The 122,870-nt window shown below is 46.3% G+C and overlaps 4 protein-coding genes and 1 long non-coding RNA gene across 9 annotated transcripts; 3 read left to right on the top strand and 2 right to left on the bottom strand.

Annotated features, from left to right (window-relative positions):
- Positions 1–2,804: 2,804 nt before the first annotated feature.
- On the bottom strand, positions 2,805–15,784 carry LOC140251038 (uncharacterized). The gene is made up of 9 exons (XM_072334270.1): positions 15,604–15,784; positions 13,872–14,036; positions 13,731–13,787; positions 10,343–10,458; positions 8,464–8,574; positions 8,206–8,377; positions 7,517–7,717; positions 6,184–6,298; positions 2,805–5,259 (listed from the first exon to the last, which is right to left on the bottom strand). Exons 1-9 carry the CDS (start codon positions 15,782–15,784, stop codon positions 4,512–4,514), a joined length of 1,866 nt encoding a protein of 621 aa, XP_072190371.1. The 3' UTR covers positions 2,805–4,511.
- Positions 15,785–16,796: 1,012 nt separating this feature from the next.
- Positions 16,797–37,872, top strand: SMYD1 (SET and MYND domain containing 1). 3 transcript variants are annotated; one of them, XM_072335859.1, is made up of 11 exons: positions 16,797–16,871; positions 16,976–17,168; positions 25,922–26,098; positions 26,783–26,996; positions 27,403–27,533; positions 29,406–29,444; positions 31,980–32,172; positions 34,405–34,497; positions 35,004–35,167; positions 35,932–36,100; positions 37,403–37,872. In XM_072335859.1, the coding sequence occupies exons 2-11, from the start codon at positions 17,032–17,034 to the stop codon at positions 37,559–37,561; spliced, it is 1,476 nt and encodes a 491-aa protein (XP_072191960.1). In that variant the 5' UTR covers positions 16,797–16,871; positions 16,976–17,031; the 3' UTR covers positions 37,562–37,872. The 3 variants fall into 3 exon arrangements, with proteins under 3 accessions (XP_072191960.1, XP_072191959.1, XP_072191961.1); XM_072335858.1 differs by having other exon boundaries at positions 16,809–17,168; XM_072335860.1 differs by lacking the exon at positions 29,406–29,444 and having other exon boundaries at positions 16,809–17,168.
- Positions 37,873–39,823: 1,951 nt separating this feature from the next.
- On the bottom strand, positions 39,824–43,174 carry FABP1 (fatty acid binding protein 1). Its single transcript, XM_072336517.1, has 4 exons — positions 43,108–43,174; positions 41,998–42,170; positions 40,376–40,468; positions 39,824–39,874 (listed from the first exon to the last, which is right to left on the bottom strand). The coding sequence occupies exons 1-4, from the start codon at positions 43,172–43,174 to the stop codon at positions 39,824–39,826; spliced, it is 384 nt and encodes a 127-aa protein (XP_072192618.1).
- A 6,800-nt stretch (positions 43,175–49,974) lies between these two features.
- THNSL2 (threonine synthase like 2) lies at positions 49,975–58,445 on the top strand. Of its 3 annotated transcripts, none has more exons than XM_072335579.1 (9): positions 49,975–50,035; positions 50,903–51,150; positions 51,825–52,019; positions 52,313–52,465; positions 52,941–53,171; positions 54,017–54,165; positions 56,495–56,620; positions 57,291–57,442; positions 57,563–58,445. In XM_072335579.1, exons 2-9 carry the CDS (start codon positions 50,928–50,930, stop codon positions 57,816–57,818), a joined length of 1,485 nt encoding a protein of 494 aa, XP_072191680.1. In that variant the 5' UTR covers positions 49,975–50,035; positions 50,903–50,927; the 3' UTR covers positions 57,819–58,445. The 3 variants fall into 3 exon arrangements, with proteins under 3 accessions (XP_072191680.1, XP_072191681.1, XP_072191682.1); XM_072335580.1 differs by having other exon boundaries at positions 49,992–50,035; positions 50,912–51,150; XM_072335581.1 differs by lacking the exon at positions 49,975–50,035 and adding an exon at positions 50,160–50,219 and having other exon boundaries at positions 50,912–51,150.
- A 7,683-nt stretch (positions 58,446–66,128) lies between these two features.
- On the top strand, positions 66,129–68,402 carry LOC140252156 (uncharacterized). Its single transcript, XR_011903553.1, has 3 exons — positions 66,129–66,358; positions 67,592–67,729; positions 68,312–68,402. It is a non-coding gene; the product is annotated as an uncharacterized lncRNA (long non-coding RNA).
- The last annotated feature ends 54,468 nt before the right edge of the window (positions 68,403–122,870 follow it).

Raw genomic sequence — 122,870 nt, 5'->3', positions numbered from 1 at the left:
CACACTCATCTGTGCCACATCTGCATGTCAGTTCAATGCCTCCAGGGACAGTGACTCCACCACCTCCCCGGGCAGCCTGTGCCAATGCCTCACCACACTTTCTGATTACTTTTTCCTAATATCATACCTGAACCTCCCCTGAAAGAGAAGGGAAAGGCAGGAGATTACTTGGAATTGCGTAGGCTAGAAGAAAAAGGAGGGGGAAAAAAAAATAAACCGACACTTACTTACACTTCCAAATACAGTTCTCCTTCCTCCCAGCGTCTCTAGAAATAACGCAGTGCTTTATTCAATAGAGAAGCATGGGATTGTTGAAGATAAAGCTGTCCCCTGCATGCGTACAGATGCTGCAGTGCTCCATGCACAGCCAACATCAGAAGTCATGGCTGCTGCCACCTGGGTATGGTATTACCCCTCCCATGCCTCAGTTCATCCAGCATGGTGATGAAGGTCCTGGCTGATGGTAACACACGAGCCTGAAACACAAACACAGGTCAGTCCTGCTGGGGGGCTCCCATTGATTTATCACAGAATAGCTTGGGTTGGAAGGGACCTTAAGGATCACTGAGTTCCAACACCCTGCCTTGGGCAGGGCTGCCAACACTAGATCAGAGTGCCCAGGATCCCACTCTGTCAGCAAATACTGCAGCGTAGTTACAAAGATGCATGCTTGCTGATGTTTGCCTACAAAGCAACAGCTTACAAAACATCATCAAAATAGAACAGAAAAAGACCTGCCGGCCTCTGCAGCACATACAGTGATATGCTGTGGGAAAGCACGGCCACAGCACTGTTGTGGTGTCTGTCCTCACTTCCTTCGTGCTGTTCATAAAGCTGGCTGATCACCTTAACTCGGTTAGTCGCTAGAGACGGAACGGAACCCCGATACGCTGAATCATAATGAAAGATGACGCAGATACGAGGCGAGGCTGGGTGAGCCCACAGTGCGGAGGCTGAGGTGGACACCAGCTCTTGGGTATGCGCTCACCTCTCTCTTTCACTGATGCTTTTTGCTACACCACATGCAGGGTGGTGACTGACTTGTTATGGGGTCTGAGAGTGACAGGAAAAGGGGGAATGGCTTTAAACTCAAAGATGAGAGATTTAGGTTAAATGTTAGGAAGAAGTTCATCATGCAGGCTGCCCAGAAGGCTGTGGATGCCCCATATCTGGAGCAGCTGATGACTCACTGCTTATTCAGGCAGGAGAAGAGGACGCTGAGGGGAGACCTGGGCTATTTGGCCCAGGAATTTCAGGGCATGAGATGATGTTGCTGCTGAAGTCAGCCTAGGTGTTGCCTGAGATAAACCAACACGAATCAAAGGCATCCTACAGAGCCTTTTGGTCGAGACTTGCATGAAGTTGCAGCAACACCTCTAAGGACTGGGCCAAAGAGCCGAATCTTTCGAGATGCTGAGAAGTCTGTCACCTCTGTGGTCCCATCACACCTCATCCAGGTGGCTGACTTGAGCAGACAGATAGAAATGCATTCCTGGTACTACGGCAGTTCGGGGAACACAAAGCATGAGGCAGATCAGTGCTGGAGGGGAAGCTGAGCAAGGCAGAGCCATTCTTTAGTCACAGTAGATGGATTTGATAAAGGCTGAAGGCAGGGTAGGAAGGAACCAAGCATATGTAAGCTCACCACAGCTTCTCCATCATGTTCCTGAAGATTGCAATTAGAAACAAATACATTGGAGAAAAACCTTAGCTATAAAGGTATCACATCCAGTCTATTTCTCACAGCCTCCTATCAACATGTGTGGTTCAGACCAAGGAACTGGAACCTATATAGCAGGTGGTTTGAAAATGCACAAAGCCGTGAGGAAAACAACTGCATTTAAACTGTTAGATATCAAAAAGAAGTGCCATGCTACAGCAGCGGCAGCGTCAGAACACTACTTTGATCAGTTTCAATGTCAATTCTAAGAAATCTTGCTTCCTTTTGAAGATTTCTTTTAAATCCCCTCTCCCACCCACAGACAGTTTTCTGCTTCCCCCTCAGATCTTAGAGGGGAAAAAAAGCCCCCATGCATCAATTCTTTCACCTCAACCCTGCTGAAAGGTTGGTTTTGTTGCAAGCATTGATGTCTTAAGTAGAGAAATGGCTGGGACTCAAGGAGGTCTGTAAATGGAGAGCCTGTACTTGTGCCTGGTGTTGCTTTGCATCTATCATAGACTAAAATCTGGCTATGATGTAAGTGGCACTCAGCATGCAGCATTAACAGCCAGACCTGCTGCAGCTGGTGCAGATTACAGTGAGCTCAAGGCTCTTATCTCTGTAGAAGTATGCTCAGACAATTCAGCGGGTTAAGTACAGTAAGGTGTGCCTTGGAGGCCAAGGGTAGGGTTAACTTGCCAGGTGCCAGCATTCAGTAACACAACACCCCTCACCCCGAAACTACTGCCCCACTTGGGGCATGCAAAATAAATTCAGCGGTCCTCCCTATTATCTTAAGGCTTCAAATGAGAAGTGAAATTGACTCCTGGCTTGCTTTACGAGATGTCCTGTCGAGTTGTGGTGTTTATTAAACGCATTAGGATCTCAAAAGAAATGTTTTGCTGTACTGCTGCGGGTCATAGAAGGGAAAACAAACTGTGAAGGAGTGAAACATTTCAGAAGAGCTCATTGGGCTTTCAGGAAGAAGCCCCTGTACCTGCTTTCAAAGCTCCAAGGGGTCTCCAGGCAGATCTGCTGCTGTGCCTGCCCAGATGTGACAAAGATCCACGACTCAGTTTGTTTCTCAAACCAGAACAGATAAGTTTAATGAAAATAAGAGATAAACAAAAATCAGCTTCCAATGTGGATTCCTTTGCTACTGAGAAGTGGCAAAAGAGGAGACATTTACAGTAAAGGGCAACAAATAAAGTCATCAGCCTCGTATTTTAAAATGTCTAGGCTTGGAAATGACTACAATACCTGACATTAGAGACTAAGAATAAGACAGTGAGGAAACACATCACGATAACCAAATAACTTCAGAAAGATGAGCATCACTCATCTAAATTCAGGCTGTCTTTTTATATTCTTCTGCTAGATGAGAATCTGCTATGTCTTGTTTGCAGCATTTACTTCACCAGCTAATCAGTTGCATCTAAATACATAAAGAGTCCTTCCTTCAGGATCTTATTATCACCTTTGATGCCAAGGAAATTGTAGGGTTACATTTAGAGTAGCTTGTGCATGTGCCCTACAAATAGCTTGTATGTTTTCCCCACGTAGGGCAGGATGGCGAGGAGTTCAGATACAGATTAGGAACTGATCACTGGTAGAAATCAGCTCCCAGGTGATGCTTTTGCCATATTTTCAGAGCTGCTAATCTCCTCCTGACTTCCAACACTGCAAGTCTTCTTTGAAAAGCAAGTAAACTGGCACTTATTTCCACTCAACAAAGCTTTTTCTCTTGTATATGCAGAGTACCACATCATGGTCTTACTTGACCACTCATAACTTTATAACACAGAAACCTAAATCCAAGATTGGAACCAACCACAAAATAAATGTGCAAGAAACAACTGACAAAAAGCCCACGCTACCTTATTCTCAAGGCTTTTGAAACAACTCCTTAATGCAGGACTAAAACAAACAAGACAATTCAAGGCTTGAGGGTCTTGGTTTTGACTCCATCCCACACCACAACAACCCACAACAAAAAGTTTCAGTTGGGCAGAGCTGCTGAAAGCTGCAGCTCAGCACAGGTGCCTCTACAAACAACTACCTGGTGGTGCTACTTGACAACATAATGGCTTTCGGATCCCACATCAAGGCTAAGGAAAAGCTTTTCTGCAACATGAAGGCACTGAGTGTTACTAAGCGGTGTCTTGTGACTCTGCTTTTAAATACATGAACTGGTGTCCTACATATGTACTACACGCCACAATAATGCAAACCTACATTATGAAGGAAGGCCTGGTGACACTATTTCAAATGCAAAGTGTTGCTGGTTCTTCAGAGCGTGGTTTGACTCATAAATCTAGCTTTATTCTGGGATCAAAAGCCTTCCTCACTCTCCTTTAAAAGCAGTCAGTGGAATGGTTACAGATACGGCTTCCCCTGGGCGCTCTGCAGTGCCCTTACATGTTTTACCAAGCTTATGTACTTTCCTAGAGGAAAAAGAAAAAAGAAAGAAACAACCTGCGTAGGCACCATTAATAGTAGGAAAATAAAGCAAGACATTCTGATGAATTTCCAAGAGTGTTCCGTAAGCTACTGACCCTTGTTTGAGGTATATTCCAGAAGAGCCTTCATACTTCCAAGTTCGTATCACTGCAATGACTGTTGTACGTGTAACGTAATTAAAACCTGATGCATGCCAACTACCAAACATTTTCAGAAGACAGACTTCCTCACTTCCAAAAACAAACCCAAATTTGCTTAAAAAAAAACCAAACCAATAAACCAACAAAAACCACAACAGCCATAGTATGATACAAAATAGTTAAGATAATCTGCAAATCAGATCAGGCTCTTGAAGCTAAGCAAAACCCTCAGCAGCACGTAAAGACAGTAATTACCAAATTAGCTCATTTTCTGTTTTGATCTTTATCTGGGGCTTCTGTTGTTTCTTTACACGCCTTCTTCTCTGTCTCTTAGCAGGTTTTTTTTTAGGCTTTTCATCTTTATTAGGTCTTGATTTCTTCTCATTTACTAAGCCTACATCAAGTTTAGTTTGCTTTCGTTTCATTCGCTTTCGTTTCTCACTTTCTTTCTGCAAACCTGCACCTTCACCATCTTCCTTTCTTTTCGGTTCTGACTCTTCTTTCTTACACTTCAGCTCTTCACTAAAGTATTTTTTCTCCTCAGTATATTCTACCTGAAGGTTCTGCTCTTCTTTGTAGGAGACGCTAAACGTTTCAGCAAGAACAACTTTGCAATACTCTCTAGATTCTACAGCTGACAGACCAAAGCCATCTGTGATGGCAGCTGCCCCAAACGCTTGCCCTTCTATAGAGTGTGCTGTGCTGTACTGACAGCTTGATGTATTTTCTAGTGAATGCTCACAAGCTGATGAGCAACTTGGCGCTTTCTTTGTCCCGGTATTTGTGGCTGTCTGGGTTTCTGAGAAAAGGCTGGAATGCTGGTTTTGTTTGTACATAAAGGCTGAAGGTTTAACCTCACCAAGGTTTCCATCTTTAAACTCTTCTGCTATTCTCACATCCATTCTTTCCTCAAGACATGTAGTTTTCTGACCTTGAAAGGAGTAGTAAGTTTTCCTTGATCTCTTTGTGAGACTGTGAATCTTTGTTGCTCTGCATAAACTGGATAGAAAAAAAAATGAGTTACTAATATTGATCAATTTGCTTCGGATCTGTTGAGTTAAAATCATAAAGACAGAGACTTGTATGATAAAACTATTTCATGGTCTACAAGAAAGGACCTATTCCAGGCATGCTGTTCTGTGTACTCACATGAAACCTCCAACACAAGACCTTATCTGCAAAAATCAGCTACAGGGAACACCTTCAGTCACACTACTGTGGTTATATTATTATTGCACCTTCACATAAAATGTCTTCCCAACCATGCCTAACACGAATGAAGTCTTGGTATTTGGCCCTAACTGAAGAGTAGCCTCAAAAAAGTAGTGATAAAAGGTGTACAATATCCATTCCACAGTTAACAAAAGCTACAATCCCTTCTTTAGGTTAGAGGGAAAGGAGGATCTATCATCTATCCCATACAACATCTTACACCAAACAGAAGATGCATGATGATGAACCCTTGAGGTGACACAGTCTATGGAGACCTGCACTTTTCAGGATTAGAGCCTTATTTACCTTCAATAGGAATCTATTGTTCAGACAATTTCCCAAAAGACTGACTAAGCGCAGAAGATGCTGTGCCAAAATAGGCACTACTGTTTTCAATGAAGCAAATATTTGAGGATAGCAAAGTATGTGAAAAAAACCACAACTTCCAGAACCTTTCCTGTGGGCTGCCACTGAAGATGCAAGCATGGCAACTCCAAGACAGAACGTCAGTCATTAGAAGGACATTTAAACAGTCACTTTTAAAGGCTGTAAAACTAAACAGAATCAGATGAAAAAAAAAAAAACCACAACAAAATAATGATAAAAAACAGTAATTCAAAGGTTTTTAACAGCACACAGCAGGGCTAATGAAGGAGCAAGGTCATTCATAGAAACTTGAAAATACATGCTACAGAGTAACAAAAGACTTACCTGGTCTGATGCTTTTTTCCTTTCATGTGGGACTGGTACTGAAGTACAGTTGTAAGTACAACATTGCAAACAGGGCATATGTAATGGCCAAACCCAATCGCAGAAAAGAAGGAATCTGCGGGTCAGAAATACTATAAATGGAAGGCAAAATCCAGAGCGATCACAATTGTTCCCCATGCGAGAGGCCTAACATAACCTTCCCCAAAACAGCTCTATATGAGATACAAAGTCTCTGCTGCAAGGTAACTCAGTTTTACACTCCAACAGTATTCATGAAGGGAGCTGTACTGCTGCAGTGTAACTATTCTTCAGATGTTGAGGGAGTTGTCAAACACTGTGTTATGAACACGCCATGCATAGACTGACAAACCTAAGTTAAACCTTATGTTTTCCAGGTTGTCATGTTCTCCTCTCCTACAAGCTGCAAAGCTGCGTCACTACAGATTTCAATGTATTAAACAAACAAAACAGCAAATAATGTTCTCCCCAATGCAAACCCGAGACCTTTATGTATTGGCAAAATGCAGCATGCATTCCAATGGACTGTTACATTGAGCAATATATATATATTGTCTGGTGGATGTAAAGCCGGACATGAACCAGCAGTGTGCACTTGCAACCTGGATGTCCAACATTACCCCAGGCTACATCAAAAGAGGGGTGGCCATTGTAAGGTACCATCTGGAGCTCTGAGTCCAGACCTGACAGCCCCAGCACAGGAAGAGCGTGGAGTTGCTGGAATGGGCCTGATGGAAGGCTTGAGAATAATGATCATTTAGGAAACGAGTTTCCTTGTGTGGCAAGACTGACATAATTACAGCTATCAGCTTAGGGAACTAAAGATTGAGGGAAGGCATGAATGCAACAAAAAGGAAACACTTGATTCAATTCTTAGGTCTGCTGCCTGTTCTGTGCAGAGTGAGGAGAGACACTGCAATCACAGGGTGTTGGTTTCAGGAAAGGGTTTTAAGATCAAGAAGGAAAAGTTCAAGAATTCTTGGGAAATGTTCCCTGTGGAGGTTGTCACAGAGTTTCTAACACTGAAGGTCTTAAGAATGATTTGATCCTGGGCTTTGAGTAAAGGAACTGAGCTATTTTTTATGCTCTCTTCCATTTGACTCCAGTGATAACTGGATTAGAGTCTCAAAGTCAATAGGAAATATCTTGCCATCTAAAACTGTCAGAGATAAAGAACCTCAGGATGGCAAACTAAAGAAGGGGGGAAATGAACTTATTCTGTAGCAAAGGAGGAGGCTAACATTTCCTTGCACATGTCAGAGCTGACCCTTGAACATTCAAACAAACTGCCCTCACTTTTTCATGTCCTACTTACCATTTGTCATGGATTCTCTAGGGACAGGTTTGAATCCCAGCTCCTCCATTACCTTCTTCCGTGCTACATTTTTTCCATGTTTCTTACCAAGATAATGCTCCAGGGCTGAAAGTGGACCATTGAAAGGAACACAGCAGAGCCTGCAGTAGTTCATTTCCAAGCTCATTTTTGAAGATGAAGGCACCTCAGTTTCTGAAGGAACTGAAAACTCATTGTTAGATACCTGTACTAATATCCATGTGTTTGATGGCCAGTCATTTTAAGGTCCAAGAAGAAAGCTTTACCCTGCAGAGGGTGATTCAGAACACATTTGCTACACTCCATCCTGAAATTAAGTTCAGTAACTTGCACAGCACTCACACCACTTCACTACTGCTTGTGGACTAATATTATTATTATTTTTAAATTAAATATGCTAATTCATCAAACTGAGTTTGGGCCACAGTTAATATTCAGAGCAACAGTAAACATGCTCTTTAATAATCAGAAATATTTACCTTTAGTTAGAAAGATAAGGAATCTGAAAGCAAGCTTCCCTAGCTTCAGCATTGTAAGAAGTTACCATATGACAGATACATGACTATGGCAGAACAGAAAGGCATACAGACACGCAGGTGTAAGACAGCACCTCTTTATATCTGTTGCAAAGAGTGACAGGAACATGCACACAGTGCAAATTTAGTTCTTACCAGAAACAGGTTGCATGCTCTGTGCTTCCACTAGGGCTTTATTTTCTGCCAACTGCCTCAGCTTTTTAGCATGGATCTTCCCCCGGAGGTGAGACAATGCAACATCTGGGGAAGCTAAAATCATGTTGCAGAGATTACAGTAGTTATTCTCTACTATACTCGTTCCATCCATCTGAAATTAAACAAAGGCGAGCTCAGTTATACAAGCATTCACTGAAGGACAAGAAAGCACTTAAGTCAGCTATGAAGAATAGTCACCTGAGAACTGGTGCAATCCATTATTTCCTTCTTTTTGTCACACTTTATTCTCTCATCCTTTCTGCCATGACTTTGGACATAAAGATAAACGTTCTGAGCATGCTTTCTGCCCTGAAAAGAAACTGGAATTATTCCTGTTCCATTACTAAGGGGCCAAGAAGTGGTATGTCCAGCAACAGGAATTTCATCCATCCAAAACAGGTCTGAGGATTCAATAGCCCAAGTATCTAAAATTGGGTGTTATGCATACCTCCTTCACCTGTGATTATGTTTTTAATTCTTAGATGCTCTCTCAACACATAATCTTCCATCTCCTGCACTTCTATAGTGTACTTACATGTCACACTGTACACAGGTACCCACAAAGCCAAACAAGTGACTTGTTTTCTCTAATCTAATCAGATGCTTTCCAGGAGTCTGTTAAGGATTCTGAGAAAAAGCATTAGGAAATCTTGACAGTATTACCAAGAGAAAGAGGTGCTACCATACTTGACTAGACAACATCAGCAAAACTGGAAAAAAAAAGTCTTATTTCTGTATCATTTCATCCTGAATTTATCTGATTTCACCATTACAATTGCATCTGTTATCCTCAACTGAATTTGGATCCTAGAAACAGAAATTCCAACTGAGGGTCTGAACTCTTCAGTTATGACAGTAGAAGCGCTGCTTAACATAAATCAAAGTAAGGAAGCATTATACCTTTCAAGACCTGAATACTAATTGAGGAAAATAACAAAAAAGATTCCTGAGAGCAACTGACATTTTAACTTCAGTAAGAAAATGAAACATCTGTGCCTGCAAACCTTCAAGATTAAGGTTCAAAATATAGCTCACTTTCCTATGTCTATAGCACTACCCCAAGGCATACACTTGTTCCAAGAAATGCCTTCTGCATGATTCATACCGATGTGTGGAATCAAACTCTGTAGCCTGGATATAAAGCAGGTATGTTTAGTAAAGAGATGTGCACACAGCTCTGGCACAAGGGGTTAACACTCCAAACTCGCATGCCATAGGGAAAAAGCACGCTACAGATATAGGCTCAACTAATACATAATCAATTGTCTCCCCCTGAGTTTAGTTACATATTCACTAAATTCCCTGCAACCCCATTGGCAAAGACAGTTCCCCCCCCCTTTCTCTGTCATTGTTTTGGGATGAAGATTCCTCTCCTACTGTGAGAGCTCCTGTTTTCTTCTGGCATCAGCTTTTGGCCTTGCAGTTGGAGCACCCCCACACATCAGTGTCATCTTGCCCTGTGAATATCTGATCACCTTTCTGCCAAATGCCTTTGGGCTGCTCCCAAACTCCTATCTTTATGGCCTTCTTCCCTTTGTTTTCCCAGACTTAGTGTCTGCAATTCCCCCTCTCTGTGCCCCCCTTAGCATAATCTATCTTTAACTACCCTTTACCTTGGTTTCTGTGAGGCCCCCTTTCCCTTTCCGTAGCAAAAAGAGCTCCCTTTTCATTTATTATGGGGTCCTTTTTGCTCTTCCATACAATTTGCCTCATGAAGACACTGACAGACATAGCAACACATGTGTATCACTGGGTAAAGCACCAGGGGCCACGACCCCTTCTCTCTATAGTTAGCACTGCCCCATGCCACTCTTATGTCCTGGGTCACATGGTGTAAATCTGCTTTCATCCCATGTACAGCATGGCCTGAACCTGCCCAGTTCCCTCTATAACCATCCTGCAATATGCAGGTGATTGCCCTTCACTACTGCTGAACCCACATCATTCACAGCCTTCAAGTCTGGCTAGTGCCTAAGCCCAGGGAAGGCTTTAAGCAGCCTTTTCTAACACCATACAGAAACCTCAAACCAACCAAAGTCCCAGTACTTGCTAGGAGAAATCTTCCCTTCCAGGCTACCTCATAGTGTGACATCCTTTGAGATTCAAATGGCAGCACTGCCCAGCAAACCCTACAGAAAGTGTCTGTGAACAGGTGGTGCCTTGTTGCCTCATCTAATATGTCATCTGAATATCCTGAAAAAAAAAGCAAAACAACAAAAACCAGTCAGGAGACAGGACACACGTGTGTATTTTCACTTACAAAGTATTGACCCCTTGAATATTCACATGCAGCACATGAGTGAACTAATGTTCACCCACTGAATCACATCGTGCCTTGTTGTAGCTTCAGAGCAGGGCTGTAAAGCCACCTACACCTTCCTACATAAAGAGATATTGCTTTCATGGACTGAAGGAATGTTACTGTACATGTACTTGGACATCAGGTACCTCAAAAATTAAGGAAGATAGAGCTTCTTCATTGTGTTTTCCAGACATGCTATCAGATATATTAGACTAATGGCCTAAAATACAATAAGTGTTTTAGTTAGATCAGGTCTCAGACTTAAATATGGGAATACATTTTAAAGAAAGCCAGGGAATAGCTCAGTGCATGAGAAAGACCAAGAGGTCTCAGAGACTTATAAAGGCTGTACCCATGTCCCGTACACAGATTTATTTCTTTCAGTTATATAGAGAAAAACTGCTCCAATGAGCATCAAAATGGGTATTGAATTGCTACTGTCTAAGAATGGTTTACCATTGGTGCTTGAGATAAGGATGCATTTCCTAATAAAAACTTTTCAGGAGTTACAATGGCCAGGTAACTACTCCCTGAAAGTTGTTTTCTGCAGTGGGAGCCATCCAGTCATATTCAATATTCTATACTTATTTGTACATAAGCATAAGATGGACACAATAACAGGATTTGGTCCACACAAGAAAACCTAATTACTTGGTTCCTGACATTAGCTGAAAACTTACCTTGCCCCTGAAATGCACAAATTGCCATAAAACCCATGATCTCAGACACAAACCATATGAAAATCAGTGCATATAAACATAGTCTTATTATTCTCTGTAGTCTTAGCTGACTTTCCAGCAAACATATTTGCCCTGCACTTTGCATTCCTCTTCAGTCTTACAACAAACTGCACAGAATCATAAGAGTTGGAAGGAACATTTAAAGGCCACCCAGCTCAGCTCCCCTGCAATGAACAGGGACACCACAGCTAGATCAGGTTGCCCAGGGCCTGATCCAGCCTTACCTTCAAAGTCTCCAGGAATGCAGCATCCACCACATTTCTGGGCAACCTGTGCCAGTGCACAGGTTATCTAACCTAAATCTAACCCTCTTTGAGCTTGAGAGTATTTTCCCTTGTTCTATCACAACAGACCCTGCTAAAGAGACTGTCCCCTTTCCTGTGTCCCCTTCTTTCCTGTAGCTCCTCTTTAGATACTGACAGGCTGCTATCAGGTCACCTCAGAGCAAATACTCCAGGTGAGGCCTCACCAGCACAGAGCACCAGTGCAACTCCCACTTAAATCCTGACCAGGCTCGAAGTTGCAGATGATCTTCAGTGTGACCTCAGAGATTGCAGCCCCCTTCCCACACGCATCAACAGTCCCCTTCACTAAATCACACTGTTGCTTTCCAGGGAAGGGTTAAGAACAAGTCTGCCCCCTCTCCTTTTCACCGTGCTTCCAGACCATTTGTGACACACACAAAAGTAACAGAGCACAGGGAGATCTATGCCACCACTGTCTGTGCACAGCTACTTCTATCAATAGTAAGTTGAACTTGAGGTCTTCAGCTTTCAGATGCACAAGACATCTTTCCTGGCAATGGAGAGAAACTTAAAAACCAGCTTACCTTGCAGTTCACAACCATCAGAAACCTGTCAGAGAACTATTCAGGTCAGCTTTATACCATTAAAAAGATGGTTCACTGCAAAGCAGACCAGCTACTGCTTGCCACAAAGGGTCTGCTCCTTAATAAAGAGATAGGGATAAGAAACATTCAGCAGCGCCCTCTCTGTTCCCCATGGCACAGACCTGGCTTATGTTTTGTTTCAGAGAACAAAAATAAATAATTAAGAAAAAAATCATTCCAGCGTTAATAAATTCAGACTGCTAGCTTTAAGTTGAAAGGAATGGATAAACTTCTTATCAGGCCTCTCAAACCTTTAATATTAATAACTGTGCCACCACACCAGGAGTCTCAGCCTGTTTCAGATCTAGGTTTTTTTCCAGGCAGTCAGAAGGTTCCTTAATGTACACAGAACCTTCACAAGTATCAGAACAACCATCTCCTTTCCTGGGCTCCTGAGCGAGGTTCCAAGTGCCCCCGATTCCGGATGAGTCTCTGACTGTTATTAATTTTTCTTTCCTAATTCTTGAGGAGAGCTGAGAGCAGAATAATGCAGTAAGGAAGAAGTACAGGCTAGAGAAATCCCTAAAGGCAAAGAGATGAAATTTCAAATTCAAAGTATTAAACCCAGAAGATGACACAGCTAAACTCTGCCCTCAAGTGCCAGCAGCAAACATAGCATTTTAATGAGAAATAGATGGAGACAAGTTCAACAATTACGACCCATCAACAGATGAATACTGACACATGTTATTCTCTCCAAGGCATAGCTGCAAGCAGCAGGGTCACTGCATCTTACCAAGGTACCTCCTATTTATCTCAGGCCAGCACCTGACAGCTCATGCTGAAGCCCATCCCAGCCACAAAGCAAAGTAATTTCATTCAAATTATATGCACTGCACTACCTCACTTTACTCGACAAGCAGGAAGCACAGGAGCCTGCACACAGCCTGCCTCTTCATCTCAGCTGTCCAGCAGTAATTTTATTTGGCTGCAAACCATACTGCTTATCGTTAGGTGACCATACTCCTCTCAAATAACAGCATGACCAATGAACAAAAGCTTGAATGCTCAGAGTAGCAGCTGAACAAAACTGGAGGCAGACAGCAGTCACAATACAGCAGGCAGATGTGGTTGCTGTGCAGTGGAAGTCAGAAAACAACCTTGGAAGTAAATTGGAATGGATACAGCCATCCAGCTCAGGGAGTGCAGACAGGGAGGGCTCTGTTCTTTGAAAACAAATGCTGAAAAACTGAACTGTCAGCACTCTCCTAAGGTGAGCTTCATCATCCAAAGTATACAGCAGTGATTTTTTTTCCCCCATGGAATAGTATAGCAAGATATCTTAAAGACATTTACAAGCATCTTCAAATGCCATATTCTACCACAGAGCTGACTAGGACACATGCCTAAGCCTGCACACAAGCACAGGCCTACAGAGCACACAACTACAGCACCCATTAAACATAGTGCTGGCCAAACATTGCAAAACTAAACTCAAAACAGTGCTGACCACCTTTTAGCACTGGAGAGACCCACGACCTGCCCTGACACACAGCAAGAAGAGCTTACAACTGATGGAAAGCACAATGCTCACCCTTTAGCCCAGCACAAACAGGAACAGAAGACACTTCGCTGGATCCTTTGTACAGTGCTGTGGATGAAACAGAAGCTGTTTAAAAGCATTAAGATAGAAATACAGTAAATCCACTGTCACTAATAAATTGGAAATACTCACTTCCAGCAACCCAATTCCTTGCACTTCTCTTCTTCCTTCTCCCTGTTGACCCACAGCCTCCTGTTCCCACTGCCCTTTCTCTCTCTGACCACCCCCAAGGACTTCTGCTCCCTACATCCCAACACACCCAGCAGAGCCAGATCAGCACAGCTGAAGCAGATTGAAATCAGCTGTCCTGCTTTTAGAACAGAGTTTGCAGCTTTCTGCAGTAAAAGCAAGTTGATGCTTCAAAACAAACAAGCAAATAAACAAAAACAAAAGTTTGGGATCTCTGAAAACAAACTGATGTTTCTATTGCTTTTAAAAAATTTCCATGGGCATATTTAAATCCAGCTGCACTCATTCAAAGGCAATCAAAATGTTAATTGGGCACAACAGAAAGCTGATTGAAGTCTGTGTGGGGAGGCTGGCTCCTTTTAAAGGAACAGTAGCATTAGACTAATTAACTACTGCAGGATAAGCTGGTAGTTTCCTTGCTAGGTATTAACTTATTTCCTCAAGATAACAGACCCATTTCCCTGTTTGCTCCTTTGGTCTCCTAATACCTTTCTCCTATTTGGTATGCAGAGAATGATTAGCAGAATACAAAAGGAGGGAGACAGGAAAATAAGTAATGTGTGGTATAAGCATCTGCTCCATATTGAGTCTTGAAGAAGGATGGTTGTAAACTACAGATTAGCTATACGCTTACAGGTATCAAGTGTTCATATCTTCTTGCCGCTGAGCCCTTAAATAAAACTATCCTCTCCCCTAGAAATATATATAGGTATTAAAAGCATCTTTGTGTGTTTGCTAAGTGTGATTAATTCCTCTGGAGTTATTTCCTTGCAACAGAGTACTACTAAATTAATCTGACAACGGGGAAATCTGCTGTTAAGGGATGGTTCAAATATTTCACAAAAGGCCATTTATGCATCGTTATGTGAGGCTGGCTTGGTGTTTTTCAGTGTCTAAAGTGGGAGGGGGCTATAACAAAGGAGAGGGACAGACTCTTTACTGGGGTCTGCTCTGGCATGACAAGGGGAAATGGTTTCAAACTGAAAGAGAAGAAACTGGATATAATGAATAACAGATTCCTCACAGGATATGAGGAAAAAGTTTTTCCTGTAAGGGTGGTGAAGCACTGGGACAGGTTGCCCAGAGAGGTGGTGGGTGCGAGACTTATTTTCAGAGCTTTGTGTCACACATTTGATGTAAGAAAGCAACTTGTTGGACAGCTTGCACTCCCAGGAGTATGGCGTTGGCTTACAAAGCTAGAAGAAACTGTCTGAAGAACTGAATGTAAGTGCATCTTTTAAGAGCTCGGTATCACTTTGGACTTGTTAGATACCTTACCTGCTCCTTACACACTTGGGACACTGACAAGTAGTCTCCCACTGCACTTTGCTCTTTAATTGCTGCTTTGGGTTCAAATTCTCATTACTTTTTTGCTACAGGCATCACACAAAACCATTTCACAGAGGGGACAGCACAGTGTATTCCTGCCACTTCCATACGCAGTGCAGGGAGGACACGAAATAGCCACTTCTCCTCCAGCAGGAGCCTGAGAGTGTGGTATTTTACACATCCATCTTAAGCAGGGCAGAGATTTGAGGCTGGAAATGAGCTGTACAAAGGGTAACACGCTGAGGGATCGCCCAGCATGTGAGGGAGCCTCCACACGGGGGCCCTGTGGGTCACAGCTGGCTCAGAGCCTCGCTTTTTCCACACGGAGCTTCTCACCCTCACTTACAGCCCCTGAGAAGGCGGTTGCGCTCACCAGAACCCCGCCGCCTCCGCCGCCGCCTCCCACTTCGCCCTCGGGACTGCCGCCTTCGGAGTCTCTTTACGGGCCAGGGCTGGTTATAATTGAACCCCGAGGGCCAGTACATCTCAGCATCCCCCTCCCACGGTTCAGCCCAACGCCGCTTCATCCTGAGGGCTGGAGGTGCCGGTTAAACCCCCTCAGGGCTCGGCCCGCTCTCCGCCTCCCCTCAGGGCGCGCAGCCCGCCCAGCAGCCCGCCCCGCGCCCCGCCCAGAGAGCCCGCGTCGCCGCCCAACGCTCCGTGCATCGCCAGCCTCCCTCATGTCCCCTGTCAGCCATAAAAAAGCTGTATGGAAATCTATGCTGGGATCAGTTTCTATAGTGAGATTAACTGCTGTATGTGGAAGCCTTCCTTTTTATACGTACACTGACTGATGGGGACAGAAGACAAAGCAAGGGACTGGGCTCTCTCTGGTTGTCCTGCATCCTTCTTTTGCACTAGAGTGGGGCAAATTCCCTCATAGAATCAACCCAGAATGGCCTGGGTTGAAAAGGACCACAATCATCATCCAGTTTCAACCCCCCTGCTATGTGCAGGGTCACCAGCCACCAGAACAGGCTGCCCAGAGCCACATCCAGCCTGGCCTTGAAGCATCTCCTCCAGGGCTGGAGGTAGGAAAAGCCCTCAAACGTTTTGTCATCTCCAAGAGTTTAGTGCATCCAAAATCATGCAAATATCTAAGATGTGCTTCTTATTTCCACAGCTCGTGCCAAACCACTGCTGCCCTTCCAGCTCCTTCCACACCTCTCTGTCTGCTCACTGCTGGTGTTTGAGTAGCGACACTCCTTTTCCAGGCTTGATGATGGAAGAGGCAGAAGGATTGCAGGACAGACACGTGTTTCGCTGCTCTCCCTGCCTCTAAACACACTGTCCGTCCATCTCTTAGAGGGTAAAAATAAAGCAGCATTGTTTAATTTCTGGAAAAAGCTGGATGACAGTGGAAGGGGTCAAAAATACACATAGCAGCACTCCTCATCCCACTGTCTCAGCTGTTGCTTCCTGAGAGACAGAAGCATGTGGTTGCTAAAAATACCCTTGCAAAGAGAATACATTCCCTGTCCAATGGGAGAGTATAAATTAGTCTGAGTCCTAACATATACAACTGCTTGTGGCTGGGAGAAACAATTCCAAACGTGGGTTTTGGAGGGGGTTTCCTAAGAAACAGAAGACCCAGCCCTGTGTAGGTTGGCAATAGTACGTGGAAGATCTCCTCCTGCCTTTTGTGCTCCCACCCCCTGTCCCTCCTATGGGATATGGTGCAGCTGGGGGCTGACCCTTTTATAAACGTGGTCTTGTAGCAAGGAGAATTTGACAGGAGTGACAGAAGATTTGGCTCACTGCAAGGTACCTGGGAATGACCAGAGGGGGAATGGAATCAGTTGAAGTGTTCACGACTGAAGGCAAAGGCAGGGGCTTGAAAGCACAGAAGGAATTCTTGCCTGGAGATGTCATCTTTGCAGAGCCAGCCTACGCTGCTGTGGTTTTTGATAGGTAAGAGAAAAGGACTTGTAAAACACAGTTCAGAAGTCGTCTAAATGTCTGGGTGGGTGAAAGCTTGAAGGTGTCTGGATAGCATCAGAGAGGGGTGCGAAGGGAAGTTAGAAACACTTTTGTACTGATACACTCCCAGCTTACAGCGATATCCTTCCCAGGGCTCAGAGCTGCTTTTTCACTTGATATATGGCACAATCTGTTTCCAGGATGTGAGCTTGCAAGGTGCTCGATGCTGCCTGCTTTTACTAAACGCAGTGAAAGTTGTGTGTGTTTAGTGCCTCACAGAACTGGACCCATGCTGCATTCCACTGAGTTACAAGAGGAAGTGGAATGCAGCGAGAGAAGTCTCAGACACTATGCTGAAATCTCCAGAGTATAATGTGAGATAACACTGAGTTACACTGCTTTGCTTGTGTGTCCCACTACCCAGCTGTATGTGTAGCCCCACGGGCAGCTGTCTTCAGACTGGTAGATCTGCAAGTGGTGTTATTTCTCCTTAAGTAATTTTATGTTTATAACTAGCTAAGTTAACAGAAGTCGAGTTTCTACTTTCACTCTTAGGCAAGAGCAATTTGAACTTTCTGTTCATACCCATACAGCCAAGAAACTGAATTTTGGTGTGGATGCCTTTACTTTTCTGCTGCTTATTTCAAGGGTGAATAACACTTGATCAGCCTGTGCTGCCAGAGCAGCCTGTGAGTGCCTACTTCTGCCCTTCATATTAGTGGAAGATTCACTTAAATAGCCTGAAAGCTAAAGGACGCAAAGAACCAATTTCTGTTAATCTCCTGCGGAATAAACCTTGACTAGAGCCTCTGATAGAAATGGGATTTGTCCAGCCTTATAATGCAGTATCTGAGAATAGAATTTGTCCCAACAATTTTAACCAAAGAGCTGGATGTCAGCTGACATTCTGGGCTTAGGAAATTTGTAAGCATTCCTCGAAGGCACCTGCCCTGAATCTGAGTTTTGCTCCAAGCAAATACAATCATTATAAGAACTCACCATTTAAGTGGCCTTATTTAATTATTTTAATGTTAACTTACTGAATTGTTGACCTTGCATTCAATTACAGTGATTAGTAACAAAGCCACCTCTCCTTGACGTGCCCTCTCAGCTCTCATACTTTAGCTCCATTTGCGTCTCTTACTGGACTCCATATTTTATTCAGAAGTTCCTATAGAAAACGACTTCTCTCCTACACCTTATTAAATTGAGCACTGAGAACGTTTCGCCTTTTGTTTGCTGGTTGACTTTTTTTCTCCTACACTAAATGTTGTGAACATCACACATATAGGAGAGCAGCCAGGCTGCAGTCAGTGTAGAGTTCCAAGAAACATTGGGCTGTGCTTCCCTCCCTCCCCAGGCTGTGTTTATTTAACTCCAAGAGCAGCAAAGTTGTTAAATAAACACATCTCTTGGACTGCAGCGGATGGGAATGGGTTCAGTCATTCTTATCTCTCTGCTGCTTCTTCATGCTCCCGTGCAATAGTAGTTGACTCTTACCCTCCTGTGGCATGTTTCATCCCAAAGTACTTTATATGTGTCAGCAGTGAAATGCATTCCCAAACTCTCTGAAGCTGATGTTGCCAGCTAAATGTTTTCTAGTTAGTGCTCAGCAGGGGTATCCTAGCCTGATATGGAATGTAACTGTTGCACGTAACTCCATTGAGCTGACTGCTCTTGAAGGATAGCCTGGATCCTTCTAGTACTCAGCATCTTAGTCTCTTGCTGAAAGCGGTGAGTATATGAATTACGGAAAGGGAACTCAAATATGAATGACTGGTAGCTTTCATTTTTCAGCTCAGATCCTACCAAACATGTGATCAGATTTCCATGGAGCTCAATTTTCTTTGTTTATTCAGGCAAATATTGAAGCACAGGAGTGCAGAGTGAGTGGAAAATTTGGTCTGTATCTTGCAACCATTTCAGGAGCTCAGTTCTATGGGAAATCTGGTCACAGAGTGGATGCTGGACCTCTGAAAACCTGTGCATGGCTGCGCTGTGATTGATATGGATGGCCACAATGCTGTAATGACCACACTACGATCTTCTGTGTGACTGCATGTGTTGTGGCAACAGCAGGCAAAGGGAAGGCACCTTTTCTTGATTAATCAGAGCAGCTCTTCAGAGGTACAACACTGTTTTCTTTGTGTGGCCACACCATAGGGTGGAAAGCAGCTTGTGTTTCTGTATAGGTATGAAACTGCTACTCCATGGGAGGTGCTGAAGAACATCTGAACAAATAAGACCAGTCAGTTTAAGTGGATTCTCCTACAGGGCAATGTGATGCCTCTTCTAGCAGTTCACTTTGGGACTCAGCTTGCAAATTAGGATGCCTAAAGTGAAGTTCTGATTTAAGTGACTGCACAAAGCTAAGGGCAGGATTCAGTTGGTATCAGTGCTTAGTGCCATTTGAGATGCTCCAGGTTGTCTGAGTCATCCTCTTAGGGCTGACAGGTACAAACTGGGATTTATGAGAATCAGTCCTCCTCTGGAACAGCATTACAGGGCAGATGAGAGTCCCCGCAGAGCTTAAAATAACATGAGGCTCCTATGTTTAAGCAAGTGAATCCAGCCCTAAGTGCCCATTACAGCCAGTGGAGCTCAATATTGCATATGGAAGGATATGGAAGGATATGGAAGGATATGGAAGGATATGGAAGGATATGGAAGGATATGGAAGGATATGGAAGGATATGGAAGGCTGACACCACCACAGTAAGCAAAACTGCTTTCTGGATCATACTGTGTGTTTTGACTGGAGCTCTAGTTAACCCAGGGCACAGATGCAGCATCTAAATATGTAGGCTGCATCCCAGTCAGGAAATAAACCCCTGAAGTCACTGAAGTCATTTAGACTAATGGGGACGTGTACTTTTCAGTCCAGTGAAGGTCATCGGAGCAGCAGCTTTTACACGGTGCCAGAGACCTCTGATCCAATAGTACAGGAAACTCAAAGAGAAGCTAAAGAAGGTTTCTAAAGACATCAGCCAGCTCATATTGAAGCTAACACGTTACTTGACACTGTGGTTTCCTAATGCAACAGGCCCACTGCTTCTACCTGAACTAGAACTGCCTGCTAGCAGAGATGGTGAATACCAGTTGAAAGCAGGGGCAGATCTCAGTGTGATCTCCTGTTTGGGTGTGTGAACAAACTCTGTGTTTGAATCAGCCTTGCTGTAATCAGCACTCAGAAAACACCAATCAGCGTCAACTTCTCTTTCCCTCAAATAGATGCAGAAAGTTGGAAATAACAGATTTTCTCAAGGAATTATTTGCCTCTGTTGGATCTTTATTTTCAATTTGCAAAGCCGCTGTGCGTTCCTGGTTGGCCATTACCTCTAACTGAAGCATGCTATCATGCTCTGCTTATGTACTAAAAGTTTAATCCTTCCCTCCTCTTCAGTTTCTCTTTGAAGATCTCAGCTCTCCTTCCCTCACAGCTTCCTTCAGGATGATGACATTCCCTTCACCTGGGCTCAATGTACAGTATGTGACCTTCTCACGTATGTCAGCTCTCAAGTTTGTAAGAGTCTACGTTTCCTGCAGGCATGGGGAAGCCCGATATATTTCTGTCAACCTTCTCTTTATGAGCTTGCTCTTTAACTTGTAGGATTTGAAAGAGAGTAGTCAAAGCAAACAGCATCATGTGGTAGAAAGCTAAGATCACTTGAAGATTTGCTTGATGAGTGATGTACGAAGTGGGACCCAAATACATTTACTTTGCCTGCTTCTGAAGCTATTCTAACATCCTCTGTATGCTGCTGAGAAGAGGGATGAGAGCCAGCCAGGAACAGAAATGGAACAGGTGAACTTAGGTGTACTTTTTATCACCTGTGTGTGATATTTATCATGTACAGAATGAAGTACACTCACTTCAAATGGCTTTTGATCATTTTACTGCTTCCATTAGCTATTCAGTGAAGTCCTCCTCTATTCTTTTGCAGTACAGCCATCTCAACTTGCTTTTTCAGATCAGTGAATGAGGTGGGTGGGAAATGGTTGGCAGATGCTTACGTTGCGCATGTCTCAACGATGAGGTGAATGTATTTCCCAAGGCAGTACTCAGCCCTCTGTCCTGGCAGGTCCTACAGATCTGAATCCATCTGAATCCAGTCCAAGCAGTCGCTAGAGGTATTTGCTTCTTTTGCTTTCACTGAGAGCTGTGCTTGTGGGAGCCATGGTTTAGCTGACAGCACTGTCACCTCTTGCATTAGTTGGCTGGCATATTGAGTCATTGCTTTTGTGACAGCAGCTATGTCCAGGATTAGCAGTGGTTGTACATCTCATCCATGTAACACCAGAGTTCATGAGCCCCTCAAAGTCCAACTCAGCTGACACTTGGAGGAGAAGCCAAGGAAACCTGAGGCTCCTCATAGAGTCATTTAGTGAGTCAGTCAGTGGTGTCTGCCCTCCATGTCAGTTCTAAATCCCTGACCTGGCAAGGCTGAGATGGGCTGAAGAAATCACTGTGCTAATGAAGATTGTGCTTTTGACCAGGATTAAGAAAAAGATGTATGTATACTCACAGTTTATACCACATGAACACAATGAGGTGGTTGATGAATGGCCAGAGGTCGCCTCAGAGACTGCAATGTACATTGACACAGCAGAAAACAATTGTATTGTTGTATTGTGTTAAAGCAAGGGAGCAGAACACACAGACCTCAGGGGTTCAGACCTCCAGAAATCTTGGGCAGGATCTACATGTATCTCCAGAAACCTTCAGTGCTGCCTGGCCATGCAGGATCTTGACCATGGGCTGCTATCCCTATGGGGAGAAGAATCTCTGTCTGGAACCACACTGGGTTGTGTTAGGCACTTTCAAGGCAAGACAGAGAAGTTCTTATAAACCAATTGTCTCCACAGGCTGAGAGACTTGGGTTTAACCTCAGGCTGCTCCCTGTGTCCTTGCAGGATCTTAACTTTTGCAGAGGGGGTTGCAGAGGAGATTGTGGAAGACTCCAATCCTTTTGTGTCTTTGGTGCTGTCTACCTGCAAACCTACAGGTATCAGAACCTGTCATAATGTCCATTCCTGGGCTAAGGGGCAGCCCAGTTTTTCATCCCTGTCTGGGGAAGGACAGAAGCTTGCAGGACTCTTGGGCAATTTAAGGGCTTGCAGTCAGACAGTGCTTGAGTGATGTTTGTTGAAGATTTGGGCAATTGATCTCAAATTCTCACGTCTCTCGATTTTTCTTTATAGCACCAAGAGTTGAGCCTTTGGAGGCCTGGTGTGTTATTAATACATCCATTCTTTTTTCTAAACCATTGCTGAGCACAGAGAATCCCATGAGAGTTTGGGAGAAACATGGTGTTTTTAATACCTGCCAACCTACTCAGATTACTGAATAATTCTACCTGCAGCCAGCATTCTGGTTATTTTTTCATTCTGGGGGAGCTGAGGAGATGAAATCCTGCATTAGGACTGGGGTTCTACTGCACTGTATTCACACCTACCCTATCATTCTTCTGTGGAGGGAAGCTTCTTTAGCTGCCCATTCACTTTCTGTCCTCCCTCAAAAGGGGCAAGCAGCAGAAGGGTGCCCCATTCCCTGTGCAAGATATCTCCCTGTGCTTCCCTCCACAACACAACCATGTGAGTTTTATCAGCTCTTCTGTCTCTTCTTTGCCTTACAAGGAATGTAATCTCTCTTGCACCTCTCTGCCCCCCTGACTTGACAGCTGACAGAGTACAGTGTTGCATTTTTCATCACCTCCCAGCTATTTCATCTGCATTAACAGAGCTGGCTGCATGGACACACACTCCCTCTTTCCCCATGCTGACTGCTTGTCTTGCACTGGGCTCGCTCCCCTGCACCAGCACTGCTTGCTGTCATTTTCCAAACCTCATTTTTGCACGTGGTGTTGCCTGCTGCAAATCAACCTGCTTTACATCAGTGGCCCTCTCCATCCTGCCTGAGCCAACGCACAGGGTAGATGGTTTCAGTAGCTCATGCACTAGTGCCAGAGGAATGAAAAAGCATTTTAAATGTTCTGGAATAGAAATAAACATGCACACATATTTATATATATATATATATACACATATATTTACATAGGGGGAAGAGGCAAGACAGTCCTGTGACTATGGGAGTGATTCCTACTTGTGGCACAGCCTTCTCTTGTGATTGCCAACTCATTTTTTCCTTCCCCGTGCCTGTTTCCTTGCAGTGGGCAATGATAATGTTCTGTGGTGTCAGTGAACTTTCTGCAATGAGAACTTCCCCCAAACACAGAGGTGTCTAAGCAGTAGGAGTTTAAATTCCCCCTTGCTGTTAAGCCTGGCTGGAGGCAGAGAAGTGTGCAGCTGCCTGGAGAAGCAAACTGCTGGGGAAAAAAAGCCTGCTGGTGCAGCACGGAGAAAATCCCCAAATCTCCCCCTCCTTCCTACTGAAATGAGTCACAGGAACAAACAACTGGACATGTGAATCAGGGCACATGGGGTCCAAGACCCTGGGCACTCCTGGAAGGAGGATATCAAATTGGGCTTCATCAGTATACTCTGATATATTCCTTGCCCTTGGTTATAGTTATGTATATGCAACGGTAGGATGCTTTTTGGAAACCCTTTTCTGAAGACCCCAAAGAGGAAGCATGCTCCTTTTGAAAGCTGTTTCCCCGCTGTGCTGTGCTCATCCAGCTCACAGTAAACCTCAGACTGAGGAGCAGAAATAGCTGGTGAGTAGCACTTAGAGCTGCTGGCACCAGAGACACGTCAGACCTTTAGACTGGAAGAAGGAATATGCACTGGTAGCCTGTCTGTAGGACAGCTTTAAGTGGCCTAAAGAGCACAGTGCTAAAGCTGATGCCAGACTAAACAGAGCAGAACACATCCCTACATCAGGCACTGCCCTTGTTACTTTGCTGTTTAACGGCACCCCCATGGGTGCCATATTCTGGAGCAAGCACTCAATCATCAGTATTCTCAGCTCAGCACCATATTTCCCTTTTGAATATGAAAACCCTCTTGGATTTATTAATAACATCTTGCAGTATTCATAAACACAAATACTGCTTCCAAAACTTGGTATTACAGTCAGTCTGCCCCTTGTCCTACCCCAGACAGTGCTCCATGAGCACTTCTGAGTTCAGCTTTCTTCTGTCTTCAACTGCTTGGTGTTGCTTGCCTGTCCCTGGGGCAGCTGAAATTGCATTCAAGTCTGGGCAGTTGTGCTTGGGGTTGGCTGAATGGGTTCCTCAGCCCTTTGTCCATCCTAAGGATCTTTCCGGAATCCCTGGGACCAGGAGAGCCCCAAAGCCACCCAGACTGGTGTTGCCTGGTGTTAGACAGCCAAGAGACATGCTGTGACTGATGAAGGGAGGAGAAGATATATAAGAGAAGGCTTTATGATGAGGAGATCTACTTTGAAGGAGGCCATTTTCTTGGATTTCTTATGTCATTTCCAACACAATACCAAGTGCAGGTCTGCCCATATAGATGCAGTTCAGGTCCAGAGGCAGAAAGAAGTGTCAAGCAAAGCTGCTTTTACTTCATAGAAAAATAGCTTGGTTTCAAGCAGCGAAAACACAGGATTTCCCTATATAACCATCTCAATCCGTCAGTCATCATTATCAGAGCATTTCTGATGTGTATTTTTATCCCTACAGTATGACTGTGCCTAAATAAAGCTTGAGATAGCAGCTAGGACCACACAGACTCATTAGATATCTGCTTTCTGCTTAGCATGGGCCAGGCAGAAAACAAAGCCAGACTGAAAATCCTGTTAACAGTAGCAGTGCTGAGGAAGAGCAGACAAGCAGCAGAAAAGAGGGCTAAGAGCTGGGGAATGCTTTATTGCTTTCCTCCTTTAAACAAAATATTTGTCTCTTTGGCATAGCCAAATAGGGAAGCAGCAGCATCAGACAAGTGCATGAGGATTAAGCTAGGTGGGATGTTTGTCCATCCTCCCAAACTGTCTGAGGTTCCATCATACTGTGCAGGAGGAGCCCATGGACAGAAAGCTGAAAGGAGTTGACCCATTACCCTCAGTAAGTTTGCAGATGACAGCAAGTTTAGAGGAAAAGTCAGTCAGTCCAAAGGTAGGAAAGTCCTGCAGGGGGACCTGGATAGTCTAGATCACTTGGCTGAGGCCAGTTGTCTGAGGTTCAATAAGACCAAGAGCTGCGTCCTGCCCTTTGGTCACAACAGCCCCATGAAATGCTACAGGCTTGGGGCAGAGTGGCTGGAAGGCTGTGCAAAGGAGAACAACCTGAGAGTGCTGGTCAACAGCCAGCTGAACATAAGCCAGCAGTGTGTCCAGGTGGCCAAGAAGGTCAATGGTATACTGGTTTGTATCAGAAGTAGTGTAGCCAACCAGGGCAGGGAGGTGATCGTCCCCTGGTATATGACCCTGGTAAGGTCACATCTCAAGTTTAGTTCAGTTTTGGGCCTCTCACTACCAAAAAGACATGTGTGTCCATGGAAAGGCAATGAAGCTGTGAGGGATCTGGAGTACAAGTCTAATGGGGAATGGCTGAGGGAACTGGGATGGTTCAGTCTGGAGAAGATGAGGCTCAGGGGAGACGTTAATGCATTTGCACAGGCTTCCCAGTGAGATGGTGGAGTCACTCTTCTGTTCAAGAACTGTGTAGCTGTGGCACTGAGGGACATGGGTTAGTGGGCATGGTGGGGATGGGTTGGTGTTGGACACGGTGATCTTAAGAGTCTGTTCCAACCTTAATGATTCTATGACACTGTGATTCTATCACTGAGGCATAAGCCTGCACGTCTTTCTGTCCTTCCAGCCTGACACATGTAGTCTGCCACACCTGCTTCAAACGGCAGGAGAGGCTCCATCGCTGCGGCCAGTGCAAGTTTGCCTACTACTGCGACCGGACCTGCCAGAGAGATGCCTGGCTGAACCACAAAAATGAGTGCTCTGCCATCAAGAAGCATGGCAAGGCACCCACCGAGAACATCAGGTGAGAGTGGGCCCGGAGGGACTGGGCACACAGCCTGGTTGTCTGGTGTACCACCAGGCTGGGGAATGATGGGGGAGGACAGGAAATCCCTCTGGGGATGGTGAGAGAGAGCTGGGTGTCCCAAGTTGGATGCATAGAGGTGGGAACTGGTTTGGGGAAGGCCACAAACATCCCTGAGCTCATGGGCTGGGGCTTGGAGGAAAGTCCACAGTGTGAGGGGGTTGTGCTCCTGCTTTTGTTTGGTTCTAGACACCCAAAACCCTACAGCAGCTGAATGAGGTGAGGAAAAGCCACCCTGTTAAGTTTCAGTGGGAAAAACAGGGATGCTCCAGTATGTACTGATTTTGATTCATTTCCTGGCTCCATAGTAAGAAAATGATAGGAATCCCCACAGAAATGGAAGAAGTTGTCCAGGGCTGGGTTTCTGTAAGACTTCTCCAGATAAGAACATAGATGCCATGGGAAACCCCTGTGGCTTTCTTCCCTTTAAAACTAATGGATCGGGACCAGCCATGAACTTGTCATGTATGGCCTGGCTGCACGCAGTGTCCCACCCATAAATGAATTTTTGTGGCCTCTCTGTCCCCATCCTTGTGCTGGGTGGAGCAACACCAGAACCTGAGTAGATGAGCACCAGGGTCTGCTGTTGCATGGTGCTAGCACCTTGGGCTTTCTCCTGGCCAGGCTGGCAGCCCGGATCCTGTGGCGGATAGAGAGAGAAGGCAGTGGGCTGTCAGAGAACTGCCTGGTCTCTATTGATGACCTGCAAAACCACGTGGAGAGCTTTGATGAGGAGGAGAAGAAGGACCTCCGTGTTGATGTGGAAAGCTTCCTGGAGTTCTGGCCAGCTCAGAGCCAGCAGTTTGGCATGCAGTACATCTCCCACATATTTGGAGTGGTATGTCAAAGATTTCATAATACCCTTTCCTAAAATGTTAACTATACATTTTTGTGGTGCAAAGAGAGACATTCTGTGAGGCTGAGCAGCTCTGCCCCCAGCCCTGCTGTGAGTCAGTGCGTGTCAGGCTTCATTAACCCCATGGGACATCAGCTTCCACCAGGGACACACAGCACCCCAGTGGACAAATCCACTGGGCACAGGGAGACATCCATACAAGAGACCAGTGCACCTTCACCGTGTATCATTTCTAGAATTACCTTCTGTGATAATCTTGTAGGCATTCCTCCTTTCTCCTTGAAGTTTGGAGGTGGGATACTTGGTGGGAGGTTTGGAGGTGATACTAATAGCTGAATTCAGCCGTTCCTCCTTTCATGCTTCTTCCTTCCTGTGTTTTTGGGACTAGATCAACTGCAATGCCTTTACCCTCAGTGACCAAAGGGGACTGCAAGCTGTTGGCGTGGGAATCTTCCCCAACCTCTGCCAGGCCAACCACGACTGCTGGCCCAACTGCACTGTCATCTTCAACAATGGCAAGTGAGTGTGCATCATTGCTTTCCTCAAGCATAGCGGGCATCTACCCTAACAGCCAATGCACACAGCAGACTGCTAACCTCAGAATGTCAGATCCCTGTTCCAGAAAATCTATTCATTTCCTTCTCTAGTCCAGAAACAAAAAGTTAGGATTTTCTTTTGAAAGATGAGCTGTTTTTTAGTCTTGTTATTTAAAAAAAATGCTGTCTGATAGGCCCAACAGAGCTTTTCAGCAGGGTTTGACCTCAAATCCAGTGAACCAGCAAGTAATTTTCCCTTGTGAGTTTTGAAATCAGGCTCAAAATAGACAGATAGAGTGGCAAGTAGCTACCTAGATAGTTTCAGTTAAGGCTTCATAAGCAGTAAAGGAATACTTACAGTTAATGAATTATTAAAGATTAAATAAAGTCCACAGTCCAAGAGTTCCTCATAACTGAAGCTTGCAATCAGCCATGTATCACTAATGTTTTTATGGCCATTCCTGACACAAACCCTCATCTCTTTGGGAGCGTGCAGTCTCTATTAATTACTGATAAACTCTTTAGCAATAGGTTCTTAATGAGAAATGTGACTGTTATCTGCAAACTGAGTCACATGTTAGTGCTGGATGCCCTAACGTGCTGTGCATTTTAATTTCCCACCCAAATCCTGCAAGAAAATATCTGCTGGATGTGTGAGATAGGAAGAGCCTGAAAGGCACAGTGGGATTGAAGGGATGTCCCAGCAGAGCAGGCAGTGGAGGCAGCTGCTCTCAGTGCCCTGCACAGCCGCCGGAGGGATACTCTGCCCTCCACCTCCTCCTAAGCCAGGAGGAACCTAAACTGCTGCTGATCCAGCAAGCAGCACTGTGTGCTTGACATTAACTGCAGGAAACTGCTTGCCAAAAACTCCACAGCCACAGTGTTTTATCAATGTTTTCTGCTCAGTCTTAAGATTTTATACATTCCTATGTTCAGCAAACTTCAGTGCTGAGCCTAAGGTAAGCCCACAGCCTCCTCTCCTTTAACTAACACGTTGCTTGTGCACCCCAGTTCTCACTGCCAGTTTTACCTGTTAAAATGGTACCAGTATTTACCAATCCGCTGTGGAATGAACAAAAAGAAAAGTGCTTTAGGATGGTTACCTTTGTGATCCAGAAGCAGCTGGAGCCTAGGCTCTAAAGCCAGTTGCCATGGATCACATATGGGGTAGCGGGGAGCCTCTCTGACCAGCCTGGGTGCTGGAGAAGGTAGTTGGCAGGGGTAGCAGCCCCCAAACCTCAGTTTCTGGGCGGTAAGTAGAGGAATGACATTTTGCTTGCGTGGCAGCCTGATGAATTTCCTGCATTAATCCTCTTGCTGGCTTTAAACCATGACCATCTGCTTACATTAGCAAATTGGCCAGGTAAATTATCAAGGTTTCTTTTCCAGGAAACCTGGAGACAAGAGCAGCTACTGTTGCAGGGGCTGAGCTCTCTATCAGCACTCGAGGCACAATGCTGGGCTTGAGGTCTCATTACAGAGCATAGTTGCTGATATCCCAGTCTGATTTCCATTTCCAGCTGCCTTTTGGAGAGCATGACTACTGATGTCAGAGAGATGTTTCTGGTCAGCACAAAACCAGCCCTGCAAAATGTCTTCAGAGGATTTTACTCATCCACTGGCTGACAGCACTCCTAAAATCACAGTGCCAGGACAGCTGTCACTAAAACCACTGTGAGCCAGTGATGTGTGGTTTGGTTACAGTAGCTGTACAGGGACAGCAGAGCTCTTTATATCATTGTGCTGACAGGCATCTGGAGCTCCAGTGCCCCCAACCAAGATGATCCCAGTTCACCCAGTTTCTTTTGTTGTGCTTGTACTGGTGTAAACTGCAGATATCTGTTTTGTCTTTCAGTCATGAGGCAGTAAGATCAATGTTCCACACACAGATGAGGTGGGTCACTCTTGAAAGTGTTGTCCTTCCCCTTGCCATGTACTCCTCATGCCCCGTTAATCACTCAGCTGCAAACAGCACCGAGGGGTTCCAAAAACCCTCTGCTTGCAGAAAACTTCACTTTCTGTTTCCTGAACTTCTGTTCCTCCCCACTAAACCCAAACCTCACTTAACTCTGCATTTTGTAGTAAATTAAACCTATAGCAGTAATGTCTCCCTGACTGCAAATTCCCTCCCTTCCTTACTGCCCTCTCCCATGGCTTCTTCTGTCTCAGTATTTCCCCTCCACTTCTCATTTCTCTGCCCCAAGTGCAGCAAGAGCATGAAAGTCAGAACAAGGTCTTGCTAATCTTACATAGCCCAAAATAAAACCTTGCGTACTACGCATTACTGACATACTAAATAGTCCATGTCTCTTCTGCAACAAACAGTGCCCTGTGAATGCACTGACTACAATAGCAACACCGTGAGATGTAGGCTTCATCCTTTTTTTATCTTAGTACATGATTAATGTTTTACCTTTTGATGATGCCACTGTTACCTGATGCGAGAATTCTCTTTTGCTCGAGAAAAGTAGACCAAAAAAAGAAGGAAAAATTCTTTACCTCAGCTCATACACTTGGTATGTTACATGCAGTCCAGTTACAGAGACACTGTTGTTTTCAAACTTTGTTTCCAAAAAAACCTGTGAAGTTTCCTGTAATAAGAAATGAAATACTTCTTTACCATTGACTCAGAGCATTACAGATAGGACCATAAAAGTGAGCAATTGGGTTTTACTTCTGATTAGAGTTGCTGTTTCCAGGCCATTTGAGTTTTGAACTCCCCAGTGCTCTCTGTGCACGTCTCTCAAGGTCCTTGGAGGCTGGGGCAGACACTGGGGAAGGAGATAGTGGAGGACAAGCTTGGTGAGGTTATCAGCTGACAGTGTCTCTCTAACTGTAGATTTAAAATATACCATGTGTGTCCAGGCTTGTTTGAAATGTTATCAATCCCCTCGTCACCACGGATGACTGCTTAAAATATACCTATGGTACTTAGGCTATCAGGGGCATCATAAAAGTCAAAGGCTTGCTTCTTTGGTTGCATGACTCACTTTAATGAGGATCCCGTTAAGTGTGAAGGGGAATGTTTCTATGTGTAAACCTTTCTGATGGAAATTACTCCTTTTTGTGTGCTCTCTCCAGGAGTAGCTGGTTGTACCTTTCTCTGGTTGGCATTTTCCTGTGGTTCTGACAGGTCTAATACATGCCCTTCATTACGATGACATGTTCAGTGATAAATTCAGTATGAAATGTGCTGTTGATATGATCTAATGCCCAGAGAAAGTCAAGACCAGCCTCAGTGTGTAGTTTTCACAGCAGCTTTAGCAAAGCTAAGGACCCAGATAGCTTTTAGCTACCAGCCTGCCTACAGTGCTCAGGTTATCTGCTCCCTGTCCTGGTAAGACATTTTGGCATAGAATCACCGAATGGCTTGGGTTGGAAAAGGCCTTAAAGCCTGTCCTGTTCCAACCTCTGCTGTGGGCTGGTTGACACCCACCAGATCAGGCTGCCCAGGGCCCTGTCCAGCCTGGTCTTGAGCACCTCCAGGGATGGGGCACCCATTGGTCCCTGGGCAGCCTGTGTCAGTGCCTCACCACCAGGAGCATCCCCCAGGAGCTTTCTTCTAAAACACAGTGTTGATCTGCTACAGACGTCCTGGCTTCGCGGTGAGACCTAAGGGAGGCAGCTTATCCAGACCCCATGTTGGAGGGATAGCCTAAGACATTTATCTTGCTGGAGTAAAACAGCAAAGAAATTTGAGTGTTCACATTATTTAAGATGTCTTACAGAGAAAGACCTGAGATAAAGGTAGGTGTAAAAATCTGGCTTTCCAAAGGCCAGATTGCACTGTCATCAGTGCAAGTGTTTGCCATGGCTTTTGGGTTAGTCACAGACTGGTGTCTTCCTTGTGTTTGATATTGGTGTTAGGCACCAGCTTAGATGGCCTATGTAGAAAAAGAACTATTCCTGGTCAACTGTTTCTAAGGCTTTAGGTAGAGATGCACAAAATGGATTTGGGCATCTCTTATTCAGCACCCAGAGGGCACATCTCAGTTTTTCAGAGTGAAAATGATACTGAAAGCAGCCCAGCTCAGGATCTGGGAGTCTAGCCAGAGCTCTACAAGCAGTATGCAAGCTGTGCTGAAAAAAGATCTGAAGTTCAAACTCAGCATTTTACAAGGCTCATCGTGTGCTTCTGATCGAGGGGTTTTCTTGTGGTGAGATTCTCTCCAGCATAATAAGATTTTATGTCTGGGTTCATCCCTCCATTTACCCAGGATGGGACCCTTTTCAGCATATCCTGGCCAGGGACTGGTAGGAGGGCAGGACAAACTGTTGTCACTGTTCAGTTAACCAGACTGATGCACATCTCTGCACTGCTAAAGCAGTACCTGAGGGCAAGAGCTGATTTGATAGCAGGATTTGTCCCTGATGTATCTATGGCTGCATTTGCTTCTCCGATTCCATATCTCATCTTCTTTGCACCCAGGATTGAGCTGCGGGCACTGAGCAAGATCTCCCCAGGAGATGAGCTGACTGTGTCCTACGTGGACTTCCTCAATGTGAGCGAGGAGAGGCAGAAGCAGCTGAAGAAGCAGTATTACTTCGACTGCACCTGTGAGCACTGCAAGAAAAAGATCAAAGATGACCTGATGCTGGCAGTGAAGGAGGGGGACAACAAGGTATGGCCCAGTGGTGCCCTCAAACAGAGATGGTTGTTTCTCCTCCAAAGCCTGGGGACACCCAACAGTGCCAGAGTCAAGTTGTGGCAGTCTGAACAGCACCAGTGCAAAAAATGAGATCAGGACTGAAACATAATTGAGACCAACATGAAGTCAAATAAGCACAGTCAGTTTAATCCCTATTATGTGACAGGCACACAGGTTTTCATTTTTAAAAAGCCCACAGAACAGTTGCCTTTAACTCTAACCAGCAACAAGCAGAATGATAAAATATTAGAAGATGAGATCTAGAACTGAGAAAAATGAAGGCGTTTAGATTGGACTTTTTGACAGGAACTGAATGGAATCAAAGTTTTGAACAACAGCAGAACAGAAAATACTGTATCATATATATATATATATGTATGTATGTATATATAACATATATATACGTATAATAGTCCATGAGAACAGGACCAACTGGCACTATCTAAGCTGTACAGTCTGTAAAGATGTATCATCATGTTGGCTTTGGGAAGCTTGGAATCCAGTCATCAGGCCCTCCTTGCACTGGCTGGTAAGAGTGAATTTGTTCTATGCCCTGTCATTTGTGCCTGGTTGCTTGGGCAGACCTACTGGGAAGAATTTGTGTGTTGGACCATTCATTTTTCAGTCATCTGTGTTTTGCTGGGAAATCTGACAACTCATCAAGTAGAAGGACATAAGGCTGTGTCTCGCTGTCGGCGTTAGGATGTGTTGCTTGGCCAGCAGCTCCTATTTTCAGAGCATGTTGATAGCTCTAAGATCTCCTCTTTTTGTTCTCGTGCCCAAGGATATAATTGCTTAAATCTATTTTTCCTCTGTGGCAGCGTTATCTTCAGGGGGGTTCTATTCCTGTAAGCTCTACAAAAGATAAATTGTTGCAAAAGATATTGCTAAAAAATCCCGTTGCTGAACTATCAAGCTTCATGTTAAAGTCCCAGATGCAGAAGCATTTTCATCAGACTTCCTGTAAAAGCATTTTCAAATCACTCCTGCAGTGGGCTGCATAAAAAATCTCATCTCTCATGCCTGCTATCAAGCATTGATGCGCACCATCCCCTCACAGTGAACACTCTATACGTTCTGCACTGCGCACTCTGGGGGAAATACGCTCCACTATCTGAAGTCCTGGCATAGAAGAAGCCTCCTGGTATCTTTACACGAGATATGATTTCAGCTATTATAAATACCCTCCATCCACAGACAATGAGTATCCGTGCTGACCTCACCCGCAGAGCACACCGGCTGTATCGCATTCCTTGAATTCAGGCTCACTTGCCTGACAGCAGCAGCACTCACAGCTGTGTGGAAAAAGCTCTATGAATAAACGTGAGATGGACAGATTACATCCTCAACAGCCGCTCTGGCCTCCGCTTCATCACCCCTTCCAAATAGTAGCAAAGCTCCCATTGTTTATAATGGCAACAGGATTAGTGGTCTAGTAAATGCAGGGAGATAATTTTATTAGATAAAGCTGCTGTGGAAGTGCTGTTGAAGTGCCTGTTCTGGGAGTCTTTACTCAGACAGCATAGTGACATTAACACTGCCTTTGAATGAATGTGCTCTTGCCATTAGGACACCCCATGTGCTGCTCAAACATCTGCTGAAGTCTGACTAGCTATGACAGTTTCAGTCTAATAATACATAATAATTCATCATAACACATACATAACCATGTACATATGAGACACATAGCTCTGAAATGCTACTATTTTTCCTTCCATACTGAATTTTCAAGAGCTTTTCTGAACTAGTTAAATCCCGGACTCCTCAAAAGTCTGATCAACCAAGTACGGCAAAAAGACAGTGGAGCTGTCCTGCCCTGTAAGTCCAAATCTTTGCCTTCTTCATTGCATCTTCGGGTCTCTGCTTTCTGTCCTCCGGCCACGTGCCTGGATTCTGTCCTGGTCATGTGTCTCCTGGCCAGGCTCTTCCTGCAAGTACCCAGAACCAGGCAGTTGTGTCCTGATTTCAGATTTCCCATTTACCAAAAGGAAGGTTGTGATAGCTAGAATTGTTTGAAAATGCAAATTCAAACAGCTTGGAAACACAGAGGATAAGTAATTGTCTTATACTTCAGCAACAAATAGAGGAAGAGGAGGTGGCTAATTAGGGGCTGGTTAGTGTTTCATCAGGTATGCTTGGATGTGTATAGTGCCTGGATGTCAGCTGGTGGATATTTCTCACCAGTTTTCCTAACTTTGTCCCCAGCCTTCTGCAGAGACAGTGAAGGAGGTTATCCAGTTCTCCAAGGACACGCTGGAGAAGATCAACAAGGCCCGCCTGGAGGGAACTTACCACGAAGTGAGTCCCTGTGCTTTTGCTCTCTTTCTGTGTATGTGGTGCCAGGGGAAGTAGGTCTTGTCCCCTCTAAGTCAAAGATTTATGGGTGAAACAAAGTTCCACCTTCATATTCTGAATGTCTCTGTGTGCTTCCTGTCTTCTTGGCAGTTCAGATCACAAAAGCTGACACAGAGAAGCAAGTGGGAATGGGACAGTTCACATCTCCACCCCCACAGGGAGATTAGGGGCATCCTTTGCATCAAGGTGCTTATAGGAGGTTGGGTAGATGGCAGGAGGGCATAATCACTTCTTTCTCTCTCACTTTATGAAAGTAACCCTGGGAGAGGAAGATTTGAGTGCAGATCATTTAGTTTTATGCCTCTTGACACATAAAAGATCCCATCTTCTCCAACCTTCATACAGTCTGAGTTGGCCTCTAGGACTGGTATGGACACAAGGCTCAGGAGTGGCAGCTTCAGGGCTGGTGGTGCTCTGACTTTCTCCTTCTCTATGCTTTCTGGATGCAGGTTGTGAAGCTGTGCCGTGAATGCCTGAAGAAACAGGAGCCTGTGCTGGGAGACACAAACATCTACCTCCTGAGGATCCTCAGCATTGTCTCTGAGGTGCTCTCCTACCTCCAGATGTTTGAGGAAGCAGCTGAATATGCCAAGAGGATGGTGGACGGCTACATGTATGGCTCTGCTCTGTTTTTGGCAGCTCTCTGTAGTTATGCAGTGTTAGGCAGTGTGTTATAGAAGTTATTTTCTTAGTCTGTTCCCATCAGGACAGAAGTGCTGGCATTCAGACTCTGAGCTGATCACCAGACAGAGAGGAACCCATTCTTAAATGCATGGAAGTTTGCAAACACCTTGAATTACTTAACTTTAAATGCTGAGCAGTTTGGGTCATCTTTCATTAGTCTCTTTGTTTTGGTCAGAAGCATCTCAGGGCTGTCCAAGTAGCAAAGCACAGAGCCTGAGTGCAGGACAGAGAGGCCGTCGCTGCAGGACTTGGTCTATTCCCCTGCAACCTACTGGAAAGATAAGTTGCAGAGAAAAGAGGAGCTGTGTCACATAGAGGTGACTCAACGTATCTTTTCGCTCCTGAGTAATATGTGGCCTTAGCTAATGAGATATTGATGATCCTTACCTTTTCAATTTAGGCACATCATTACATCTGTGAAGTTGGTGACATCTGGGCTGTCTGATCAGGTCTCCAACCCAGGTGTCCAGGTCACATTGCCCGCAGGTTGTTCCATTCTCTTTCACAATACCTTGTGTCCTTGTATAACTCATGTCCTCCTGCCCCTAGCAGGGCCGCACATTTCCTGGCACCAAATTCAATAGAATCTTCAACTGAGTAAACAGTTTGCTCTTTGGAAAACAGGTCACATCATTAACAAACATTTGGGAATTGAGATCTTTCCTGACCTAAAATTACTCAATGCTTTTCCAGGAAAATATACCATCCCAACAACGCACAGCTGGGGATGGCTGTGATGCGAGCAGGAGTGACCCACTGGCATGCTGGCCTTATTGAAGCCGGGCACAGCATGATCTGTAAAGCCTATGCCATTCTCCTGATAACCCATGGACCTTCCCACCCAATTACCAAAGATCTGGAGGTAGGTATCATGATCTCCCTTCTTGCCTCTGTTATCTGCCTAGATGAGATGGTGTTACATTCAAGCTGCAGGTATGACCCATCTGTAAGAGAGACAGGTCAAGTTATGGCTTCTTACTAGTGCCATGGTTTTCTCTAGGTCATATTAGTCTGCTGGATTGTGCTTCCTCTTGGAAATTTTCATCCCTGAAAAACATCCTTTATTCTGCACCAGGACATGCATTAAAAATAGCCATTGAGCCCCTGAATCTTTTTTTGAAACCACTGAGCCCAAGGGCAGAGCCTCCCATTCTTCAAACAGCCTGACCTCATTGCTCTCAGATGGATGGCATTCCAATTTGGCTGTATCAAATTACACGTGATGAACTTGTTCCCCGCTTACCAACCAATACTCTTCATCTTATATTGATGACTGTTCTTCTTTATTTACCACTCCTTAGTCCTTCTGGGCTGCAATTTATTTCTATTTTTTTTCTCAAATGATGGATATGTGTATTTCCTAGCTTAAGGTCAAGAGCTGCAGGTCTCAGGAGAACTACACACATTGAGCTTTGATGAAGTATTTATAACAGCATCTGAGGACTGCTCATTTCTTTATCCTATAACTCACTCGATATGGCCTGTTGGCTTTATGGTATTCTCCTTTATTAACCAAAAAAATGTACACAGTGCCAAATTAAAGCCTTTATTAATATCTTTGTCATAACAGCAAAGCTATGATCTTAGAGCAATTTTATACAATCAGAAGACTGATTGTCATGTGCCTAAACTAAAATAGCCTGCTGACTGTTCTCCTCTTTACGTATATATCTCACAGGTTAAGACTCCAGCACCTTCATTTCTGTATTTCCCTTTTCACTTTCATAAGGATGAAAACAGTAGGTCTCTGACACATGCCTACCTCTGTGCTACCAAACCAAGGGCTGAAGGATCTTACTGACAGGTGTAAAAAGATTTCCTAAAATCCCTTCTGAACTTTTGTCATAATGCAGCACTACAAACGACTGCTCATAGTGAACCCAAGAATGAGGTTTCCCAGGAACCTGTAGAAGAGCTGGGTGCAGGAAGGGCTGATGCCTTATTCACCTTCATAGGTCACAGGCAGCCAGCTCTGAGAAAATAAATGCTACACCTGTTGTCCAGTCAGCCTTGGTTCTACTGCTGGGACACCTGGAGCAAGAGGGATCACTCATCACATGGCTTAAAACATCCCTGATGGACAGTCCCCATTTTTGGGCTTCATGTTTTTCACTTGCTTTGACATCTCTTGCATCACAGGTCTTTAATCTGTTGTGTCCCTCAGGTCATGCGTGTCCAGACGGAGATGGAGCTGCGCATGTTCCAGCAGAATGAGTTCATGTACTACAAGATGAGGGAAGCTGCCCTCAAAAACCAGAAGATTCAAGTCATGCCTGAACCCAGCAATGAGGCCCCACCCAGCCTCTTCCACAAGAAGGAGTAATTATTGAGCTTGACACAAAGTCAAGCCTGTTAGGTAACACCACCTGTGGCATCTCCAGACATGGGGAATGTGATATGTGAATGTGATACATCCCCAAGGATTGTTTCCTGTGCCAGCAGTCCGAGAGCATGGACCAGCAGGGAGAGTCCTGAAAATCTGAGAGCTCACAGCAGAGGAGCTCTTGGCAAAAACAGCGTCATTTTCTACCACAAGCATTAAAAATCAAAGCAAGAAACCTGCTATAAAATTATTTACATTCTTACTGAAAACCAGTTTCTCTCCAGGCAAGTCCTGCAGTCCTCAGTTAAAGTTTCAATTGGTTCTGTCCTAATTTTTTTCCATCACTTCCTTGTGGTAACATCACTTCTTGCCAGTGATATCTAAGTGTGGCTGACCAATAGACAGTATAAGTGGGAAGCTGGTTCCAAGAAGAGTCTTGTATGCCTGTGGGCATCGAGAGCAAAGCAACTAAAAACACAGATGGTATTTTGAGTAAAGCGATCTGATGAAAAACTGATGCACAATGGTTCTGCAGCTGACATGGGTGCAATATCAATCTGTGTTGACTCTGTCCATAGTGACTTGGTGCCTAAATGGGATTCCTGTCCAAAGATAAATTAAATAAGAGCAGTTAGCTTGTTAAATATCACACAGTGTCCACTGTGGTGGCAGCAGATGGACATGAGATAAGTCCATGCCAGATGCCAGTCGCAGTAGTGTGGTGCAGTGGCTGTGTGGATTGCTTTAACTGAACAGGCAGCTCTCCAGGAGGGGGAACCCCCTTTGCTCAGAGCTGGGGGCTCTGATTCTTATCCATACCTGTCCTGCATCTTAGACAGGTGCTTAATCAATTTTGCACTGAGCCTGAAAGGAGAGAAGGAGAAGTCTAATGGCAGTGGATAGATTTCCAAATAACAAAAAATCTTTGCTGTCTGCCCATTTCTAAATCCAAACTATTTGTTCCAGATCTTCACTGATAAGAAAGAGATGAAAAAGCTCCTCAGCAATAGCAAGAATAGCAAGGAAACAAAACTAGGCCTTTTCCTCTTGATGTTTCTCAGTGTTCTCTGTTGGTCCTCCAGATCTGAGTTTGCTGGAGACAAACTGCATCTCTTTAGGAGATGTTGAGCTAGATCCTTCCACTTGTCAAGGAGGTACCTGTCTGACCTCAACTGTGACAGTCTCTGTTGGTTCAGTTCCTAGCATGAAGGTCAATGCCAATCTGCAGCTTGAAAACCTTCTTTGATGGGGACAGTATGGGAGAGATGCACACGAGGACAAATTAGTCATTTAGCAGCACACACTGGGATTATAGAATGACATAGGGAGGCACTAGTGTTGTTTTCCTAACATCTTCATCAGCTTTGAATTGCTGTGAGAACGTCACATTAGATAGGTATATCACATAAGCAGTATACTCATTTCCCAGCAAAGATTCCCAATTAGCTTTCAATCACAGAGCTTGGAAAAGTCAGCTAAGGGAGAATTTCCTGTCTTGATTTCAGAAAACCAGGTCTCCATCCAGCCTGCAGCACCACGCATTGGAGTCAACCACGGTGCTCCTATGTCTACGCTGTGAGTAACCAGTGCTGACCTCCTGTCAGCAGAGAAAACCTGTATTTCACCCCAGTTTATTTCCAGTAACCCAATTTATCAGGCACAGTTTGTGGCAAAACTAAACATCTAAAGGCTGTCTGGTGCCCTTCTGCTGGTTGGAAGGAATGGGAAGGAGATGATGATGGGGTGGCCAGAGCCGGTAGGGCTGTCTCCTTTTATTCATAAGTGAGCATAGGGGTGGCTGCTGGGATGGCTTAACTCCCCCAGTGCTGGTTTCTGTCCTCGAGCAGCTTTCCAGGCAGGTTCACCAACATCTGCCACCCTCAACCACCCCATCCTTTGGCCCTGCCAAATACTTTGATGTCACTTTGGCCAAGTCTTTATGGAAAGGGGACAGCCCCTTTCTCTGGTCCTGGCACAGTACTTTTCCATCCACCCAGCTGTGGGTGTACAACCCAGCAGTACATCCCAAGGACAGTGGTGCCTGTCTCTCAGAATGGGGCTGACAAGCAACCAACACAGAGGGTCTCACAATGGCTTGGCACAGCCCGCTGCCCAGTTTCTTTTCCAGTGTTTCTGTGAGTCTTAGAGTCTCACACCTCTTTATAGCAACAGCAAAGAGGTTTATTATGAAGATGTTTTAATACAAATTTTACTTTAATGGACACATTTTACACAGTAAAATGATAAGCGTGTGCAGGGTCTCTAGATTCTCTTGCTAATCCTCTTGTAGGTGAGGTCTCCCTTCGTCATTGTCTGCAAAAGAATAGAAACTGTTAGCTTTGCATTGCACTTGGCTCCAAACCCTACTTGGAAAGGATCCTGTCTTGCAAATCAGTACAGGGCTGATCTCCAATCTAATCATCTATAAATCAAATTATTAAAGCTTGAGATATATTCAATATAGATAAGGATAATCTGACATTGACTGGAATCAGAATTGCCCATCTCCTCTTTATAAAATCTATAAGTCTGGTTGAAAACATGCCCTCGTTACATGTAACTTTGATCAGCAGTGCCTAGTAGGGTCTCAGAGGGCACTTAGTGAATCAGACTGTTTCAAAAACAATGCCTTCATTGCCTGGCCAGCTGATCAGCTTTAGCTACAGAGCCTGAGTGCAAGGATGTGCTCTTCTCCAGCACCTGTTTAAGGTCTCTAGCATCACTGGAGTCTTTGCAGAGCCTGGCCCCTCTTGGACCCTGAAGGCAGCTGTCTGCACTGTTAATCCAGCCATTGCCCTTCTCTTCTCCACTTACATGGGTGATGGTGTCTCCGTTGAGTTCGGTCACAGATTTCAGCCCCTTCAAGTTAGCAACCAGTTTGTTGTTACCTTCCATGTTAACAATACACTGGTAAGAAGGGAAGAGACAAAGGCATTCATGTTAGCACTGCACACCCCCTGCATTCTGCCCTTCCCCTTCTGTTCTGAGCTGCTACTATCTCCTGTGAAAACTGTTGGAAGCAAGTTGCTTCCAACTTTTTTGCTGGAAAGATCTCAGCTGAATGGGTATGTCTGTTGAGCTTCTGCCCCTGGGGAACTACATGTCTATAAAGGCTTCAGACAGCATTGACTCCCTCAGGGCAGCCTTGATTGATTGCTGAAATTACTCAAAGAAATAACACAGCAAAACCCGTTTCTGTTCATCTGTTTGTCCATCTGCACATCTTCATCTGCCCTCAAGCTGCTGATTTATGGAAGGTAAAACTCTTCTTGTAACCCCTGGTTTCTGTTCAAGGGTCTTCAGGGATGCTGGAAACTACCCGAGGCAAGTACTGCTCTCAGAGCCCAGCTCACTGGGACATTACTTTAGTGATCGTTCCTCCTGCTTTCAAAAGTCCCTGCAGTATCAGCTTCCCCCAGTGTAGAGCTGAGATGCAATCTTTGCCAGCGGTGCCATCTTGACATTTCATGAATCATTGAGAAGTATTGTCCAGGAACTGCAGCTGACCAAGTTTCCAGAGTCATAAATCCTCACCTTGCCAAATCATCTCACCCAGCGTAAACAGCAGCAGTGCAAGCTAACAGCCTCTGGGACTTAAAAGGACAGGTTTATTGGTTTATGATTCATTGGCTGACTTTCTTGTGCTACCTTTAAGTCAACAAAATTAAGGGAGAGCGTGTTTTGTTTTGCAGCATAACAAAGCAAACCGCTTTTCATTTCAAATCTTTCAGACTTTTTGCAGTCAGAAGAATTTACCAAAGCCTCTCTATCCTCCTTTTCCAAACCAGCTATTAAAACACTGGCTTCCTGTATTTCCAACAAAACAGCCTTAGGAATGCAGAGCTTTATCTGCAGAGATTCTGAGAGGATGTACGGTGCCTTGTACAAGCAGAGGGGAGGTGGAAACCTCAGCAAGCCAGGGTGTGAGTTTGTCAGAAGGTCACACAGCAATACACTGTCACTTTCAGAAAGTTATTGTTAAGAGACTTGCAGAGGGCCTGCAAGGAGCAGAGCAGTGAGTATCACACCTACAGGCTTGGTTTCACCTATTAGGCCCTTCCCATTGCATTAAATCACACATGTAAACTGCAAGAGGCAGAAAGGAGCTGGAGAATTACCCAGCTCTTGCCCCAGTGTCAGATTTAATACCCTTGATGTGGTCATTCCTTTTAGCCCATGTGCAGGGGATGGCGGAATAGAATGGGTTGCCCAGAGATGTGGTGGTTGCCTCATCCCTGGAGACATCCAAGGTCAGGCTGGACAGGGCTCTGTGCACCCTGATCTGGATGTAGCTGTCCCTGTTCATCACAGGGGAGTTGGACTGAAGAGCCTTTCAGCGTGCCTTCCAACTCCAATGATTCCATGAATCTATGAATCTATAAGATGCAATATCCCTGAACCCCTCAGCTTGGGCAGAGGGGGAGCTGATGGCTCACCTTGGCTTTCTCTCCTGTCAGCAGCTCCATCTCACACTCCTCCCCAATGGTGAACTCATTGGTCATTACTTTGGAGCCAGTAGTGACGGTAATCTTGAACTTATTCCCATTCTGCACAATTTCTGAGATGCTCTTGATGTCTTTACCCTTCTGGATCTGCTCATCAGGAAGCCCTGTGCAGGAACAAGAGATGTTAGGAGGACCTTGGAGCCATCACTGGGTGAACTGCTGCCACCTAATGAACACTGTGGGATCTGAGGACACACAGCTTGGAGGATTTCTCCTCTATTGTGGAAGAGCATCTCAAGTTTGGCAGCTCCCCAATGGCCACAGGGCCCGATGGAGAGGAGGAATAACAAATAATGCCCTCCTGGGTTTTGTGTGGAAACTAGAGTTCTCTCTTGTGCAAGCAAGTTGTGTAGAAGTAGAACAGCTATCTCTCCAACCAAGCAACAGAGAGAAATAAGTTTTCCTTCCTTCACTGAGAAGCAAGCAGAGAAAATGGAATAAATCAAGGAAGAAGGAGGAAACCTTCTTTTTTTTTTCCTTTTAATTGAGATTCAGCCCCCTCCTGCACACTGCTATGCAGAGGTAGTGCAGCCCCTCCTGAATCCCTGCTGGAAATCGAGCCAGCCACCTTCATCACTAAGCACTTAGACAGCCTGACTGTTCTTCTGATGAATGGTAGCATCTGGAGCTGTGCAGGGGTGAGCAGCGTCCTGCTCGCTCTCACGTTTCACAACCTGATGGGACAGATCTACCACTGCCTGAAGTTAGCAAGGTCCCGCTGGCTTAGCACGTGTTGCAGCACCCGGCCTGCTGGCACATGGCTGCAGGGACTGCTGGGACTGTCCTGCAAGCTGTAAAATTACACCCAGCATCGCCTGACCTCGGGCCGTCAGTGAGAGTGACGCTTTCCCTTCTATTTTGAGGTCGTATCTCCATGCACACATATATAGAAAACAACAACTGCGGAGTAACAGACAGAAATAGGAAATCTGATAGATTGCTTTCAGTCTACATCAGCAGCACATCAGCACAGTTGGGCTATTCCAAATACCAGCAGAAACTGCCGAGGCAAAGCAGCACACAATGCATGCGGGTACTTACCAAGGGCTTTCATGAAAGGCTCAAAGTTCTCTTGGGACTGGAGCTCATACTTTCCAGTGAAGCTCATGATGGAAGGCTCTCTGTGCTACCAACACCAGAGAAGATGCCTTGCTGGTATGCACAGCTTGGTTTTATAAGGACCTTTTGCCCTAAAGTTGGTCAGAGGTAAAATGATGTAATTCCTTTATTGCCATGTTCAAACATTAACATAAAACCGGGCAATGGTCAGTGATAAATTGCTCTACAACTTAGAGACCTCGATTTACAGTGCAGGGGCAGAGAAAGTCCTGTGTTTTATGGAGGCAGCAACGTGGCATCCATAAACAAACAGTAAAAAGAAAAAGAATTGCAAGAAGATTAATTATAAAAGGAACAAGGCAATTAATCTAATCAGCTTACAGTCTGCACGTGTGCATCTGAAGGGAGAAAGTGGGGAGAGATGATGATGTCCCTTGGAAATGGTACTAATGGGGTTTCTGGTTTGTGCGTGCTGGGTCTTAAGCATGGGCACAAATAGTCGTGGCTGTGTGCTGGCAGGAGTAGCTTGCAACCTCCTGCAGATGCCTCGTGGTCCTTTGTAAGTGTGGTTTTCGGTGTAACCCAGATGTAGCACTAATCACAAAACCATCATTGTCCACTAAGGAAAAACAGGACTCAAATTTACATTCGAGCAGCCCAACCTGAAATTCACACTCCATCACTATGACCTTGGATCCATATGGATGGATGGATTGGTGGCACCACTGATCGATCAACCAAGGCTGTTACCAGGGGCCAATACTAAAATCCCTTTCCTGTCCTTTCTCTAGAGAAGACACGGTAATTTGTGTACTGAAGAACAACCCTTGGAGCTGCATTTCTCTCAAATCCTGAATCAGAAACAAGGGCAGCAGCAGCTCTTCACTGAGCTCAATTCCTTCCCTCAGTGCTGGGCAGATGTCCCAGGCCTGTGCTTTCCCTGGGAGACACACATCAGCTTGAAATTAAACACAACCACCAAGACTAAAACAGCGAATGGGACCAGAGTTCAAGAAAGGATCTAGAACAGCCCACCAGGTTTGGTCCCACAGAATTCTATGTGACTGTCATGCCTCATCTGGGTGTCTGAGTTACTCAGAAGGACACAAGACCAACAGATCACTTGCAGACAAAACAAAGAGGCTTTATTTTTGATCACTGATAATTTTAAGTAATTTATACTAACAAGGATCCATCGGTTGCATTTCCAGCCTTGACTGCAGTGATTCATACTCCACTGCATAGACTGCAGTTGGGAGCATACTGGTGTATCTCATATTAAAGGAGGAGATGATACCTGCAGAAGACAGCTTACATTTGAAGTGGGGTGAAACCTCTCACAAGCTGCCCATTTCTACCAACTACCATCAGAGTCCTCAATAGCCACATTCTCTTTTTTCCCTTTGATGGGAGATGTCCAGACTATCTGAGCTGAATGAATTCCCATGGGGATTTCTCACTTCATTCCCTGTGGTTTTCAGTTTCTCCTACTAAAGAAATTATAAAGTTCCTCTAAAAAAAAACGAAGAAGAAGAAAGAAGAAACCTTTATTGAATTAAATTTGGCCAGGGTAATTATTACCTAGACAGGCTTGCTAAGCAAACGGCAGGTGAGATAAACTTAATCTCAATAGCAAAGTTCAAAATGTATGTACATCTCTCCACCAGAATATGGGATATCTTAAAACATGAGATTTCTAATTTTCCAGAGACACTCCTCTTATGTCTTGCCCTCTAGACCCTCTTCCATCTTTGCAGTCCTCTTTTGGATCCCCTCTAATAGTTTCATGTCCTTCTTATGTTGTGGTGCCCAAACCTGCACACACTGCTTGAGTGAGGCTGCACCAGGCAAAGGAGAGCAGGACAATCCCTTCTGTCGCCTGGCAGTGCTGGGCCTGCTGCACTGCAGGCTCCAGTTGGCTGGTGACTCTTGTATCATCTGCCATAACCATAGAGCTGCCCTCGAAGCAGCTGCAGGCTTTTATCACCTTCCTTCAAGCCCTTCCTTGGATTCCCATTCTCAGCTCCCATGAACTGTGAACATTTTCACACGTTGTCTGCCAGGGCGATGGGAAAACACCCTCTTACATGCACTGCTTCTCGGTCACTTGGATGCTATGGTGCATCTCAGGGTCTCTGCCTACTCCATTTTGAGCCATAGTTCTAATTTAAGCTGTTGCTGATTGAATCACAGCTTCCTGTCATGCAAACCCAGTTGGGTATCTCAAAACCCACAGCCATTATTCAAAGGGCTTGGTAACAGTCTCATCAACTATGGCTTCCCATGCGAGTTTCCCTCTATTTCAAGCCATGTTATTCCTTGGATCATCTCTATTTTTGTTGTGCTTGCACCTGGGAACTTGGTCTGCTGCCCAGTTTTCACATCTTTGGTCCGCTTATTTCCCATTTCAGGAACAAAGGTTTCTTTAAGTTGGCCACATGGCTGCATTGCTTTAAAAGTTCGGACAGGACAGGAAAAGATGCTTCCGTGGCAATTAACTCTCTGTCCTCACATCCACAAAGTTTTCATTGGGTTCCATTGCCAAGACAGCACTAAGATTAAATGTGGCACCTTTCCCAGCTTTTTCTCTTTATAAAACTGTCTTGATGGTCTAATGGAACCAGGACCAGGCTGGCTGGCTCCAAGCTGTACCTTTCAAGCTGTAGATATGCAAGCACCAGTTCATATTGTTTTAGATTAGATAAGCCAATATCAGAGCCTCGATAAGACTGCTGAAAATGATGGCTTGCACAAAGCACTGCCGCTTGATAAAACTTCCTATTAATGCTGAAGTAAAGAGGAAGAGGCCCTTGGCCCTTGTCATCAGCCATGTCCTCTTCAGACCTTTGATCCAAAGGAAGAAAAAGCCCAGCATTTCTTCTTCAAGAGTAAGGCAAAGATTTCCATGGATAGTATGAAATGTCTTAGCTCTGCTTGCCAATGATCACTCGGGTAGCAGAGCTTAGAGAAGAGCTGATTACTGCTGTGGGTACCAATGGGGATGGGGCTGTCCTTCATCCCACCACTTAGTTTATAGAGCCAAGGGACTGGGACTGAAAGTTATGCTCGTTGCTTATGGACCAAGTTTACGTCAGCACGTGGAAAGAAAACACTGAGAGAGAAATGGAGTCATTAGCCATTAGTGAGGATGATCTGGAAGAGCCGGTGAGCTTTTAAATGATGGAAAATGCCTTTCATTTCATCCCACCGCACATTTGCAGTGCAGATGTCCCTGTATGAGATCTGAGTGTATGAATAGCCCCTAGAATACAGTGTGGATAAGCAAACCTTCATCTGACCAAGTGGAGAGTTGCATGTTGGGAGGCAAAGAGCAGCAGCATCAGAGTGCCTACAGGTGATTGGGTGTACTCCATCCTAGAGGGATACCTGCTTGTCAGTCTGAGATGATGCTCACCTCTGCAACTGGCTCATGCTTTCCTTGATCCTGATTTATCAAGCAAAGTGGCTCATTTAATGTCTGAACAGTGAACAGCTGCAAATTAGTCAGGGAGAGCTTCTCAGGCCCGTACAAGCAGGAGGAGGAACCTGTGTGTCTGCGTGCCCTGCCATTTGCACGTGAGTCCTGATGTACAACTCATTTCCAACCTTAATTATTCTACTAGTTTATGATTCTGTGTGCACTATGTTGATGTCCCTGTCCTTGAAATGGCTTTTATGTCCCTGTCAGAGCAGTTTACTTCTTGTCCCACACCCAGGAGCCTCACAGATTATGATGATCCTCTCTGGTACCTGCACTTAAGTCTTCATGCTGCAAAGTGAATGCACAATAGCAAAGGTCTGCTTTTCTGTCTTGGTCTGAGCCAAACACAGAACTACAGTGTATATTTAAAACGAATGTAAACAAACAAACAAACTCCCACAGCCTCCCCTAGCAAATAGTGCTCTTCAAAGGAGGAAAGCAAAGACATAAAGAACAGTGAACAAACCAGGCTGAGGCATGACACTGCTGGGAGGCTGTGCGGGGTCTGACAGCATCCAAATTTCAGCAGATTCATGGCTAGGGAGACACTGCATGAGAAAGAACCATGGTGATCACAAGGCCAGAGCTTCAGACAAAGCCTGAAATACATAGAATCACAGAATCACAGAATGGTCTGGGTTGAAAAGGACCACAGTGATCATCCAGTTCCAACCCCCTGCTATGTGCAGGGTCACCAACCAGGAGACCAGCCTGCCCAGAGCCACATCCAGCCTGGCCTTGAATGCCTACAGGGATGGGGCATCCACAGCCTCTCTGGACAACCTATTCCATACAGTCCTGCTTGGTGATTCTGCCACACTTACTTTATTCAAAGTACCTCCATAAGCGCAGGTATCCATGCTTTATACATGATGAAGTGCTCAGAGACTGAGAAACTTTCCCAAAGTCACCTGGGAAAGCTGATAAAGTGTTGTAGCTGTGCACCTACCCCAGCACTTTCCTTATCCTCATTCCTCTTCTTTCCTGGAGGGCAGTGATAGAACCCACATCCTGACTGCAGTTCTTGAGATAAAATTTGGCCAGCGTGTTCAATGTAACCTTTGGCTGAGTTGGACTGCGTTGCATAACCTTCTCTTGGAAAGAGCATTTTCAGTGTCTCCCCGTGGAACTGACCATTGCACAACCCCAACCTCACGCTCCCTTCCTGTTCTACTGTTACAGTTGGGTTCTGCACTTTGATCCACAAGACCCAAAGTACAACATGGATGTCCTTGAGCCTGCTGTAAACCACCTTGTGGTGGGGAAGCGCCTCACCTACCCATGGTGAAAGGGCCGACATGGTGGCGGCTCATTGCACTGTAAAACCACCATGGGTGTGGGGGGAAAAGTGTATGGTTACACATTTGTACACTGGAACAGAAGTTGTTACGTGGAGAAATCTTATCTCATGTCAAGTGAGATAGCTACCATTTAGATTAATGGGTTTCAGATGTAGAAAAAGGGGGAAAGAACCAAATTCACCTCAACACCTTCCAATATTTGAAGGAAGCATTTAAACAGAAGGGGGAACGGGTGTTTACAGAGGGTGGATAGTGATAGAACAAGGGGGAATGGGTTTAAACTCAGACAGGGGAGGTTTAGGTTGGATATCAGGAGGAGGTTTTTCACCCAGAGGGTGGTGACGCACTGGAACAGGTTGCCCAAGGAGGCTGTGGATGCTCCATCCCTGCAGGCATTCAAGGCCGGGCTGGATGTGGCTCTGGGCAGCCTGGTCTGCTGGTTGGTGACCCTGCACATAGCAGGGGGTTGGGACTGGATGATCACTGTGGTCCTTTTCAACCCAGGCCATTCTATGATTCTATGAACAAAGGAACAGCTTCTTGCACTGTGACTCCTTTCTTGAGTCATATCTCCTTGACCTGAAGCTGGAAGAAATGCATCTAAGATCAAACTTGCCCATGCATTTGCAGACGCTCTGCATCCTTCTCTGTCCTTCCTGCCATGGATCCCAAACCTCAACATGCTATAGTGAGAATAGCAGAAATGAATTACTTTGATTTCTGGCCCAAACCCTACAGGTTCTACCTGAAAACTCCTTGCTTCCTCTATGACAGTTCATACTTCTGTGTCTGAGAGGGGGGACATACAGAGTAGTAAGCACTGTGCCATTGTGGTTTACTGTTGTTTTTTTTTGAATGAATTCAACACTTTTTGGTCTTGGTTGTGAGCTGGAGTAATTCCATGAGTCCTTTACTGAGTCTCGCCCCGACTGTAGGCTCCAGAGACCACTGAGAGGAGAGACTGTGCTGAATGGAGGGTGATAAACCCCCCAGAACCTTCAGGGAGAAGATGGGGTGATGATGTTGGACATCTTTACACCCCAGTGAGCCCCTGTGTTGGCCACCCAGCTCCATAGTCTGGCCTCCTGCTGCAAGACATCTCCTGTTCTCCTCTTCCTCGACCCATTGGAGCCCATTGGGAGGCGTTCCTTTCTGCTGCCAGAAATCCCAGCTAAGCACACACGGCTTGGGTGCAGTGAGGGTGAAGGGCAGTGAGCGAGGGTGGGAACAACCAGGACAAGGCTGCGCTTGAGCACCTCCTTCGTAGCTGTGAGGCTTTGCTGCCATCCAGTGATGTATCTGTGCTCCGCAGCTCTGCCTCTCTCACTGCTGCATATGCCCTTCTGCTTTCTCCTGTGAGGTTGAGGAGATCCAGTTCAGAGGGATAAAAACTGATGCAACGTTAAAAAACAAAACAAATGAAAAACAACACAGCAGCTTTAGCCGGTGCCTGCAAACAGCTGATTTCTCTCAGGTCCAAAGAGCAGCCGAGCAGCCATGAAGTGCAAAGGACAGACAGGGTCCAAGTCCAAAAACACAGAGGCACCTGGCATGCTCAGGCTTTTTCATGTCCCAGCTCTTCTTCTGTTGCTGCAGCTGATTATTAATCTCATTCTTAATGAATCCCATGCTGCTAATTCAAAGCGTCTGGTGGTGGTGGAAGAGGTGAGGACCCACCAGGGTGACTCTGCAGGGCACCTTGTGAAGATGATCAGATGCATGTGGATAGAATTAAATTGCATTGCATTGCTAACACAAGCCATCAGCTTGTGTGGATTTTCTTCCTCCTGCTCACAGCGTGCTCTGTATGAACCCCAAAACCAAGGGATTCATAACTAACCTGAGGGTGTATGGAAGGCTCCTTTACCTTCCAGAAATACAACAGAGAATTAAACACACGGAGGCCTGCTGGCAGTGTAGGGTTTGCCCTGCGTCCTGGGGCCGGCTGAGGTGAGCGGCCCACGTCCCCATGGCAGGCCCTGGGGTTGTTTCACCACTGATCGAAGCCTGAGCTGCCCTTAAAGAGCAATGACAGCGGACAACCCGACCCGACCCGCCTCCACAGCTCGGGGCGGAGCCGGCAAAGGGCTCGGGAAGGCCCGGGAAGGCCCGGAGCCGCAGCGCGGAGGTGGGGAGGGCCGCGGGGCCGAGCGGAGCCGTGTGGGCCCGGAGGGGATGGCGGGGAGCGGGGGGAGGAACCGGGATGGGTTATTGGAAGGAGAGATGGTGGGAAGGTTGAAGAAGGAAAGAAATGTTCTGGCTGAGGAAGGCCGGCAGGCTTCGCCCCTCCCCCGCAAAAAACAAACTAACAGGTCCTGGAGGTTTGCTGTATGGTCAGCCTTTGGGTTAAATCCTGTCCTTGGTTTAACGCCCTCAAAACAAATCAGGCAGCTCCAGAAGAATGATCTTCTCCCTTTTCTCCTCTCCTTTCCCCCTTAACTTTCCTCCTTTTTTCTTCTCCCTGTTCTCCTCCCCCTTTTCCTCTCTATTTACCCCCCTTTTCCTCTCTATTTACCCCCCTTTCCCCTCTTTTCCCCCCACATTTCCACCCCTTCCCTCCTTTCTCTTTATCCCCTTTTCCCTCTTTATCTCCTTCACTTCCCCTCCCTTTCCCTCTCTTTCCCCCCCTTTCCTCCTCCTGTCCCTCCCTTTTTCTCCTTTTTTCCCATCCCTCCCCTTACTGTCAACTCTCCCATTTCCTTCTTTTTTTAATTTCTTAAATAATTTTATCTTAAAGCTCCAACTTTTGCACCCAGCCCTCAGGGCCCATCAGGTGCCCTCACAGTGCCTGACCGGCAGAGACATGTCCATGGTGGGGTGAGAAGGGCACAGGCAGAGCTGGATGTGAGCTCACAGCCCAGCCACTGTGGTGCAAACCCAATTGCTCACAGAACCCCGTGCAATACCATCCTGCAGCCCTGTGTGTTTACATGGGAGATATTTGAGGGTCGGTTTGAATGCTCCCAGCAGAGCAGATAATCCATGCCTTTGGCAGTGATCACAGTGCCCACCCAGCACCGATGGAGTACATCAGCACACGGGGAGGCACGGCGGCCGTGGACTTCGAGGGAGCCCTTTTCTCTGGCTATGCACCTGATGGTGGGCTCTTCATGCCCAGCTGCATCCCCTCGCTGGACAGGTCCACACTGCAGCAATGGAGCAGCCTCTCCTACCCTGAGCTGGTGAAGGAGATATGTTTCCTCTTTGTCAAGCCTGAGCTGATCCCACATAGCATGCTTAGCGGTGAGCATCAAGTGGGAGCTGCTTGCAGAGATGCCTATGAGGATTTTGGGATGCTTGGATGCTGCCTTAGCTTAATCATCTTCACAGAGCCCAGAAGATGGAGCCTGCTGTGCTACTGCCTGACCTTTACTCTGCTCTTTGCTCTATCACCTTGCTGAGGCTTGTTAACTTTTGGAATATGTGTACCCTGCATGCACATGGGGACTGCGGTGAATGCAGTAGCAATTGCTAATGCTGTGGCCCTGCTTACTGCTGGGGGAGTGCAGTGCTAGCACCAAACCTTATCTTCCTGTCAGTGGCTGTTAGCTTCTCCATGCTGTGATTCCATTTGTAATGTTTTGTAATCCTTTCCACCAGAGGGCAGCTACAACCTCTCTGTCAACTGTGCTAATGATACGAGTTTAGTTTTCCTTTATTTTGTGATTTAACAGTTTGCTTTGGCTGTGTCAGGCTTCCTCTAGAGCTCTTCATTGTAGAGCTATTGAAGGCAATGGAGCTTGGCTGGCTTTCTCCTAATAGCTAAGAACAACTTCTTGGATATGTCACCTCTCCAGCAATAGAGAGTCTTTGTCTGTGTTTCTCAGGAGAACACAGAGCACAGATGCAGGCAACCACGGATAAGAAAAGTTATCCTGTCCCTATTCTGACTGCACTTTCAACTGTTTTTCCTCTAGATCTGATTGACAGGGCTTTCAGCAAGTTCAGACACAAGGATATCGTCCATCTGTCCAGGCTGAAGGATGGGCTCAATGTTTTGGAGCTCTGGCATGGGGTTACTTACGCTTTCAAGGATCTGTCCTTGTCCTGCACTGGGCAGTTTTTACAGTATTTCTTGGAGAAAAAGAAGAAGCATGTCACTATTCTGGTGGGTGAGTATTTCTCTTTGAAGGGGGTAAAGCTTCTGGGCAGGTCTTTGCCTTGAGAGCCATCATCCTACAGCCTGCCATGTGGATGCCCCGGAGTAGTGGTATTGCCTCATGGGTGGCTGGTGAGGGATTTGGTCAATGCCAAGGAGGCTCCTCTAACCCAAAGTATCTCATGGGGCATCTTCACATCTTTTTCTTAAAGTCTGGTGATGCAATTTTGACCGGTGTTTGCGTTGCTTGTTTCTTCGTTGCAATGCAAAGTTTGCATTGCTTGTTTCTTCGTTGCTTTAAAACAGGGACTTCAGGAGACACGGGGAGCTCAGCAATTGAGAGTGTGAGAGGGCAGAAGAATGTGGACATCTTTGTTCTGCTACCCAAAGGGTTGTGCACCCAGATACAGGAACTTCAGATGACCACCGTCATTGAAGACAATGTCCACGTCTTTGTTGGTTGGCATTATTGTAGGATTGTCCGTGTTGTGGCCCTGCTGTGTTGAAATTGTGACCCTAAATGTCTCCAGGGGCTGCTGCATTTGCTGCTGCAGCCAGCTGGGTCATTTCCATCACAGTCAATATGCTCTGCTGTCTTGCGAAGGAGAGGCTCTTAGCACGTGTCCCCAGTTTGATGACCGAGTGGCTCCAGGCTATCTCTTCTCCTGGCCTCACGTTATAGCCGTCTCCATTTACTTGCACTGAATTGAACACTGTTTCTTGAAACTAAAAGGATGAAGGGGTGACCCACCTCTTTTTCCCCTCACTTTTATGGTTTAAGTAACCCCAACTCAAGCAGCCCCCGAGACAGACAGACAACTCAGGACAATCCTGGCTGCAGCAGCTTCAGTCTGGGCCTATTTCTGAGCAGAAATGCTTTGAGCCTGATGCACCGATGTCGGCACATCTACCCTTTCCTTTCTCTTTCTGACAGTTCATGGGAACAGCGATGAAATCGATGAGCCTATCAAGGAAGTGTTTGCTGATGTCGATTTTGCCAGAAGGAACAACGTGATGAGCTTGAATTCAGTCAACTGGTCGAGGATTATGGTGCAGATTGCTCACTACTTCTACGCTTACTTCCAGTGCGCCCCGACCCTGGATAGCAGCCCACTGCCAGTGGTGGAAATTGTTGTGCCAACAGGAGGGGGAGGAAATGTCACAGGTGAAGGGAGAAAAGATGGGTTAGGGAAGAGAGAGAGAGTGCTCCGTGACCTGAAAATGTTTTGCAAATGCTGGCCATTGCTATTTATCAAAACACCCACTCTCTGGTAGGATTTCTTCAGAGCCACTTATATTTTATTACTCATGTCTGGTTATTACTCATTCAAGTGTCACTGATGATTCGCAAGGTGCAGAAAATCTGAACCCACCCTTTAATGATGACTGTAGCTATCTTGAGGGTGGACACATTGGAAAAGGACAGAACATGTTTGATCCAGAAAAGAGGGAAAATACTGTGGCTCTGGTTTCCCAAGTAAGACTTCAATAGAGGTGGGAAGTTCTCCCTTGTCTTACCTGATTTAGATACTGCTGTTAAGAGAACCACTCCTAATTTTGCCTAATCCCTTTCATTGTGAGTCCTTGATTACCTCTATTCTGAATTAGACACACAGCAGTGGTATGAAGATTTAATGCACTCAAAAGCTTTCGCTGTATTTCCAGGCTGCCCATCTGAGGCAGTATTAATCTGCAAGAACCCCCAAACTTCATCTCTTTTGCTTGAGTGGCACCTGTCTGACCTCTCAGTCTCCTGCCTATCCATCTGCAGATCCAGACATGTTCAGTGGTCTGCTTTGCCAGGAGACACATCGTGTCCTAGGATTTTACAATATGGGGCTCTACCAAAGGCATTTAAGATAGATATCTCAAGGTTTATTAGGGATTGTCATTTATGCTCACTTCTGAACTTCGGATGCTCAACCAGCTTACCCAGACGCTTCTTTGTTCAGTCCGTTTTTAATATTTATTTCTCAAATATGCATGTATTTTTTTCACTGTTGTTTCTAGCTGGCTGTATTGCCCAGAAAATGGGTCTTCCAATTCAGCTGGTTGCTGCGGTTAACAGCAATGACATCATTCACAGGACTGTTAAAGATGGAGATTTCTCACTCTCAGGTCGTGTGAAGGCTACGTTAGCATCAGCCATGGATATCCAGGTAGATAATGAATTGGAACAAATGGAAGATAACAAACGTGCACATTTTTAGGTTTTTTTTCCTTGTAGTTTGCTATACCTGGTTTATAAGACTGTAATTCTGCCACTGGCACTGCCTCTTAGTGATGCACTGGGAGGTGAGAATCATACTTAGCATTTATGCTGCATATATAGCTGAGCTGAAATACATCAAACACCACCTTCTCCCATACTTTTCAAGGCTCTCCTTGGTAATCTTTGTTGCCAAATGTTGGGTTTCTGGAGATTTGCTATGTGCAGGCTTGGAAAGAAAGGGCCATTTTCTCAAAACCTCTGTGACACTTAGAAAAGTATAAATCCTGTCATGTCCAAAGGTTTCTGTTGGTGCTTCTGGAAGGCTCCAATAGGAGCAAGAGAAGAAGGAAAGAAGCTGGAGTAGCCCTGAAGAAATGCCTCATCTATGGCTGTCTGCAGTTTGTACAGAGCAAAACAAGTCCCAGCAAGCAAAGGCATCAGAAATAAAAAGTCATGGAGGGACAGAAAGGTGCCTGGAGACAAATACCAGGAAATAATAACAGCAAATACTCTTTCATACCTACCCTGTGATCCACAGGGATTGGAGCTGCTTCCAAACAAGTGACCTAGGTCTGAAATACTTGGTGTTGTATCACCGTGGCCTTAAGCTACTAGAATTTTCCAAGTGCTGTTCAAACACAGCGGGAGGACTTGGGAGCATGGAGGAATGCTGTGTTCTGCAGAGAGCAAGCTATTTTCTCCCATCACTGGGCTGCTCTGACCTGCAGCTTGAAGTTCCTCCCAAAGCATGAATATGTGGGGCTCTCTCTCCATTTTAGTTGCCTTTTCTGCAGTCTCCAGCCAGTGACCAACTGGAAAGATGAAGGTGTAGCGGAGCTTATAGTGTGAATGACCCCTTTAAGGAGCAATTCCAAGAGAATCACAGGGCATGCTGTGACTTTCAGCATCAGAAGCCAACCAAGGGATTCATTTTCTGGGTCTGAAGTCAGACAGCACAACTGAGCTCATGTCCACAAGCCAAAACTTTCCTTGAGAGCAGTTCTCAGCGTGATCCTCCGAAGTGGACCCAGGTGTCCTGGGTAGCATGGGACAAAAACAGACCACAGAGATGGATAATGTGAAGATCAAGGCTTCCACTGCTGGCCTAGCCCAGACTGGCTGGGTCTAGGTAGCAGTGGAAAGCATAGGATGAAATGGATGGAGGTGGAAGGGAAACTTCTGGGAGTGGGAAAAGCAGAAAGGGGTACAGAAGAGGCATCAGGAGGATGGTGCTGGAGGCACCTCTGGTAGCAGGTCATCAAAGTCCAAGCGTGCTAAGATGTAGTTTCTCAGGACACCTGGGTCAGGACAGCCTAAACCAGGGGACAGCCTAAAGCAAAGGGCAGGCAACACCCAAACTGCAATGAAGATTACAGGCTGAAGGCAGTGGAAGATGATGGTGGGAAGATGTAGAACAGGAATGGAGCTGTAAGCCACCCAGATAAGGACATCAAAGGCTGAGTAAGTCCTGATGACTTGCCAAGGTAGGACAGGATGGGGAGAGACAAGAGGTCATAGGCACTGTCAGGTATATAGAACTCATTTAAAGCCAGCACTTAGCTGCAACAGAGCAGGAATTTTAGAGATGTGATGAGGACTTTGTATCTGGTGTCCCTCCTACTGTCTATTCCTACAGTATATCTTGGTCAAACTACCCAGCTGAACATTGCTCAGTGTTTCTGAGCACATGGGAATGAAAGAGCAAGAAGTGAGATCCATTTGGGACCCTTTTGTCTGGTATTGCACTGAGTTTTGCTGCAGTGTTGCAACGCTGATTGCTACATCGCTGTACAGTCCAGTCAGGCCCTATATGTTCCTCATATGTTTATAAAGATTATCGGTCAGCCCTGCAGGGAGCTGAGTGTCTCATTAAGTAACATGGGAGCTGTGTGATTCACAGCAGCATCTGCAGCACTCAGAAAACCACTGTATATTTCTGGTTCTTAAATACATAGCATGTTATTAGCTTGGTTTCCTCAAGGTGATCATACAGATGTGGTCTCGCTGTCAGTTTATCAGTTGTCCCCTCATTAAGTTGTTTTAATCTGATGGTCACTGCCAGACTACTCATACAGGTCAGGAGTCTGAAGGACATTGAGTTCCCAAAGAGAGCTTGGGGATGTAGGTGTGCAGGGAGAAGGCACAAAGCCTACCAGCAAGAAAAAGGTGCAACAGGGCCTCACCCCAAATTAGACATCCGAGAATCCATACAGCTGCTCTCACCCTGAGACAGATGTTCTCATTTCCACTGCTCACATGTACCCTTGTCATCCCAGGAGCCTTACAATGTGGAGAGGATCCTCTGGCTGCTCTCAGGCTCTGACAGCCACCTGACAAAAACGCTGATGGAACAATTCACTGTGTCCAAAAGCCTGAAGCTGCCGGAGGGTTTGCACAGAAAGGTCAGTCCTTCATGTCCATTCCTCTGTCTGGAAGGAGATTTACTGTTTCCAGTTGGTTTTGACTGGAACATGTTGCCCAAGGAGGCTGTGGATGCCCCATCCCTGCAGGCATTCAATGTGGCTCTGGGCAGCCTGGTCTGCTGGTTGGTGACCCTGCACATAGCAGGGGGTTGGAACTGGATGATCATTGTGGTCCTTTTCAGCCCAGGCCATTCTGTGATTCTATGACTCTATGACCCATTTTCAGAATAAAAAAATAATCACATTTTTGGGAGACTTTTCAAACTAAAACCTTCGAGGAGCTTTATATCAGTGCATGGGCATAGAGATGTTAAAACAACAACAACAATAACAAAACCTTTAGATAAAAACACCTACAGTTTTTTAGATAGGGTATGAAATCACCCCTTCTTGGCCACTCCAGTGCCTGCATTAGCTGTGCAGTGAGTCAGGCCAGGGTGGACTGAACTGTGGGTTCATTTCCAGCAGCACCTTCATCCAGCTGCAGCAGACATCCTGTGTCTTGATTACATGGGGGGAAACCCCCACTCCAATTGCTACTTCCAGCCTTCCTGTTACTGCTTTGCTGGGTGCCCATGGCATCAACTCAATTGAAAGGAACACGTGAGGTGATGGTGTGCAATGCAAACCTTTGTTTCCCTTGCTGTAGGTCTCGGAGACCCTGCGCTCATGCTCAGCCTCTGATGAGGACATCGTGCAAGCCATGCAGCGCTGCTGGGAGGAGAATCGCTACCTGCTGTGCCCACACTCGGCTGTGGCTGCTCACTACCACTACTCACATCTGGACAGCTGTGCCAGTGGGTAAGGTCCTGCATGGGGACAGGTGTGTGGGTCAGTTGTGTCAAAGGACCAGCACATCACTTTCCAGCTTGCTCCTCTGCTTGGGTCTGACATCAAAAGATGGCTTGCTTTCCTTTTCAGCACACCCCGGTGTTGTTTGGCTCCAGCCTCTGCTGCCAAATTTCAGGATGCTGTGCTGCGAGCTGGCCTGGTTCCCCAAATCCCTCCTGAAATCACTGCCCTAAAGGAGATGGAGACCCGGTTTGTTGTCCTACAGCAAGGCGAGGATTGGACACAAGTGCTCCGGGATCGCATCACAGCTGTGGAGCAGTTGTGGGGGAAACGGGGTGCTGGTCTGCCCCCCTCGGGACTGCAGGGTGTCAATGGACAGGCGTGAGCTTTAGGAATGTGGCTGGATGATGCCCCCCAGGGCTCATTTCCTTTCCCCAGAGTCCCTTGTTACCCTGGGATAGAAGCCTTCACTTTCTGTGCAATTAATCACTAGTAGGAACGTATTTTGACACTGAATTTTTAGGCGCTTTAATTTTTCACAAAAGAACTCTGCAATTGTATTCCCTTTTTTTCCTATGAAGTCATGAATACTGATTTAAATGCAAAAGAAACATGTTTGTCTCATCATTGTTAGCCATCACAGAAAGCGCCCTTAAAATTATCCACAATCATCACCCACTTGAATATCATTCAGTGATTCTGTCCCTCTTGTTCCAGACCTACCAGGAAGAGCAATGCTGGGTGTCACTGTCAAGCCTTTGTGGTTAGGTATTAGGAGGAAATCCTTTGCTCAGAGGTTGCTGAGGCATGGGAACACTGCCCAGAGGGTTTGTGGATGCCCCATCCCTGGAGGTGCTTGAGGCCAGGTTGAATGGGGCCATGGGCAGCCTGACCTGGTGGGTATCAGCCAGCCTATGGCAGGGGTTGTGGCTGGATAGGCTTTAAAGTCCCTCCCAAGCCAAGCCGTTCTACGATTCTATTGCATTGATTCCTGTGTTTTGTTTTACTTTGTTTGCATGGATGGCATCTAGCAGTTGGGTATATCCTACAGCAGCCCCAGAGAGCATGAGGGCAGTGTGAGGAGAAGGGGTTCCCAGACCTCCCTGAGAATGGGATCACGCCAAGAGGTCTGTGGTACCTGCTGGGTTCTGGAGTGTACATAGATGGGGCTTCAGATGCTCGTGGTGCACATGCAGGCAAGGATGGAGCTGCAGGGTGAAAGCATTCTAGGAAGCAGAATTGCCATTGCAAGGACTTGTGACATCTTTGATACCATCTTTGGGCACCAAGATAGGAACTGGGCACTTCTGGAAGCTGTATCCTGTAAAGTTGTGCTGTGCTGGATTACAGGGTTCTTGTTTGCACTTTGGAGAGGAGGTTCGTGTGCTGCTCACAGAGCTTTTCCACTTCCCAGAGCTTAGGCAAAGATTTAAACGCTCATTGCAAACATGAAGGGCAGAAACGGGTGGGTTTTTATGGTAAAGTGGATGAGAAAAAACAGCATGGGATCAGGGATCTGAGCTGGAATCGACCTCACAGCAGCGCACACCTTTCAAAGCAACGCACTGCCCTTGGGTTAACTCATGTTTAATAGCCTAGAATGTTCAAAGCAGTAAATGCCTCTGTTCCATAACTGCTGGAAGTGAACCCAGGGCTGGAGTGAATCTGCTTTTAGGAATCATCCCGGCTACACAAACTTGTTCAGTGTTAGTATTAAATAGTGGATGTGTCCCCTGGGTATGGTTATTATAGGGGTGCCAGCCACTGGAACTACATTCTAGTGCTGTATCTCTCAGCTTTTTGGTCCAAATCTCGCTGCAGGCTCTTCCAGGGCAATTTCCACTGAAAGAAATAGGAAATGGGAAATTCCCCTTATCTTCAGACTGAAACTTCAGGACTTTCAATACCACGTTCCCATCATATACATATAAATATATAAATACCTCATGTGGGAGCTGCCTCCACAAGCCATGCATCTGGCAGGATTCTTTTGTGCCTAAAAAGGGAAAGAAAAAAAATAAGGGAATAATTACACCAGGGGGGAAAAATCCCCTTTTGCCATAGAAAAAAAAAAAAAATAATAATAATAATAATAAAAATTCCCCATTGACATCAAAGGAAGGCCTGTAATGGGAGGGTTAATCTGATGTTTTAGTGGCATTTAGTGGGGTAAAAGAAAATGCTGTTGAAGTAAATCAGCACGGGGGGTTGCAGAGTATGTGGGGAGAGCAGGGAGCATAGCCTGGGCTGCAAGCTGCCATGCCAAGGCAGCTTTTCCCTTGGCTCTTCACCACCCGCTGCTTGCTTCTCATCCAAAGCCAGTGGGAGAGAAGGGATCTGTGCCTCCAGCAAGGCCGCCTCCATCCCCAGAATGAGGTGTTTAAAAATAATGCCACAAATGCAGCTAAGGGTTTCATACTGGAGTGAAAATGCAGCCCCTGCCTTGGCAATAACTTGCTCCTGGTGCTGGCTTTTTTGTAGAATAACTGAATGGCCTGGGCTGAAAAGGACCACAATGACCATCTGGTTTCACCCCCTGTTGTGTGCAGGGTCACCAACCAGCAGACCAGGCTGCCCAGAGCCACATCCAGCCTGGCCTCGAATGCCTGCAGGGATGGGGCATCCACAGCCTCCTTGGGCAACCTGTTCCAGTGCATTGCCACCTTTAATTAATGATGGCAGTGATGGTGACAACTGACCCCCCTCTACCCTCCCCCTCAATGCCATCTGACCCCCACCATCAGCAGGTCTTTCCATTTTGTTGCATGTTATATGGGTTGGACTCCACCACCTCTAATAGCCACCTCCCCAAACCTTGTGGTTCTCAGACAGGGCCAACTGCCCTGCTGTAATTTATCTCTTAATCATAACTTAAGCCACCCTGTGAGGGGGGAGAGGCCTGAAATTGCAGGCAGGTCTGCATCCAAGAGAAAGGTTGCAAATCCAGCTGGCCAGGAGCAGCAGGACGCATGGGTGAGGGGTCCCACTGAGCTTTGTTTGCAAGCAGGAAGGGAACACTGCATGGTGAATAGGTCTCCTTTCTCCTATATCATCCCTGAAGCATCCTGTTGGTGATAGTGTCCTATGCAGGAGCTGGAAGGGGGTTTAATTCCCAAAAATCCTATAGGGTAGACAAATCTAGGGCACCATGGAAGATCTTTTAATGCTCTCGAGGCAGGAAAAGCCTGTTTGGGTTGTGTGGAGCCAGGAGTGATCCTTATGGGTCCCTTCCAACTTGGGATATTCTATGATCCTGTGCTTCCTGGTGGATGGAGGGGAAGGCATAGCACGGCATGCAGGGATGCTGTAGGATTGCTGTGCCCTGCAGAGGGCAATGCACTGCCACACAACCCAGCCCTAATGTGGGGACAGGCCTGGGGGCATCTCCCAGCAGCTCCCATGAGAGGCTCAGGGACACAGTTCATCCCCAATACCAGTGCTAAGAGCTTCTACGCTGTCTGAATGGAGAGGAATCACTTTTATTTGATGGGAAGATGAAAGATGTGAGGAAGAAAGACATGTGGAAAGGTGGATGCTGGTGGTGCCTCCATATCTGAGACATTAACAGGTGGCTGAGGGCTCCAGCAGCTCAACATGCTTCTTAGTTAGACAAATATTTACTTCTGTGCCTTCCAGAGCTGTGCACAAATCCAGGCCGTATCATGAAATAATTCATTTCAACATCAGCTGTTTAAACAAAAACTCCAGTTCCCTTCCCCTGAGTAGGTTTGATCCATGCGTCCCAGGAAACAGCAATGCCCACAGCCTACAGTCATCCTCCATGGGGACCATGTATCTCACCAGGGATGTTCCCTAAAGACTGGAACACTCTTCACACCAAGGGACAATATGGCTTTTTTCCATGTATTTCATGGGAAAAAGTATGTTGGGATGGAGCTGTAGTGTGTTGAGATGGAGTCACAATGCGTTGGGATGGAACTGTAGTGTGTTGGGATGGAGATACAGTGTGTTGGGATGGAGCTGTAGTGTGTTGGGTTGAAGACACAGTGTGTTGGGATGGGGATGTAGTGTATTGGGATGGAGATATAATGTGTGCGGATGGGACTGTGGTGTGTTGGGATGGAGATACAATGTGTGGGGATGGGACTGTAGTATGTTGGGATGGGTGCAGTGCGTTTAGAAGAAGATGCATTGGGATGGGGATACAACATGTTGGGACACAGCACAGTCGCTCCTTTCTCAGCTGGAGTTTTCTACCCCATAGTTCCTGCATTCCACATCTTGCCGTCCTGTGAGCATTTTTGGTGTTTGAAATATGGGGTTTGGGATCTAGGACCCCTTTCCCAGTATGGGTTGTCTGCCTACCTAAACGTGGAGTTCTGCCCTTGAAGCCATCTGCTTCCAAGTTAGTGGTCATTGCCTCATGCTGGAGATACCAGTGCCACACTGCAGTTCATCACCCCAGTCACTGATAGTGCTATTAATTAAAGGGAAGCATAGAACAACAGGATGTTTGCAGGGCTAACTGAGATGAAATGTGGGGAGTTCTACAAATCTCATAAAGGCTGAGGATGAGGATGTTATTTCCCACCAGCAGAGCAACTCAGCTTTCCTTCATCCCCATCCATCTGCCCATGGGCATCCACCCTATCCCTCCTATGCACAGGGCTGATTTTGGGGCACTTCCTCATCTGTCCATGGCGTCACGTCCTCCTCCAACACCGCCTTTATAGGCTAGAAGGTGGAGTCCACAGTGCACTGAATTATAAGCCAATTCTTTAAAACAGTGTTCTGAAGGTTTGGGAGTTGAATTATTATTTATAATGCCCCGGGGGCACTGTATAATTTATGGACAGGTATGAAGACAAGCAGGCGCTCAGACATGGGTATGAGCCCAGTGTGAATGCCGAGATAGAGAGATAGATAGTTGGATAGATGAAGATAAGCTCCTTAGCCGGTAAAGCTGGGGATTGGAAGGCTCCTATAGATCCGGGCTGTGTTAGGGTCAGAGCTACTATCCCTGTGCTCCCACTACACAAAAAGTCATCCCAAACCTGGTTCAAATTGTTTACTTTTTCTTTTTTAATTAATTTATCCCAAGTGCAAGGAGAAAAAAACAACACAACAGAAAAGGAATTGCTTTGTTGTTGCAATTTGCTGCTAGGCATTCCTATGTGTGCTAATGATAAGTATTAATTAAATAGCTTGCTGTTGTCTTTTAAATGCAGTTCTTTCAGGCTGTAATTAAACACAGACACCCAGCCCTTTCTGTCTGCATAGAAAGAGGCAGGAAGGCCTCCGAAGTGCTGCGCTTCTTTCCTGGTAGCAGGAGAGAAGTGGAAAATGAGGCAAAACCAGTTTCCACTGCAAACTCAACACCCTGTGCATGTCCTTCATGGGGAGAGCGAGCAGTCAAAGGAAATTAAAGGAATGCGACTTCCAAGATACCAGCCCTGCAATCAAAGTAAGTTTCTATGCCCTTAACATTTTGCAGCTTCATGCATTGAAAGGCGGAGGAGATCACTTTGCTTGATCTCCAGCTCAAGGCAGGCTGTTGAGTACAGCACTGCCGTGTTCATCGAGCCCAGCAACTTGTTGGCTGGTGAATATTTTGATGTGAAGATCTACAGATAAGCGTCCATCCCTCCCACTCATTTCTTTAGGCTTTTTCTACCTGGCTGTGCTGTGAGTGCCCATCCCAGTGCTGCTCCTGTGGTCAGTACTGAGGGGGTGGGGAGAACCACCAACCTGCTGCCCTCTGCCTTCCAATGGAAACTCAATGCAGACACCCTCTAGAAGTGTAAATTAAAAGCTCAGATGCTCACAGGATGGAAAGCAACCCCGTAAATGAGATGCTCAGTGATGCAGAATGGCACCTACACACAACACTACTCCTGACTTGAAGATATCCTACCTTCACTTACCTGAAAAGCCCATTGACATATGCACAAAGGGATGCTGCATTATTTAGAGCGGTGCCTGGTCCAGCAGCACAAGGGTTCCAGATGGGGATTTTCCCCAGTTACTGATGTTTTAGAAAGGAGAGAAAAAGGAAAAGAAAGGGAAGGGAAGAAAGAAAAGCTGGCTGTGTTTGGAAATTATATACTTAATTGAAAAGGGATTTGGACTTGTTTGGGCTATAATAAAGCAATTTGTTCCACCATAATGAGCTGCTTTTGACCAGGTACTTCAAAACCTAGTTTGAGTTAAATAGAGATTCAGTAAATATGGATTCAGCTTTACTCAAATTGGCTGGAATTGTATTTAATTGGGGGGAGGGGGGGGAGGGAGAAAAAAAGAGATTATTACCAAAAAATTGGGAGATTTGGAAATCTTTATAACACTCCGTCCAGTGAAAATGGTACCTACTGGTACATTAGTGTGAAGGTATGGTAAAGGGAGGACGGTTGGACTTATAGGTCCTTTCCAACCTTGTGATTCTGTGATTCCCCCCTTCTCAAATTTGCAGTGTGTGAATGGAGGAGAAAGTGATGGGGGGAGACATCATAGAATTACAGACTGACAGAATCGTTTGAATTGGAAGACACCTCTAAAGGCCACCCACTCCAACTCCCATGCAGTGAGCAGGGACACCCGCAGCTCCATCAGGTGCTCAGAATGGGACCCTTTGCAGCTGTATGCTTTTGGGGGGCTCCTGCTGCTCCGGGGCACTACTGAGGCTCAGCCCATCCCTACCCCACTGCCCTGTGGAGTGCAACCATCCCAACTCTGGGATGCTCGCAGGGATTAGGCGCTGTGCTCCCTCAACCCCTTGCATGCATGCAATGGTTTAATTGTTACCTTTAAGATAATTACAGGCCAGGGGCAGCAAGCAGGAAGAGTCCTGTGGATTCACACCAGGGCTTGTTCACAGAATAGGAGATTTACCCCAGAGTGAGCTGAGTACCCCACAGAGAGCATCTCCCGGTTGGGGGTGTAGGGTTAAATGGCTTAGCAGGTTGGTCGCCAACCCAAACTGTAAGGATCATAGTATCATTTGAGTTGGAAGGGACCACTAAAGATCATCTGTTCCAACTCCCCTGCAGTGAACAGAGACACCTACATCAGGTGCTCAGAGCCCCCTGCAGCCTGACCTTGAGTGTCTCCAGGGATGGGACATCCACCACCTCTCTGGGCAACCTGTGCCAGTGCTTCATTACCCTTATTGTAAAAAGCTTCTTTCCTTATATTCATTTTGAATTTCCCTTCTTTTATCATGGAATCACAGTCAGCCCAATCCCCTTCATGGCCACTATGTTCTTAAATGCCACTTTTCTTCATATTTCTTGAACACCTCCAGGGACAGTGACTCCACCACCTCCCTGTGCAGCCTATTCCAATACCTGACCACTCTTACAGAGAATGAATTTTTCCTGTTATCCAATCTATTGTTTCCCAACTCACTGACCAGTTGGGGTGGGCTGTGCTAAGGGCTGAGGGCACGATCACACAACCCCAGAACTCAACAGAGTGAATAATACATGTGGGGTTTTCTTTAGGAAATTAGGATGTAACGTGGTCTCTGGCCATTCATTCTCCACATTCAGAGAAAACACCTTCCTGAATTTTAAGGTAGACATCCCAGTCCTTTTTGAAGCAGAAGGGTCAGTGATGGGCTATGGGTCATGCTTAAAGGGCATGGGAGAAGCCCGTGACTGCAGCTCTGATGGATTGACCAGCTGGATTAGCTGAGGAGCAATCTTCACATCATCCTTGTACCTTCCCTAACAGGAGATGGGAGGCTCTATCAAGCCTGAAATATTTCCTGCCCAAATGGAAACCACCCCCAATATCCACTCGTTTTTGAGATCTACAGCCACTGTGATACTCAGCAAGGCGTCTTTTCACATGCATTTGCAGTAGACTGTGTATTTTAAAATGAAGATGAGACTTCAAATATCCATTCAAAGACCAGAGTTTGCTCTCATTCATGCTGCTGATTGCAGGAAGCCTCGTGGCACTGTGTGCGAGGGTCAGGCTGGCTGCAGGCATCGAGCCCAGCAGTTAATGAAGGGATAAGGGAGGGCTCTGCACACTCAGTGTGTGATTTGGTTTAGTGTTTAACCCCTAAAATTCCCTTAAAGAGCACTTTCCTTAAACTGCCTCCCTTTTCCTGCAAGTAAACCTTTGTTTTGGTGTAAACCAAATGGGAAATTACTCAAACATTGAAACGTGGTGAAAATGGTGCAGGCAGAGGGGATGGGGATTTTTGACCCCTGGTCAAGTTCTACAGACTCACTTAGCACTTGCAGACCTCTTTTTGTTGGAACTAAAACCCACCCAAAAGCATCATCTCACCCCAAATATCCCAGAGGTCATTCCCCGTGCATCCCAAGCTCAGTTCCCCACGCATCCTTGCCCTCTCCTGCTCTACACTGCATTGGCAGAGAGGTGAGATAATCAGCTATTGCTTTATTGCCTTCCAACCCTGTTTCCCTCACAGGCATCTGTATTTCTGAGCACGTCTGTAGCGTTTGCTAATAAAAGCAGCTCTAGTAACGACATGCTTACTCCCCAAGACAAAATTGCTGGGCCCGCCGTTATCTAACAAGCTCATTTTGGCACAGCCTCTTGCGCAGGAGCCATTTCTGCCCATTCATGGGATTATCAGCCATCTCTGCAGCCAGCCCCAGCCCTCTCTCATTCCTAGTTAATTGGTGTGAAATTGGAGCAAGTTCTCAGGTGATAATGTGTTTGCATTTACTGCTTCACTGAACCACCCTCGCCACTCAATCCCAGCTTCATTAAAGCCTCAATCGGAGCTTTTGCTCCTGGCTGTGAGCTTCAAACCCTATTTCCTGCACGGCAGACACGCAGCCTAACACATGTCAGGCGGACAGCTTGAGCAGTAACAAGAGGGATCCGGCTCGGGTATTGCTCTGGGAAAATCACCTCCGCGTTGAAGGGATGCTTGGAGTCCTCAGGATGGTGTTCCGTAGGGCTGCTGGCTGACTTTCGCTCTTGGCAAGGCATATTTTGTGCCCTATAATTATCTTTGATTAATGAATTAATTTTGTTTTTTTTTTTACATTATTTTTATTTTTATTTTTTTTTTCTCCTGCAGCACTTTGAAGATAAAAAGCATTCACCCGAGTTCTGTGATTAGTATTTAAAGACTCCCAACGAAATATTTGTAGGCAGAAAAACCTAACCAAGGAATGCTTATGTTTGGGCATTCAATGGGGCCTGTTCACAGGGACGGATTCCACAGTTATTATTAGCAATAAGGTTATCTTTGGCATCATCTTTTTATGCACAACACGCTATTGGATTCCACCCTCCCATTTTGCGTGAGCCCTGGGGCAGAAGGCATACAAATTAGAGCGGGTTCAAGTCTTACAAGTGTTTTTCACGTAATCAGGGTTGAAGCTTGGTGAGATCTGTGGCAGTTCTATTTAGGATCGTTTGGAAGGGTTTTGGTGCATGTTGGGTGTCGTGGGATTCTAAAGGGCTGAGGGAAGAATCATGATGCCCAGAGGAGTTTTGGCTTGGCCAGAAAGTGACAAGTGACAGAATGTCACAGCCTCAGGTTGTAACAGGGGAAGTTTAGGGTGGGAATTAGGAAGGATTTCTCAAATGAAAAAGGTGGACAGGCTTTGGAACAGACTGCCCAGGGAAGTGGTGGGGTGCCCATCCCTACAAGTATTTAAGATGTGTGGACGTGGCACTAAGGGACACGGGTTAGCGGTGGCATTTAGTAGGTTGGGTTTGGTGATCTTGAAGGTCATTTCCAACCTAGATGTATCCATGATGACTAAACAAAAACACTGCCATGCACTGGGGACTTATGTGACATCCAATGGGTGTCAAATCCGGCACAGGAAGGGATGTGGGATGGCTCCAAGCATCTCCTCGCTGTGTGATATTGCACAGGTTTGGACATGGCTCTGGGCTTGGACAAGTCTAGACGAAACACATTGAGAAGCATATTTTGGGGATCTAGTGCTCTGCTAGGAAAAGAAGCTCTGTGCCAGGTTGGATGTGCCCAAGGGGTCCCACCTGTCCCCAGAATTGGGCTGGGGGGGGGGGGATTATTTGATTCAGGCATGAGAGCAGAGAGCATCTGCTGCTTGATTTAATCGCCTTTCTAGTTCTTGGGGATCTGCTTAAAGTCGAAGGTAGGAGTTGAGGTTTTGGTGGTGTTGGTTCTGTGTTATTATGATTATTTTTTTAACACGTAGCGGGTGTGATTTTCAGGCAAACTCTTCTCTGGCTCATCTCCATCATCAAGAGCTCCATGATGCCCACAGAAGCCTCCCTTTGAAGCCCTCTCCGTTCATCTTCCCAGAGCCATCCACTGAGCACCGGGGGTGGGAGGAGGTGAAGCCAGATTAGGTATCTTGAGTTCCCTGCAGCACCCTATTCTTGTTGGTCATCCCAAAGCCCTCCCTGAAAATCCCAGCACTCTGCATGGGTGCCAGCGGAGCTGAAACATATTGAGGTGCATTAAAGGATGGCCAACGGTCCCCTGTAGCCTAGTTTGTAGAGAAGGTATTTTGTAGTTGGTTTTTCTCTTTGTGACTAAACATGGTTATTAGGCACTGAGTGCATCATTAAACCTGTTATTAAAAGTAAACACGTTAAGCAGAGTAACGCAGAGCGCTCAGCAAGCCCATCCATGGCACTGGACCCTCTGGAAAAGTAATTATCATTTGTATTTAAAGTGAATGTAGTTAAGAACATATTGGACTAATTCAGGACCTTAGAGTTATTAAAATGACTACCATTAAAAATAAATATGTTAGGCAGAATATGTTGCATAATTAGAATGATTACAGTGTTTACTCTGATTGTCTTTTATGCTGGTCTCTCACTTAGAAGGTTATTTGTATGTATATACAAAATATGTTATACATACTTGGTAATGTTTTTAACTATATGTATTTGGTTATCTGTCATGTTAAAATACCTCTGTAGGAGAAACTCGACTTCCTTGTTGCAGGATGAGACAGAGCCCTGGCAGGATGAAGCCTTGGACAAAACCATAGAAGAGAAAAATAAATAAATCTTGGCTACCTGCAAGTCCTGTGGCTGTGGGCCAGTGTCCGTTGAGTGGGAACCTTTCATTGGCTTTGCCATGCTGGGTCAAACCTCAGGAATGTGCCTCCTGCTTTGATGGTTTCACTATTGGTAGGTCAGCTCGGAAAATCAGAAAATCAGGAGCTTTGCTTTCCACGGTCAGTTCCCAAGCTGAGATTCACTATGTGTTGTTGACTCTCATGTTGACTTGCTCTCAACCTGATCTCTGTGACTCACACATCCCCAGGGATGTGGTGGGGGTGGGACCCTCTCCCCAACATGGGGCTTCCTCAGGCTGTCACCCTGGGCCTTTCCTGTCACTGGGAGAGAAGGGTTGAGTGGTTTCTCCCAGTGGTTTTGGACCAACTTTTGGTGGAGTGATTTTTTTTGCACTGCCAGAATCTGAGACCTGTGTTGTCTTCCATCACGGTCCCTGCATAGGAAGGTGGCCTCAGTGATGGATCAAGACAGAGGGGCTGGTGTTCGTATGGTAATATAATAGCACACAGTATAATAAACTATTTACCATATATAATACATATAATGTTTAGAATAAAGAACAAAACAGGAAGTTGAGCTTTATTTCATTTCTGAGCTCACATAGGAGGCATCATGCTAAGTGTTGTTACCTCCCGGATATTCGCATGAGAACTGAAACTTTCATGATGTCAAGAAGGAACACTAAGAGATATCTCAGCCCCTATCACCCAGGCCAAGGTACTTTGTCCCATAATTCCTCTGGGTGCCCCAGTAACTCCAAAAGCCATCAGCATCATGGGAATCAGACCACAGATCAAGGTTGAAAACCTATACTAGGAAATTGAATGGTGTAGGGGATAACCTTTGAAGGGAGGCCTATTGGAAGGTTTTAGCTCTGTTCATTAATTGCAGTGAAGAGGATAAAGATCAGCTAAATTCAGCAGTGAGCAGCATGTTCACCTCCAGCCCTTCTCCCAGGGGGGCTTGGAGTCTGTCCCTGGTGCTGTGGCCGCTCCTACAGATCATTGCAGCCAATGGGGTTACCCTGGATGTATGGGGGTCTCAGGCTGCCAGTGTGTACCAACCTAGGATGTGGGTCACTTATGTGACCGCCAGTCTGACTCCATGGGTGTTTCTGAAATAAAGCCAGATGTTCATTGGCCTAAGGGAGATAAGGATCCACATTTGCTTTCTAGGAATAAGGATATAAATGTCAGTAGATGGCACTATTTCTTCTGTGATAAATGCAGGTGGTTCCCACCAGGAATCTGACCTGTGAGCTGGACTTGGCAGGAGAAGCACGGGACCTCGGGGTCTGCCTGGTTCAACCCCGTGCTCAAACAGGACCACCCAGAGTAGGATGCCCTGGGCCATGTTGAGGAGAAGGACCAGGTTGGAGGCAGTTTGCTTCCTAGGAGCTCCCTCAACCCTGAGAAGAGCTTTGTGGTGGGATCTGGAGGGGGGACCATGGTCAACCGATGCCAGGAGCCAATCAGAGGGTCTCCAGGGCTTTTCTGCAGAGACTTGTCCTCCTGAAGGCTGCTCTTGTGTTGGGTTTGGTGCCCAACGGGGAGTGAACAATCCCCAGCCCAAACCTCAGGCACTGCTGCCAAACCACGACACTGCTTGCTTTCTATCAGTTCTTTTTTTAGGGTTGAAATTTGGTGTTTATTGCTAATTCTACAGGTGGAAAGGGAGGAGGGAAAAGCTTCTCTGTCTCTGCCTGCTCCTCTTCACCTGCACCCAGCTTCACGTTGATATCTCTGTGATTGCCACCCCTGGATGCTCTTGGCTACAGATAAACCTCCATCAATGGGCTTTATTTGGAGGTGACCCAAGCTGTGGCTCACCACTCTTATAGACTCTATGGGCAGCTAATGTCAGTTGGAAAGTCACTGCCCAGCCCCATCCAGCCCTTGGGGAAGGTCAGGACCATGGGGTCACTGCTTCCTGCCCCATGGGCTATGGCCATACCCAATAGATGCCAATGTCTGGCCGGGGGTCACCCTCCTACTTACTGAAACAAACTGCATCTCTGCGAGGTGCTACCAAGTGCAACTGAATATTTAAATAATAAAACGAAACCCTGCTGGTGGGAGTACAGCTGCTATTACCCTTATTATTTAATTGTGGCGGTGTTTCAGAGCCCTAGGCGTGCACCTGGACCCCTCGTGTTAGGTGCTGTACAAACAGGACGGAGGAGAAGACTTTGGCGTTTAAAGGCACTGAGTCATTCCTTCACCCTCTCATCTGAAACCTCAGCTTTGTCTAAAACCTTTCAGATTTTGTTTAATGGGCGCAGCTAATGGTGAGGTAATCAGGGAGCCTTTCGACACAAATGGAGCCATCAGTGGGCTGGATGCCTTTTGATCTCACTGCAGAGCAAAGGCGCTGTGAGGAGAAGCTGTATGATGGGGTACCAGGAGATACTGAGCTCCCACCACAGTATGAGTAGGTGGCTGAGCCCAGCTCCAGGTTGTTTTTCCCATGCCAGGATCCCTGTGCTGGGTCCAATCCATGGAAAAGATGGGAAGCATCACCTTTATGTCTTTGTCCTAGTGCTACATCTCACTGCATGAGCCACTCAGATGCCACCCAACAGGAGATGAGGGCTGCAGAAGGTTGCCACTTCTCTTGATGGGTGTCTGTGCAAGCATTGCTGCTGGACAGACACTGATTTCACCCCACTGTCCATGATGAAGTACTCAGACTGAATGGTGGATGCAAGCCATGGCCTCTGGTATAATCTGTTCCCTTGTGGCTTTCTCCATCTCTTTGTTTCCCAGAAGAAAACTGTGGAAAGAGATCTCCACCAGAACAGTGTCCAACAGAGGCCCTGGGTTGGGCTGACTGATGTCTGTTGTTAGCCATGGGCTGTCCCTCCTATGGCCATACAAGCAGTACAAAACCAGGCCAAGGCAGAAGTTCTCTTGGCTTCTTCTCTCCAGAGGATGACTTCACTCCAAACCTTTGCTCTGTCAACCTCTGTCAGCTGGGTCAATAGTTCTACAATGTCAGAGGCCCTAAAGAGAAAACATTAAGTTATAATTGGTGCATTCTTTTGCACTGATATTTTGCCTGGCAAGACAGTACAAGCCCCATGAGCAGGACTCCATTCCCTTCCTGCTGGTGTGAGCTGGGGCTACATCAAGTGACCAGTACTGAGAAATGGGCTTGGTGTGAGCAAACACCATCAGTCTCCACGCTCATGGTAAGGCAATATCCTTTGAGTAGGCCTTGAAGGAGTGTATTTAGAGGTGCTGCACAGCAACAAACAATGTTAAGGGATGCTCCCATCCTTTTCAGTTTTGCCCAACTCATGGAACGGCAGCAAGGGACTGATGGAGGTAGATCAGGTCCTGCTGTCACTTTGGAAGCACCATTGCTTTTAGGAGGTATAATTTGAAGAATAACAGGTATCACAGCTGATTTACAGCATAAACGATCATTTGGATAAGCACCAGTTTTATTATAAGGAAAGTAAATGGGTATCAGGGTAATCCAACTGATTCAAGAAAATGAGTGTTGCACTAAGTGACATAGCTCAGTGGGCATGGTGGTGATGGGTTGATGTTTGGATAAGATGATCTTAGATGTCTTTTCCAACCCTAATGATTTTATGATTAGATTCTGTTCTATTCTATTCTATTCTATTCTATTCTATTCTATTCTATTCTATTCTATTCTATTCTATTCTATTCTATTCTATTCTATTCTATCCTATCCTATCCTATCCTATCCTATCCTATCCTATCCTATCCTATCCTATCCTATCCTATCCCATCCCATCCCATCCCATCCCATCCCATCCCATCCCATCCCATTCCATTCTGTTCTTCTGTGCTCATGGATAAAGCTCTAGTCGAGCCCAGACTATTCAGTAACAGGGGATGAAGTTTGCTGTGGTGCTTTGCATTAAACATAATGACTGTGACAGAGAGGTGCCAGGCTGGGAGATGGAGCCAGTCACTAAGAGGCTCGTCCACAAAACATCAGGGTAGTTCTGAAAAGTGACATCTCTCTTGGGATTTAGGTGAAGTGAGGAGCTTAGGCTAAACACCCACCTTGTTCTTGGAGATGTCATTCACCGCTGTTGTCCCTTCTGCCTTGAGGTGTCACCAGCACAAGCAGGGACATCCCTATGTTGATTATTTTTTTCACTCCTTAAACTCATTTTATGGAACTTTCACCCTAGTTCCTTGGTTATCTTTGTTTCTAATGCAGAAATGTAAATCTTTATCTCACCCAACTTCAGTCCCTGGTGATGCCTGGGGAGTTCCTGGGAGCTGCAGTCCCTGTCTGTTTCCATGCTGGTGTGGTCAGGGTGGTGGTATCTGCAGGTGGGGCCTGCCAGGCCAGCAGCAATTCAAACCTAGGTTTGAGATGACTCTGCTGTGTAAGACTGAACTCATTCTTGGCTTTCATTGACATCAGCGGGCTTTGGGCCAGCTCTTAGTACTGGGACTAATAAGAGACCTTCAGAACTTCCCAGCAAGAGATAACCATCCCAACATGAAGAGCTGTGGGTGGTGAGATGTTCCTCCTGCCCTCAGCTGGCTCTCCCAGGCTCAGCATGAACAGCAGAACTGAGGGTGAGGTGCCGTGTGAGTGTCCCAGTGCCCCATAGTGCTCCATTCTGCTGCCCCTTATCTACAGATCGCTCTATGCTAACAAGGCACACGTACAATGTTTGTATGTGCATGTGAGAGATACAGCGCTGACTCCTGGCCAAGTGAGAAAAATCATTAGTTACAGGCTCTGCAGGACTGAACTTGATGAGGAACTTGGGGCTTTGCCCCGACAGCGCTAAGCGCTGGTGCATTATTCAGTTTGTGGCTATGTTGATTTGCAGATCTAATCGCTCCAACAACACATACAGAAAATTAATTTGGATGCAGGCCTGGTTTCTAGAGAAAGTTGGACCTAAAGGCGGGAGGTTGGTCGTGTGGCTGAGGCAAAGACCCAGGATGGGGAGTATCTCATTCCCGGCTCTTGAGCCTGGTGGAGGAGATGGGATGAGGATGGAGTGGCAAGGAGTCGCTGAGGTTAGTGGGGCTCAAGCATGTGATAAATAGGACTTCATCCCTGTTGTGTCTTCCTAAACCAATGCCCTAATCTCTCAGTCCTGGATGTATTGTTCCCTTTTGTGTTGGTGAGGAAGGAGGTGGGTAAAGGGAGGTTGCGCACCTCTCCCCACACAAGGAAAGGCCCCCGAGGATTCTCAGTTCACAGGACTGGATGGTGTAAGTCCTTGCTAAAATGACATCTGAAGGAAAAAAAAGATTGAGAACTCAACCACTATTCTTGGAACGCTGGAGTTTTCACCCCTTTTCCTCCTCCTCCTGCATTGGAAATCAGCCTCTTGCCCCAGCGGAGGATATTGGGTTAAGAATTGGCTTGGGGAGGAGAACACATGGCTTTGGAATGCCCCCAGGAATTGGGGATGCCCTCTGCCCTCAACCTGCATGAGCCTTTTCTAGGAGGACTGGTGCCCACCGTAAGCACCCTGCTCATCTTGAATTACCTGGAGAGCACTCTCCCTCCTTTTGATCATGGACACCTTACCGTTTCCTTTGGCCCTGGGCATGCTGAATGGCTCCTTTTTTAAATGGGATTTAAGAGGGCATTAGGGACTAATTAGGTCTAATCAACAGCAGTGGCTTTTTTAGACCTGGTGCCTCCAGTTGACATCAAAGGGCGGAGGGGATGGGGTGAAGCCGGAGGAAACGTTATCAGCAGCAGGAAAGACTTAAACTCTGCCAAATCCCTCCCTGGCAGGGGCTTAGTGTCCCTAATCCCTCCATGGCCAGCGGGCAGGGAGGTGCCTTGGTCCTGTCCCGCTGGACTGAGAAGGCACTGTGGGAGCCCAGTATCACCACTGCTGTTTCTGAGGGGTCACCTCCTCTCTGCCACCTGGCTGGCGATAATTGGAGAGGGTCTGAGGCCCTGAGATGTGGGGTTCACAAGGGAGGAGGAGCTCAGAGCGTGGGATACAGTGACATTTTCAGGGCTGGAAGGTGAGAGACACCTATTTGCCTCCCCTGGTGGCTTCCTCAGATGGGTGCAGGGATGCTCGTGTATACTGTATACAGAGCTCTGACCGAGACAGGACTTAGTATAGATCTGATACTCTGAACTGCGGTGTGACTCCAATCACAAACAGCTTATCTAAAACACAGTGATTTCTCACCATTTTCCACACGTCAGAGGGGCATCCACTGTAATTTCTGGAGGGTTTAGGCAGGGGGGATGTTACGACTATCACGTCCTTTTAATGGAAAGCCAGATCTCAACAGACAGAGTTTGGGAGAGAGCACGGAAAACAACAGCTATTTATGGGGTGATGGACGCAAATGCCCTTGAATGATACAAACCGTCTTAAGGGGAATTTTTGCGGCTGATTAAGCGTAACCGCAAAGCTTCAAGAAAACATGTGTTTATTTTAAGTAAGTAATGTTGATTACTAATGAGAATACTTAGTAGATATGATCAAAGGTAGCTGAAGTGCCGTCATGATATCAAAGACTGAGATGGAACACTTAATTTAGATGTTGAAAAGCCAATCTAAGGTGAGCGTCTTAAAAGTAAATATCATTAACAGTATCTAGATTAGACCAGGGTATAAAAAGAGTTGGAGGTAACAGCTTTCAGATCTCCCGTATAAACAGGCAGGTGATGCTGGAGCTGGGGGAGGCGAGTCGGACCAGGCGCCTGGGGTAGGGGATGGAGCATGCATCTGGCACACCCACCCCCAGCCCCATTCTGCCATCATCATCGTGGGGTTTTGGCAGCTGGGGGGACTCTTTTCTATTGCAGCTTGGCCAGGAAGAAAGCTGGAAATGGATCCCCCAGCTCTGAGCATCTCCAGTGCAAAGCCAAGGGAGGGCTTGTGGCTGGGGCTGGGGAGGGGGTGTCCTCTCTGTCCTGGAGATGCTGATATAGAGACGGCAGACAGATGAATGGATGGGGCCACAGTGATTTTATCTGCTAAAAACAGGGGCCAGGTCCCTGTGTTGAGCACCTCACAACAGTTTTGGGAGACCTTTTTCTCCCACTTCTCTCCCATCTCTGATCACCACAGCAAACCACTCCATCCACTCTGCCACTGCTGTGTAAGATAGGACCCTCTCAACGCAAACATCCCATGGAAGACCAACACACCTTGCTTCACCCCACACTCCCCAGGAGCCCCCTGGCCATCCAACTCCACTCTGCACATTTTCCCTTTGATGGAAAGCTGTTGGGTGGTGAGTGGGTGTCAGATTTTTGCCCTGGCTTCTGTGGGTTGGGAGAGATTCTGTGTCCCGGGGAGGGCAGAGGGAGCCTGGAGAAGTAGTTTGCACAATGGGGTTGTCTCGGGGGTGCTGAGGAAGGGTGGCTCTAGGATAGGAATGACGCATCACCAGTGGAATTGGGAGGGTGAGGTGCCTGTCCCCACTTTCTGCCATTCAGTCCATGTTTGGCTTTTCTCCCTGGGAATTCCAGAAAAGTCCCCTGGGCTTTCCAGAAAAAAAAAGGAGTTTGCCAGAAAATCATAGCAGCCATGTTCAACCGTGGACATAAAGCCCAGGCTGGCAGAGGTGGTGAGCATCATGACAGTGTCCTGCTCAAAGTCTCTTTGCTCCCAAGTGTTTTGCTGACTCTTGAGCTGTAGCAACAACAGTAAAGACACAAAAGGTAGTGATTTAAATAACTTGAGAACAAATCACTTCCCTGTTTGCTTGAGTGTCACCTGCTCAGTGTCTATTCACAATGTGAACATGTTGTTTTCTCTTGAGCAATAAAGATCTGCATTTCTAATACCTTAGGAAAAAAAATAAATAACACAACAGAAAAACAAAATCTAACATGAACAAAGCGATTTCTGGCCCTCTTTGCATATTACAAAGAAGAAAGATGGGCACAGATCCAATCCTTTTGTTCTTCTCAGATCTTCACTACTGCGAGCAATATTTGTCAAGAGATTGGAGACTGCAGATGAAAAGTGCTACCTACAGACCCGGCGCTGTTACTGCTTAACTCACACCCTCCCAGTCAGCTGCCCAGCCCTGTTGAAAGGGAGCGTGCAGCCCAACAGGTAGGACAGACTGGCTGCCAAGATACCCTGTCCCATTTGGTGGGTGCCCTGTCTTGGTGACACTCAAGGTCAGATCAGACCAGGCTATGAGCCCCCTGGTCAAGGTGCAGATGTCCCTGTTCATCACATGGGAGTTGGATTAGATGGCTTTGAAGGGTCCCTTCCAACTCAAATTATCCAATAATTCTGTGCACCGGGTTTTAGGCTCATCCTCACTGCTGAGTGTTCAGTGGCTGTGGGCAAATCCATTGTGTGCTTGTTCACCATCCCATGTGAGGACCTTGCTAACTGGGGTTGCAGTAAGGAACACAAGCCTGGCATAGAACCTTTTTTTAAGGGCTGGAGCTACTGAAATGTTTATCCCAGTGGGTTTATCAGCATCAGATCACCACGCAGGCTTTGCATCCAGTTGGGGTTTAGTGGCATGATGTTCGGTGGCAGGAGCTCTGCTCTCACCCCATCATATTTTTTGGGGGAAAAAAGAAGTGAGCTGATCTCACCACAGCACTCCATAACCAACATGCAAGTAAGGAAGAGGAGGATTTGATCTTTTGGGTGCACCCAGAGCTCACCCTCTGCGTTGCAAAGGGTAGGAGCCATCCCGGTGGCCTTCCAGCGCTGACAAAGAGAACCCCATCCATGACATTACATTCTGCACAACAGCAGGTTGGATTAAGGAGGGTTTTCTTGTGCTGGAAACTCCATGAATAAGAATGTTAGGAATTGGCTCAAGACACCAGTGACATAATTAGAAGGCTTTTGATATGCCAATTTGGCTGATCTCAGTTACTTCCCCCTGGTGCTGGGGAGTGTCAGCGAGGGATTAGCCTCCAGTCACTTCCTGACACTCTGCTAAATCTTCTCCCTCTTTGTTCTTCATCCAAGACAGGGGGGAGAAAAAAGGGGAAAACAGGGAAGCTTCTCGGGAGATGCTGAAGTGAAGCAGTGCGCGCCGAATCCCTGACCTGCCTTTGGTTTACACTGCAGGCTCTCCTTACGGGTGTAATGCAATTACAGCTATAACTGGGTGCTGTACATTTTAATCCCATTAGAAACAGCTCTTTAACAGCTCCCGACTGACTATGATATGTAATCTCATTAAAGACACTACCTTTATACCTCGTACAAGAGCATCCAAGGAGAAATCAAAGGCTGGCGTAAGGCTAACGTGGTTTTCTTCCTTTAAAAGCTTTCTTGCTGGTGTTTGGGATGCTGGTGCAGGAGAGGGGCACAAAAGGTTGAGTGGAACCAAATTGGTTGGGATTTTGGTGTTGGGGTTATTGGTTCCTCTCCTGTACCTCCTGAAGTGCCCATCCAGCACCATCTCTGCATTTGGAGGCTACCAACCCACAGATGTGTGAGGCAGTGCAGCTGTCCTCGCCAACCACAGAACTGACTCCGAGCAAACTCAGGACAAATATTGACCAAGGCTGGGCCAATGCTGTGAGGATTTCTCCTGCCAGAGCGTGTTTTGCTGTGCTGCCTCCCACAATAACACACTATGCTGACCGAAGCCCTCGTGTGTGGGTACAGCTGTGTCTACACCACGTCTGCTTGTGTTGCTCTGCCAAAGGGGGGAAGGAGAAAGGGAGGAGTGATTTTATAACTGTTTTCCTCAAGGGTCTATCATCTCTCTCAACCTTCTCCTTCCACAGTAACCTTTGAAGCTTTGGGCTGACTTCAAGCAAATTTTCAGGGGGAAGGCAAGCTGGAGAACTTTCAGTTCCTACATCTTATGTGAAAATAGACTCCTGGGCAGTTTCCAGGTAGATTTGACCTTGGTAGAGATCACCGTCTGCATGTACAGGAGAGAGACAGCACAAACGTCCAAACCATGGCTCAAGCTTGGTGGGGTTGTACAATTTGTTAAATGCCCAAGAATCCAAACTCTTGGTCAAATATCCATCTGTAAATGGACTGAAGTCCAAATGGCACTGTGGTCCCAGTCCAGCTCTGGGGATGTTGAAATAGCAGCTCAGATCGCAAAGTCAGGAGACAGTGTGCAAGGCTGGGACAGGGAAGTGAGGGGCAAGGAGGAGGAGGGACAGGCCTGACCTGTTGCAGAATGATTCCATCTCTGTGGCCAAAAAGCAATTTATTGCAACTGAGGATAGGCAGGACCCAGCTCTGGTCTCCTGCTGAAGGGAAATAGGCTGTCCCTGTTTTAGTCTGAATGTGGGTATGAGTAGATACAGACCAGGTTTGCAACCAATCTCTGGGACACAAAGTTCTTTTAAAAATGGAGAAAAGATGGTGCCATTGAGCTGAGCATCACATCAGTCCAGTGTTTGGGGATCACTGTGACTGTTTTCCTGATGGGATTTAAAAGAAGAGATGCAGATCTTTGGGATCTCTAAATACTGTGAAGACACTTATTTTTGCAAGGGGGAGATGTTAATCCCAGCAGATTCAAAGAGGTGATAAAGGACTTTGTTTCATGCTCTACAGTAATTGCAACTTCTGACAACCCTGATAAACTAAAATGAGGTTCTCAAAAGTATCCACCCAAGGCTTTGTGGGGCTGCAGTCAGGGTTGTATTTAAATGCTCCTAATGAGTACCTGCAGCAAATGGGAAAGGCATGCAAATCAGATGTCTGATTGAATGGGCCTTTGAAGGAATATCCCAGGCCGCTGGGTAATTGATGGGTTATCTTTCCTCTGGCTTGCCTTGATTGCATCTCCTTCCGCATTAGTCTTTCCTAGGAGTCAGGTTTAACAGGAAAGCTTGCGCACCAGGATGAATGGCAGATCTTCAGCAGATTCACTGAGGACATTGGCTGCCCAACAGTGTGACCCTTCCATTATTAAGATCTTTCTAGGACAGGTTTTTTCTTCTGGGCATGGAAGTGCTGCACCATATTGCATCCGAACGTTTCACTCCATCAGTGGCCTCACTACCTGCTTTGCAAACTGGAGTCATGACAGACAAAGTTCCTCTCAAATTCCTTTGGTCCACTTCTCCAGCAGGTGTAAACTGATGTGACTGCCTTCATCCAGATGTAGCAAAGATGATTTGAGCCTCGTGGAAATGAAGCCCACCCATAGAATCATAGAATCATTAAGTCTGAGAAAAGAGCGCTAAGGTCATCCATCCAACCATCGATCCATCACTACCATACCCACTAAACCATGTCTCTAACCCACTGACTTCATTATTTTGTGAGGGTTTATCAGTGCTGCATGTATGAATTTTGCCTTGTTTAGACTCTTGCTTGTGCAAGAGGACCAGACTCTGAACTGAAGGATAAATCCCTGCGTTTTGAGACATTTCTAGAACAGAGTTGTCTGGGCCATATGAGCTGCCTTTCTAGCACCACAGCTGACTCCAGAAGATGAATTTGACAACATGTGGGCACCTGTGGCCATTTGAGAGGTGCTGAGGTGTCTGGGACATCCCCATGGACTGTCTCGTGTGTCTGCAGGGGACTGATGCTCCTCTGGAGCAACAGCTGAGGTGGTATTTCATGGTATCTCAACACTTAATATAGAAGATTTTTAGCCATTCTGCCTCTCAGCTGAGACTAAAATAACGTTTTTGTTGTTTCTGATATGACAGGAGAAACCGATTTGAGCCACATACCTTCAACTTTTCCTGTGCTTGTTTCTACTCCATTTAGAGCAGTCTCAGGGATGCTTAGCCAGGACAGTTCTGCCATGAGCCCATCACTCACTTCAACCTCCATCTGCAAGAACCCTCCTGTACACCAACACCACCCTCAAGCAGCTCCCTATAGAGAGCCAGCACCAGGATCTCGGATGTGGATTGCAGTGTTTGAGGGGCACAAACACATTCAACATCACCCCTGCTAAGCTCCAGTTTACTTTGCATCCTTCCTTCTGCTGCTCGATCCTGATTTTGTAGTTAGCTCCTGCCTCTGTCATTTGTCACAGTAAATCATCCAGTTCCTGATTATTCTTGCCCAGTATTTACTGTTCCTTTCTAATCTGTACCTAAAAAACATGCTTTACTCTTTGACTTTAATAAACCAAACCAAAACATCAATACTGCTCACAACCTTGCAGGTTTTCCAGATCCAGACTGTGCGTTAGCGGCTCTGCCTTCCTGCATTCCCCCTTGCAGCACTTTCCTAAAGGCTTTGGCTGCCTCTGAGGTTGCAATATCTCATCCTCAGCTTCATCTCTCATCTCTTGGGCAGCTGCAGCCCTGCTTTTACTCTCACCAGTTCAATCACTACCATTCAACAGCTAAACTGCAGCCTTTGCACCACTGGCCCCTTTCCTGAGGACAAACCTTCCCACGCAGCTTTGACTCTTCCACCAAAGCATTCAGCCCAGACTGTCCACACACAAGCCCTGTGAGCCTGGGTTAATGCTCAGTGTGAACCTGGCTGTGTGCCTGTCTGGGCATATAGGTTACTGCCTGAGTTTCGCTTTAAAGCAGGCTTTGACCTGTCTATTGTGCTGGAAGGATGGAGTTAAAACCTGGAGAGAGAAACTGACCGCTGCACCTATTCCCTTGCTTGCCAGGCATTAGAAGTTACTTGCTCTCTTCTGCCCTTGGCCCAGGGCTCTATCTGGAGATTGGTCTCAGCACAAGGGCATATGTTGGGCACCAAAGTGTAGAGATGCTTCCCATTATCTGCTCCCAGGAAGGGTATCTCCAGCCTGGCAGCAGCAGGGCCCCAGCTCAGAAGCGTGGTAGCCCTGTTATGGATGTCTTGAGATGGCCTTCATTTCATAGAATCATATGGCTTAGATTGAAAGGGTCCTTAAAGACTATCTAATTCCAACACTCTTCCATGGGCAGGAGTACCTTTCACTAGACCAGGCTGTCCATTTCACTTCCTTTTGAACATTTTGTACCCAGCAAGGCAGACATATAGATACCTGGAGGGGAAGGAAAGGAAGTACTATCCCCCAGCAATTGATGATGTTGAAGTCTCTCCCTGCTGGGACAGATGAAGTGGGTATTACAATGTTCATGGGATTCAATGGACTTGGAAGAGTCATATCATCTTCCACATTTGCCAGGAAACAAATGCCCCTCAGTCTTTAAAGCAGCACTACTGGACACTTGAGGATGAATGATCATTGTCCCAACTACAGTTGATGATGAAACTTGAAATCCCTACTATGGTGAGCTGGGGATGTGCCAGCAGCCAGTCCCAAGCTGATTAGCCATCCTTGCAGCCACCTGGGATAGCCAAGTGTTCTCCACACTACTGTGGTCTCCCACACTTCCATGTTCCAGCACCGTTGTGTGACCATCACTTCCTAAAGCAGTTGTAGCAGTGACACTGGCGGTGTCCACAGGGCTCAGTGTCTTTGTGATTGCACCCTGCCCTGTGTGGCTCTCCATGGGGAAAACCACATATTAGAGTAATCACTTTTTTTCCTCCTATCCAGACTTACATGATGCTCTCATACACAGTGTATGTATGGAAACAGCCATTCTTCTTTCATTTCTGCCATTAATTTCAGCCACAGAAAGGTCAGACACAACTTGGGTGGAGTAAACAGCCCCCAGGACCTGCCTTTCTCTTTGCACTGGATGTAGAATGGGCTTGGACTGCTTTCAGACAGCCAATGCAAGGTCAGAATGAATGCCCTTCTAAATGTGTGACCTTGCCTTCTGTGCCTTTCTTTCCTTGCCACCCTACTCCTGCTGTTCCCATCCTTGGAGGTAGACAGTTTTTCTGGACTTTAAATCCTTATCCAGCATGATGATATTTTTCCTCCCCCCCTCATTATTTGCCATCAGCTGATTTAGCACCATACTGCTGCTTTTTGTGCTGAAGTCACCAAGGAGGACTTGAGATGAGTTCCAAAGCTGATCCTTGGGGATCTGCTATTGATTAATTGATTACTGATTCATAGAATTCATAGAATTCATAGAATTACCCAGGTTGGAAAAGACCTTGAAGATCATCAAGTCCAACCGCAGCCTAACCAGTACCCCATCTCTAAAAAAACCCTCTGCTAAATCATATCCCTGAGTACCACATCCAAACGGCTCTTAAACACATCCAGGGATGGCGATTCAACGATGGCGACCTGTCCCTCACTTCAGACCTTTGCTCTTTTCATTAAAGCGAATGAACAAATACTGTTACTGGCTGTTACCTTTCCAGCAGCTCTCATGCTTTTGGATATTCTTTCTTTTCCTTTTGTTCCTTTAAGCTGCGCTTTTCTTTGTTGACCTCTCTCCCTTTTTTTCATGCCCTTCCTTCCTGTCTCCATTTAATATCCCATTTCTCCTAAAGCACTGACACCTGTCCATGGGTTCCTGCTCTAACTGGGGAGGTGCAGCATTGAGCCTGCTTTTGTTTGAAGGTGAAATGAAGCACCATTTCACCAATAAAACGTTCTGACTGTCAAGCAGTGTGTTATTCAGGGCTGATGAATAACTTAGGAGGAGATCAAAAGATATTAAGCTAAAAGAATTATTATACAGGAGCCTACGGGACCACACAGATCTCCCATTCCAGCTAAAAAAGTCCCAAATTAACCCCCCACACCTCTCCCCCTGCAAAAAAAAAAAAAAAAGAAAAAAGAAAAAAAAAAAAAGCGTGTGTGGTCTTGAACAGCCAAAGAAGCAAGCCATTATTTGTAAGTCTGCTATATAAAGCATAATTATTATCCTTTTTATCATCCAAGTGATGGGGCAGGCTTTTCCATCTTTACTCACGCCAAGTAGCACCTCGTGTCAGAAATAGCCTCGCTGGTTTGAAGGGGGATGAGTCATCCCACAATCAGGTAGGAGGAGAACAAAGATAGACACGACTTCCCGGACTGGATCACTCCACCACTCTCTCCGATGCATGATCTCGCTCCGCAGCACCTATCAAAGAAGAGGTGCCAGGAGCGTTGGTGCAGGCGTGCCTTGCCGATGGCCTGCAGGCTGGATACGGCCCACCAGAGCAATCCATCTGGTCCGCAGCCTTCTCACTCACCTACCCAAAAGCTCTTTAGATGTGGGCAGGAGCACGCTGTGGGCTGTATGAACTGTTCTGGCAGTCGGCGGTCCCACTCCCACTTGCCTTCTTTCCCATAGCCTCGCAACCATCATGTGATCGTCACCTACTGGGAGGACTCCAGCTGGGTTACCCAAAGATGAGGTGCCTCTCTAGTCATCTGGGGAGTACCAACATTGTCCCACCTTGTTGGAGAATGCAGTCACTGCCATCTTGGAGGAAACTGAAAATAAACAGCAACTCCATAGTTAAAAAAAACAATGATATGTTTTTTTTCTCAATGATATGAGATATGTCAAAAGAAAATCTTCCTTCCTGACATGGATGGTCAGGAGGTTGCTGGGAGCAAAAGCTTTTGTCAATGGCTCTCACACAGCCTCGATCCAATCTTTAGACTTACACCTTTTTTACCTTCTTTATAATGAATAGAGGAATTCCAAGGAGGGAAAAGGCACGGCTGTTTCGTCTCACTTGTTACTGTTTGAAACCTGTATTGGGAATTCAAAGTATGTTGAGAACAACTCAGAGCAAATGGATTGGGCTGGTGAACTGCCCTGGGTTTTGAGGGAAGGAGCAGTTTTGCCCAAATGCTCTGAGAGCCCTTTAATATCCTGATGGGGATAACACTACTAAGAAGGGAAAACCCATCAGTTCATGTCTTCTCTTGCAAAGGTTCCTCTAAGCTGAGACCTTACACATTGCTCCTAAGTCAGTGTGGGTCTTGCCTCACAATGAAATCAGCACTTTTAGGGCAACTTTATTTCCAGATACCCCAAAACTTCTCTCCAGAGTTGCAGTTGCTACCATTGATGATTAGAAGATGTTGCTCTAATATAATCAACCGGTCTGTTCACTGTGGTAAGTGCTGTGCTTTGAAGCTGCATTAGAGCACAGGTAGGGAAACACTGAGTAATGTAGGAAGATAAGCAGTTGTGTTTGAAGCTGAGGATCCAAGGAGCCATGAAGGAACACAAAAGGCACACAAAAAAAATGGTGTAATCCCTACTCCCCGAGGGAGTCCCCAGGGCCCAGGTCTTTGCCCTGCAATAGTTGTTGGTTGCTTTGTGCTTGGTGCCCAGCCTTGCCTCCTGATGTCAAACACAGCATCTTTTGTCCCTCTCTCTAGCCCTCCTTTCTTTTGATGCTCCATAATGAGACCAAAAACTGTGGCTGCCATTTTGTCTCATGACCAGTTTGGGTGGAGGAATTGGCAAGAACAAACAGAGTCGGTTCCTTCTCTCACGTAGACCCTGCCTCTCCTTCCTTGCTTCAAGTTCATTGTTTAGCAGTCATATCTTTACCAATGCAAAACTGATGGCAGTAAGGCTGTCTCCACATGAAGAATTACTGAACGCCAAACCCACGTTCCTGCAGGAGAAAGCTCAGATACGTGACAGAGAATATTGGATGTTACAGGGAAGTACCTAAGTGCAAGAAACCAGACTGACTACCCAAACGTCATATCTTAACACAAGGAGTAGGGGCTGAGGCCAAACAAGGGAGCATCTCCATAGACTCAGTAAGGAACAGGGTGACATTAGAATTTAGACATTAGAAATTACATGACTCCTGGACTCCCTCCATTGTTGCTGGTAGCCATGGCTCACTGTTGTCAAGAAGGAGTCTGCTTTTGTGCATATCTTGTTGCTCAGTCCCTACTTTGGGAATAGCAAAGTCTAAGAAAGCTGGATTTAAGGAAGGGCTGAGCTCTCAGCTTTGTCCCATACACTGATTTTACCAGCTGAGAAACAGCACCAAACCACCCCCAAGAACCCAAGTTGTGAACCTCAGCTTCATCTGGAGGAGTTCAGGTTCATCTTGCATCACATCCCAGATCTCACGTAGGACTGGTGGGAGGTTGCCCAAATGCAGGCAGCCAGGACATATGAGAAGCTCCCTGATGGAATAAACATCCCAAAACTCATGAAAGGCAAATCGCCTCCTCTAATACCCGGGTGCTTTTTCCATGTGAGCAGGTGCAGATGTTTTCTGGCTTGTGCCTGCCACTGGGCGTAGGTTCTGCAGGGTTGTTATCTCTCTCATCTGATGATACAAGTTCGTAGGCTCATCTCCTTCCAAGAATGCAACTGACTTAAAATGAGTTCAAAAGAAGATTAGGTTTCAAGGTAACTGGAAGCTATTCAGTCAAAGTCAAGCTGAATAAAGCAAGGGGAATCCTCCTTCTACCTCCATGACTGTGAGAGGCAAGTGAGAACATGAGATGGGAGCTGAGAAAGTGTGTGTCTTCTTCACAGACACAAACAGGACTGCAAATTGGAGACAACCACTACAAATTTAGCTAAAGATGCTTTAGAAATTGAAGCTTGCCAATGTTTTGCTTATCAAGCTGCAGTGTTTGCCGTCAATTATCTCAGCAAAGCTAGCACAAATACAAACACATGGGATCTCATCATTAGTGTTCTCTCATGCAAAGACAGCACTGAGGATGGCACTGGGGGATGCAGTGACCTTGGTGGAGTGAGGAGCTGGATGTTGAAAAGCCCCTGTCATGCAGCTGCAAGGCCTGTGGTGCTGTGCTGGCAGCAGGAGGGCTGGGGACCCCCTCCATCAGCAATTCTCTTTGCCTGTCCTTATGTCTCTCATCCATTCAGAATAGCAGGAGCAGCCAGCCCCAGGTTTCCAGCTGTCCAAATATCCTCCTGCCCTGTCTCCCTTCTTCCCATAGCTGAAGCAGGTGTTTCAACTCACCTCGTCCTCTCACCAATTTTGGCTGACTAGCTGAGATACTTTGAACCAACTCCATGGTAGAAATGGTTTGGGACAGCAGTAGGGAATTAAGCGGCAGCAGTCAAGATGGAAATGAACACACAAAGGTGGGGATGGCCATGGCTGGAGCCTGGTTTGGAGACCAAATGCCATGCAGGTGTCCTACTGGCTTGGCTGTACACTCTCAGGATGTGGTGGGATTGGGTTCTTACCCCATAGATAACAATGACTGATTTCTGGTGGAGTCCCATCCCTGGACCTGGGCATTCACCTTCCCATACCTCCATTATGTAATGTATTACGAGAGGATCCTGTTGCCCTGGTTAGGATGGTAGCACCTTCATAACAAGAGGCAGCATGACAAAAGACATGTCTGGAGGAACTTCAGGTACATTTTCATTACAGAGCATCTAATGTACACAAAGCACAGAGCAGCTTCTCCTGCATTATGATTCAGGTGAAACAGGACCTCCAAATATCATCTAGCCCATTCTCAGCTCTCCAAGGCTTGGCAGCAAGCCCTGGGTCAACCTGACTCAAAGCTGTGCTACTTGAAGACCCATAAAGAATGATTTTGGTGTGCACCATGGGCACTCCTGATCCTTCCCAATTCACATTAATGGGAGTGAACCCACTGCTGCCTCCACAATAGTGGAGATGCCCACTGCTGAGGTCTGAGGACACAGGGTTAGACCTGTTTGGGCAAGTGAGGCCCTTGAGAACACAACTGCCAGTGAGATGTCCACACCCTGTGTTATTTTAAAGCTCGCTCGCCTACCACCACCCAGCCTAACCAAGCCCTGTACCAACCACAGAGCACCTGGTGAAGAAAGTTTAATCCACAGGGCCGGACAGGAGAAGAAAGTGTATTTAGTGGCCAAGAGCCAAGATGTGCTGCAAAGCTGCTGGTCCACCCAATGCCAGCCAATCCACCAGGACCCTGCGGAACTGCTTCACACCTTCTGGGCACAGAGCTCTGATGGCTGCTAGATATCTTTGGTCATACCAAAATCTCATGCTTCTTGCATGTCCAGGCTTACAGCATCCCTGCTCTGTTCTCTTCCTTCAAGGCCTAATGTCATGGTGCTACGTGGCCAATCCAAGGGGACCAATAGATCCGAAAGCCCCAAGAAATGTCCTGTGGCTATTCATGTCACATCGCTCTTGTGCCATGGCCTTTTTCTTCCCTTCCTTTTTCCTCTCCCTACTCAGACTTTCCTCCTCCCCAACCACCACAGTTCACTCTGGGCTGCTTCTGGGGCTCATTTCTGTAGCTCTTACATACAGGACCCTGTCAGCCTGCAGTAATGCCAGAGGAATGCCATGCCTGTGCTGCACCATGGTACCAGCAGCCAGAGCTCTCCTTCTCACTAAACCTGTCGTCCTAGGTTTTCTTTTAATAATCAGACTGCAGTGAATGATTCACTTCTTGCTCATCAAAAGTCTATTTTTCCCTCTTGGAAACCAGCACCAGGCCTGCATTTCAGGTGGGATTGATGGGATCAGATTTGAATTTCCACTGTTTCCCAGTGCAGATCATGTTGATGAAAGAGCAGGATGTTCTCAGAAAGCAACTCCAGCATCTGGGGATATAGAAGCAAATCCACCACCACATGCTGCTGACAGTGAGGTCCTGCTATTTCACCATTTCCAGCCATCTCAGCTTGTTTGCCTCAAGTCATTTTATAGGTCCCCTTCTATCCCACAAAAAAGGAATAAGGAGAGTTTTACTGCTGTGGCACTCAAACACAGCAGCTCTTGAGCTGCACTTCTCCTTCAGAGAAGATAGGGAGAAGGAAAAGGATTCCACCCGCTATTTGTGTCTGTTTATTTACAGTATAAGCAGATTCTGTGCTGGGGCTTTGAAGATGCACCACATGTCTATACACTGAAATCCCTCTGTGTGGTTTTTTTCTGTGGTCTGAGTTGCTGGTATAGGGAGGTTTTTCTTCTCTGCTTCCTGGAGAGGATGAGGAGGCCAGGAGCAATGCAGAGCTGCCCCAATGAAGAGAAAACATCAGTGAGGGAGATTTGGGGTGAATTATCCTGTTTATGGCAAATTAGTGCAGCTTGACTGACAAGCGGTTATTTGTTAAATGCCCATAATGCTGCTGCCCATGAATCATAGAATTGTAGAAACATAAAGCTTGGAAAAGACCTCTAGGATCAAGTTCAACCATTCACTTACCACCAATACAGCTCACTAAGCCACGTCCCTAAGCACTACATTTATCCTTTCCTTAAGCATCCCGGGAACAGTAACTCTACCACTTCCTGGGCTGAGTTCCTGGGCTGAGAGGTGGGTTTGGATAAATCACATTAAAAAAAGATAGATAATAGATAAAAAAATAGATGGATTATAGAAGTAATGCAATATTTCTCAGAACTGCCTCTTGAAGTAGCTGTGCGACAGCAGTTTAAGATGCTTTAGGGCCTGTGACGTGCTTGCACTGAAGAGCAAATCATTGCTAAAGCCTCCTCACTATGCTCAAGAAAGCCTTCTAACAAAGTGAAACCACGACAACTTCTTATCGTGCTCACAGCCTCTCTGGTATGACAGAAGCAATGATGGATGTCAGAAATCTTATCTGTGTAGAACAGCTCCTAACAATACCCTGACCCTGAACGTGATCGTTATCCACTCGGCTGTCTGACTTTCATATTTACTGTAAGCTGTTTGCATGACCGTGTGCCCCATGATAAACTTAGGCTGCTTCGTGTTGCTGGTTCAATATTAGAATTACATTGCTTGGGAATCAGGAAGCGGATCTTGGTCATCCAGTGCATGATTGCCAAAATATGTTCTTGTGTCTTGAAATAATGTCAGTGCAGCTGTGCTCGAGGAGACTTGGTGCTCACATGACTTTGCCTTACTTCACGTTCAGTGCATCAGTGCCAGCACTGCTTCATTTTCCCCTTTAAAGCCACATACTCACTCTGCAGTCCATGGCCCTACACTGCTCTGGTCATATAGACCCAATTGCTTTCCTACTGCTCCCCTCTCCAGAGCTGAGCTACATCTGCTGTTTTGTTGAAGGCTTTAAGTTACAGTGACTGATGAAGAAGGAAAATAGGCATATTCCTAAATCTCAGTGTTTAAGTTCTTGCATGGATTTCTTCCTCTCTCTCACTGCCTTTACCTTTGTTCATGGGCATTTGCTGAGACCCACCAGCCGGGACACTATCCTGGCCAAGCCCAATTGCCCTGTGGGGTGACAGACACAAAAGGATGGGTGCACTGGTAGGCATCATCAGGTATTCTAAATCAGAGAGGTACAGTTCTGGAGCAGATCATCCCTCTTCTGTAGTATTGCTTGCCCTGAGGACTCACTTTTGCTTCATAGCATCTGGTTTATGCCCTAACTGAAGCCCTCTGTGGTGCCATCAGGAAGATCCCTGATGATGCACTTCCAAGGACTTCTGCAGCCCCATAGGCAACACCTACAGAGGGGCTGGGGGCTCCCAGGGGGTTCTTGAGATAATGGAGATGGTGTTGGCTGAGCCCCGTGGGATGAACTGCCTATGAACAGGTTGGGCAGAAGGATGGAGGGCACCAAATGCAGATGTGAGGCATGACCATTACCAAAATAACCATATGGATATGCCTTAGCGTTGCTGCTTCTCTTTCCCTGGTAAAAGTACCTGATACTTTCTGTGCTCAAAAGAGAAACTGTGCAGAAGGAGAGTGGGAAAGAGGTGTGTCTGCACGTCAACAAGGGATGAGTGCTTTGGGGGATCAAGGGAGATGGCTGCTGGGTGTGGGTGAGGCTGCTAAGCCTGGAGACTGAGTGGTTAATTTGTTTGTTTCCTTTCTATATAGGATATTGTTACCAGAAAAAGAAAAAAGAAAAAAGAAAAAAAGAAAGAAAGAGAAAATAAGGCTGAGGCCAGGGGATGAAAAGCTCTCTCTCCTGAAGCTATGAAATCACACCCGGAAGGCGGTGAGGGGAAGAGTCTTCCAGTGGGGTACAAAGTGAGCAGCGGTGCTTTGAACCTTGGGGAACTCCCCAGTGGTGCGTGGTCCCAGCTGTGCATACCTCAGCAGCAGCTGGAGGAGCCAGGGGCTGTATCCTACACCCTGCATGGGGCTGAGTGCCTGCCCAGAGCCCTGCTGCAGCAAAAGGGGTTTTCACGGGATGGGCAGCGCGTTTTCTTGGCCAGGAACCTTGAAGCCTCATCTTGTTTCATGGTGGGTTGTCCTGAGCTGATGGTGATAGGGAAAGAACCAGGTGCTGGGACATGGCATGTGTTTTAGGATCCTCCACTGTTTCCAACAGAAGCCAAAAGCACACGGGTTCCCTTGGCCACGGGTGTTCCCAATGTACCTAACTGGAGAAGGTTTTACCCAAAAATAGTAGTTCAAGCAGAAAATTGGGGTTTGGGAAAGAGTCTTAAAAGGTGTTTTGTAATGGATTTAGCTGCCCCAAAATGGAAGTAAACTTGGGATGAGTGGTATAATGTGGGGGGCTGGAGATAAGGTGGAGGTGCCTTGGCTGGACTTTGCATATGGATGAGTCACCCCTGCCCCTGATGTTGGGCCTAGTTGGAACCCTGAGGGTAAGCATGCGAATCCAGAAGCCCAGATTATGGGGTGGAGAACAGCCATGCAGAGCATGGCCTGCAGTGCTGTGAGGTGCAAAGCCCCAAAGCTCCAGGCTCAGAGTGTATTCACTGGGAGATCAGTGAGGCACTGGCAAAGGGTCTTCAAAGAGTTGTGGGTATCCCATCCCTGGAGGCACTCAAGGACAGGTTGGATGGGGATCTGGTCAGCTTGGTCTAGCAGGGGACAACCAGCCCATGGCAGAAGATTGGAACTAGATGATCTTCAAGATTCTTTCAATCCAAGCCATCCTGTGATTCTATGATTCTCCAAATTATCCCACACATCCTCAGTGAGTCTTTGCTGTGAGGGCTGAGGGATGTTTTTGAAGCAGAGCCCTGGTTTGAAGGGTACCCACACTCAGATCCACCTCACAGACAGTTCCAAAGTGATGCGATCCATTCACAGAACCACAGCATGGCTGAGTCTGGAGGCACCTCAGGGTACCTCTAGCTTAGCCCTGCCCCAGTAGGGGCATCCTGAGCAGGATGCCCAGTTTCACGGCCAGGCAGATTTTAGACCTCCCCAAGGAGGAGACCCCACACCCCACTGGTCCCTGTGCCAAGTGCTCCAGCATGGCCCAGCACAGCAGTGCTGCTGGATGGGCAGGGTGAGCTCCTGAGCTCCAGGCTGCGCCCAGAGCCTCTGGGCACCACTGAGCAGAGTATGGCTGACTCTCTCAGCCACTCCTCACAGCCAAGCTGCCCCAGGCCCTGCAGCACTTCAGTGGCCTCTGCTGGACTCTCACCAGTATACTAGGTCTCCCCTGTACCAGGGTCCCAGAACTGGATCCAGCACTCCAAGTGAGGCCACACTAATCCTAAGTAGAAAGGAAGGATTACCTATCTTGACCTGCTGGCCATACTTTGCAATGAACAGTTTCATGGCACACTGATGGCTCGTGCTCAATTCAGTGCTCTCCAGGACCCTCAGAACTTTTTTGTGCCTCAGTTCCTCACCCACAGTCCCAGTAGCTGACTGCAAACTCCAGCTCCATGCATGGCTGCTGGAGAACACCTGCCTAACAGCATGGCTGTGGGGACACATCCAAAAGCTCTCAAGATATCCCAGGATGGGGATATCCTGGCATGGCTCCACACCTTGCAATGGGCAGCTTCCAGCTTCACATCGCATGGAATCATAGAGTCACAGAATCATTAAGGTTGAAAAAGATCTCCAAGATCATCTGGTCCAACCGTCCCCCTACTGCCAATATTGCCTATTAAACCATGTCTCTAAGCACTGAGCATGAAACAATGCCATCGTGTAGCAGGGCGGCATTTAATTAGTTTGTACTCAAAGGAAAAGCAGGCAGTGGTGGATGGAGGGAGGTGAGGGGAGAGCAAAGCAAAAGACAGAGAGAAAATCCCCTTTTCTCAGCGCGGAGAGGGACGGTGCCTGGGTGCTGTGGACCAAGACACCTGCTGCCCGGAGGGAAAGCAAGTTCCCAGGAAATGCAAGAAAGGCACTTTCCAACGTGGAATATGTTGAAAAGCAAAGAGGAGAAGGGGGGTGGAATGGCTGCGGAGATACATGAATATTAAAATGATCATAGCGCTTAATAAAGTGTTGCGCAGGGGAGGAACAATAACAGGTATTGTTGGCAAGCCTGATGCTCAGCTTCCCCTTGATTTGCCGGGGCGATAACCATCACAGTATCTCTTTAATGATCCCTGGCTCTGTATCTCTCGCAGCCCGGCAGAGCCACACACATTCCAGGAGAGACTTTGATGTCTCTCTCCGGGCGCGGATCTGCCAGCCCTGGGCAGAATGCGCCGCGTGGCGGCTCCTCCAGTGAAGGGCCGTGGGTGAGGGGCTGATGGAGGGGGCTGCAGGCAGTGGATTGGGGGGAGAAGATGAGGGAGATGCCTTTTGCTACCCCCATCCTCAAGGGTGCCCTGGAATAGATGGTCTTCTCTTTTGGGGCACCCTAAAGTTGGAAAGCCAAGAAAATGGGATGTTTTATATCACTGTGCTCTCCAGTGCCCACAGTGCGCAGCCAGGCGCCTTCCAGTACTTCATTCTCATCTACACTGGGAGGGGCAGAAAGTCTCAGTGTGAAAAATAAAAGCAATCTGTGAGTTTGTTTTTCTACAGGTCGGGCAGCACAACTCGCACACCATCAGCAGGATGAGGTGCTGGCAGTGGTGAGTTTGGAAGGCTGGCCCCAGTTTATGACAGGGACAGGCTACGGGGTTTCATTCTCTGGAGGAAGGTGTGGAGCCCAGGGATACATTCTGGGGCTGAAAGAGGTGAGCTAGATGTGCCTGGGGCAATCCAGGTGTTCACCCACGCCAGTGGGATGACACAGTGGCTGTGGTGTGTGGGTGTATGCTGGAGGTACTCTAGATTTGGATTAATTTAGTGGCTGGGACCAAAAGAGACCCCAAACACCCTCTAAGAGGTGAGGAAAAGAGGTAGGAAGGACTTTATGGGATAGTGGGATTTTCTGCCTGGAGATGCCAACACCCAAAGGAAGATAATCAGGACAGACAAGTGGTGCAAATGCAGTCTTGGACACAGGATTGCTTGTACATTTCTCCCTCCATCCCTTTGAATGACTGAAAGCACTCTGATTTTAGGGGAGCATTTCAAAGCTCAACTCATGCATGTTGGAGATGGCAAAGCAAAAATAAAGCTGCAAGTGCTGCACACTGAGGGTGGGAAGGTGGTGTCACATCCCATACAGCAGCTCCAGGGGGTCCTGTCTGATATTCCTCTGCCCAGCCCTGATTTCTCTTGTTTTCCTCTCCCAGGTGAACGTTCAGGGCTCCCAACAGAAGTGCTTCCTTTGCTGTTTTTGAATTAACCGGTAGCCCAGACCTCATACTTAATTTCCTTTAATTGCTATTATTTTCTTCAAATTTAATTATTGGTTTCTTTTTCTACATGGCTTCAGAACTCAAACAGAAAAAAAAAAAAAAAGAAAAAAAAGCTATTTTTCCCATCCCTTTTTTCCACATCCATGTGTGTTTTCCTCTCTGTGTGCAGTGGCCATGGGTCCAGCTGGAGAATAGGGGAGCCCAGAGCCCACCACAGCATCCCAAGCCAGCTGCAGTTTGGGAGAAGAGGCCACGATCCATTTCAATGGCTGCTCTTTCCCCATGAGACCATGCCGATAGAAGCGCACATCTCGCACCTTGGCTCTGCCTTTTGAGATTTGCCCCTGGTCATTTCTGCTGGGAGGGAGCTGAGGTTGGGGCTCTGATGTGGGTGGCCCAGAGTTTGTTACCCGAGGACAGCCGGCTTACCTCTGAACTCCTGGCTTCCCAACGGTTGTTTCCCGGCTTGTGCCTGCTTGCATTTTTGCCGTGTTCCTTACTGGTATGCCTTGACCAAGCTGGGTGTGCTCCACGAATTGGAGCTGTTCCTTGGGTAAGGGGCGGTGGTGGGAGTATCGCCCACCCTGGGGTTTGCCATGTGGTTTAGTCCAGGGGACCAGCACCCTGAGTGAGCCAATGGGGTCTGGAGTAGAAAAGGAAAGACCTCAAAGAGGAAAATGTGCCATGGATGTAGGACGGCAGAGGGAAGCAATCAAAATTCCCAAGACAAATGGCTTTGCTCACTGTCCAGCAGACCACCAGGAGCCCCCTGTCGGTCCCCTACATGAGACCTTCCCCAGGGGCCCCATTAGCACGTATCAGCCCTTTCATAATTATTTTCACGGCTATGGAACATGGAAAAAATTAAAAAGAAAGCATGATGAGGATCAGAGAGTTGCTTGGGGTGAAGCTCACACTGTACCACTGCCGAGCCCTGGAGAGGAGGGAGGGTAAAATCCCTCCCTGACCCTGCGTGCAACCAGCTTACGCCTTGGAGCAGAAGATTTGATTGCCTTTTACCATTAGCTCTGCTTGCATTGGTTATAAAAATGATCCCCCCCCCGCCTCCCCAAAACACAAAGGCAGCAGTGAGCAGGCAGGCTGCAGCGCTGACCCACAGCAAGGGGAGGGGAAGAACACAGCAGAACAGAGGAGAGACTGACCCAATATCACCCAAGCTGCAGAGATGTCGTTATTCCATTTAGAGCCGCTGAACAGTGCCTCAGCAGGGAACCTGTCTGTCTTGGTTAAAGGTCTCGCTGCCAGCCCAGCTTTAGAAGTGCCAACACTAATCTGCAAATTGTTGTAAGCCCTAAAGAACTCTGGACCGGGATGCCCTTCCCTGTGAGTGTCCCAACTGCTGGGCACTCCGTGCCCCAACCCAACCCTAGTAAAACTCTGGGCATTAATCTCCTGCTGGCAGCCCCATGGCAGTGGGAATGAGATGTTTGCCACTCCACTGGGGAAAACTCTGCATGCTCCAAAATGAATTTGTGCACATTTCTCTGGTGAGCATTTTCCAGCAGGTCCCCAAATAGATGCTGATTCCTTCATCCTCCTCCAACTCCGCCATGAGCATTCAGCACCTGTAGCTTTTACTGCTTTTTGGCCTAGGATTCTTCTCTTTACCCTCTGGTGTTGGCCAGGAAGAGGGTTGCCACATGTGGTCCTAGACTAACAAACAGAGCTGTTCCTCTGAGACCATGGGTAGCAATAATTCAGGGTCAATGAAAAGGGCATAACTAATAAGAGGGCTTGGTGTGGAGAATAACAAAATAAAGTCAGCAAAAATACCCCACATCAACTGGCTGGTGCAATGGTTGGATATGGATGTTGAGCTGATGATGAGCAGCACATGTTGTAGAAGACAAAGTGATGGACAGAGAGAGGATGGGAGTCGCCATTCTTGGAGGGAAACTGGGCTTGGCTGTGTAGATCACAGTACCTATCAGATCCCAAATGGGAAGGAACAAGGAGGGCTTTACTGGGGCTGCAGCAAGACCCTATGGGATGGATCCTAAGGACAGTCAGCAATTTGCTCTTAGGGCTACACAGGGTCTTCATATGATGCTGATTTTAGTTCAAGGCAAACAGTTAACCCAAGGACAAGACCCGAGCCCAAGTAGAAGTCCGGATCTAACAGAGGTGGTAAACAGCTATTCTTAGTAACTGTATTTATTATTAAAAAGATTAGATTGAGAAATGGAAACAACGCACTTAGAGAAGCACAGATTCCTTTTGGCAGGAGCAGTGCGAGCAGCCAGACTGCAGTCAGGTGGTTGTTGTTTTTTTTTTGAGGTATGCAATAAGATGCCAAAAAAAGCACAAAGACACTCCAGAACATTAAAAAAAAGAAAGAAAGAACAAAACCTCCAGTCAATCACAAAAGGGTAAAAAAAAAAAAACAACAATGATGTTGCTATAAAAAAATAAATGTACAAAGAAAAAAAGAAGGCTCCTAGAGCATTATCCTTAAGTCATGTAAAAATGAAGAAACCACTATGCAAAAAATAACCTGTCTGCACAGAGCCTTGCTTATGCATATGACTGCAGCGTGTGCCTTTGCTTGTAGTAAACATGCCCTTTGCCTTCTGCTGATGACATGACACTGGCATGTCACAGCTGATTTATAAACACAATTGGATTTTCAATCTTCAGGTCTAAATTCATTGCAGCAGACCCCAGCAGGCAATGTATCTCTGTTTATCTATAAATACTGGTTACTGCGCTTTCCTGGATAGAGGCAGGTACAGTAGGATGTTGTTTATTTTTACTTGCTTGCAATGAGAGGAAACGGTGTTCGGTATCAGTCGTCATCATGAGCTAAGTGGCTGCAGGGCTCTTTCGAGGGCTGGGAACTGCATAATCAAAAATGCAAGCAATGCTCTGCAACGAATCCTTCAGTTATTGCAGGGAATGCACCTTGTAGCTCTGCAGGATGGAGGAGGAGGGGTGATAAAGGCTCAGGTAATACAGCATTGCTCAAGACTGCAGATATTCCCAAACTTAAAGCAAACAGAATTTAGTGAGATCTGCCATGACCATACACCATGTTCCCAAACATCAGTGGTTGGTCTGCTTGGGTGGGTTTGAGTGAATGTTTGGGATCTGGTTTATGGAGGTCCCTCCAGGACAGGCACTGCACGTGGGAGATCCAGGCTAACCTGGCCACAGCCACAGGGCCCTGAAAGTGAAACGCTCTAGAAACATGCCAAACTACTCTGCCTCAGTTATTCCCTCTGCAGGGAAGGTCTGGGCTTCAGCAAGCATTTATGGACCAGGCACATAGGTTGAGAATATATAGCTGTATCTACACCAGGCTTTCAGCTTCCTCATTGCAATCCAACAGTCCAAAAGCCCTAGGACCTCTTTTCCCACAGAAAGGAGGAACTGAAAGTTCAGACTGGAAATCAGTCCTGGATGGTCTCTGAGCTGCTTAAAAGGGCTTAAAAGGAATTAGTTACAAAGAAAAAGCTAACGAACATGAAATAAAATGAAGTAGCAACAGCATCGTTTAGCAAGAGTGCCTGAATCAGCACGAACATCAGAGATGATAGATATCCAGGATGGTTCAGTTTTGTTAAGGGAAGAATAGGAGGGAAAAATAGAGAAATGGTAGAAACATTTCTGCATTTATTCATCAGCCAGTGCGTCACACATGGAGTGACTGATCCAGATTCTAGGACTGGGTTGAGTGCATAACCAGCAAATGGTCCAAGTCTACAGCAAAGCCTTAGTTTAGATAGAGCTTGTGTCCACACAGGACCTGGGATATAACCAGGACTGGTCTCCTGGTAGGCCTGGCAGAGTGCTTGTCTAGGCTTCTCAACTTTGCCCAAGAGGAAGAGCTTTCCCAAGCTCCATGACACAACACCAACCATTGGAGGGAGGAAACCAAACCACTGTTTAGATAAGGAAAGCCCTTATCAAGCAGAAAGGAATTTTTAATGAGAGCTCCTGATGGTGGTTCCATGTTAACAAGATTTTCCCATAAACAGTGATGTTTAATATCTAAATGTCTTCTGATATTGTAACATTCCAAAAAACCATGTTTGGAATCTGCCAGAAATCCTCAAAGCCTTACCAAATGGAAAATAACAGCAGTCACTACCTTGGTCTGAGAAAAGCCTAAAAGCCTCAGGGTTTCCTTGTCTGCCTTTTGCCAAACAGGGAACATGTATGCAGGACAGAGTGAATATATAGTATGGGTTGGTGTTTCACAGAGCTTGGTACCTTCCTGGGGAATTTCAGGCTGGATGTTAGGAAAAATTTATTCTTGGAAAGAGTGGTTAGGCATTGGAACAGGCAAACCAAGGGGAGTGGTGGGATCACTGTCCCTGGAGGTGTTCAGGAGCTGTGAAGATGAGACACAGAGGTCACGGTTAGTGGGCATGGTGATGATGGGTTGACTAGATGACCTTAAAGCTCTTTTCTGTAAGATTCTATGAATTCTAACTACATAATGACACAGCTCAGAAGAGATATAGAGAGGCTGTTACACACTCTTACCCTTTTTTAAGGGTCCATAAGTGCCCATGGAGACCACCAGAGCAGAATACCTCCACTCACTATTTGCTGTTGCCATTAAATCCTCTCTTTCTGCCATCAGAGAAAAAGCCCTTTGCAGTTTCAAGGTTTGGTGCATGCATGTATATCCTGAAGAGAATCTGTCTGGGAGCTGTGTAGAAGTGGTGGGAGAAATTGGGATGCCCCAAGCTCTTCACCTTAGCCACCTGCAATAGTCCTGGTCATGCTGTGGGCTTGCTCGTGGGCTAAGTGGTGGAGGCCACGAGAGACAACAAATTTCTACAGACTCACAACCAAGTGAGATGGCATCCAGAAGTGGAGCAGGCAGCCCACATACTGAATGCCAGCAGAGAAAAGCTCAGCAGGAAAGCTGCACACAAACAACACGCAAGGCAAATAAACAAACGAGTCGAGCAAAGGCCATGCAAGCAAGCCAGAAATCACTGCTCAGTGCAAAGGGTAGTTGGGCCAAGGCTGTGAAGATGTGGGAGAAACACATCTGCCTTCATGGGGAGAAGTGATTGTGGTTGGACTAGGGTGTGGATAGATGCAAGGACAACAATGTGTGGACACTAGATGGGTGTGCGAGACAGCTTAAGCCTGTGAACATGTTAGTGCAAGCTACAGGCATCCAGAGTCTCCCTCTGAGCCTGCTGTACCCAACCTTGATCCATGGCAAGGGGGCAAACGATTCGGTCATTGGGTCAAAGAGTGAGGAGCACGGAGCTACCTCAGAGCAGCTGAGTTCTGAGTCAAAGCCCCGTGCATGGCCTGTTTCATCTTGGAGCACGGCCATGCTCAAAGGCCTTGTGTTGAATCAGAGGAGAAAGCTGACGTGGTTGGCCAAGCCCCAGGGTGTCCACCCAGCCATGCGGTGGGTTTAATGCAGCCAGGCTGGAGTTCAAGGAGGTCACGGGAGTCCAGCTCGGGGGTGCTGTGCCCTTTATGCTGCGTACCCCAAGGGGGACACTGCTTTGGGGGCAGTGGGGCTCAATGGTGCAGCGGGAGGGAGCCGTGCCTCTTGATCAGGTTGCAAGGGCAAGCAACCCAAAAGAGGAGGGCCTGGAGATCACAAAAGCCTTTTTAACATTTAGAGAGGGGAATTTTCCAAAAACACCCCAAGCTGAGGGAACGTGCGCTGCTTGGGTGTAGGACTGGATCTCAAGCACGTTCACCTCTGGCGGTTGTTTTGGGCCCATCTCCTCTCCCCAAGGCCTTGGGGCAAGCGGGAGTGCCATAGTGCAGAGCCATGAAGAGAGCGCAGCCAGCCAGCGGCAAGGATTTTGTTAGCGTTTGGAGGAGAAAACAGGGAATTTCCACATATGGAAAAATGTTCCTTTAAACTGTGATTATGTAAAAATACAAAGCCGCAACTGATAATATCTCTCACTCTGGGGAATGATGGAGAGTGTTTGTTTCTTTAATTGCATTTAATACTCATGAAAGTTACCAGTTTGCCATCACTGCAAGCGAAGCTCATTTGTTGGATTACGGCACACGCAATACCAGCTTCCTTTCCATGCTCCTTCAGCAACATATTTCACTCTTGTTATTAAAAGACGGCTTCTAATTTGCCGTGAATGGTTGATCACCACTGTTTTGCCTGCAAATTGCCTGTAGAGGTGCTAACTAAAATTAGGCATGTGATGAATTTTTAAATGTGGACCCTTGACTATTCAAAAGCTCCTGTAACTCAAGAGCAGAACTTGGGCCAGGTCCTGGTTCCTGCCCTGGGCAAGTAACCCATGTCCTACATGGCTGGACAACTTCTCATTATCCCTTGGAACAGTTATCATCTTCTTGAATCTTGCCCAGTTTTTGGTTTCAACAGTGGGAAACATTTAACCAGGGCCTGGGTGGAAAAGTATTTCCCCCTCCAGTTTTGGATGTGCCACCATGGAATTTCGCTTTGATGCCCGTTCAGAAGTTCCCGGTCCTCCTTCCCTCGGTATGCTTTTATCCTCTCCTCTCCTCTGTGCCTCCTCACTAAGGTAAATAGTTTGGGCAGAGGTATAAAGAGATGTGGAGGGAATTCATAGCATGGGCCTGTGAGAGATGACAAAGGTCTTGTTACTTCTTTAATTCATCAGCATTCAAGCGTGTAAAACCAGGACAGTCGCTGAAGCTGCAGCGCATGAATCATCCTTTGAAGGAAACGTGTCTCTGCGTGCTCCAACAGGCCCTCCTTTTCAAAGTGCCATTGACAAACCCGACTTGTTAATGGCACGGATTTTAAAAGCTCTCACTGCAAAGGTAAATTATATACTGATCCCTACCTGGCGTTTGGTGCCGTGCCAAATAGCTGCCGAAACCTCCCAGTGAGTCATATAAATCACAGACCAAAACCCCGAGGGAGTTGGATTAATACTGGATCAATGTGAACGTGCCACAAAGTTATTTGATCGCTACAATGCTGGTATTGACTGTTATACACCTGTTATATCATTACGGATTACATCTGTTGTAAACAAGCTGTTTGATGTTGCAGGCTGTGCTAACCACATGCACCATAATCACGGCTTGTAGCTGCTGTGGTGGCCTCAACATGCCCGAATGATGCTAATTTTCTTGTTGTGTGGGGTGGCCCAACAAAAGAGGCTTGTTCAGGATGAGCTTGTGCAGACAGAGCGGGAGTGTGAAGGTAGGGGGAGACAGAAGGGATGGGGCAACTGTCTGTGTTGTGCTGGGGATGGCTGGGGAGGAAGATGAGGATGAAAAATAGTGATAGACACCTATTGAAGGAGGGAATTTTCTGTTTCTGGATGAACTTTATAACTGCTTTATGGCTGGACAGGCTTGGGGCAGAGTTTGTCTGCAGGAGAGGTTGTTGGTGATGGCTGGGAGTCAAATAAAGTTGTCCATCTGGGGTTTTATACCATGGTGGAGCACATTTACTATCACTGAGGACAACAGCAGCCTCAACAATTCCTCCTTCAGTTGCACGGTCCTGCAGTTTGGGATTTCAGCAGAGCACTTTTATGTTCACACCCATGGCTCTCAAGAAAGAATCAAGCCCTTCTTTGCTGGGTGCATTTCTGTGATCTCTGTTTTGGCAACCTGGAACTTTCTTAAGCCTGCAAGACGAGTTACCTCATGTCAACATCCTTCCTAATCCTCATTTTTTCCCATCTCAGACACCAGGTTTCTCCCTCTAACGGCTCTACTTCTTTTCTCCAGAGAAGAGCCAAGATTTCCCCAAAAAACATCTCCACAATGTTCTGTGTTGGATATCCCAATGGCAGGACTGGGAGCCAACCCCTCCACCAGGGCTGTCTTCCAGCAGTGTATAAAGCAAATGGAGGACTTGACCTAAACCTCCATTTATATCTCTCACATTGTGACTTGATGGTAATGTAATGTTCCCAAACCAAAAAGCAGAGCAGGACACCTTTCTTCCTCATATATTTGGATGAGACCAGGCTGAAGGGCAAATAGGAGTTTTTTTGCTTGGGGGACATACTTTCCCTGGTCCCCCAGGGAGAACAATGCCATTATAATAACAGCGATAATTAGAGGAAGGTAGGATGAAACTCAGAAATAGCATCTCCAAAATACAGCCCCCAAAAAAGTCTGAGAGAAACGTTCTTTCCTTCTGTACTTGTCACAAACTCAAAATCCAACTGATGCCTGTCATTTCCTAAGCTCAGCCTCTCCTCTCCCCTTCTGCCTCACCTTTCTTTTTCTAGCAACATCCTGGAGCTAACAAAACACCATCTGCAAAACGTAGAAAGATGTGGGAGAGAAGACAATGTGGCAAGGAAACATTTGCCAGGTACTGCAGAACTTTTGGATCATGAATTTTAACCATTCACAAAATTTTATATGCCTGAAACTGAAGAACAAACAGGATAAGAGAATGGTCCTGGGCTAGCAGTGGCTTGGTTCTCAGGACAAGCTCTCATTGGCATATTCAAAATACTCTTTTCATATCAAAAGGAATACAATGAGGATGAAAGTCCTTCTTCTCACTCAGTACCTCCAAATGTGTCACGTGCAGCAGGAAGGGCTCCAAATATGTGAAAAATGATGTCAAAACCCAGAACCTATGAAGAAGAGCACCAATCTGTCCTACCATCCTGAGTAAGTGTGAGCCAGAGATGGGACACAACTGGCTGTGATAGCCATGGTTTGCAGGCCTGGGTGGGAGCACCAGTGAGACATCACACCATCCACCTCCTTTTTCTTTGTGTCTTCTTCAGTGTGTCATATGCAGGTGTCCAGGTTGCCTTTTCTGGACTTCACCTGGGAAATCCTGGTAAAGAAATATCCTATAACAGTCATGATGCTCTGGAGGTGCCATCTTAGCCCTTCCACCTGTGAAAAAGTTCTGTTTTGCACTGAATTTGTTCTCCTAAAGTGCTGGTTATCTTATTTTAGCTCTTACCCAGCCTCTCCTCAAAGGGTACTACAGCACCCAATGGTTACCCTTTGTATCTGTCCTTCTGTTGCCAGGAGGAAAGTTGGGTGGGAGCAGATCTTCTCAAACTTGGTTTGGAAAATGAGAATCTCGAGTATCATCGCACTCCTATCCTTCTTGTGAGCTGCTCACATACGAAGACATTCAAGCCATGTCCATCTTGGCTCTGCATTACTAATACAGTTTGGACACTGAGAGTGGGCAGAGAACGCAGAGCCTTCAAAGGGAGCTGGCACAGCAGAATCATCCCCAGCAGGGTGGTCACCTGTACCTCTCCTGGATCAGGCTCTGAGCTTACCCCATTCCTACCTGGGTTACCAGCCAAGGGCTGCACTAGTGAGGTGTGATCACAATCAGAGATTATCAAGGTGATTATCACAAAGAATCGGTTCACACTGACCCAACTGCAGCAGTGCAACATCCAGCCTTCGTCACCCAGCAGTGTATTACCTAAGGAAAAACTGACATATTGGGCAACTTCTGGGGCCTTTCCTACTTGTCCAGGCAGTGCAGGAATACTCTGAGATACCTTCCTGGGTTATTCCTCAAGCAAGATCCTGACACATGGGCACAAAGCTCACAGCCTAGGCTGCTCCATGGATTGTCAATAGACATTGACTTTGACATGCTTCTTCAGAGTAGATGGATGTAGAGATGAATTGCTTCATGCCAGGAAGGCTCTTGCTTGTACTAACTCATACTCTGAGGTAGTACTGCCTTCTTCCATGTCACAGTGAGCTAACCTCAGAGCCCTTCAACTGCCCTATCACCCCAGCAACCTTACCACCTCTAACATCTTATTTCCATCCTTGGGCACCTGGATCTCCATGTGCTGAGATTATGCCCATGGCCCAAAAAAACACATTCCCGTCTCCCCCATCCTCCCTCACTCCTATGTCTCATCCCCCTCCCCCCAACCTGGGGATGAATGAGACGTTTACTGTGGCTGCAATATATCATTCTTACTATTTGTTATGAGGTTTTAATGAGTGTGGAAGATTAGGATGTTTGCAACAGCGTAACAATAAAATACATATCTCGCTCATTCCTTGCCAAAAAGTACTTACAAATAATAAAAGTGAGGCTAGCTGAATGCATAAATCTCCTTTCACAAGCCCCCACCCACTGTGCAATAATTAGTACAAAGTGCAGTGCTAATAGATCATCTTACTTGTGTGGGAAACTTGACATTATGCTTTGTTTATATTATCCCTTTGGCAAGAATCTGCATGGCAAATCCTGGCAGCTTGCAAACAAGAGGCTCTCAAGGAAGGTTTCCAGACTGTCGTGCAGAAAAGCAAGCCACAGAATTGCGTGCCGGTCAGGATGCCGAAGCCAGCTGGGGAGCTGAAGCGTTAGATCCAGCTTTTATGGAGTGGAGCTACCAAGTTTCCAGCTGACTAGGAGCAACATCCTGAGACCGATTTGCTAAGGGCTGTTCCCACCCCAGCCACAACAGACCAGGGTGAACCTTGGCTTCAGGATGGTGCCCTTTGCTTAATTATATATTCAGGGCCCAATTTACAGCCTGGGCCTCCTGATGGGAACAGACGGGGTTGCCCAGACTTGAGGCAGGCACCGAGTACAGCCCCTGCGGTCTCTGGCTCTGTAAGTAGAGAGTTTTCATCCAGTGCCCAAATAGCTCCAGCTCTTGAGACCCTTCTGCTCCACTCAAGCCCTTTGGAGGTTTGGCTGATTCAGGCTTCACTTGCACCAGAATGTCTGGCTTTGTCCTGGGGTGTAGGGCAGATGCAATACAGCTTGTCCAGGGAAGGAGAAGTTTCAAAACACTGCCTGTAGGCTCAAGGGCTCTCTTCAGCTCTCTCATGACCAAAATGAGCAGTAAGTCCATTGAAAACCAGCCCTCACTTGTAGCTCTTCATCCTACATTTCCTCTCTCTCTTGTTGGACTCAAGTCCCTTCCCTCTGCTCGTTTTTCTGTCGCAGCCCAGGGAGAAATGGACAAACCAGGGCCCAGTGCTTGGACATAGAGATGCATTCCTGCCTGGTGAATCACAGACCATTAGCAACCAGAGGTCAAGGTGTACATTATTAGGGAGGAGAAAACGGGTTTTCTTACCAGTTGGGTGAAAAGGAAGGGAAAAATTTCTTTCTTTCTTTCTTTCTTTCTTCCTTCCTTCCCTCCTTCCCTCCTTCCCTCCTTCCCTCCTTCCCTCCTTCCCTCCTTCCCTCCTTCCCTCCTCCTTCCTTCCCTCCTTCCCTCCTTCCCTCCTTCCCTCCTTCCCTCCTTCCCTCCTTCCTTCCTTCCTTCCTTCCTCTTTTGAGAAACTTGAGAACCATCTGCACAATGTCTGTTTTGGGACTTCAGTAAGAGTGCCCCTTGCCCTAAGGATGAATCCCAGTACTCACAGCTAGTATTTTCATGGTCCTTGCAGTCTGTTGTCCATCATTTTCCTCTGCTGAGGGTTTCCCTACACTTGGTCCCACTACTCCTGATCCTGCCACTGATCACTTTCTGCGGAGACTAGCTACAGAGCAGGTAAGACTGCACTGGGCAAGGGATCTGGAGTAGAAGGGATCTGGAGTAGAAAAAACCAAAAGTAAGTTCTTCTTCCTCAAGAAAAACTCTGTTTAAGGCTTCTGTGAAGGCAGTAGCAGTGCCTTGCTTTGCCTGTGCTGGGGAGCTGTCAGCTGTAGGCAGGCTCCTGAGTCATCGGGGTGGAGCTGACACTGCCGGGCAGTTTAAACAGCCTGTAAACAGCCTGCAAACGTGTTGTTGTTGCTGGTCATTAACGTCAGCACCTGACAACAAGCTTTAAAGAGCCTCAAGGAGGGCGGAAGCTAGCTTCCGCCCACAGCTTACACCAGCGTGGTAGTCACTATCTCTGCTCATAGTAAGCTGTGCTTATAGGTAGTGGCTGAAGTAGTAGGGGCTGTAAGTATTAGCCTTTAGTTTTTCCTACGCTCTTCTTGCTGTTCTTGGGACTACAGTATAATCATGGTCTCCACCAGGAAGAGATCCTACTCTTCCAAAACTGTGGCAACTCAGACAGAGGGCCAGGCCAGAAATGCCGCAGTTCAGGTTTCTGGCTGTATGGAGTGCCTGGAGTTGTTGCTGCCTGGGGAGGGTGGCAGGGCCCCCACCTGCGTGAGATGTGAGCAGGTGGACGAGCTGCTAAGCCTGGTGGTGAAACTCAGGGAGGAAGTGCAGTGGCTAAGGGCCACAAGAGAACGTGGGAGTAAGAAGCAGGGTGAGGAGCATGGAAAAAACACTGGGAAGGTGGTGGACCCCCTGCCCTATCACAGAAGGACAATCCCTACCACTGAGAAGGGCTGGCAGAGAATTCCAACTCGCCGTCGTGGCTATCCCCCCTGCCTACCTGCCCCGTGTCCACCACTCTCCCTGAGCAATAGGTTTCAGGCACTGGAAATCAATCAGGAGCTGAGTGGAGAGAGGGTGGAGGAACTACCTAAAAGGGAACCCCCTAAGCTGAGTAGGTCCTCGGATGGTGATGATGGTAGTACTCCTCAGTTGGTGGTGCCCCCCAAGTCCATCCGTTCCTCACCTACCATTAGAACATCACCATCAAAGAAAAAACGACGGGTCATCGTTATTGGTGACTCTGCGCTGAAGGGAGCAGAAGGGCCAATATGTCGGCCAGACCCTCTACATAGAGAGGTCTGCTGCCTCCCGGGTGCCCGGGTTAAGGATGTAAGGATGAAGCTTCCTTCCCTAGTCCACCCCTCTGACTACTATCCCCTATTAATGTTCCAAGTTGGTAGTGATGAGGTAGGCAGAACTTCCATGAGGACTCTGAAAAAGGATTTCAGAGCTTTGGGGCGACAGGTAAAGGGTTCGGGAGCACAAGTTGTGTTCAACTCTATCCCACCTACTTCAGGGAAGAATGAGGGATTCAATATAATGGGCCAACAGATCAATACCTGGCTCCGAGCTTGGTGTGCCCGGCAGGGGTTTGGGTTTTTTGACCTTGGGTTCCACCGGTCAAAAGGGATCTTAAGAGAATTGGGTAGGTTCATCCAGAGGGCTTTAAACTAGTTATGAAGGGGGGTGGGGCAGTAGCTGGGGTCACCAAAATGGAAACTGCATGCAATGTCCCTGTGCTTGCAGGAGAGGGGTATGCTTCTAAATCCCTAAGGTCTTGGCCCTTGGTGAAGGAGGAGGATGACTTGCCTCCTTGTAGGAAAAACACGAGGGCTGGTGTTAAGCTGGTGGCTGTGGAAACGCCTAATAGTAGTCACAAGGCTATTAGGGCTGCTGCTGATCGCAAGGAGGCCAAGCTCAGGTGCCTTTATGCTAATGCACGCAGCATGGGTAATAAACAAGAGGAGCTGGAGGCCATTGTTTGTTCAGAAAATTTTGATATAGTTGCCGTCACTGAAACATGGTGGAATGACTCCCACACATGGAGTGCAGTGATTGAGGGCTACCAACTTTTTAAAAAAAATAGGCTAGGTAGGAAAGGTGGTGGTGTAGCTCTCTATGTTAAAAAAGATTGTGAATGCGTGGAAATCAATAATGATGATGACAGGGTTGAAAGCTTATGGATCAGAATAAAAACCAAGGCCAACAATACCGATGTTATTGTGGGAGTTTGCTACAGGCCACCTACCCAGGATGATGAGGTGGATGAGATGCTTTATAGGCAATTGGGGGAGGTCTCAAGGTCACTCCCCCTCATTCTGGTGGGGGATTTCAACTTCCCAGACATCTGCTGGGATTACAATACAGCAGACAGGGAACAGTCTCGGAGGTTCCTAGAGTGTGTGGGAGATAACTTCCTGACACAGTTGGTGAAGGAGCCGACGAGGGGAAACAAAACTCTGGACCTGCTGTTTGTTAACAGAGATGGTCTGGTGAGGGATGTAAAGGTTGGAGGCCGTCTGGGACAAAGTGATCATGAAATGCTAGATTTCTCGATCCTTGTTGAACCGCGGAGGGGAGTCAGCAGAACTGCCACCTTGGACTTCCGGAGGGCGGACTTCAACCTCCTCAGGACTATGGTTGAGAGGGCCCCCTGGGGAGTATCTTTGGAGAGTGTGGGAGCCCAGGAAGGTTGGGAATACTTTAAGGAAATTGTCCTAAAGGCGCAGAAGCTGACTGTCCCAAAATCGCGAAAGATGAGCCGACGGGTGAGGAGGCCGGGCTGGCTGACCAGAGACCTTTGGCTTGATCTAAAGAACAAAAAGAGAGTTTACGGTCTCTGGAAGAATGGGGGAGCTACTTATGAGGATTACAGGTTTGTAGTGAGGCTGTGCAGGGAGAAAATTAGGAAGGCCAAGGCACAGCTAGAACTGAGCTTGGCTTCTAAGGTTAAGGAGAATAGTAAATGTTTTTATAAACACATCAATACCAAGAGGAAGGCTAAGGAAAATCCCCATCCCTTGTTGGATTCTGAGGGCAACTTGGTCACTGAGGATCGGGACAAGGCTGAGGTACTTAATACCTTCTTTGCCTCGGTCTTCAATAGTTATGCTTGTAACTCCCTGGGAACGCACCCCCCTACACTGGTAGACGGGAAGGGGGAACCAAAAGAGCCTTGCGTGATCCGTGATGAGATGGTTCTGGACCTACTTAGAAAGCTGAATGTTTATAAGTCCATGGGGCCGGATGGGTTGCACCCTAGAGTTCTGAGGGAGTTGGCGGATGTGGTCGCCAAACCACTGTCCATAATTTTTCAGCAGTCTTGGCTGACTGGGGATGTCCCGGTGGATTGGAGACTGGCAAATGTGACGCCTATCTTCAAAAAGGGCCGGAAAGATGATCCTGGCAGCTACAGGCCCATCAGTCTCACCTCGGTGCCTGGGAAGGTTATGGAAAGGATAATCTCAGGTATCATCATGGACAAACTAAAGGTCAGCCATGGGATCGGGCCTAGTCAGCATGGGTTTATGAATGGTAGATCCTGCCTGACTAACCTGATTTCATTCTATGACAAGGTGACCCGCTTAGTAGATGAGGGAAAGGCTGTCGACGTGGTCTACCTGGACTTCAGTAAGGCCTTTGACACTGTCCCCCATAACATTCTGGTAGAGAAGCTGGCTGCCCGTGGTTTGGATGGGTGCACGCTCCGCTGGGTGAAGAACTGGTTGGATGGCCGGGCCCAGAGAGTTGTGGTCAATGGAGTGGAATCCAGTTGGCGGCCGGTCACAAGTGGCGTCCCCCAGGGCTCGGTGCTTGGGCCGCTTCTGTTTAACATCTTCATTGATGATTTGGATGAGAGGATTGAGTGCACCCTCAGTAAGTTCGCAGACGACACTAAGCTGGGAGGGAGTGTTGATCTGCCTGAGGGGAGAAGGGCACTACAGAGAGACCTGGATAGACTTGATCGATGGGCCAAGGTTAATGGAATGAGTTTCAACAGGGCCAAGTGTCGGGTCCTGCATTTTGGTCATAACAACCCCAGGCAACCCTACAGGCTTGGGGAGGTGTGGCTGGAAAGCTGCCTCATGGAAAGGGACCTTGGTGTGCTGATGGACAGTCGGCTGAATATGAGCCAGCAGTGTGCCCAGGTGGCCAAGAAGGCCAATGGCATCCTGGCTTGTATCAGGAATGGTGTGGTGAGCAGGACTAAGGAAGTCATCCTGCCCCTGTACTCAGCATTGGTGAGGCCTCACCTCGAGTACTGTGTCCAGTTTTGGGCACCTCAGCACAAGAAGGACATGGAGGTACTGGAGCAGGTCCAGAGAAGGGCAACGAGGCTCGTTAAGGGCTTGGAGAATCAGCCCTATGAGGAGAGACTAAGGAAGCTGGGGCTGTTTAGTCTGAGGAAGAGGAGGCTGAGGGGAGACCTTATTGCTGTCTTCCAGTACCTGAAAGGTTCTTACAGTGAGAGTGGGGCAGGTCTCTTCTCACTACTGACTTGTGACAGGACGAGGGGAAATGGCCTCAAGTTGCGCCAGGGCAAGTTTAGGTTGGATATTAGAAAGAACTTCTTTACAGAAAGGGTGGTTAGGTACTGGAATGGGCTCCCCAAGGAGGTGGTTGAATCGCCATCCCTGGATGTGTTTAAGAGCCGCTTGGATGTGGTACTCAGGGATATGATTTAGAAGAGGTTTGTTGTTGTGGTATTGTTTTGTGGTTGTTTTTTTTTTTTTTAAGAGATAGGCTACTGGTTAGGCTGCGGTTGGACTTGATGATCTTCAAGGTCTTTTCCAACCTGAGTAATTCTATGATTCTATGATTCTATACTCCTAATTCCCCAGAAGGCTTTTTCACCCATTCTGTAGGTCTGGTCAACAGCAGAAAGCCAACAGTACCAACCTCTTTACTTCCACATGGGGTGCTTTCTCATGAAGCACCCCATGGAGCACTACAAGCTCCACCAGGTTCCCCTTTGAGGTTCTGGAACATGTATCTTTGGCTCAAGCTGACATTGGGGTGTGCTGAGCATGACATCCTCTCAGCACTTTCCCATTCCTTTCTTCTGAAGGTGTTTGGAAGAACTACCTGAGAGATGAGCCCATCTGCCAGACAAGCCCCAGCAACCTTCACAGCGGCAGGTGTGGCTCAAACTCCACCTTCTCCTAGGTTTTAGCCATGCACGTCCACGTTCATTCCTCCTCTGGCAAAGCCTTGGCTTGATTCCCTATTTCTCTGCAGAACATAGGTGGGCTGTCAGCCCCTATTCTTGCTTAAATCTCACCCACTCTTCTTGCTCAAGCATGGCCTTCCAAATGTACCAAGGCTGTCTTTCTTTGTGGCTGGAGAATGGAGACCAAGTGTCTTATCCAGATGGAGAAATTACTCATCTACCTGGGAAATATGTGGCAGTCGATGCAGGCAGCAATTTGCCCTTCTACTCAGGTGCTGTTGCAAAACCTCCAGGAAAGAGGGAAGATTTTGACCCGTGGACCAAACACCCATGTTCCTTTGCAAATGAACACCCTGCCTGTTTTTGAATTTGGGTGTGCATACCCCACAGTCCTCTACCACTGAAAGAAACCTGGAACCAAATTTCTAATATCATCTGGTATTTTTAAGGTTTTAAAGTAGCAGTTGGCAGTGTTGCTCCACACTGCGAATGACAAAGAGCTCGCTTTGTAAGGTGTTGGTCAACTGGAAAGAATACTGCAAGCACATGCTTTGCCATGCCAGACCCAGCTTGCTGGAACCACTGCAGATAAATTTATTTTATTTTATATGCTGGAGGGCTCAGAGAATTCTGGTAACGTGCGAGTAATCCTGAACAAAGTGAGAAGAAGAGGCTCAGTATTGCTGTGCTGGCGAGGCTGCTTCAGGCAGGAGGAACTGGGCAGAGCTCTGACATTTCGGTGACTGATGAGGTTATTTGAGGGGAAAACATTCAGAGCCCGGTGTCCGGCAGCCAGTGCCGGCAGCAGCCTCTCCTGCTACCCGTGTTGACTCTGTTGGCTCAGCACAATGGCGAATGGGCTGAAGCATTGACGGTTCCCCCATAGACTCTTCCCAGAGTTACTAAAATTAACCTTTTTATTCCCCACCACTGGATAAATATAAAGGTTTTATTTCCCTTAACCTCTTTTTTCCCACCCAGCGGGCAAAGAGTTTGTCAGAGCTACAGTTAAAATAATACATTAAGGATTTCCAATGGTGCAAGTCAAACTTCGCATTTCCTAATGATTCCAGATGCCTTTTTTGTCCTCAGACATTTCAAGTTAAACCTCTATGAAACTGACCTTTTGGCTTGTCATTCTCGGTAAGGACCCCAGAGATGAAACACTTCTTTCAGTCTGTCACTACTGTCCGCAGACCGCCCTCCCTTCTCCCCCCTCCTCTATTTTATCAGCAAGAACCCATAATTGAGCCCTTTGACAATAGTGGGACTGTGCATTTCTTTGTCAACAACAATGGGCCGTCCAAGTTCATTACTGGAGATTGTTTAAAAATTGATTCATGGGCCAGTAGTAGTAGCTTATTATACAGCATAAGTGACAGTGTGATCTGGATGGAGGCCGAGTCATTCTTGACCAGTCATGTCCAATTAGAAAGAACATTGCACACATTCCTGTTGGAGCCACATTAATGAATTAGTCCTACCACAAACTGAGAGAAGCTTACAGGACCCTAATACCTTTTGTTCCTAAGGATAATTCAGTAATTTATAAAGAGAACAGTGTGGAGCACATTAGCAAAAGAATAGTAATCTCAGGATTCAAACTGTCCTTGCTCTCGCCCTTCCTTTTCCTGCTATGGGACAAAAACCTCCAGGTTTCTGGTGATCTCTGCAGCCTTTGAGCTATGTGTTTTCACATAGCACAGCCTTGCAAGACCTCTTCGTGCCTTCTGGGATTGTGAATGCAGTGCTGACAGCCACCAGGGCTACTGTGCTTGCAGCCTTACAGCTTCACTTGGCTCCTCAGTCTTGTCTGACATGTAGCATTGGTGCTCAACTTCTCAGGGTGACAGAACAGCACTCAGCATATCAGAGCCATGTAAAAGTCACACCCATGCATGTTTCTGTATCTTGGTGCTTCCTCCTTGTTCTGCAATTAGGCACTGGTGTAACGCATTGTGCTGGAAGTTACCTCTGCACCTCATTTAAAAATAAGAAAGAACCATTAAAGGCACAGTCCTCAATCTTAGAAGTCTAGAAACAGCGTTTCAGTCGTAAATAACAGATCTCATCTTTAGACATGCCGACATCAATTTAACTTGCAGCTCCCTGTTACCAGGTGACTCGACTTGAATGGATTTAGGAGCCGTGAACCAGATACCCAGCACTAACTGGTAGGAATGAAGTCCTCACAGAGGCTGTGTTAGGGAGAAAGATCATGAGAGGTGAATGTGTCCGGCTTGCCAAGTGCTGACAAAGTCCTAGAGTGGAAGGTAGGAAAGCTGTCAGCTAGAAGAATGCTGAGGAATTTCTTGGGTTGAGGAAATGCAATTAATGAATCAAATATTTTCAGCAGAAAACACTTGTACTTCTATACCATGGGAACTGTGCAAGGAGCCAAATTAGAGATAGCATAATCTCTCTACAGAGAGAAGGTTACCAATCTTTTCCATTACTAAATCAGCCCCCAAAAGGAGCACCGCACACAGCATGGTTCTGTGCTACCCACTGACTGCATGTGACCACAAGCAGTTACTGCCGCCACTGCCTTCAGTACGTAACGATCTTTGACGTGGAGCAGATTCTGCCTGTTGCTCACTAAATGTCCTGTGTTTAGTACCACAGAAATGCACCCGTGGTTGGTCCACATGCCCTTAATGGCAATATAAGTAATAGTAGCCCGATAAGGTCATTTTCCTAAAAACATTCGTAAGAGCACTTGGACTTCTAAAATCTACTTAAGAAGAAAAATGGGCCATTTTTGGATAGGGATACCAAGCTATGATATTTTAAGAAGAGATGTCATTTGGTATAAAACTCTGCTCACTGTGACAGCAGTGCTTATACAAGTCATTGAGCAGCCTGTGAAATTCTAGTGTAGATTACTTCAAAAACTTTGTGGTATTTTGTAATTAGTAGTCACCGATCACCATGTACTCTCTTAAGAGCTGTCAAAAGCATGCAGCTCACCTCATGGTCTTTCCAACCTTATGATACAATGAGGTACGATGGTGCTGGGTTGATGGTTGGACTACATGATCTTAGTGGTCTTTTCCAACCATAATGACTCCATTGTTCTATATATGCTACATCATTCATGTCTAGGTCATAGAGCATTATTTGTGCAGGAATATAGCAAATGTAAATATCCAAATGATTGTCAAATTTACCAATATGTAAAAGAACAAAAGAAATACCATATGATTTTGAACTGGAGGTTCAGGCTGGATGTTAGGAAATACTACTTCTCTGAAAGAGTGGTCAGGCAGTGGAATGGGCTGCCCAGGGAGGTGGTGGAGTCACCAACCCTGGAGGTGTTCAAGGAACGTTTGGATGCTGTGTTGAAGGACACGGTTTAGTGAGAACTATTGGTGCTGGAGGATGGTTGGACTGGGTGATCTTGTAGGTCTTTTACAACCTTGGTCATTCTGTGATTCTGTGAAACATGAGACCATAAGTGTGTTTGCGTATCTATTGTGAATGAAGGGAAGGGCATGGTATCATCTTCAGGTTCTCTCAGCAGAAATACCAGTTGAAGACAGTAATCTCCCAGTAAAAACATGCTGTCTCAGAGTCTTTGGCCTGTGTCTTAGTGAACAGAGGAACTCACCTGTTGTGCTGAGGGCTGCTGAAGTAGGAGGAAAAGTGCAGCCACAGGGTCTGAGCAAAATCAGATCCTACCCCATGATGGTTCCATTTGGAACCACTGTTCTCACAGAAACCATCAGGGATAAAAACAGAAGACAGTCAACAGGAATAAGAAAACATCAATATATTAGATTTCTAGATGGGGAGCTGACTCAGGCATGTAGAAATCTATTCCAAAGCCACGACTTAACTTAATTTTCTGCTTACTAGCCCAGGGCTCTGACCACAAAATTGCTCTGGGTGTGAAAGTTCCCATAATGGTGAAGCAGCAGAGAAGCTGTCAAACTCTCATTTACCTAATAAAATAAAATGGTTATGAACTGGGAAGGAGGCTGGGGGTTTTGGATTTCAAAACAAATTTGAAGGGACACTATGACAAGTTAGATGCCCAGTCATAATGCAGAAATCCAGGCTGGTGGCAATAAAAATCTCTGAAATATCCCCACATGAAACAAAATCTAGAAATCTCATTCATTCTCCATGGTAACACAAGAAGTGATTCTGTAATTTAGATCCAGAAAATGTTGCAGGCTGTTCAGGTGTGGCACGATCACAACCAATGCAGTTAATTTTATACAGCCAAGTATGAAATATGTCTGTAGGTCTCCCCATGTCAATGAATGACAGGGAGTGCTGAGCTCATTGCAGAGCATTGACTGTGTGCTCACATCCACTGGGCATGTTTCAGCATCTCACCTCTGTATATTCATGTCTTGTGTGCTAAATGATCATTTGGAAGATGTTGAACATGAACAGGAAAATATACTAAAGGCATTTAGCACACTTTGTTCATACTTAACAAGTACAAGAAACCATGCAAAGGTAATAACCCTTTAATACATGACCCTTCTCTGTCTTGCTGTCAAATCAAGAATTCCCTTGAAGGAACCTGCTCCATCACACACCACTGGGTTTTTGCAGGGGGTATGCTACATCCCATTATGGGATGGGCAAACGAATGAAAGCATGCTTGGAAAAGCAGGGGAAGGAAATTGAAGTGATCTGGAAACTGTAGGGCATTTTGACTACCCTAATTTCTGCATGAGTAAATTTCAGTATTTAATCTGCAGAAACTTTCTCACCCACCAACAGCCAAATGCACACAGGGAGAACAGAAATCACTGTGAGATGATACTGGGATGTTTGTGGGTGTATTGAAACATGTTGGGGTTCCAGTGTCAGCAATTGCAAGAAAATTTGCTCGTCACCACAGATTCAGAGTCCAGCTCAGGTATATGAGGTAGGTGTGCATAGGAAACACATGGGTACTCCTGTCTGACAGCAGGCAAACCTCCCTGCAAGCACAGTATCTGCAAGTTGCCCCATATCCCATGAAGGAAAACTTCTACTGAGAGAACTACAGTGCTACTCCCTGAGAAGAAGGGAAACATCACAGAGCTGAAGGCAGGAGCCTCTTTAGACAGACTGATGAATACAGGAGAGGTGCTCCCAGCCTCCAAGCAGCAGGTGGATCTCAGACAAGATCAGGGGTAATGTTATCTCAAGTGCCTTTCTGCCAAAACTTCCTTTCCCTTTCCATTCATGGAAGTCTGTCCATGTACTCTTCATTGGGCTGGGTAATGGGAGTATTTACGTACAACAAATGCTGAGTTTCCGTTGAGCTGATTGAGACTTTGCCAAGTTGTGTTTTGTTCCCTCTTGGCTAGTTTTCTTTGAGCTTTACAGCAAAAAATGTCACATCTTTTCTGTAGCTGGGCGTGTTGCATTTGATTTTGTTAAGCTATATCTGATGGCACTAACCAGCAGTAAGATTCAAAGTCGTGTAACATGTTCTGGCACAGACAAGCATTATGAATTTACACATATGGTTGTTCAGATCTTGTATCGAATATCCTCTGGCATCAGATCTGAAATTAACTGTATATCGCAACCAAAGGCACACAGTATCTGTCTGCATAACACAAAAGAGAGAAAGAGCTTTGCTGTATCACCAGCTCTCATCTGGATGAATGGCAGGCATCCCAGCCAGCAGTCAGGCACCCCTGTTTCTTTGAACCTTGCCCCATGCTGTTCCCATGGTCCCTCATTCCCCACACAATTTCCTTTCTCTTTTCTGGACCCATTCATGCCACAAAAAGCTAACCAGCCATCTTGTGGCTAGAAAGTTCCTCTCTACCTTCTTGTGATGATCTTGTCCATTGATCTGCTTTGGATGTTGACTCCTTTGGGCACAGTCAAGCTAATTCAGTAAGGCTGTAGGCAGATATCCTGTGTATGAAGTGCTAAGACAAACACTATTAGGATTTTCTGCAGGTAATTCGTTTTCAGCCCTTCAGAACTGTGCCATGCAGAGAAGTGTGGATGCTCCTTTGGGAAGGTGGATGGAGCAGAGGGAAAAGGGTCTGGGCACAGCACAAGGACAAAAATAAAGCTGAATTTTCCATTCACAAAAACCCACCACAGTGGTGTATTCTGGAGCAGAGACATTTCCCTCTCACTCCTAACCTCACTGACATCCTTGACTATTCCCAGTGACCCAGGCTGGTCAATGCAATTTACTATTACATCAGTACTTCAGTATGTGATTCTCAGGGTAAGTAAGTCTTCCACTGAGGACTTCTGATTACTCACACAACTTCCATTTTCTTTCCCACTATATACTCTAAACTCCACATCTTCCACTGAACTTACTTTTTCCATTTATGGATGTCATTATTAATGTCCTTTGTGCCATGGTACATGGAGCCAGCCAGCTTTGCCATACCAGCTAAGACTGGAAGACTTTAAAACCCCTAGTCCTTCTCCTCACAGTAATGAAACCAGGTCATGGAATGTGAGAAACTGGATTCATAGAATCATTAAGGATGGAAAAGACCTCTAAGATCATCTAGTCCAATCATCATCCCATCCCCACTAGCCATGTTCCTTGAACACCTTCATCATTTCCCCATGTAGCCTGTTCCAGTGCATTACCACTGTTCTGGAGAAGAAGCGTTTCCTAATATCCAACCTGAACCTCCTCTTGTGCAACTCAAGGCCATTACCTCTCATCCTATCTCTGTTATCTGGGAGAAGCGGCCAACTGCGCCTCACTACAACCTCCTGTCAGGGAGTTGTAGAAAGTGATAAAGTCTCCTTGAACCTTCTCTTCTCCAGGCTGAACAATCCCAGTTCCCTCAGCTACCCCTCTGCTCCAGCCTCTTCACCAGCTTCATTGCCCTTCACATTCACCTTCATAGATCCTTCCACCTCTTATGTGAACTACTCCAAACCCACAACAGACTTTACAGGAGCTGAGAGGAAGGATATTCTTGTGGATCTTTCTCCTGTTCTGCCTGCCATAGGCCTTTTTTTGTCACCTCAAGCATGACAAGAGCAAGAATTTAGGCACTTTAATACCAATAGAAACTGACCTTAAGGTGAATTGGTGCTTGAACTGAAGTGGGGCATTGATGAATTTTCAAAGTTTTTAATATATATTTGCCTCTTGGCTGATGGGGTTGGGGGGAAAGCTCATGAAGATCTTGAATACTCCGGCTATAAGTCACTGTGAATCGCATGAGCTTGCATGTCAGTGGTGCTGTCTGTGTATGAGCACATGAGGATTTCTCTTTTCCGCATTCAGCCATCTGTAGGTTGGGACTCTGCTGTGAACTGGTTTCTTTGGTTTCCTCTGAGGTAGAGGAAGAAGAGCAGGAGCCCCAGGAAAACGCAAAACCTTTCTGTGGTAGGCAGGGTGCCCTTGCTTTCCCTTAGTGAGGCTACAGGGAAAATATCAGCTCAAACATTGAAAATAAATTATGTGAATTTAAATTTCTGTGTCCATACTTGGTGAAACAATATCCCCCCTTATTAAAACATATCCAGCTTTGGAAAGAGACTGGGATTTTATTTCATCTAATCACTGTGTACCTGTCCATACACTTCACATAATGCCATTAATTCCATGAATTCACTCTAGACCTCCTCACTGGGAGGCTCTGGTGTGGAAGGCAATGCATAAATGTATAACATCACCATGGGCCTGTTTGTAACGATACAATGGAGCATTAACATTTTGGGATAAAGTTTCTGAATATGATTTTAGACAGCGTGTTAAAGTCACTGGGTCATTGCTTTGATAGCTCCGACTGTGAATTGCTCAGGTCTGCTCAAGCATGCAAGCCCTTCATGAGCCACTCTGTGTCAGTGCCACAAAACACTGGCTTCACATCACAGCTTCTCCAGCTAGACCAGTCACTGGCCGGTGTGCACCATGCAGTGGCATTTCCCACATGAAGACTTGGGTGCCCACCATTAGCCGAGGCCTTAGAACCATAGAATCATTAAGGCTGGAAAAGACCTCTAAGATTATGTAGTCTAATCATCCATCTACAACAAACACTACTCACTAAACCATGTCCCTAAGTACTACATTTATTCTTTCATTAAACACCTTCAGGGACAGTGACTCTACCACCTCTGTGGGCAGCCTGTTCCAGTGCCTCACCACTCTTTCAGAGAAGAAATTCTTCCTAATCTCCAACTTGAACCTTCCCTGGCTCAACTTGTGGCCGTTCCTTCTTGTCCTATTGCTCATATTCCTCTGCTTTATCTGTGAAGGTCCCAGTCACGCGGTGAATGTGGAGGTTCCTGGCTCATGGTCACCCATCTCTGATGACAACTTGGTTTCTTCCATCCCAGTCAACCGTGGAGCTTAAAGACTAATTAATGCCAACTTATTTGAGATTCCCCTTGTCTGAGTCTGGAGCTGTTCTCCATGGTAAGGATCAGCAGATTCATGGCCCATCTTAGCCAGGAGTTGCAGCCATAGGTCAGGATGGGCATCTCTACCAGACCCAGGCATTGCTGAGGGCAGCGTCTCGGAGAGCTTGATAAACCAGAAAGTTTGGAGAACCCCAAAAAGAAAGCCCTGGTAAATCATTGCTTTTCAAAGAACCTACCCTGGAGCTAGCTAACTGATCCTTTTAGATCTTTCCTAAGTCAGATAAGAAAAATAACCTGGCAGTAGTCATCAAAGGGAGATTGATGCATAAAAAGTCAGTTGCGTGGAGACCCTGGAATCAAAGGTAGAGGGTTTTCAGACAAGACTGATGGGACTCAGAAGCACAAGACCCATGGAAATTTCCACCCCTTCCCTGTTTGTAAGAAGTAAGGTTTAAACTACTGCCTTTCACTAAGAGTTGTTCTTCCCAGTTGTATCAAATATCTTCTATGTTCTCTGTCTCACATGACAACTCATTTCCAGGGACGTGAAGATGAAGAAAGGAAGGGAAAGGCAGATAAAGAAATAGACAATCTTTTTTAGTTTAGCTTAATGAGAAACAAGTGAAGGCTATACACAGGTAAAGGCAAGTGTCTTGGCCATGTTGGAAGTAGAGGGGTGATCTGAGCCAGACTGGCTGCTCTTGTGCTCTTTTCCTGATGATGAGAAAAACACTCAATAATTAGATGGCACTTTAAAACATTATCTGTCCCTCACGCTACACTTTGAGGTGGATAAAAGAGGTAAACACCTCTGTCTCCATTTGCACTTCGGGCAAAAGTGCTTTCTAAGATGCTGTATCTCCTTGAAGCAGGACGGTTCTTACCTGTGGGCATATACCTAAGTAATGTCTGAGTCAAAGCCGGCCAAGGAAGGTTAAGGTCCCCTCTTTGAAGGCCTACAGATGAGACATAAAAGTAAAAACAGGACTGAGCAGCAGAAATGGAAAGTGTACAAACAAGGTGTTGCCATAGGATCCAGCCTGTGTCTTGCCAAAATGCCCATAAGCCAGAGATCTTGTCTTATGTTGCCATATGTCACATGCTATAAATAAATTAGTTTGGTTTTGGCTGCCTGCTATTCCTCTTGTTATAATCTCTTGTGTTTCTTTCTATGTATAATTAAGATCCACACACTCAGAAGAGAGGGAAAGTCATTAAATGACCTGCTGACATTTTATTTGAATGGTAGTTACCTCTGCCACTGGAGAGGCTGGAGAAAGCTGTGGAAAAAGGAGAAATATAAATGAGATGGAAAAGATACACCTCAAGGCTGAAATCCAAAGATAAGCACTTACTTTTCAACTCCAGTTCCTACCTTTCTGGGATTTGATTCAAAACAAACAACAACAACAAAATACCAACACCCACAATGCACTAAAAAAATCCATTGGTGAAGAGGACAATGGGAATGCCTTCCCTTCCTTTTCATTTCCTCAGAGATGTTCACATATTTTGCCCACTGAGCAATCTGCAGATGTTGTGAGGTTCCATTCCTGTTCCACAGGCTTTTCTGGGATCTCAGAGTGGTCCATCACTAGACTAAGGACATGGTTTCCGTACATAACCTGGATAGCTTAACAGGGCTTTCAGAACCAGAGTATGAGTGTTTGGTGTTCCTCAAGGATACCCTATGCAGATAGGGATAAATAACACAGGGCATGCAAGTCAAATCCACTAAAAGGTATGCTGTTGTTGCCCCCTATAGCAATTTATCTGGGGCTGCCTCTCTCTACTCTAGGCTGTGGTTTATCCATTTCAAAGTTCATATATGTTTCCTGTTGAAGTACATGAACAATCACTTCAATTCCATGCTGAAAGGAAATAAAAGTTTGAGGAAAGGCAGCTTACAGTGCTGACATCCCAGGTGTCAAAGGGGAGAAATGTAATGAATGGCATCTGAAGAGTTTTCCTCTTCCTGGCTCAGCTCTGCAGATATGCAGATATTGGCCAGTGTTTCAGTGGCTTTCCAAGGGAATGGAGGAACAGCCAAATCAGTTGTAGATAGACAGTGAGGGCTCACATTGCAAATGTCTGTATGGTAGATGCTTACCTGAGATGTACACTCCGCCTTTATACCTCTGCAGATCATCAAAGCTAAGGAGGTCATGTTTCGTCAGCCAGATGTAGGCACTGAATCAAAGAGCAGTGAAGTCTGGCTCTGAGAAATCCTATTCCTTTTCTGCAATGAGAATGGAAGAGCTGGTGGGGCACACACCTAGCCCTGATCAGAAGAACCTCACCCATGAGGTGAGCATGCTGCAGAAATACTGAAGCCACGGGGTGTATCAGGAAATAGCAATTTTGACAACAGATTCTGCTGTTTTGATTTTATTCTAAGGCAGAACATATATATGCATATGTATATTCACAATTTGTTATTCAGAGTATTAAAACATTGAGATTTTGGAATAAAATATTGAGAGTAAATCCACATCTGGATACTTTCAATTTAGGAACATTTTGCAGGGTGTTATTTTGAGGAAAATATGATCGTAGGGTTGTATTTTTAACCTCGTTGGAGTTTTAGAAATAAACAGTTGGCAAGAGAATTTCCTGCAAGCAGGAGATTCTCTGTTCCTGAAGAGGTCTACTCATAACCAAACCAACTTTTGTGCAGGAAGCCAGTCTGATGTCTGTAATGACCCTTGAAAGTACAGTAGAGAGTTCTATGGTATTTATACGTGATTATAATCAAATACCGACTATTCTCCATCGTTTATTATATTTAAAACATGCTATCGAAAGAGCTCTCAACACTTGCCAAACTCAGGTGCTCTCACTCTCTAATCCTTTCAAATATTTTAAACTCTTGAGGGAAGAGATTTGAATTGCCAGCAAGAGAAAGAATGATTTTTGAAAGAATACATTTATTCCAATGATTGCTGTTCATATTATTCAAGAATATTTTCTTAGTTCAGAGTTTTTGTTTACCAAACTTACTTCTTCCTGCACAATGCTAATTACAAGGATTAATAGATTAAGCATGTGGAAGCTTTGTTGGATTGTTTATTTCCAAACAAGGTTGAAGTACCTTTTAGAACGTTCGATAACGAAAAATGACCTACTCACTCTCTTACCTAGAATAGCTGACACTGCTTTGTAACATGCCCTATTTCTTGTCCATTTCCAATTAACTCAGCCCAGAGATGAGATTACAACCTGAATAAAGGCTGCAACCCAACCAAAGCACTTACCCAATGCTTTTTATAGCATTCCGTCTTTAAAGACTCTGAAGGTCAACCTGGAGATTCTAAAATACCAGGTTTTTAGAGGTTTGTTGTGATCTGTAATAACATTTTGTCCATGCTCAGAGAAATACTCCAACACTATTTAAATACACATATGGGAAAATCACTCTGAGGGTGTCTTAATACTTAGAAGAACAACTTTCACTGTTGTTCAGTACAACAAGTAAAGGAAAACCTCTTTGCAGACTTCCACCTGCCCTAGTTGAAAAAAGCAGATGAAAAACAAAACCTTGCCTTCTCTTCAGATTGGGATAATATGTCCAAAGCACTGGGGGATCGACATTTTTGTTCTGTGTTAAAGGGAAAACTCCCTAATCTCATATTATTAGGCTCACAAGGCAAAGTTTGAACCTTGTGGGACCAGTCACATAAGTACCAGTTGCCAGGCTCTTACTGAGCCAGGGAGCTGCCTACTAGCTCTGGAGTGGATTGGGGTTCATTGCAGTCACCTGCCACAGCTGTTCCTGGTTAGATAACGTAGTAGGGATTTTTTTTGGTCCCTTTTCTTCCAATATTTAAATAACAAGCCCTGAACAAGGGCTGGGTTGTGACTCTGGGTGAATACAGGTAGGACTTTCTTGTGATAGAAGAACCTGGAAAGGATTTGGGGGTAGAACTTGGAAGTCAGGTACATTTCTTGGGATGCTGTAGGATAACATGAGGAGAGTGCTCCTGCTTGGCTTTCTGAGTTTGCACCATTGGCTGGCTGGAGTTCACTACAGACTGGTAAAGAATGTCACGAGTGATATAATTCCATCTCCCTTAGCGCTGTCATTCATGTTAGAGACCTCCATCTCCTGTCTGCAGGAATGGCAAACACTACCTACAGAAAAGGGTGGTGGTGCATTCCTCTGTCTTACATTCCCTTAGTGCTCAGTGGGTGCAAGACTGCCCTAGGTGATAAGGATTCTTTAAGATGTAAATGTACTTATCACAGCAACACCTGCCCAGAAAGAACCACAGTGTATCTCCAGTCCAAGCCCTCCATCAAACCAGGCTCAATTCTGAACTCAGACCATCTTACCCAGCTGTTGTAAACCCAGCAGGTTTGGAAGAAAATGGGACAAGTTAGGATCCAGTTCAGCTTTCTCTAAGAGCACATCACTCCTTCCTGCTTACCAAGTAGCTACAGTTCTTATTAAGGAGATGGCCTGGCTCCAGCAGCATGCTCTGTGTGAGTAGGTACTTGCCTTTAGGGTGCCAGGATCAGCCTGAACAAAACTCCATTCAGGAC

The sequence above is a fragment of the Excalfactoria chinensis genome, chromosome 4, assembly GCF_039878825.1.
Source record: "Excalfactoria chinensis isolate bCotChi1 chromosome 4, bCotChi1.hap2, whole genome shotgun sequence".
NCBI classification, from domain to species: domain Eukaryota; kingdom Metazoa; phylum Chordata; class Aves; order Galliformes; family Phasianidae; genus Excalfactoria; species Excalfactoria chinensis.
The sequence above is the reverse complement of the archived record's forward strand: the minus strand, read 5'-3'. Positions and strand labels throughout refer to the sequence as shown.

Bases quoted from the DNA above. Each gene is read 5' to 3' on its own strand.
- LOC140251038 (XM_072334270.1), bottom strand. From the start codon at position 15,784: ATGAAGCGGCGTTGGGCTGAACCGTGGGAGGGGGATGCTGAGATGTAC. The intron at 14,037-15,603 runs GTAAGTGAGGGT...AGGACAGCTGAT, and splicing joins CAACCGCCTTCTCAGGGGCT to TTCAATCTGCTTCAGCTGTG. The intron at 5,260-6,183 runs GTAAGTCTTTTG...TTTTCTATCCAG, and splicing joins GGAAAAAAGCATCAGACCAG to TTTATGCAGAGCAACAAAGA.
- FABP1 (XM_072336517.1), bottom strand. From the start codon at position 43,174: ATGAGCTTCACTGGAAAGTATGAGCTCCAGTCCCAAGAGAACTTTGAG. The intron at 40,469-41,997 runs GTGAGCCATCAG...CCTTCTTACCAG, and splicing joins TGACAGGAGAGAAAGCCAAG to TGTATTGTTAACATGGAAGG. The intron at 39,875-40,375 runs GTAAGTGGAGAA...ATTCTTTTGCAG, and splicing joins ACGGAGACACCATCACCCAT to ACAATGACGAAGGGAGACCT.
- THNSL2 (XM_072335579.1), top strand. From the start codon at position 50,928: ATGGAGTACATCAGCACACGGGGAGGCACGGCGGCCGTGGACTTCGAG. The intron at 51,151-51,824 runs GTGAGCATCAAG...TTTTTCCTCTAG, and splicing joins CCCACATAGCATGCTTAGCG to ATCTGATTGACAGGGCTTTC. The intron at 56,621-57,290 runs GTCAGTCCTTCA...CCCTTGCTGTAG, and splicing joins CGGAGGGTTTGCACAGAAAG to GTCTCGGAGACCCTGCGCTC.
- SMYD1 (XM_072335859.1), top strand. From the start codon at position 17,032: ATGACCAGAGGGGGAATGGAATCAGTTGAAGTGTTCACGACTGAAGGC. The intron at 26,099-26,782 runs GTGAGAGTGGGC...TCTCCTGGCCAG, and splicing joins GCACCCACCGAGAACATCAG to GCTGGCAGCCCGGATCCTGT. The intron at 32,173-34,404 runs GTATGGCCCAGT...CTTTGTCCCCAG, and splicing joins TGAAGGAGGGGGACAACAAG to CCTTCTGCAGAGACAGTGAA.